Below are 144179 nucleotides of genomic sequence, written 5' to 3' on the forward strand. Positions count from 1 at the left end.
CACACACACCATGTCCTGTTGAACAGCTGCTCTGAAATCAGCATTCCAAAGCTCTCTTAAAAAAGTTCAATCAATTCAAGTGATATGTATTCCATATCCAAAGCATTGACATTTAAAATAATTTGAAAGAAAATATTAGATTTGTTGAATCCTTTAAGATCCTTTTTTTCAAATGTCATTTCTTTTAAGGACAGTAAGCCTCATTTGAAGTGAAACATTAAAACCTATTGTTTTATGGGTACACCATTCCATAAAGTAGACACATTCTGTCTCCAATTGTACACACATGTCCAGATGCAGGGGCCAACACCATAAATCTGACTCCTGCCTCCCGTTAGAGCGCTCAGTGCAAAACTGAAGCCCCACTTTGTTTTTTAACAGGCACAGTAGAATCAAAAATGCTAGTTTTTCTGAAAAGCTGTCATTTTCTAAAAGCACATTTAAAGAGAGCGGTCTCCAGTGCTGGGGAGGCAGACCTCGTTCTGTGGGTTCAAACCATGTTTGCTGCACAGCATGAGCTTGTAGCAACTGAAGCAACAGTTAGCAGAACAGGTTTAACATTTTCTATAATGAATATAAATAACATTTGTCAAAAATAAATAATTTGATTTCATGTTCAAATAAATATGTTAATGCGCATTTACAAGTCTTATTTTTTCAGAGCACTAATTTGTGTCTGTAGTGTAAGGGCTATGGACAATATATGTACCTTTATTTATGTAAAACATTTTTTTACAACATTTAATAGAATTTAATATGTACAATCATATGGAGTAGAACACATTACAGGAGAGGCTGAAACTTCTCTTTTTATTTCTACATCTTCAAATAAATCTTAAAGGTCACCTATCATGCTATATGTAGGCAATAGCATAGGTCTCAGATATATACAAATATATAAAAAACATGTCTACAAAATACCAAACAGATCACCCATTCTAGCCATGCCTCATATCCCTCTATTTCACTTCCTGTTTCAAAAGGGATGATTTACAGTTTTAAAAAAAAATATATATATATATAAAAAAAAAAAAGGAGGGGTCATGCGGGACCCGGCAGCTACTGTCTAAACTAAATGCTGCCGTGATGAAACGCCATATCATGAATTATCAAGGACCCTCTCTGAAACAGTCTGGAGCTCAAAGGCTTTCTCTCTTGCCGGTTACCACAAGGTGAGTTCCTTTTTACTTCCTGCTTCTTCACACACATGCTCTCCAGCACAGGTTAGCTCTGAGTGTTAGCGATGCTAATGTAAACACCGACCATATTACGTCCAAAACAGTCGGGCATTGTTTCTGATAGCAACTTTCTGATTGGGCCGTGGGTCCACATTTCAGATGTTACGTCATATCGGACGCACATCTGGATCAGCTCCGTTGTAGCCCGTTTTTAGAGATTAGGGTACGGAGGAAAAGAGAGAGGGTTTTATTTCCTGAGGCCGGGGACACATGTTTATGTATAAAAGACATAGAAAAGTGACTTTTGCATGACAGGTCCCCTTTAAGTCTTTGCTAAAACGCATCAATAATGTAGCTGTGTATAGCAATTATCAATACTGATATTATTACAGTATTACCTGTATAGTGTCTGCGGTGCGACTTAGGGGAGCACTGTGTGACTTGTGTGTGGGTGTGTGTTGGTGTGTGTGGTGTGGTGTTGTGTGTGTGTGTGTGTGTGTGTGTGTGTGTGTTGTGTGTGTGTGTGTTGTGTGTGTTGTGTGTGTGTGTGTGTGTGTGTGTCAGCGGCTGTTTCTGCTGATGGAGTGCAGAGCTCTGGGGCTCAGGAGGCCATCCATCATCTCCATCAGGCCTAAGTGAGCTCTCTGGACTGGGACGCCACCAGACGACGAGCTGGGCCACGGTCTGAGCTGGACTAAATAAACAGCAGCCCCTTCTTCATCATCATCATCGTCATGCTCTCTCTGAGACCCACCTTGGGTAAGCAGTAGCAGCAGGGGCGAACGCTTTTCTTTTGCTGCTGATCCTTATTTATTTCATTTTTTAATAACACATATTACAGATAAATACATTCAGCCCACGTTGCCTCCACCACATCACATGCTCTGACATCTGTCAGACTCTACAGGCTTCTTCAAACTTATTTAATACAAACAGACATCAAGGGGAAATGATTTAAGAGGTTCACTTGATGTTATCGCATGCTTTATCGCCTGGGTTCCATGTTTCTGCAGGACACGTTACCAACACTGTCTGGTATTCTCCGGTTGACGGAGCAAATGATATGGTCACAAAACATTACTTAAACAACTCTTCTATCATAAATGTGCTTAACCGCTTTAGATTACAGTCCCTGGGTTCGGCGCAGAGCATATCACTGAAAAAGTCATATCAATATAATTGTTTGGAGCCTTTATTTAACCAGGTGAAAATCCCATTGAGATCAAGGATCTCTTTTTCAAGGGAGATAATTCCATATAAATATAATACAATATAAATAATATGGATAACTGCGGGCACATCCCTGAAGAGAAGCTCCACAGTGGCTGCTGGCTCAGATCCGTTTCAGATGTAGCTGTATGGGGGGAATTTCATTTTTCTCAATTCAACTTGTTCCACAGAAGTGTATTTAAAAACTAAATAAATGTGTTGCACAATTATGTAACTACTGTAAAGGAAATGTAATGGTTTGGATATTTGGACAGTCAAAAGAAGCTAAACGAATGTGCATGAATAACATAAGAAATCATTCAAATGCTTGTTGTTCAGTATCGCAGCACAAAGGGACCTGTAATGCACCCTGCCCAGCACCGCTAACACGAGAGCTGCTGCTCTCCCCTTCACAAGTCTCGCTTTCATTGCTGATATGTTTTCACATATACACAGGGTTAGAAGGAGCTGTCACTCTTTGTGGAACCCCTTGAGAATGTGAGTGTGTGTGTATCTCTGCACCCCGTTCTCTTTTCATTGGCAATACATAACACATCACCACCCAGTCACACACACAGGTCAAGTGTCAGAGGTCATATTGTGTCTGAAGAGGATTTACTCTTTTGGCTGTTTGATGTCACACACACACACACACACACACACACACACACACACACACACACACACACACACACACACACACCCACCACACACACACACACACACACACACACACACACACACACACACACACACACAACACACAACACACACACACACACACACACACACACACACACACAACACACACACACACACACACACACACACACACACAACTTTGAGCACCAGGAAAAATGGCCACCAGTTATTCCTGGGACACAGGTTTTTTGTTCCAAATCTCTCTTGTGTCTTTAATATCATCTCTTGCTGTCAGGTCGATGGATTCTGTTGAACCATTTAGTCCTTCCTGTTCATATGGCCAATGTATTTGACTACTTCACTGTCTGCCATCACAACATCTCTGAACACATCCACCATGTCCTGTTGAACAGCTGCAACATCACTGACTCTTTTCTCCTTCTCGTAGCGTGGCCGTATGCAGAAAGAGCAGCTGTCTGGAACATCAGTCAAATGAAGCCCTGTTTTAATGAGGCCATTTAGAACACTTCCTCAGTACATTGTGTCAGTCATACAGTCTTCTAGTAACCACAAAGAAAACAACACAACAGGACGTGGGTTTCCTAGATCAATTAAAGAAAACAATAACATTATGGTTATAAGTCAGTGTGCACCATCAGCAATAATATATATCTCCAATAAAATACTTTTTCCCCGAGTATAACCATTAGATTTTACAATCTAATGCAGAGAATCCTAACAGAATTTACTTTGAAAAAAAGACACAAATTCATGTTTGTTACAAATTGCAACTAGTTATCTAGGTTAGGATATAAACACTTCATTAAAAAAATAGAGGTTTTAAAAATGTCTGTCTGCTGTTCCTGCTCCCTGTTAGCTACGGCTACATGCTAGCTGCTGGGACTCAGCGGACTGCATGCTACTTTCAGGTCTGATGGGAATCAGTGCAGCTGAAAATATGTTTTCATATTGAAATGTTAGAAGCCATCATTATGTACACAATCGAGTTTATTGTACACTTCCATTTTCAACAGATGCCCACGTCTCTTCTGTATTGAAGTGCTGCCCTCCAGATGTCATGGACTTTCACTATTGCAAAAACCAATCCATTAAAAACTAATCACACATATTCCTGCACTGACACGAGTGATCCATCATTTTTAACTACACATATATTTTACCTATTACTTTAACACCTGTTTATTATAGTGTTAAAAAAATCAGATGTTCCCATGACTGTGCACTGTTGATGACACATTCATAATTTGAGATCAGTCATGTCTGGACGAATGACAGTGCTTTTGACAGGATTACAGCTGCAGTGTTTGACAGTCATTATAACCACATATCTCATTTAAATTGATGGATTATGCCATTAAGTCTTGACAGCAATATCTTCTTGATATAAATTGAAGGCCAGGACTTCAGTAACTGACGCTAAAGCGGTGGTAATGAGGGCTTAATATGTGTGTGTGTTAACAACACCAAGAACTTCATGAGCCTTATACAACGTACTGCTCTGTCCACGTGTGACCAGTCGAGCGTCTGAACTGCAGGATGACTTGATAAACATCTGCTGTTCTACTTCACTTTGTCATCTCTACACGCTCGCCACGACCTTGGTACCGATGGCAGAATTAGATCCAGGTCCATCACAGACCCTCGCTTCACAAACACTTTTGTTTTAAGCAGCTAACAAGCAGCTGCTTCAGATCCGTCACCTTCAAAGCACAGAGATGAAATATTTCCCTCATTTCATGTATATATTAATACATTCAATTTCATACAGCTGATTCCTGCCACACTGAAAACACTCAGTGTCTATTTACTCTTCCTTTCATGTGTGACCATGAGATGCAACATGAAACAATCCATGACAATCCATGCAGTCCTTAGGATGTACATGTTTTTAAAATGTGTTGTCAGTTTTTTTACTTTGCAAGTTTAAACAAAAACTTAAAATTGGACAGGTATGTTAGTGTGGCATTCTCCCCAGGAGAAAAGAAACATGTATTTGACTTAATTATAATGTAAAATAACCTAAATTAACAAGAATTAAATGTACAACTATAACAAACTTAATGCTTGATTCATATTCCTTCCATCACCTTAGCATCATCATCATTTGCATTTTAGATTTGAATATCCTACATTGGAATATTCCTGAGAGTGGACCAGCCCTATATGGCAGGCGTAGGCGTTGATCGGTGACACTCAGCCGACTGAAACCTCTTGTTTTACCTTGGTCCGAGCAGTTTGACGCCTTTATCTTGGAACACATACAAGCACATCTTTAAAAAAGTAAGTAAGATTAGGATAACATTATGAACATATTATTGCATGAAAGTGTTGTGTTGTTCATTTTGTCATAAAACTGAAAAGAGAAAGATGTAGTATGAGCCCCAGAAAGCTGTTCCAGCTAGCTTTCTGCGTGTTCCGGCTGCATGGTGGATGAAGGTGCAGCCGTAGAGCTCCAAGGCACCTCCGTCATGAGTCCCGCTGGTTAGTGATATTAGTGAGTGGTCGTCAGTGCCACTTCCTACAAGCAATAGCCGGAGTTTGTCCTACTAGTGAACGTAAAGCAGCTGTCCAATAGGAAAGCATGTGACAGGCGGAGGGGGGTGCTCCTCCTCCACCCATCAGCAGTCACCGTCCGTCAGTGCAGTGTCAGAGCTCGTCTTCATGGTTCCTCTTTAAAACCTCCTTCTTTGCAGTGACTTGCTTTTAAAGTCACTTCAGATGTGTCACACTCTGATACAAATCTAATAACATGTCTGGGAGCAGAGTCTCTCGCAGTGCAGTGGTGGATTTGATTGGTTTTTCTTAACCATTCTACCAAGACTCAGTGGTTGTGGTGAATATTGTTGAATCCATTTCCACAGTGTTCCGTTCTCCTCAGACATGTGTCCTATCTTCAGTGCAGTATGAGAGTTGGCACGGCAGCTACGCAGCCACGTGTCCGATCAGGTATATGTTGTCATAGAGATGGCCCACAAAGTCATCGGAGACATTATGTGCTGCTCGGCGAGTGTTCCTGATGAACTCCCTCTTGGACATCTTGTTTTTGACGTGGGGGCTGGTCAGGTCGATGGACAGCAGAATGAGACTGTAGCACAGCACGTACACAGCGTCTGCGGGGGGGGGGGAGAACATCAGGTGTGTGGGGCACTAACAGTCTAGTCCCCAGCTCCTAGAGTCCTTTTGAGAACCAGGAAATGTTGAGTACCCCAAAGTGTTATGTTAGAAATCTATAGTACGGGTCCCAGCACATAGCAACTGCTAGATGCTAACTTGGCATTATAGTCCATGTAAACAATAGTGAATAGCCCAACGAGAGTACAAATATGTCCACTTTCTGGTTAAAGCTGCCACCTTGGATCCAAGAACAATTCAGAAATTGACTCAAAATCCACTTTGGCTGAATTGGCCAAGTGATTTTTCATCTATTGTTATCGTTCGAAGCCCCACTCCGGGACAAAGCACTATTTTGTATTAAGCGGGCACAGCGGGAAACGGCTTAGAAAACCTTTTCAGATAACCTGAAGGGGAAACCAGGAGACTATCCAAATACTTGGGGTGGGCTTCTTACATATCTGGAGACAGATTCCAAAGGTAGCCTTACTTTCAAGTTCACATTTGGATTGATAACAATTGTTACAAGAGGATAGATAATAGATATGTTTGTTCGATATCTTATAATCATGGTTTTGTAACTATTGATATATAGGCTCTTTTTTACCCCACTTTTAACTGTATGGAGACAAATGAGCTGTTAACTGTTTCCTCCCTGCAACCATAGTGTACTTATTTTATCTTGTTAATTATTTCAATACTATATCCCCTTTTTTTAAATGTACTTTTGTACTTGTTTGTCTTGGTATATGTACACATTGTGAAGCAGGTAATGGTCAGACCTGGTGGGAGCGGGAGGTTAGCGGTACCCAACCCCTGCATTAGAGTCCCTATAGCTTGATGCTTGACTGCAGAGCCCTGTCATGGCTTCTAAGCATGGAACCCTACTATCAGATCGTAAACCAGTTATTATCTCTAATTCTATCTGGAAACGATGAATAATACACATATTTATGGATAAGTCACTAATAAACGGTTAGCCTCTGCTGTGGCCAATCCTTTCCAAAGGGTGCAATGAGCGGCAGCCATCCATCTCTAGCCGGGCTCAAGCCATGACACTAATCCTGCTAATCACATGAGCGTGTCCAAGGAGCCACCAGCAACAGAGACTGTACGCCCGGCTGACACTAACAAAGCCCTCCGTTGGTAAGTGCAGTCCATTGAGCTACTGAAGCCAGCTTCAATAAAACCTTCACGGTTCACCCTCATATTGTGGGTGAGCCGATTGGTCAGAAGTGTGGTAGCTTCAAAATAAAACAAATCAAATCCATACACCGTCAAATCTAAATGTTGACCTGATCATTGGGAATAATAAAATATATTCTCTCTACCTCAGAATGTACTGAATGTATTTATGGTTTTATTCACTTCATTTGGGACAAGCCATTTGCATGCATCTAGCGCCACCTTCAGGTAAAGAATACAATGTACACGACTGTGAGGAAATGAGTGTTCACAGCAGTTTCCACTGATGCACCCCGTCTGTGTGTCTGTGAGCCTGGAACAAGACATTCCAGGATAGAACATCTTTCATCTAAAAAATGACATCATGTTCATTAACTTCAGTATAAGATATAACCATAACCAAATAATTGTTTTAACTTTAAAATGTTAAGTGTCCCCTTCAGCAAAAATCGTGGTTACATGTTGAAATTAATCCACAAATAATGTGTCCATTAAAGATGTTGTATCGCCATTCAAATCAACCTTCTGCAGTGTGTGTGTGTGTGTGTGTGTGTGTGTGTGTGTGTGTGTGTGTGTGTGTGGTGTGTGTGTGTGTGTGTGTGTGTGTGTGTGTGTGTGTGTGTGTGTGTGTGTGTGTGTGTGTGTGTGTGTGTGTGTGTGTGTAGGGTATTAGTTATTTCATGTTTAAAGGTATCCTGGTGGATCATCCCAAAGAGTTCATCTTCTACACCAGTGTGTGTGCCATGCTATGCGTGTACTAACCAGGACTAAGGCCCAGATCTCGGACCAGGCCGGCGTTGCAGGTACAGAATCTGTGGCTGAACTTGGTGATGAGGGTCTCCAGATACTCTCCCCTCTCCTCGGGAGCGTGGATGTGTCGGAAAAACTCCCTCAGAGCGTTGGGGAGAAACTGGTTACTGAAGTTATGGAGCGTCACCAACTCGTCCAGAACATCCCGCCTGCGCACACAAAGACACACAGACTGAAAGGCATGATAGAAGCAATATGTATTCATTTTTACATGCAGCAATATCAGTGTTATGATAGAAATGTATAGGGATCCCCAGCAGATAGAAATGCAGGATGCTAACTAGCATATGTTGGGAAATTAATGGCGTTATAGCCTAAGTGGGCAATACTTAATGAAAATGGCTTGGCCGATTTGAAGAATTTTGGAGTGTTGTTGGCCGTTAGTGGGGATGCTGAATCCATTTACGATCGTTGACAGGATTAAAAATGACAGTTTTAACCAGAAAGTGGCCAAATGTTTACCAAGAAATGGACCCAGCAACCTCAATAACCCCCAAAACCAATCCAAAACTGTCCAAATCGGCCAAGCCATTTTCATCAACTATTGTCCGCTATAATGGAAATGTATGATAATTAACGTAATGTATGGTAATTGTGCAAATTGCCCAACATATGCAAGTTAGCATCCAGCAGTTTCTATTCTTACTTTACATTTCTAACATTAAACTTTGGGGTACTCATCATTCCCTGGTTCACAATATGACTATACGTAGACCGTGGACTCCCAAACACCTTTCCACAGTTTCATATGGTAACATGTTTCTGGGTGCTCCCTCTGTTCTTGTTACCTGTCATCCAGATAAACCCTCAGCATCTTCCAGTTGAGCCGTCTGGTGTAGAAGATGAACTTAGCCAGCTCTTTGGGATGAGCCACCAGGATACCTTGGAACAGGAAAGAACGAAGACCCGACACACACACACACACACACACACACACACACACACACACACACACACACACACACACACACACACACACACACACACACACACACACACACACACACACACACACACACACACACACACACACACACACACACACACACACACACACACACACACACACACACACACACACACACACACACACACACACACACACACACACACACACACACACACACACACGCACACACGCACACACATACACACACACACACACACACACACACACACACACACACACACACACACACACACACACACACACACACACACAGGGATAATCCTCAAGTTAGCATTGTAGTCCAGTTGCCAGCTCATCAAGTCCTTTTGAGAAGCAGGACATGTTGAGTACCCCAAAGTTTAATGTTAGAAATGTACAGTAGGGTCCCCAGCACATAGAAACTGCTGGAAGTTGCACATGTTGGACAATTTGCAAAATTAGCAGAAATTAGATGAATTTGCATCAATAGTTGATGACAGGTTTAGACAGCTTTGGATTGGTTTTGGGGGTTATTGAGGACGCTGGGCCCATTGCTGGGCCCATTGCTGGGCCCACAGAGACGAATTAGCATAAGTTGCATTCCTTGGCATATGCAGACAATTGGCTTGGCTAATTTGGACAATAGCATCATTTTGGGGGTTATTGAGGATGCTGAATCAATTTCTGACATTTATAGGTTAACAAATTGCAGTTTTTAGTCCCCTGAAACCCTAAAATGGACCCAAAATGTGGTATAAATGTGGCCTTTTTCTGGTTAAAACTGCTATGTTTGATCCTATAAATATCGGCAATGGATTCAGCATACGCAATTACCCCCAAAACCAGTCGAAAATGATGCATATCGGCGATGCCATTTTTCAGCTATTGTCTGCATGCTAATGAATGCTAATTAACGCAACTTATGCACATTTGGAAATTGCCCAACATATGCAAGTTAGCATCCGGCAGTTTCTACAGTACAGTATGTGTTAGGGGACCCCTACTGTACATTTCTAACATTAAACTTTGGGGCACTCAACATGTTCTGGTTCATAATAGGTTAGGTTCTTTGATAATTACACAGAACAAGCTTTGTGGAAAGCAAATATTGATGCTAGTTATAACACATATGAACAGCACTAACTACGTCACACCACCGCTAAGCAAAGCTCATATTTGACCTGATTAGATTTAGTAATGTTATTTAGCACCTTGTTAGTGCCTATCATTTTTAATACAGATATATATTTATTGAAGATTGAAGATTGAACTTATTGTCATTACGTAGTACAGGTACTATGTAACGAAACGGTTTCTCTGCATTTGACCCATCCTAGTGTTAGGAGCAGTGGGCTGCCATTATGTACGGCGCCCGGGGAGCAGTGTAGGGAACGGTGCCTTGCTCAGGGACACCTCGGTAGCACTTGGTCTCTATGTCATTAAACAAAACAATAAACAAACATTAAGCTTGTGTTATCCACAGACCTTATTTTAGGCACGTACAGTAACACCCATTGAACAAAACCATTGACTTCGAGTAAAGCGACCCAACAGTGTAGAAAGAGGTACTGGACGTTCAAGTGAGCAAGTGATACCTCCTGAGCGTTAGCATTGAATGTCAGGCAGCCCTCATCCAGCTGGAGGTAAAGTCTCCTGTATGAAAATCCAGCAGGAAGTCTTCTGTTGTAGATGGAGCAGTGTCCCCATGTGGACTTACACAGCCTAATGGAACCACATAAACACACACACACACACACACACACACACACACACACACACACACACACACACACACACACACACACACACACACACACACACACACACACACACACACACACACACACACACACACACACACACACACACACACACACACACGCACTCATCATCAGCAGACTGAACAAGCTGTGTACTGCTCAGACAACACATCCTCACTCCCAGGTCGGCCTATGTTGATGTTATGTCAAGTCCCCTGTGTCGGCTTTTTCCAACGCAAGGGGGGGGGGCCCTTAGCGTACATTTTCAACTTTCCGGGATGTCCATTATTTTGAATCCGTTATTTTGCCTGCCGCGCTCTGCTCATTAAAAAAAATGCACTGTGTCCGCACTTGTCATTGGCTCAGTCAAACTCACGTTACACACTAGGTTCGCGGGCCAGCGAGTAACAGCTTCAAGATGTCTCTCTCCAAGACCAGGAAGCGTAAAGTTGATTCGGAAAATCGCCAATTCCAGAATGAATGGACTGACTAATATGTATTTACTTTGCCAGCCGCAACAAGTAATAAACCAGTGTGTTTATTGTGCAACAAAAGTATATCCGTGATGAAAGAATACAACGTAACGCGACACTACAACTCAAATCACAGCTGGTTGTCTGCCAGTTTTCCCGTGGGCTCAGAGGAACGGAGAAGGAAAGTACAGGGACTGCTAGCATCATTTGAACGGAGTCAAGTGGCTTTTAGTCACTTTTGCACAGAACAAGAGAGAGCTACGATAGCATCCCTGCGAGGAGCCTGGACACGAGCTAGACAGAAGAGGCCCTTTACCGACGCGGAGACCGTTAAAGAGTGCATGCTTGCTGTCATCGATGAAGTGGTTATTGACCAAAAAGTCAAAGACAGCGTCACTTCAGCCATTAAAAAAGTACCTCTCTCAGACACAACAACACTTTGCAGAGTGGAACTACTTGCAAAGGATGTGTCGGGGAAGCTTTTGGAAAACCTTCGAAAAGCAGAGTTTATATCAATCGCTGTGGACGAATCAACTGACTGTACTGACATGGCCCAGCTGTGCATCTATGTGAGGTTTTTCGATGGAGTTTGCTTTAGGGAAGAACTTCTGGGGCTTATTCCGTTGGACGGACACACTACAGGTGAGGTTATCTTTAAAAGATAGTCTCGTTTTTTAACGAACGTCAACTGGATTTAAACAAAGTGTGCCTGTTGGTCACTGATGGCGCTCCAGCTATGATCGGCAGAGTGCAGGGGCTGGTGGTGCGTCTATCTGCCATAGCCCCACACATGCAGTATTTACACTGTATTATTCATCAATCTGGGCTGTGTGCAAAGCTCAGTGGTGATTTCAAAAACACCATGGACACTGTCATGAACATTGTGAATTTCATTCGCTCAACCTCCAGCCTACAACACCGCCTGTTCCGTCAGCTGCTTGCTGACACGTTTGCTGAACACACAGACTTACTCGTCCATAACGATGTTTCTGTGAACTCTGCCAGGAGATTGTGTCTTTCCTTCGCACGAGTAAGCACAGACGAGCTACAAACCTCTTGGAGCGCATGTTAGATGGACAGTTTATGGCAGATGTTTACTTTCTGTGTGACATTTTTGGACACTTGAACACTTTGAATTGCGAACTGCAGGTCCAAACGACTGCAGTCCAAACGATAGCTGGGGATTCTGGGTAGTGTAGTGTCTTCTGCCATCCTTTACTCAGAATAAATATTTGTTTCTCCGAATCGAAGGGGAAAAATACAAAAGCATTGCACACAATTTAAGCCAATCAATGTTGTGTAATTAACAAGGATAATCTGGTGTTTTTTAGTCGATGAGTAGTGCAGATATCACTGTAAAATCAATCGACAGTAAGAGGAATACTTACTTCCGGGTGTACAATTCTCCGTTATCCAATGAGAATGGACGCTCACATTGCCTTTAAGGGCAGTCGACACAAACGAATGCCGTGCTTCCATGAGCGTCAAATCCCGCCGCAGAACTGACGGCAACAAAAGTCCTACATTATTCAATTAAAATAAAGAAGTAAAAACAATAAGTGTGGCTTAATATTGAGTAAGAAAAAGGTTGATAAACGCTGTGAGAATGGATCTGCGGCTAGCATTCGCTCGCGATCTCAATTTGTCTACAACATACGTTTAGGGAGCTATATAGAAGCCTATGGACATCCCGGAAAGTTGAAAATGTACGCTAAGGGCCCGCCCCCTTGCGTTGGAAAAAGCCGACACAGGGGACTTGACATAACGTCAACATAGGAGTGAGGATGTGAGGATGTGTTGGCTCAGAAGGATTTCTGGTCACATAGAAGCATTTTTTATGAACCTCATTAAAATCACCCCCTCACAACTTCATCCACACAAAGAGCCTCCTTACCCCTGCCACAGGTATTCGTCATTTCCGAGGTCCTGCCACACACAGCCAGCCAGGCACAGATCAGTAGCATTCAGGTATGAAAGTATGGTGATGCCTAATTCAGGGGGCAACATCTCCAAGTCTATACAACCATGCCGTTCCTTACCTGCAGTCAGCAAGGAAAATAAGGAGTTAAGCAGACATAAGAAAACAAACGTTTAGTTTATAATGTAATCTCATTGTGACACAACATTTGTACAACTACAAAAATATAGTTTTAAGCCTTCCTCCCAACTTAGTAGCTGCTCTCCATATGTCCCACGTCACAGTCACAGTCATACTTTGCTGGTGGATGAGTCAAGTTAATTTGCCAAACCTTAAAATGATCTGAAGACCATGGTGGAAACATTTTTACGAATATATACCTTTAAGTTTGCCTGCTTTAGTTTGTTGTTGATCAAAAATCTTCTACACTGATGAAAACAATCATTTACTTTTTGCTCTCGTAACTAATACTACGATTATGTGTTTAAATTACACAAGGTCATTACAACAAACTCAAAGCTCTCATGGCCTTTTTCAAGCCAGCCGCCTCGGCACGTTCCTCGCTTTTTTTGGAGAGCAAGTCTATCTTAGTTAGCGCTTGCATTATGTCAGCATAACGGAACCGCAATGATTGGACGGCGTCTTGTCTTGATGCCCATCGTGTCGGGCATAGTCTCTTCAGTGTAGGCTGGCCAGCCTTGGGCACTGAGAGGTGTGTTTCCAAAAGCTCCCATCGTTTGATGCTTCCACTAAAGAATACATATAGCCTTTCAACAGTGTCGTAGAAGTCTTTTATCTCAGGTATGTTTTGGCATGCGTCATTGAGTACAAGGTTTAAATTGTGCTCAGCACAATGAATGTACACTGCGTTGGACTCTTTATCCCTTATGCGTTTTTGTACACCGGAGTAGACGCCACTCATATTGCTAGCCCCGTCATATCCTTGTCCGCGGCACTTCCCAAGTAGTATCCCCTTTCTCTCCATCGATTCGAGAATTTCTCTCTCTAGACCTGCAGCAGTTTGGTCTGTGACTGCATGGAAGCCCAACAAACTTTCGTTTATTTTCACCTCCGTAGGGTTTCCATTTTCATCATTTGCTATAGTAACATATCTGAACACTTGACTCAGTTGGTCTACTTTTGAAATGTCCTGGGTAGTATCCATTATAATCGAATAGAATTCTGTATGTCTGTAATGATTGTGTCCTGCACTTTTTTCGATAGGAATGAAATTATTTCGTTTTGAGTTTGAGGACTTAGGTAGTGCACCTTCTTTTTGCTTTCAATAAGCCTTTGCAGAACTGGATCATAACGCGCCATAAGTTCTATGGTAGATAAGAAATTACCATTATCTATATCACCTATTTTCTCTCTGTGACCCCGGAAAGCAGAGTTGCGAGAGGCCAGTGTTAGTGTAACATCAGTTATTCTGGTTAGGACGTCGGTCCAAAACCCCACCTCTCTCTTAAACTCAGATGATATTTGCGCGTCAACGGTCAGATTATTTTTCCACGTATCATACACGACACATGCTGCCAAATGAGAGCGAGAGAATTCGTGTTCCTTAATCTTTTTAGAGAGACCCTGCCAATCATTTATTCCTATTCTCCACGCATGGTGGAGGTGATGGGCAGACGGTCCGTCACCGAACAGCCAGCACTGCTCACAGTACACCCGGTCCATAGATGGCGAGTAACACAGCCACTTGCGCGGAATTCTACATCTAATTGTGGATGTTTTGTTATAGAACTCTTTTGAAAAGCACCTTCCCTTCCCATCCCTTTTGAATGGCCCTTCAGGCTTGCATGGCCCGTTATTCAGAATGTACCGTTTAACATCATCGTCTTCTAAATCTACAGGGAATTTCCCCCTATCAGTAGGCTATTCAGTCACATAGTTTTCACTGGCCAACGTGTCCCTGGGGTGGGTGGGAGCTGCTGTCACTGTCGGGGCACGGCTAGCTGGCTGGGCAACCTTGGCTATGTCTGAACTGGCCTCGGAGGGGGCACAGCTGACTTCTTGCTGACCTGCAAAAAGGAATGGATTAGATTCCAATTCCAATGTAACCTGTAGCATACTGACTCGTACTGTTTATGGCGATTGGCGAATAAAACTTTCTATTATTCTAACCTGTCTCGAAGCGTGAGGCACGACTAGCTGGCTCGGCTGTAACGGGGCTGCTGGGGTCTGTGGGGGCACGGCTAGCTGGCTGGGCAGCCTTGGCTATGTCTGAACTGGCCTCGGAGGGGGCACAGCTGACTTCTTGCTGACCTGCAAAAAGGAATGGATTAGATTCCAATTCCAATGTAACCTGTAGCATACTCTTACTGGTTATGGCGAATAAAACTTTCTATTATTCTAATGTCTAACCTGTCTCGAAGCGCGAGGCACGACTAGCTGGCTCGGCTGTAACGGGGCTGCTGGGCTGTCTGCCTGGACTCGGAGCTGACGGCCGGTGGGGTTTGCTAGCGGTCTATCTGCAGTAACGTTAGAGTCTACGTCTACCTTTGCTGCCTGCCAGAACAATGACGTTATTTTAGGTAGTTTTGCCCTCTCCTGTTTGGCTTTCGCTCTCATGTTGCTTTTCTGAGCACCGCTTGGGTAGTGGCGCTTCATTTTTCATGTTTACCGGCAACGCAACTAATGAACGTTATTTATATGAGCAATGCTTCCCGTATAATGATACACTGTTGTACTACTACAGGCAGCGTACACATGACGTGGCAACATAGCAGGGAGGGGGGGCCCCGCCCTCTGCGCCCTGTTCCCGCGTTACGAAATCTAAGAGGATAGCCTACAGTGGGGGCGGGGTCTCCGCTACGCCACTGGCTCTATGAGGAAGTGGCAGATTTGTTCCGGCTGTGTATTTTCAAATTCTAGCGCCCTCGAGCTGGTTTCTCCAAAATTACCTACCCCACCTTTAAGTCAAATCTACTATACAATAGTAAGTCAAATGTACTTACAAAAACTGAGTGTGACAGTAAAGTTTACTTTTATTAACAAAGACGTCTTTACTGTAAGTAGAAGTTACTTGAAATATACGTTGTTAAATGTTCTTAGGTTTTCTGAGTGCAATTTGTTACCTCGATTTTCCTAAGTAAATCTTACTCCCCGTTTGTTTCAGTGTAGAAAATAGTGAAAAATGCACTTAGGTGACAGAAGACATCTACAACCATGTGACTCAGTGACTTACATTTTCTAGAGAAAAGGATGGTTGTTATTTGAAGACCTGACAACAAGGAGAGAGGCAGCTCTGAGGAGCACACTGCACAGATAGACAGCTCTCTCACACACTTCATATTTAAATTGTGGACGGACACACTGCATACATGGCAGGTGACGCATCGTGTCGTCTTGGTGTTTCATGTCATACTCACAGATTAGGAGTAACTAGATAAACGTGCGTTCCATAAGGCTCATGTTCTTTTAACAGTTTGTCAAGCCTAATCGTTTGCACTAGCTGCTGAGGAAGAACACTCAACACAATTCAATAAAATGAAGGCAGCAAAAAGCCTGATGATTTGAACAATAACCATGTTGTTTTGCTGTATGCTATCATATCAATCATCATTGGACAGTGGCTTTATAGGGGGCCGTGAAGGGAGGGGCCACTTCCTCACCAGCGTCAGGGACTTTGGAGCTTGTGCTGTTAACTACATTTACATTTGGATACATTTTAAAATCAAGTCACTTTAGTGTGTGTGGATGTGTGGTGTGTGTGTGTGTGTGTGTGTGTGTGTGTGTGTGTGGTGTGTGTGTGTGTGTGTGTGTGTGTGTGTGTGTGTGTGTGTGTGTGTGTGTGTGTGTGTGTGTGTGTGTGTGTGTGTGTGTGTGTGTGTGTGTGTGTGTGTGTGTGTGTGTGTGTGTGTGTGTGTGTGTGTGTGTGTGTGTGTGTGTGTGTGTGTTCATACCTCCAATGCGTGTTCTCAGCAGATGGTAGATGTCAGGGCCATAACACTGCTGAGGAGCTATTCTCTGGGGACCTCCATCTCTCCCTAACACAACAGATGATTCACTGTCATACTTGAAGTGGGAGAATATGCCAGCACGACCTGTGGTTAAAGGGTGGCATGACACACTTATACACTCACAAGACCTATACCTTCTTTATTATCCTTGGCTCATATTTATTCTTAGAGTTTTGTTTAAACCATTTTCAGAAGTTATGGTTTTACTGGTGTTTTAATTTTCCATGTGCAGTATTTTGTTGTTGTATATTGTATAAACCTGAAAGTTTGCACACATATTATTCTGTATATGTATGAATAAAGTGCTCATAAAAAGATCAGCTGGATAACATTTCAAATCAAGTTTCATCTCAAGTTGTGCTTCCCTCTACTGCTCGAGTCATTGTGGCTTCCTCAGAGTAACAACAAGGAGCTCACTTTGAGAATAAGGAGAACGGTTAAGGTGGGAGCTAAATAACGAGACAACGTGATCAGAGCAGAAACACAGCTCAGATGTACGACACGAAAACAAGGGAATTATTGAAATGCTGGAAATAGAAAATAAAACGAGTAAGTGAAGTGGACGTAACAAAACTACTGATTAAACCACGTGTTATTGGGATTATAGAGTGATCATTTAACATGCAGTATATATATATATATATATATATATAAATATATATAAACTGCAGTTTTGGGTTGAATTTATTTCTCTCTCCTTTTAAAAACATCAATTTTAAACAATGTCGTTATTCTTATTGCCAGGATCTTTGAATCACTGATTCTTAGTATTCTGCAAAGTCCTGTGCAGTCACCAAGGAACACACCGACAGTTTGGATGAAAAAGTCAAACGTTTTAATATTACCGTCACCTGAGTCACATCAGAGACATAATGCTACCCCAAACTCAAAAGGAAGCTGCTTGGTTGGTTATGTTCAGGTAGACTGATTTCAGTTGCTGCTTGCTGTGCTTGTATTGCTTTAAATGTTCATTTGTAAAATGACTGGAAGCAGGAAGCTTATAAATCAGAAACATGCACATTTCTCAGTCACATTAATGCAGCAGAGGTTCAGATTACCTTGCTCTTGTCCTGCTTCCTGGTCGGCCAGTCGGTCTGCGAGCTCTTCCTGAAGCTGCTGCTGTTGTCTGGGAGGCAGCCTCCACAGTGCCTGGCCCATCTGCACGCAGCACAGCAACACGGTATGATGATCAGTAACATGATTCTTTATTACAGCTGAGCGATGTGCGCAGTATTGAGAAGCAGCATGTGCCTGCTCACTTCTCTTTTCTGTCACAGGGGAGGGACTGCTCAAAATCACATAGTATACAGCAGCAGCTACACATGCACTAATCTGGTCATATTTACAATCACATTTATGTATTGTGCATCAACTAAATACATTTATTTCTACATGTAGGTCGATTTGATTTGCAGATAAAAAGACAAGGCATCCATCCTGACACACATTCTAAAACAACACAGACAACGGACACTTTTCTAATAAAAGCACACCCTGCTCCATCACATCTAAAAACCACTAGAACACACGTGGGCTTTCGCAATTAAGTAATTCATTAATAAATAGGCATCTGTGTGACTTGTTTATTTGTGCGATAGCTGCTGGAATACAGCTGTTTTCATACCGCTTTGTTCTACACTACACTACGCTCTGTGTGCAGAGGGTGGGACTCATCTTGTACTAAACTACTTATGGATTTTCAAAAAAACAAGTAAATATAATGACAGATAAAAGGTCTAATTGTTACATTTGTAGTTCACATTATGTTACTGACTTTTTAGGTAGCCAATGAGTAACACATGACCTGTGGCAGTGATACAAGTTTATGATCCTAAGTCTCTTGTATTAAACTAAATTGCACAGTGTATCACAACACTGGAAAATGCAATTACTGTTCTCAAGATTGTACCAATACATTACGTTTAGTATGCATACAGCTGACATTATAGTAAGGACTGATACACTTCAAATGAAGCTTCACAGGTTAGTCTAGTGTTTAAGTGTGTGTGGGAATAGACACGGCCGTAATGCTCGCTGCTCCTCTCCCTCTCAGCCTGCCTACCGTCAGCTGTGTTGCATAAACAAATCCATCACTGTTGTAAACATCAACGTTGGAAGTTCGAGCAAGCAAGGTAGTTTGACCTGAAGTCCCGCCTTCCTCTCTTTATCGTTGGTCAAATGTATCACAACAGCATTCACAATGGAACGCTATTGGCTGAATTGGCTTTCACTAGCGATGTGTTCATACAAATCCCCGAGTTAGCTTACCGAGCTAGTTTAAGTTCACGAAGACAGTGTCGATACAAACTGATTGATTTTGCTGCCCTGATAGAGGAAATTGGTTTTATTTCTTTAATAGGAATGGTGCAGTATTTCAGGATGAGTACGATACAGCGGCGTAACCATGGACAACCTACCTGAGTTTAGTTATTCCTGTGAAAACCCGACCTGCACACAAGTACAGCTGTAAATGTGTTGTCCTTTACATCAAACGTATCGAGATGTCATGTCATTTAAACAAGAACAAATACAACAGAGCAGTAGCTCCTTGGGTTCAGGAACCTTTATCGGTGTATCATCTGCTCCTGTCACCTCCGCCCGCACTCTCCCTCTCTCTCTCTCTATCTCTCTCTCTCTCTATCTCTCTCTCTCTCTCCTCCTCTCTCTCTCTCTCTCTCTCTCTCTCTCTCTCTTCTCTCTCTCTCTCTCTCTCTCCTCTCTCTCTCTCTCTCTCTCTCTCAACACACATATACCATGTATACATCACTTCAGGGGACATTACATTGACTTACATGTATTTCCTGGAGACTTATCCTAACCTTAACAGCGACGTGCAGTCAGGTCAGTCATAACTCCAATGTAACGTAAAAACAACTAAAGAAAAACTAAATAGTAATAATAATAAAATGTCTCCACTGATCTGTTTTGTAAATTGTGATTTATGTATGATTCCAATCGCTTGTTAGTTGTTATAGTCAAAATCAGCAAATTTGCCGAGCTCCGCTGCAACTACGGGTAGCGATGAGAAGTGAGACAGGGACGAGCTCTGCCTCTCGTAAGCCCACAGCAGAGCCATAATAGATATGGATACAGTCTGTTGAAGTGACTCATGGGCTGCGTCTCACTTCAATACTGTATATCGCTCACTGATTGGACGATACAGTGCATGCACTGATCTGTTGCTTCTTGACCATAGACTGTATATATAAAGTTCTTGACATGAGAGCAGAGTGAAGAAAACACATGAAACTCACAGGACTCCGACTCACTCCTCAGTTATATCAAACAAGTCTATGGAAACGACGCAAGTGAGGGACGCAAGGATTCCATCAACCGAGTGAGATGCAGCCGATTGACAAACTGATAAACTAAAAATAAAAATCAGAAGCTGTGTGCGTACAGGTTACGTCAATGACGTCAACGCGTTACAGTACGTGTAAAGACCTATGGTAAAGACTTGCCGCGCAACAGCCAATCGCATTGGGTGCGGGGGATCACCCCGGCAAAACAAACTAACGAGTGGTAGGTTACAGAAACCTTTTAATTACTGTATTCGTTTGTACATGAAGAAAAACATTTGAAATGTTATGCTAAGTATTTAGCAGTTGTATGTCGTCTACTGTGTGTAGACTTCTAGTTTAACATTTCTCTTTCTCTCGCAGGCAAGATGCTGTCGAATGGAGATGTCAATGCTTGTCTTCGTAAACTGGAAACTCTCCTGCGGACGATAAAGTACCCAGGACATGTGGACTATAATGGGTAACAATACAACTCACACCAGTCTAACAGAAACCTTTAAAACCGTCATACTGTAACGTTGACGTCTCATCACAAGGTTGTATTAAACGAAGCTAGTTTAAGATCACAACGCTAACGTCAGCATGTCTCCAGCAGCAGTCAGTGAGCAGGGGTTATCTTTCTTATTTTAAAGCTCTTTATTGGAAAAGGCATGTACCAACAACATGGCTTTGGGAGTCTTCAACGAACACTTTTCTGGTGCATACAGAAGACACCAAAGTAATACATTTAAGTACATACAACAAGGGGCTAGTGCACTTTACATAAACCGTATTTTTCAATCATGCTGAACAGTTTAATTGAATTTTTGTTTTTCATTAAAAAGAAAGTCATTGTGAACTACATCACATTTAGGGTTTGCTTTAATACATTTGGATTTATGGGTATACAATGTACATAGAATAACAATATTATTGACTGAAAAGTTATCTATAGGGTTGTCTAAAATAATTCCATAAATGATAGGGAGCATGTTTATTACACAGCCAACAGCAGGAACATGGGACCCTAGGCCCCCACCCTGCTGCTGGCATATGGTACGCTAATATTACACTCCTCGTTCGACTTTTCTACAAAAGCTTTTTTTCTTGCTGTCTCATCATAATGTCATTGTGTGTTTTTTGGCCAGCATCCAACTGTAGTTACTTTTGAATTGTTTGTCTGCAGCATTTTGCTCTTGTAGAAACAGCACGGACCCTTAGCACCAAATCAAACACAGCACATCGTTTGAGATGTGAACGCTGTGGATGTTTGATACACAATTATATACACCTCCAGCAATCCGTATCTATTATGAAATACACACAAGATTAATTTTAAATGTAACATAAACAAATGCAGATATGTGTAAGTAAATTGACTCACTGTTGTGTACTGCAGGGTTGGCACTGGAGAGAATCATTACATAACCATTCATGCTCAGGTTTGGTTTCTGCAGGTGTGATTGCCTCTCTGCATTATCCCTCCTGCGTGTGATCTTGATCTAAGCACTGACTGTTATGAGCCATCACAACTACTTTGAGCAGTGGACATTAAATATCAGATTCTATCTTCCCTCATACGCACATTTTCTCACCATCTAATATGTCATTCTTTGGTTCTCCACGAGCCTTTCCAAAGGGGATCCCTCCGCTTTCCTACCGATTGTGAGCTTCACCCTCACCTCCTTCTCTCCACCCTTTGCTAACCAACTGATGGAGGGTGGACTTGAGCTGACTGGCAAAACGGACCTCCGATTCACTGACACGCTTTATAAGGTAGTACATACCCACAATCTCTGCGCCATGTTTTCACAGATGCAGCGTTACGTTGGCAAGCTCTTAATTCTTATTTCACATTCATCCTCTACCTTTCAGGGACATTGACCAACATGATCCCACTCCTATACAGGGCGTTTTCACTTCACGCTCATAATTGTTATAGGGTGTGTGATTTGTGTTCAGGTACTGCGAGATATCTTCCACTATAAGCCCATACTGACCAAGCAGCAGTTTCTCCAGTGGGGGTTCTCTGTGAGGAAGATCTCTGTGATCTGTGACATCATTAACTTGGTCCTGCAGAAACACAACCTCCTGAAGAAGGTACAGAACCTTACTACTTTTTACTCTCACAGATAACTTCTGTTTTTACCAGATGCAGTAGTGTGTAACACAAAAGGCTAAATGTACTTAATACAGCTCTTAAGAAAAAATGAAGAGACTCCTCCCCATTTGTCTTAAACCTCATTCTCTACATGTACGGCAGCCATTCCAATCCCGTGTCTGTTACATTCCAACACAGATACGTGTTGTCAGTAGTTATATTTGTTTAAATGTTACTCAAACAGAAACCTATAAATAGTAAATCCAGAGAAACTGATATTGCTGCAGTGGTCTCTTTATTCTTCCAGAGCAGTATTCCAATCTTAAAAGTACTCACGAATGGGAGGCGTGTGGTGCAGTGGGTTGTGCGTTGGTGTTCGGATCAAGGTTCAAACCCCACTGCAGTCAGCATGTCGTTGTGTCCCTGAGACGATTCACCCCAAATTGCTCCTGTGGCGATTGTCCACAGTGTTGGATAAACGCTTCTAACAAGTGACATGTGATGTAATGGCCTTTTCAAAAACAAATGAGTTATTCTGTTTGAATATGAGAAAACATGACTTCCAAATGTAGAGACCCATTACACATTTCCAGTTGCAGCAGAGAGTCAGATGTCCTCCCTCACACAAGGAAGACAGAGGAGAAGCCCACCCGACCCTGACTGATGCAGACACTGTAAGCATAGTGCAAAGATATCATATTCCAATCACTTGCATTTAGACTCTTATTGCACTATTTCACTTTTTAAACTATTTTTATTTTTGTATTTACTATTTACCTGCACTATATTTTTATGTTGATCTGTTTTATTATGTTGCACTGTTGGAGGAGCCTGTGACCTAAGATTTTCATCGTCATAACTACACTGTAGCTATGTTCGTATGACAAATAGAACCTTGAACCTTGAGATCTCCACTAAAAATACAAAGGACTGTAAACTATTGATTATTGTTGGCTTCGAGATATGGCACCTAACTGTCACTCAACGTGGCCACACCCCTAACTTTAAGCCGTAATACAATTCAAATGACTGAGTTAATTCAAAATGTATCCCCTGAACCGTTGCCATGCATGGAGAAAGGACCCATCAAGACCCTTTTATACCGGGCTGTCACATTTGTAGGTTTTGCTTTAAATGTGGGCATTGACACAGACTTCCATAGCACCAGCTTCCTGTGGTCAGGCGATGAAGTACAGTTTAGCGCTCCACCCGGAAGGTGGCCACTTCGGGTTTACCCATAAAACAAACAGCTGTGCAATTCAGTGTGATTGAATAGCACACTTTAAAAAGTCGTGCTTTCTTTAGAAAACAGATACCTAAGGCAAAAGATGACTTAATACAAAACAACTTTAAACAGTATGCCCTTCAGATTGTGTTTTTGTACCAAGAAGCCATATCATTTGAGATGGTAACTTGCATTGAACACAACCTTTAAACCCTCTAATATACTAATATTAGTGACATGCACTTATAAATAGAAGTATTTGATACTTGCTGCTAAGTAAGCTGATATTTCTGAGGAAGCTGTGATGATTAGGAGTTTACTTAAGGGAATTTCTCTTTAGTTGAATGCCATTGGGTTTTGATGTGTTTCAGATGTCCAAGAAGCCAGTGGTTGAGAATCACATGAGAAATGGCTCCATTTCCCCCACACACCATGCAGAAGCATTCTCCTCCCATATTGTGACTCACATTTCTCATAATGAAGTGCACTCGTCCACTTCCCCTGGAGAGGGAGAGCTGGCAGGACAGGGTGTGGACGACGATCACCTCCTCGATGTAAGCATTTGCTGAAGCAGTGTGAAGACTTAGCTAGAGCTTGTCGAAGGCGTTAACAGCCATTTGCAAATAGAAACTTTCTTTTTATCCCCTAAAAAATATATATAGAGTTTATCTGTATATTTTGATTTACTCAATAAAGAAATATCTATTAAACATTCGCATTTGTCTTTTGCTAATTGTACTAACACACCCAGAGGGACATATATGTTGTTACATTATACAACATGATATACTGTACATGATGCTGCCCATTCAAATGAATGTTGTGCAACAGTTAGTATGATGACCTCATGTACACTGACTTTGTTCAGCAGCCTTGTTGTGTTTATTACTGACACTGAAACAGCCTAAAGTTGTGAGGACCTCTAGGTGAGTGTGAACACATGCAACATGAAATGTAATGTAATGTTATCTTTGTCTTTCAGTCGTCAGAAGTAGAGGGGAGGCTGTCCGCACTGGAAGCTCAACTAGGGAGTGTGGTGTGTGTGCTGGACCGGCTCAGTGTGCTGGAGCAACGCATGGAGCAACACAGGAACACAGACCAGGTCTATTTCTGTTACATATTCATCCCTTTGTTGTATATGTTTCCTTTACAGGACAGACGGCAAAGTAATACGACATTACTGTTGCATCCACCTTTTCCATGTTCTTTCAGGGTGAAGAACAGGTCATCACGATATCCAGAGAGAGCTGGGAAAATGTGATGAGCAGATTGCTGTTAGTGGAAACTAAAGTAGATCTGAAAAATATCCAGGTAGTGTACATGCTGTGACATTTTATTTTTATTCCATCTCGATTTAGAAGGTAGCCTATGAATGTCATGTTTCTGCTATTGTGTTAATCTAATCGGGCATCTTCACGTTACAATTGTGAAGATGTAACATCCATGCTAATCTGAGGAAGTAGTCTAGTTGCCAGCATATGGCGCGTTTCCACTGCAGGCCTCGCTCGGTTTGGTTAGGCCTTATTAGGCCCGGCTCACTTTAATGCTGCGCTTCCATTACAGTTTAGGAACTGGGGTAGTTACTATAGTAACGCAGTGTAGGCGGAGCCGTGACGTCATCTTCAATGAGCGCCCCAGAAAAACAACACAGCCGTTAGCTCTTAGCACTCAGAGCTCACAGCAAGGGCGCCGGAAGCTTTTTCAGCCCTCCCCACATTTTCGCAGCGGCAGATGCCACTGAAATTATGAATGTAAGAGTTTAGTAATCATAGACAACACGGCAGGATCCGTTCCAGTTTGTTTTCATCTGATTTCAATTAAACAAAGTCTTGGCTTTCAGAATATTAAACTTGTTTCGGCAAATTCAGATGATAAATACAACTTTGAAGCTTCGGCATAATTACAAGTGGAGAACGGAGTAACTTGACGTCACAGCAGGCAGAACAACAGCCGGTGTTTCTCGTGACGGTTTTCCCCGGGAAACAAACACAATACACACAAACGCAAAAATACACACGTATACACGCGGCGCGGAACACTGTACAAATCCTGTTTCAATAATTCCCCTCTACTCTAAAGTCGCATCTAAAACGCGATCTGATCTAGCTGTGTATATTTTGTATTGTTATATATTCAATCTCACTAGCTACACGCATTTTTTAAGCTTGTAAAGGGAAGACCACAGCTCGCCTCTCACTGGCCACTCTGCTCTTCCGCAGCGCCGCTCCCCCTCCCTGCGGCTGAAATTATGAAGTAAAGGCGTATAGTAATCATAGATAACACGGCAGGATCCGTTCCAGTTTGTTTTTATCTGATTTCAAATAAACAAAGTCTTGGCTTTCAGAATATTAAACTTGTTTCGGCAAATTCAGATGATAAATACAACTTTGAAGCTTCGGGATAATTACAAGGGGAGAACGGAGTAACTTGACGTCACAGCAGGCACAACAACAGCCGGTGTTTCTCGTGAGGTTTTTCCCCGGAAAACAAACACAAACGCAAAAATACACAAAGACACACGTATACACACACTCGCGAGCTTCCCCCAGACCAGTAATCCAACGACGAAAATATCTTCCCTCCGTATTTTGATCATTGGCTCCGCTAATAATCAATCAGATCGATCCAGAGAAGAGGAAACTTTGAAGGCCTTTTTCTCAAAATGATGACTCTGTAACAGTCATTATATAATGTGACATATTTTTGCTTAATATTTGGAGTACAACAACAATCCTGATATCATCAGAAAGCTAGGAATCAAAATGTGTTTTCGGGTCAATGTGACTGATTTCGATGGAGCAGGTCACTTTGCATTTGGTAAAATAAAGCAGGCAGACATAACAGGAAGAATATGTACATTTTAACCCAATCAAATAGGACATTGTCACACCATTCAAATGTATCCATGTAAATTAAAACCAATAAAAAAGCTTAGATTTGTTTATTTGTTACGTTGTTTACTTTATTTGTTACGTTGTTCTGTGTGTGTCAGCCGTTAACCAGATAGAAAGAATATATACACTTGCAAACATGTCAGAAGAACCAGCGCAGAAGAAAACTAAATACAGTCAATCTAAACTTAAATGTAACAACTGGAAGGTCACATCCCTGACATCCACACCTCCGGAGCCTGGACCTTCACCAGCGCAGCCAGATGAACCCAAAAGCAGCAGCTCTGCGGCCACAGAGACTGTCAAAACCGCCGCCACCGCCGTCGTTGAACCGAAACAGGCTGGTTCCGACTGCATGGAGGTTTGTTGTCGGGACATTGAGGCGGGTAAAGCTGTACAGCTAACTGTCGAAAAAAAGGAGACAGCTAGATTATTTGAGCAAAGAGAAGGTACTTCAACGCAGAATGGTGCAAAAATAGAGAGTGGTTAATTCTTTGCAAAACCACTAAACGATAGTGATAGATTGCGATGTTAACAACCTCATGATAACCTCATATTTTTTTAACTTAGGGTCACCTGTGTTTAGAAAAAGGTAAATGTGTGCATTTTATTATAAAGTTGTGTATATTGGATATAGAGAGCACAAGATGAAAAGGAGTAGGCCTACCTCTACTGTGGACAATTTTTGTTTCAAATAAAGAGGCAAACTGTCCAATCTAAATGATCCAGAGAATCTCCCAAATCGCACCAAAATTCATCTAAATCAGTCCACCAAGTACAAATATGTCCACTTTCTGGCAGAGTCCTGCACGGGTCTGATTTTCAAGACCCGCCCCGCACCCGCGACGTGCAATACCGAACCCACCCCGCTACCCGCACATATTGCCAATTAGTTCCGCAACCCGACCCGAACCCGCATATGAGCAGTGAAAACGTGCAATTATTAACACACGCAGTTGCATATTTGTCTCAAAAAGCGTGGGATGTTGGTTATTTTCTCCATCTAGGAACCAAAAGCATCCCAGACGTTGGATTTCGCTCTTGAGGAAGTGTTATGAAAATTCTGTATTCTCCGCTAGAGAACTTCACCTCAGCCATTTCGAATGTGGCGCGCTCAGCAGCAGATTGATGCGCTGCAGAGGTTATGATTATGCGCGGTCCCACGGGGGAGAGGTCTGAGGATTTTAAACATTAAACTAATTTATTATTATTTTAATATATTTATTATGCAACACCCGCGACCCGACCCGCATCATCTTTGTTTTACCCAGAACCGAACCCGGAAAAAAGCGTTTGAAAAAATACCACCCGCGAATCACCTTTTTTGCGGGTCACCCGCGGGTACCCGACCCGATGCAGGACTCTGCTTTCTGGTAATACTGCCATTTTTTTTTTTTAAATGTCAGAAATGAACTCGAAGTCATGTAACTTTCCCTCTAAATGAGAATCTAGTGTCAGTTCAGCTTCATGTTGGTGTGCTAGGAATGTTGCTGTTAAGTTGCAGTAACATCAGTTAGAAGTGGAAAACTCTTTGCTCAGTCAGACTGCAGCCCTCACAGTGACTACATGTGATTATCTTGCAGTCAGCACTAAGCCATGAATCTTTAATAAGCACAATTAAAACTGACCACTGCTTTCTCGCCTCTATGTCTCAGTTAAGTGTCCCGCCGCAGTGTCCATCCTGTCCATGTGCATCTAACTACTCATCCAACTCCATGTCTGATGCTTCAAAGGTGAGACAGAACAAACACCCTCCTCTCTGTCACTATGTATAAACACATTTCTGTTGCGACTCTTTAAATGGCTTTAGATATTAACTAGGGGTGTAACGGTACCCGTACCGAAATTATTCGGTACGGGCCCTTCGGTTCGGTACACGTGTGTACCGAACGAATATAACGTTAAACGTAAAAAATTGAGAACGTGAACAACTTTTTGGAAGTAATTTCAGGTGCTGTGTCGCAGCATTCAGTGTAATTTGCTCACATTGGGCTCAACACGTCATAGAGCGACCAAGTAATTTCATTGGACGAGAGGCATACTAGAGAGCTGGTCAGAGGGATGCGTTCAAATGTAGTCAGTAATTTGAGGAAATGGCGAACGCAGATAAAATTGAGCTCGAAAATCCTCCAGCATCATTGAAGTCTCCGGTTTGGGAACATTTTGGTTTCGCAGTTACGTACAAGGATGACGGACAAAGACAGGTGGACTGAACCAAAGCTGTTTGTCGGCATTGTTCAAATTGGTTATGCGGCTGGCAATACATCAAACTTGCACACTCATTTGAAAAGGCATCACCCGAACTGAAGAAACACACTCCTCAATGTCAGTCTTGGTACTTTAATGACACAGATGACGACACCCTGAAACAGAGCAATGCCGCAGGATAAGCTGACAAAGTATTACATACATGCATGTCATGACCAATACACATATATTCAATTACATATATTAAAGACACACTAAACAGTAGTGGAAACAGTCTTACATGAGTGAGTGGATGAACGTCTCAACTCGAGGCGGAGTGAATGAACAACATGTGAACTAAAATGGCCGCTAGGCACTATCTGGTCAAAGCACGGCATATCCGGGCAGCGACAGCAGTGACGCTGCCCTCTAGTGGCCGGCGATAAACTCTTCATCCCCCCCAGACCGGAAAACTATGGGCCGGAATAGGTTAACGGTCTAAATCCAGCTGCCGGACTCGGGCTCGTAACGTGCAGGCGGCCTCCTCACGCGGCCTGGCCGAGTAGGCTGGGGCAGCATCGGCAGCGACTGCGGCACCGGTGCGCCCAGGAAGGCACCCGTAGGAACGGTGAGGTCAGAGGACGCCTCACCAGCAGGTGCCGGTGGGGAAGCGCCCATAGCCGAGTCGCGGGGTCCAACAGCCGAGCGCTGAGCAATCCCCTGGGGTGTCGCCCAGCCCGGGTGGATAGGTGGGGGCTGATGGTCCAGAGCTGCGGGCGGCGGCAAGGGCGCAGCCGGCTGCTCACGGGCGCAGGGTGTGGCCGGCGTATAGGCACGGAGGAAGCGCCGGTTGCGCAGTGTCAAACGTCCCGAACCGTCAACCCTGATCCGATACTGGTCGTGGCCCGGCGACTCCACCCCGATCCCTGACCTGTCCCATTTGTGGGGCTCGGGCCTTGCTGGTTCTGGAGGAATACCCTTTCGCCTAGTGCCAATGGGCGGAGCGGTCTTGAGCGAGTCCCCAGGGACTCGGTGGTACGGGACATACGGGTCCGAAGGGCGTCCTCCTTCGCCGTCCATGCCTCGCGCCATCGCAGGTGGATGTGCGGGTTCGAGAACTTCTCGAAGCGGTTCGCGAAGGAGAGCGAGCCCCGAAGGAGAGCGAGCCACGAAGGGGGCGGCCGAAGATGATCTGCGCTGGCGAGAGGTTGCAGTCGGGGTCAGGCGTGTTTCGCAGCTGCAGCATAGCACGCAGGAAGCGGTCCTGATCAAGGCCGCCCGACGGGCCAGTGTTGGACATCAGGAGGCGCTTAGCGGTCTTAACCGCAACTTCTGCCCTCCCATTCGACTGCGGGAAGCTAACGGACGACACACGGTGTTTGACGTGCCATAAGCGGAGGAAGTCCTCAGTGTGGCTCGCCTCCTCGCCCGTGCGAGGAGGGGCCAAGAGACAGCTCCGAGCTCCCGTGCGTCGTCGCGGATGAAGGCCATGAGTGCTGACTCCACGGCGTCGGGCCCGCTCGGCAGCCCCAATGAGAGGCCGTTCGCTGAGCCCGAGGGGGAAGGATGCCTCGACGTGGCATCAGCAGCATAGTTGCTCTTGCCAGGCAGATGCGCCATGGGAGGGTGCGCTGCTTGAGTCTAAACAGACGCGAGTTTGTGATCTCATCCAGCGTACGGTCGCCAAAGATCTTCACCAACGGCTTATGGTCGGTGACCACGACGAGGTTGTCGGACCCCTGCGTGAAGTACCGCGTCTGTTCCAGACCACAGGCCACAGCTAGGGCCTCTCCCTCGACGGCCGCATAGTGCTGCTCCGCAGGGGACAGGAAACGCAAGCCCGCGAGGGTGATCCTCCACCTGGACAGCAGTATGCCCGAGGCACAGTGACAATGTTGCTGGAGCAGGAAGTAGCCAATGCCACGCATGGACCAGTCAGGGCGGAGGCAGGTATGCTTCTGCATATTGTAGATCTCCACGCCCTCACGGATGGCCTCCATTATGGCTTGCTTGGACGCCTGGAAGGCCTCCTCCAGAACGGGGACCATAGGAACACACAGCGTGGGCTGAGGAACGGCTTAAATGGAGCCATCGTGTCACGCAACTGGGCGTAGTTGGCCACCTGGTTGACAAGGCCGAACCAACTCCTGATGTCCGTCGTGGAGCCAGGGGTGGGGAAGTCCCGGGTGGCGTCCAAGTATTTCGGGAGCGGTTCGATGGTAGATTCCGACACCCTGAAGCCAGCGAAATTGACGCACCTCTCCGCAAACTGAAACTTGTCTGAGTTCAACACGATTCCCGACCGGCCGACAAGCGTCAGGAAGTCGATGGTCCTCCACCAGTGTTGCTCCAGGTTGGTGTCATAGTGGATGGTGTCGTCCACGCAACGTTCCTTGCGTTCATAGTACGAGAGGACGGCATCAAACCGACGGTTGTAGCCATCCCCTGATGACAGGACACCCTGTGGTGCCCTGGTGAAGCGCCAACGGCCGAAGGGTGTGATGAAGGTAGTGAGGTGGCGATCCGACTCACGCAGGGGGACACTGTGGTAGCCGTTCCAGGCGTCCGTGACGGTCTTCTAGGTGCCCTTCGGGACGCGGCGTGCAAGGTGGCACGGGGACTCAGTGGCGAAGGTCTCACGTTGGCAGAACTTGTTAAGGGGGGAGAGGTCCACGGTCCTGCGTGGGGAACCGTCGTGCTTCCGAGTGACTACCATACGATGGCACCACGTCACAGGCTCGCCGTATGGCACATGTTCAATGACCCCAAGGGCTTCGTCCCGCAGTAGGTCATCGTGGACCCTCCGCTGCCAGTGTAGAGGCACTGTAGCCGCGGTGTGACATGCCCTAGGCGTAGCTGCGGGGTCCACGTGCATCTCGATAGGTGGCCCCTCCATGCATGGTAGTGCTCGATGGGGGCAAGTATTGAACGTTGACGAGGCATATCTCCCGAGTAGCCAATCTTTCATCCTGTTATTGTTCTCTGGCTTACAAGGGAACGGCAGTGCTACGGGGCGCGTCGGGGGGACCGTGCGCTGAGGACATGTGCACTGGGCGTCCCGGGGGTCACCTGGCCCCACGCAGCCGCCGTTGGCTGACCTCGTCGCATTGACGGACAAGGGCTACGCCTGTCCTTGTGCCCCCCTGCAACGTTGTCCGATGGGAAGTTCACGGGCAAGAGGCCGAGGTTGAGCAACGACTCGTAGGAGAGGTACATGGCCCGGACCGAGCTGCTCACATATACCATGGAACGGCAGGATGTGACACGCCCCCCGCTGCAGGTTGTCGAGAGCGTAGCAAAGGACCCCCCCTCGATGGATATAGAGGAGCGGTTGGCGGCTGACAGGCTGAGGCTGACGGGTTGCAGGTCGTCCCGCGACCTCCAGCGACCAAAGGTCCGACTGCGCGCCAGTGTCCGCGACGGCGGATATCCGAGCTCCGGTTGCCGGTGCCATCCCTCAGCCCGACTGGCATGTCCATCGAGATGGTGATTAATGCTCGGGGGTGGTCTCTCAGCCTGGCCCGTCTCCATTCGCCCTTGGAGAAGATGTGGTGCTCGAGTCTGATAGGTGCTTGCCTGTTGACACATCCGTGCGACGTAGGGGCACGGCGTCGGCGATGGCTCCTGTGACGTCGGCCAGGGCGGGCCCCGGCTTGCACCGATGAGACCTGGGAGACCGGCTCCGACCCCATGGCGGCCTGTTGACTGTCGGACGACGGCTGTTGATGCCTCTGTCGTCGGCGGGCCCTATAGCAGCCGATGCACACCTGGTGAGGCTTAGGATTCCACCCGCGAGGCCCCTCCATGAAGACGTTAAAGACGCTCTTACATTCCGGGCACGAGGCACGTTTAGCTCCGTCCGCAGGGCTCGGGGCGGGGCTCGTCTGTGGAGTCGTCTTCAGGCGCCGGAATGACGACATGGCTGATAGGGAGGACGACGGGAGAGCGTTACGGGCCATCTCTCTGTTCTCGACGAGTGCAATTACGTCATTAACTGGCTTAACCAGGACGTCAGGTGTCCCCAGCGTCTCGCGGCGTATGTCCGAGTCATAAATGCCATTGAGCAGAACATCACGAATGATGTGGTCGGTATAGTCCACGTCCTTACCACACTCGCATACCGCATTATATGCGCATGTCTCTGCTTTACCCCGCACTCTGGCAGCGAATGCATGGAATGTCTCATCGCGTTCCTGGCGGAACTGAAGTAGCTCGGTGCGCAGGACGCATGTAGCGACTGGGATGACAGCTAGGGAACGCATGACGGTGATTAGGTCTGGCAAGGGTCCGGAAGCGGCGTCTGGAAGGGGGCCTGAGCCGACGTGGAATACGTCCCAACGGCGGATGAACACGTTCCATTCCTCTATCGACACGCCCACATCAACTTTGGGCCGATCGAGTCTCGGGCCGTGAGGGGCTGGGGCCTGGGCTGGCGCGGCCATGACAGGCGCTGTGTGCTGGTGGCTAAATCCATGAATCGTCAATATAGCAATGACGAGTGCTTCAGACAAATCTTGGGATTCGAACTCGCAGCCGGGGACAGGGCATCCAACAATGACCATGGTGTCGTCATGAAGAAACACACACCTCAATGTCAGTCTTGGTACTTTAATGACAAAGATGACGACACCCTGAAACAGAGCAATGCCGCAGGATAAGCTGACAAAGTATTACATACATGCATGTCATGACCAATACACATATATTCAATTATATATATTAAAGACACACTAAACAGTAGTGGAATCAGTCTTACATGAGTGAGTGGATGAACGTCTCAACTCGAGGCGGAGTGAATGAACAACATGTGAACTAAAATGCAAGCCGGCACTACCGGGTCAAAGCACGGCATATCCGGGCAGTGACGCTGCCCTCTAGTAGGGTTGCCAGAAACTGACCATGATCGAAATCGATTATTCGGCAGCCCTGGCGAATAATAATCGATTATTCGACCGACCTTTGGACTTGTAAGTTCGAAGTAGTTCCATGAGGAGGAACTCTTTTTACCTGCCGCTTTGTTCATCTTTAGTCGCACGTGTGAGGGAGAGGGGGGGTGGGGGCGGGGTCGGTGTGTAGCGTGCTGCAGCAGCAGTCTGCTCTGCACGCAGGCTTCCTTCAAGTTTACAGTAAAACAAACTGGTGGTGTGACCAATGACCATTTACAATTATTAATACTATTACTATTATTAGCATATATATATTTATATATATTTTGGTTGAAACTAAGCCAGAAAAAAAAAAATATATATATATATATATATATATATATATATATATATATATAAATTACATTTTTAAAAATAATATTCGATTATGGAGACTGTAGCGAATAATCGAATAATCGCTGGCATCCCTACCCTCTAGTGGCCGGCGATAAACTCTTCACGAACGTGAATATCACCGGTACCAAAAGAAAAAAGACTGAAGTGCAAACCCAACTCCCGCTAGCATGTAATAATAATAATAATAATATATTTAATTTATATAGCGCTTCTCATCTGCCAAGACAAATCTCGAAGTGCTTCACAACAAGGGATACTGATACGCTTTGAGATAATAAAAGACAAATAATTGTAATAATAATAAGAAATCAAAAAATAAAATAGAGTACAAAAATAAAAGTCGGAGATAGCGATACAAATGGCAGTACTCCAGGTGTACCATGCTCAAAGTCTATTGGAAGGCCTGCCGAAAGAAGAGGGTCTTAAGGCCGGTTTTGAAGACCTCGGTGGAAGGGGCAGATCTCAGCTGATCTGGGAGGGAGTTCCAGAGGCGCGGGGCGAATGAGCAGAAGGCTCGGTCTCCCATTGTTCGGAGACGTGTGCGGGGGATGTAAGCCTCCACCACTCGCAAAAAGTTCAGACCGAGCCAAAGCTATTACAAATGCCAAATATCCTTATGTTGCCATGTTAGCAAAGCGCTACCTGGCTGTATCTGCTTCCTCTGTCCCTAGAGAGGGTGTTCTCCACAGCAGGAGACATTGCTAGTGCCAGCAGATCTGCCCTTTCGGCAAGCAATGTGGAAAAGTTCATCTTTCTTTAAACAACATGAAAATACAATGACAAGCAAGTCCTAATGTCAAGCTGGCTGCTTAGGTACTAGTACAGTTCAAATACAGATTATTTCAGTTCATCGAAATGCTGCACCTTAATGTTTATATTATTATATTTTGTATTTATTTGAGTGAATATTCACAGTTTAATAATAATTAAAAACCCAAAACTAATAGTTTATGTTTTGTGAGTACTAGTACAGTAAAGTTCAAATACAGATTATTTCAGTTCATCGAAATGCTGCACCTTAATGTTTATTTTATTATATTTTGTATTTATTTGAGTGAAAACATTATTCACAGTTTAATAATAATTAAAAAAAAATATATATATATTTTATGTTTTGTGATTTTTTTCTGCTGTACCGAACCGTGACCTAAAAACCGAGGTACGTACCGAACCGAAATGTTTGTGAACCGTTACACCCCTAATATTAACTTAATGATGTATTAGATTTCAGTACTGGGTTGCATTATACTGTATTGTGTTATTCACAGTGTTAGTTTGTCCATTTGTGCCTTTCTTTCCATTAACATGCCCCCTCTTGGCCACCATATTTAATAATAATAATAATACGTTTATTTCGTATAGCACCTTTCACAGAAATATAATTCACATAGTGCTTCACAAGAAAGAACAAAAGTTAAAATGAAGACCACAGAAACATGAATATAGTGAGGCAGAAATGTTTAAGGCCAACATAAAAACATAACACAGACCTGGAGTAGGGGTGGGCGATATGACGATATATATCGTCGTGACGATATTAGGTCTCCACGATATGCTTTTTCAGAGATATCGTGATAAAAAAATTGAAGAAAAAAAATAGCGGGAGGGGAAGAGGCTCTCCGTGCGCGGCGCAGGGGGCTATGACAGCAGACGGAGAGCCTCTTCCCCTCCCGCTCCCCCAGCCTCACCTACTGATTTTAATTTCACCATATATCAAGCCCGATCGATTTCACAATGTCAGCGCACCTCTGCTTTCGTTCAGTCCGAGTTGTTTGACACGCTCCCAAAGTCCCCGCCCCCTTTCTTTGCAGCGAGGGAAAATACACTGTTGGCAGTCTGCACACACAGCAATAATGGACGGAGAGTCAGATTCTGATGTAGAAGAATTAGATTTAGTCCCCAAAAATAACTCTACATCTGTGGTATGGAAATATTTTGGATATAACACAACAAACACGGAGCAAACAAATGTAATTTGCAAAATGTGCAAAAAAGGAAATTTCAACGCGACAGATGGCTTACGAGACCACCTCAAACGCAATCACCAGAAAGAGCATGCAGAAACTGTAAGAGTGCAAGGTCCCCCGCGTGTGAATGCACAATCTACCGCAGCAACTGCACCAAAACAAACTACCATAGGGCAGGCATTTCATCAAGGGGCTCCTTATGTAGGTGCTTGTACTGTTAAGTAACTTGAAAAATAACCATAATAACCGACATGAAAAAATATCGTGATATATATCGTCTATCGTGATACTGCTTGAAAATATCGTGATAACATATTTTTCAATATCGCCCACCCCTAACCTGGAGTCCTGAAAGGAACAAACATAATAACAGAACACACCACACACGTTTCAAATAATAAGCCAATATAAAAAGGTAGGTCTTCAGTAGTTTTCTAAAAGCTTCTACAGAGACTGCAAAGCGGATGTCTATAGGGACAGAGTTCCACAGTGTTGGAGCACCACCTGAAAGGCACGGTCACCTTTAGTTTTTAGACGAGACCGTGGGACAGCCAGTAGGCCCTGGTCTGAGGACCTGAGTGACCTACTGGCGATGTAGGGATGGAGAAGGTCACATATATATCCCGGTGCATTTCCATGCAGGGCTCTATAGGTAATATAGGTGTAGACATGACGTCAGTTCCCATTTGTACACAGTCGATACTCGGGTGTATCTAAGCTGCTAAACCTCCTTCAGGGCGTCCACAACCGGAACAAAATGTCCTGCAGCTAAATACTGATAAGACAGAGACAATTATTATAGTTCAGGAAGATGAAGCTGAATCCAGTTGTCATTCTTTTACCAAAACCTCAGCTTAGACAAACATGCCAAATGTTTCAATCCTGCATCCATCACCTCAGAAACATTTAAAAGATTCAAAATATCTAACATTTCTTAGTTTCACAAATGTGGGAAGTGTAATCCATGCCTTCATCACCAGTCAGTTAGACTACTGTTATTCTTATTATTTTATATGACTCAAACACAAACCTATACATCTTAAAACCAGAGAAACTCATAATGCTGCAGTGGAGCTGTATCCCGAAGCCCCTCCCCGCAGTCCGAGACCCTCAGGCTTGTCTTTAGTTGGGCCATTCCACGCTGATGCGGTAAATCTCTTCAGTTCAATATTTGTTGCAAGTAACAATGTGTTTGGTCTGTTCTGTTTCTTTATCCAGGGGGACATCAAGGACAGACTGGATAGGATCACAAACATGTAAGTTCTTTACTATAGTTTTTTTATATTGAGCCTTTAGTTTCTATGAAGATGCTTGTGAGCCTCACCGCTCGCACAGGGTTCAAAGAGGTACGGAAAGAGCAGGGTTTGGGTTGAACACAGGCGTTTATTAGCACCGACACCAAGTACACAACACGGGTCTCAAAGCGTTGCCCGTGTGGGAACCTTCACAGGTCCTTTGGCGACCTTCCAGGATCCCGCCTACTGCAAGACCGACCAGACCCAGGTTACCACATGCTTTTATTCAGTCACTGATTGCCTGATTCCGATCAGCTGTCTGGCCTCCGGCCGAGCCACTCCCTTCACTCCAGCAGCCGGCGCCCGAACCACACCCCGCTGCCACAGTCCTCTTTTCACAGACCTCAGAGTTCACAATGTACTCAATATACGTCAAGCTGCCCACTGATTTTGGCTTTGTGATTTATCTCTCCTTGTGTTTATAAAAGTTCACACAATGCAACCACCATATCTGTCTGACCTTGGTTTTTGTTTGTGTCAGTCTGGCCCTCCAACAAAACAACAAATGTAGCTCTGCTTAAGATCTGATTTCTTTCTTGTAGGGTACTTGGTCCTGATCTAACATTTAATGTTTCTTGATCTTATAGAGGATGTGTTTCTGCAGATATATTAAGAATAATAAAAAAAAAAATGAAATATAAAAATGTGTTCAACTTGTCAATTCAAATATAATTGGGACTAAATGAATGTAATGATTTGTTTGTCTGTTTGACCTTTTAGGCTGAAGAGCACCTCCAGTCTGCTGAAGATCACCGAGTCCTCCAGTTAGTCTGTGTTGAAACATTATCTGACATGTTCCTTATTAAACCGAATGATCAGCGTTTTGTATCAATCAGCTTGATCTGTAGCTTCTATACGCCTCTTGTACTTCTGACACGCTCTGAGTGAGGAAGAAATACGGTCACTATGAAAGTGAAAGCGCCCCGGCTGAAGGACCGGCCCTTCACAAATAAATGCTCTGTTTTTCAAACTGCAGGGGCTTGGTTGAATTTCTTTTCATTTACAGAAGTTTTGTTTAAAGGTCCAGATTGAGAGAGCATGAAAGCCTCCACTGCAAATCAAGTACATTATTACCTGCATGTTCGCTGTCATGACGACATTACTGAAATGCAGTGTTGGGCAAGTTACTTCCAAAGTGTTTAAGTAATAAGTCACATTACCATATTACTGTAAATGTAATGAGCTTTTATTTAACTTTTGAGTTACTTTCACCAAAATAACCGCAAAAGAATGGCTAGGTATTTTAAATGCTAAAATGTAGTTTAGTGCAGCTCATTATACATCCAGTGAAGGGCGATGTGGTAGAATAACAACTGTGTAGGCCCTTAAGGCTACTAACAACTTGTAATAGGTGCAGTGAAGGCTCATGGCCAATCCAATATGTATCAATCACCGTCAGAATCACAAAAGCAGACAAAGGATCAAAGTCTAGTAAATTATAATAGATACTGTAAATATTTACAAGTCTAGGCCTATATATTAAATACAATAGAGCTAGTGCTCACTATAATGAAACCTATAACATTATGAAATGACAAGGTGTTCAATATATTTTTCTTTTTGTTTCTATTTTTATTTAATTCAAGTTCCAAGCACAACAAGTTAGAATGTAGTGAGTGGACACACAGAAGAAGCTTTATCAAAAATACAAAAAGTGCTCCGAGAGGATTAGGCCTCAAGGAATAGCCTACGGCTCAGTCATTTTCAGTCCAACGAAATTAACACTAAGGCCTAACATTGCTACTAAATGAAACATAGGCCAAAAAGAGGAGCCCTGCTATTTGCCAAACAATGCCATAGGCTACCTGGTCAAATCTAAATCACTTTTAGCGACACCTATAGCTAATGGGTCTGATGGCCACCTTTTTTCTAGATTGGGCATAAGTGCTTGGGTTTAAGAGAGGCGAAGTTCCGCCCATCTACTTCCGACCCATGGGACCTTATTTCGGGAAAATTATGTATTGAAGTCAATGGGGAGAGAAAGATTATCTTTCGATCCCGTTTGAATTGTGCCACGAATTACACATATGATGTTTGTCAATCTTAAAAAATAATTCTCATGTAAAAAAAGGCAGTTTGTCGTAAAACTGAAATATAAGACTATGAAAAATATGCAACTAGAAAGACTACAAATCCCAGAATCCCGGTCCCGCATGCTGGAACCGACTAACTCCCCTTGTGTATGCACAGCTCTCAACACGCCCAGACTTGGAGTGATTTTCACCTCTTTTAATACTTTTCGCCTCATTCTGAAAGAAAGGAGTGAAATGTGCCAACGTGACAGCCGTCTTGGTGTGTGGTGCGAGATGGGAGTTGTAGTTCATTGAGCGGTTTCACACAAAGTGTTACTTCACAGTTTTACGACACATTTTTATTTTTTTGACTTGCAAAATTATCTTTTAAATTGACAAACATCATATGTTTAATTTGTGGCACAATTCAAACGGGATCGAAAGATAATCTTTCTCTCTCCATTGACTTCAATACATACTTTTTGTACACTTCTAACCAGGTGCAATAAGCAGTGAAGTGGAAAGTAATGTACACAATCTACAGAATAACATATAGAATGAATTGAATGATGAATAAACAGTGTGTATGAATACACTAGATCAGTGGTTCCCAAACGGTGTGCCGCGGCACACTGGTGTGCCGTGAGGCAAGTCCGGGTGTGCCGTGGGATTTTGTGACAACCATACGTTATTATTGCAATATACAACTACACACAAATAATTATTTTTTAATTTACTATATCAGTATTTTGTAGGTTTATATGTACGTAATCTGCGCGACTTGCGCGTCCACATCTCCACGTGCAGTGCTGCATAAACATGGCTGAGTCAGATAACTCTCGAGGGGTGGAGGTATGCCCATTATTTTGAGTTCATCCGAAGAATAGACAGGAATGTGACGGTGAGGTGCAAACTGTGTCCAGGCCAGAAGCTGTTATCCACTGCTGTAAACACCACGTCAAACCTCAAAAAGCACCTGCAAAGAACACATGCTAAGGTGGAGCGACCGCACAGCTATTTGTTGTTTGTTTATATCAGTCTGTTCTTCTTCTCTGTCTTCCGGTTGTTGCCTGTTTTGAATGACGAATACACACTACCGCCGCCTGCTGGTAATGAGAGTTATTGCCACTCACGCATGCGCAGTTCGTACGTGCTCGGCTGAAGTCTTTGCTCCAGTCTGGCTCCAGTGCAACACATGGCCAACACGCAGGAGAACACGCTGACGCAACAGCGTGAGCAGAGATAGACTGCGCAAAATATACAGATAGCAGGAGACAGAGGACAGCCACGGTCAGATAGCAGGAGACAGAGGACAGCCATGGTCAGATAGGAAAACATTCAGGATCTGGATCAGTCTTATGCGACAATGGAAACTGAACTAAAGAGAACATTTGAAATTTTAGCAGTCTGCGTGATCTGCCTGCAGGGAGGGGCGGGCCGGCCCTGCGAGTAAAGTAACGAGTTACTTTATGTAGAGAGTAACGAAGTAGTGTAATATATTACTTTTTAAAAAAGTAATATGTAATATATTACTTTTTTTTAGTAACGACATTTATAATTTGTAGTTCAGGACCATGGACAATGCAGCTTCCTTGCATTGACAGTTCTCTGTGCTGAATTTCCTTTGTCTCATTTTTAATGTTGTGACCTGTCTGGTTTAAATGAGTGTGTTGCTGCTTTGATGAAGCCTAATTTGATAACGTTTCAAATTAATTTCTGAAATACTTCATTAATAAATATGTCATGAGTAATATAGTTGTCTTTGTCACATTTTATTTGGCATTAGTAAATAATTATGCACATTTCCAGATATTTTATATGATATCAGTGATAACACGTGTTATAAGGGCTATTTTGCACAATAGGTGTGCCTTGTACTTGTCCTTTGGTGTGCCTTGGGCACAAAAAGTTTGAGAACCACTGCACTAGATATCAGCCTGTGAGCAGTATGAACAGTGTGTATGAATATGCTAAGATATATAAAGTATGAAAACGGTAAGCAGTATAGTATAAAATATATAGATATATATATATATAGACATGATGATAAACATTGTGGAACAATGATGAAAAATGGGAATGGATGTGGCGACGTAAAACTGACACAAAACAACAACAAACTTTTGCCAGCCAATTGGAGAGTTTCATCAGCAGCACGTGGTAAAAACCACCAATGAGCGCTCAGCTCGAGATACCGGCGAGCCGTTTCCCATCAAGCATTTCGCTTCCGCAGCTCGTGGAGAGCAACTGCGCCAACTCGCCGCGCCTCGCTCTCAAGGCTGCGGGCGTCTTTGTCCCGCGAGATTTCAAAGTCTCATGTGGGCGAGCCTCCAGAGCAAGTCGGAGAAAATGACTAACCATCATGCAACGCACTAGCAAGACGTTGATCGCAACTGCGCAGGTCTGCGCAGGTCTTGCTTGTCTCAAACAAGCCTTCTCTCTCGCTCACAGACATGCTGCAGCAGTGTGCACACAGTTCTGCCGGTAATGAATATTACATTTTGTGAGGAAACTTTTCCACCAATAATTCCAATAAGTATTCCAAAATATATTCACTTCAGGTTTACGAAAGTAACTGTAATCAGATTACTCGTTTTTCAAATGTAACGCCAGCTGAATACACTTGATTTTTGTATTCTGATTACGTAACGCCGTTACATGTATTCCGTCACAACCATAGACTGTATGGTCACAACCCAACCCTGTGTATATCTCTCCGGACTGTCCACCAGCAGATAAAAAACACCCACCTCTCCGCCTCTTCCAAGGGACGAGGGAACGTGCGGCAGAGTTTCCGTTAACATTATTTTCTTCTGACAGCCCAGCAGCAGGAGAGGTGTGGAGAGGGAGACGTGGGGAGAGGGAGGCGGGGCTATTTTATCGTTATCAGAAAATGATAATGATGACGCTGCTAGATGAGGGCAGTGGGGGCTCTTCTTGGAGTTTGGCTTTTTAAAAAAAAAACAAAGTTCATTAGTGAACTCATTTATTTTGCAGGCAGCTCTCTGCCTCTCTCACGTTATTATGGCACGCGCCGGAACCAACAATCAGTTACCGTAAATGAGTTCGGTTCAGAGGACAAAACACATACAACATTAATTAAATTCGATATTTGTTCACTTGAATTTCACTTTGAATTCTTGGATATTCTCAATGGGTGAATACATTTTTTTTTTTTTTAAATGACACCGAAGCTTTCTCAGGGTGGGCCAGTGAGTAAACTGGTGGTGGTTACGCTACTGCCTACAGTAGAGACACTTTACAGCAAATACAACAGCACAGATTGTTCAGAATATCAGTATGAGAAAAAAGCGACACCCTCTATCATGATTTCCTCCCTTCTGTTTCTTTCTTTATAAATATTAATTGTGATTGTCTTTTGAACTTTATGATACTCTTTGCCTTTCTGGTCTTTCTCCCACCTTTTCTGCCAGATCTCCGTCCCTTTTTTCTTAATTACTGCTTTTCCTTCTCCTTCTCCAAGTTGAACTGGTAATGTTATTTCCTTTTGTAATGCACTTTTTGCTAATTTATCAGCACACTCGTTCCCTTCCCCCCTCATGTGCAGGCACCCAGCAGAACTGTAGATCTATACCGCTTCTGTGAAGTCTTAAGAGGTGGAATGATATGATGATTCACACTAATGTACAGTAGGTGGCGGTTTGCGGTAAAGTTGTTTGCAATCCGCCAAAAACCGAGAGAAGAAGAAGAAGAGAGAAATGTCCCGGAAGTCATAAGGCGGGGCTTAAAAGTTTCATCCACAGCGCGGGAGATTTCTTCCTGTTCAGTGAATGTCACGTGTACCTCTCTGGCGCTGCTAAACTACGGGTCAGCTAACAGCCAGCAGCCAACAGCCCAGAGAGAGAACCAGACTGTGAGGGTCCAGCACCGGAAGACTATGGCCGAACATGAGGAGCAGAGAGCCGCTCCTCTGAACGGGTGAGTGGTCAAACTGTTGGTGCTCTCTGAGATGAGCCACAACAAGCCCAGGAGAAGAGACGCAGTCATTTGGCATGTGCATGCCTCAGTATATGCTACACATGTACACTTCAGTCATTCAATGATTCATCGCATGCTTGCACTTTGTTTTGAAAATAGGTGGGGACACTTTTTCCACCGTGGGGGAAATGATTGAGGAAGCCAATAATGTCCTATTTTTTTTAAAGCAGACACGCATACGTGCATACTGTTTGTTCTTAAACATGTAAACTATAGGTAGGTGTGTACACGATGAGTCACTGCTCAAAAAAAGTCTCAACAAAATGTTGGTCTTGTGTTCAAGGAGAACAACAAAATTAAGTTTAATTGTTTTTGATTGTTTGTAGCGACACAACCAGGAAGAGGGAAGACTATCTGGAATGGCCAGAGTACTTCATGGCTGTAGCCTTTCTGTCAGCGCAGAGGAGCAAAGACCCAAGCTCACAGGTGTGTTTTTTCATTTCATTTCAAACCTTTATTTATCCAGATTGTCCCTTGAGATCAAATATCTCTTTTTCTCGTGCGCGTGTGTGTGTGTATACACAAACGAAGACTATGACAACAACACTTCTCTGCAATATGTTTTGCTAACATTTGTATTACTACTGGCTGCTACTCCTAGTTAATAATAATAATGGGTTCCATTTATAAAGCACTTCATATTTGAATTCAAATCCCGAAGTGCTACAAGTAGTGAGCATGAACAGTATAAATAAACATTACACAACACGGTAGAAAAATAAATAAAAGGGTCATAAAAATGTCTAGGCAAAGGCTCTTTTGAAGAGATGGGTTTTGAGGCCTTTTTTAAAAGCCTCCACGGTCTGTGGTGCTCTCATGTGGTCGGGGAGAGCATTCCACAGGCTGGGAGCAGCCGAGCAGAAGGCCCGGTCTCCCATAGTACGGAGCTTAGTCCTGGGGGGTTTGAGGAAATTGGAGTTGCTGGAACGGGTGGTCCGCAAGGAGGTATGGGGGGTGAGGAGTTCCTTGAGGTAGGGAGGGGCAGTTCCATGGACACACTGGTGGGTGAGGACGGAGACCTTGAATTCGATCCTCAGTTCCACGGGGAGCCAGTGTAGTCCATCCATTGCTGCAACGGGAATCTTTAAGTCACTATGTGCAATAATAATACTTCATTCCAAATTGCTACACTTTGGAATTTTTAATCACGATTAATCGCATGATTTTCTGCGATTAATCGCAAAATTCAATAATGAATTCAAAAGTAGTGAATCGCCTACTTTTATTTTAAAAGTACTGCTATATGAACAAAAGTGTAATACAATTTGGTTTGCAAACACTTACAAAAAGTAAGGTGCTTTTTAACAGCAGTATTCCCCAGCAGTTAAAATACTACTTGTAAATCTCAACATTAATTAATGTAATCAAATATAAACCCAAGCTATTTGCCACTGCCAGGGCATTAATGTTTCTCTAGCTTGTTCTAGAAGTTCCCCTCAGAGTCCAGAGATAACTAAACTTTGCAGTGGTTCAAATAACTCTGGTTCTATGAGCCCCTCCGTCTGAAGAGATGTAAAATGCCCATGTCAGAGTTCGGTACCTTCCTCCATGTTTCTGTCCCCGCCACTGCTTTCTGTTTCCGTGCATGTGAGCACTGCAGCAGTCTAAGGCCCGCCCCCTATGCTCTCATTGGTTGATACGTGTGATAAGATAAGAGTACTTATTAAATATTAAATCGAATATAAATGTAAAAGCATAGACATGATGACAGCCACCCTAAGCCAATCCTTATCAACATCGCCCCCCTCCTTTGACCCATGGTTTGTCTATATGTATATTCGGAGCCCGTGATCAACGGATTTTTACAATAATAATAACAATTTATTAAAAAACTGTTTCTGCGCCATAAAATGATCTATCCCTCTGCAGGTGGGGGCGTGTATCGTGAACCAGGAGAATAAGATAGTTGGCATTGGTTACAATGGCATGCCAAACGGCTGTGACGATGACCTGCTGCCGTGGTCCCGCTCTGCTGACAACCGTCTGGACACCAAGTACCCTTATGGTGAGGACCAGCACATTTCTGCTTTCGGCTTAACTTTTTTAGATTTAAAAAAAAAAAAATTAAATCAAGAAGAAGAGTTCCACACATAGGACAACATTCCTCTAGTGGCATCCACCACGGCACAGAAGTCCAAATAATTCCTTTTACATTGTGTGGGAGGACTTAGTCTAATTCAGGGGTTTTCAACGTGTGGGAAGGTGAGCCTCCCCTCAGAGAACATAAGAACCGCCGCGCCACCCCTCCCAATTATTATTATTGCTATTATCATTATTGTTGTTGTTGTTGCTATAATGCAGGGATATTATGATCCAGTGGAAAGCCCTTACCTACTGGCCTAGTTAAATCAAAGTGGTTACTTTCTTTTGGCTGGGCAGTGTAGTTTTATACACAGTCTTATTTGACTTTCTCAGGACTTCAAACAGTTTTTTGGGGGCAGACCCCCTCAAAGAAAAAAATATATTTACACACGTAGGTCATCATCTTAACAGTTTGTTATTCTCATCGAGTCATCCGTGAGCAGAGCATCAAGTTGGCATGCCTATTACAGCTGAATGCGACGATTACCATCTTGTTCAGCAAAACGCCTCACAAACGTATTAAGATCAACAGCTTTAGTGCGTGTTGATTCAATGCTGAGTACAGCCGCACTGACAGTCTCTTCTCTGTCAGTGTAGACCGCAAATACCGCATTCCTTCAGTTCCGTCTACTCGGACATTAGGGATTTTCTCTCATAAATGTCCGATGAGACACAACTTTTCACGCTGCGCCTCTCCTGAAGCTCTCTGGCGCCCCCCCAGGGGAGGCGCGCCTCTCACTTAAACCGCTGGTCTAATTGAAAGGCTTTGGAGAGCAGAAAACACTCGAGCATTGTTTGGCCATCCTCTGCTGCTGAGTTCTCTGCATGGCCTGTAGTGGGTGGTAGAGGGTAAAGAATGGAGAACTGTCTGTTTCTCTGTTTTTCACATGCTCTCTCGTTCTACTTATTATTTCTCTCTTTTTCTGTTTCTCTTCCCTCCTCCCATAGTGCTCTGTATAGGGTGGGATAGAGAGCATTTAAGTACTCTACATCTTCCCCCACTCATAATGAACTCCTCCTTCAGTCTTTGGTAGAAAATAATCTCTCGCTCCGACCAAATGTACAATGCATGTCAACTGGTTGTATTATTGTATAATTTAGCAGCCTGCACCAATATACATTTCAATATAGTTATTCAAATTATTCTTAATATATCTTGTATATATATCTAAACAGTTTCACCTTATTCAATAGTTGTGTTTTTATTTTACACTATTACTTTATTATATTTTGTTTTCTTATTAGTCTTGTGTGAACTTGTACCTGCCCTGTTCTGTGTTTCCAACTTCCTCAAACCGTGTTGAACTTTAATCACCTGAATGTCCCTGTAGGGATCAATAAAGGTTTGTCTTATTCCTTCATTTCACACCATCCTAGGGCACATTCATGTAGATCTGAGTATTTTTGGCTTGTTTGCAAAACAACCTTAATAAATGTAAAGCAATAAAACGTTATTAATGTGCTGCTCTGTCCCGCAGTGTGTCACGCAGAGCTCAACGCCATCATGAACAAGAACAGCGCTGATGTGAAGGGCTGCTCCATGTACGTGGCTCTGTTCCCCTGCAACGAGTGTGCCAAGCTGATCATCCAGGCTGGTGGGTCCCTGCTACACTCACTCACTCACTCACTCACTCACTCACTCACTCACTCACTCACTCACTACCTTCCAGTCTGTTGTACAAGTGATGAAACTTGCACGTAGGTCTGCACAACTACGGCCAATAATAATCAAGATTATTACACTACATATTAAGATTGTGAATATTTAGCATGATTTACATTTTTTACATTTTAAAGGTGGGGTAGATAAGTTTCAGAAACCGGCTCGAGATACACTTTTTGTTATATTCCATGGAATGCTCTTAACATCCCGATAGCAATGAATATCATATAGAAACTGCCGGATGCTAACTTGCATATGTTGGGCAATTTGCACAATTAGCATAATTGTGTTGATTAGCATATGCAGATGATAGACAATTCTGTGGCTAAAAAGAGTAACAAAGGTCTTTTATTTATTCAGGTATTAAGGAAGTGGTCTATCTTTCTGATAAGTACCATGACTCACCGGAGATGACCGCCTCCAGAAGGCTGATGGGTTTGGCAGGCATACAATACAGGTGAGGAACAATTGGAAGTGTTGGCTCTATTTTTATTATTCTTTATTACCCAAGGTCAAGGGGTTTACACCCACATACTAGGGCTGAACGATTAATCGATTTTAAATCAAAATCGCGATTTTAAATGATGCGATAATCAAATTGCAAAGCCTGCGATCTTTGAAGCGTGAATGCAATCGGCAGAAATAAAAAGTTATCGTTAGTCGGGGGCTATGGGCTTTTTTTTTATAAACTGTGTCGGGGCTTCTTAACATTTAACAACCTATTAATGCGTCATATAACACATTTTAGTGCTAACGCACTTAACTCACGGTAGATATATTTATATATATATATAGGTGCGCTAGTGAGCACGCAGCAGGGTTACTGTGCGGCGCGCATACAGCAGACCCTTCACGCGATAGAGAGGGGTAGAGTGAGGGATCGCACATGCCGTCGTGCTCGCGGACGTTAAAAAAATTAAACCTAAATGGCTCGCGGATTATACTTTAGCGGCCGTTAATATACCTGGGCGGCCCGCCAAGTAAAGTCTGTGTGGGAAAGCCCGCTATCTTACCGGTTCTTATGCAACTCGCAAATTTCTCTCTTTTCTCTCTCTCTCTATGTTGGTGCGCAAATGCGCCTTTTTTCAAATGATCCAGTGCTCTTTTTTTTGGCGCACCAGTTATGTGCAGCCCTGCAAATGTCACTTGTTTTGCATCAATCTTGATACAGGGTACTTATTATGTTATAGTTTGGATTCCTAAAGCTTTTAGTCTACTATCCCATCATCCAAGTGTGGTTTTCACTCACCTCACCGGACATAGTTGCCCAAGTCACCGGCATGAATACCTCAACTTCCATCCTGGACCCCATGCCCTCTACCCTTGTCAAGGCCTGCCTCCCCCAACTCACTCATCTTATCACCACAGTCATTAACTCCTCTCTGTCCACTGGACTCGTCCCCCCTGCTCTGAAACTCGCTGCTGTCACTCCCATACTCAAAAAACCTGGTCTCAACCCTGATTCCCTCAATAACTACCGGCCCATCTCTAACCTTCCATTCCTGTCAAAAATTCTGGAGTGAACTGTTGCCTCCCAACTAAAATCCCATCTGGACTGCAATAACCTTCATGAACATTTTCAATCTGGTTTCCGTACTCGCCACAGCACATAATCTGCCCTACTCAAGGTGACCAACGACATTCTCCTCTCTGCTGACTCTGGTTCCCTCTCAATTCTCATTCTCCATGACCTAACAGCCGCATTTGACACGATCAAACCATTCCATCCTCATCAACCGCCTCCAGTCTTCCATTGGCATTACCGGTACTGCCCTTTCCTAGTTTAAATCCTATCTCTCTGACGGACATCAATTCATCTCCATTAACAACTCCAAATCCCCCACATCTCCTGTCATGGCGTCCCTCAGGGTTCTGTACTTGGTCCCCTTCTGTTCATCATCTGCATCCTCCCAATTGGACAATCCTCCGTCAACACAACTCCAGTTCCACTGTTATGCTGATGACACACAGCTCAACCTCTCAACAAAATCAATTTCTCCAACCACACACTCCCAGCTCAGCACCTGCCTCACTGACATTACAATTTGGATGCAAAACAATTTTCTAAAACTTAACTGTGACAAATCGGAACTTATAATCATTGGCCCACCAAACTCACTCAACCCAAGATTTTTCTCTTACCATTAGGGATGTAACGATACCAAAAACGCACGGTACGATAATATCGCGATAACAAGTCCACAGTACGGTATTTATCGCGATATTGAATAAAAAAAATGTACTCGAAAAATGTTTCTTTATTACATAATAAATCTGATTTGTACAGCATTTTTAGTAGGATAGCAGTATTTTAAAGTGTCAAACAAAGTGACAGTAACAGACTGGAACAAGAAAACCAGTGTTTTTGTACCTATAGTACTACCAAACAAAGTAGGCACAAAGTTTCACTTTAGTTTTTCAAGTAACTCAACTCAACTCAAACTCACTAGTGACTCACTCGGCATCATCAGACAGGTTTTAGGAATATGAGAATGTCCACATTTCCAGGTATTTATAAGCTGGGATGTTTGGGCATTTACAATATCCCCTGCTCTGGAAAAAACTCTCTCGCTTGGTACAGATGTTGCTGGTACTGATGTTGCTGGGACAGCAGTGGTCGCGTTAACCGAATATTTTATTTAAACAATGACGGACACATCTGAAAGCAGTCTGTCATTTTGACAGATTAGAACAAACTCAACTCGGAACAGCGCAACGGTTCCCGCAGCGAGGCTCTGGTGTATGCCGTGTTATGCATGCCCTCCAAAAGGAAATGATTATAGTTTCCAAACCGTACTTTGCCGTACAGATCAATACATGTCTGGGAGGTTTTGCTTCACGCTGTGTGCGCTCCCGGGAGGTGCATGCACACGCGCATAACACCGCCCCCCCCCCCCCCGTTGACAGTTCACGAGCGTGCCTCTCTCTCTCTGTTCAGACCCCGACGGGTAATAAGGGATTATGACGGATATTTTACGATCCTTTTCTGTCAACAATGACGGACAGTGAAAGGCTAACGCCACCTCAGTAGGGACGGAGAGATATGCTTTGGCCATGGGTGACAAGCAGTGGGTCAAACTTGTCATTGTCTCTCCACCACTTCAAAAACATACAGTTTTTGCCAAGAAGGTGAGGCTTATTGACAGGGCGAGATATACATATACGGTTTTCGGTACTTGTCAATGTCTCTAGGTATGTACAGTAGCCCTGTAAATATGATGTCCTTTTGTTGTTATCTGTTGTTTTATGTTCATGTTGTAACCTACTTGCTGCCATGTTGGACAGGTCTCTCTTGGAAAAAGAGATCGATGATCTCAATGGGACCACCTGGTGAATAAGGTTTTAAAACAAAAAAATATCGCGGTAGATTCTGTCAGTCCTCACGACAGTATTGGGACGTTTATGTTTACCGCGATATTCGGATATCGTTACATCCCCTACTTACCATCGATGGCTCCATTGTCAACCCATCCCACACCCCTAACCTTGGCATCATCCTTGAACCCCACCCTCACTTTTCCTCCCTCACATCAACCAGGTCACAAAAAACAGCTTTCTTCCATTTAAAGAACATCGCCCGCATCAGACCCTCCCGCTCATCGACCGCTGCTGAAACTCTGATCCAGCCTTCATAACATCCCGACTGGATTACTGCAACAGCATTTTGGATCACCTGCATTCACACTAAAAAAACTTCAATATGTCCAAAACTCAGCTGCCCGCTTGCTCACCTCCACCCGACGCTCCGACCACATCACCCCTATCCTCCATGACCTCCACTGGCTCCCATCAAACACAGCATTGACTTTAAAATATTACTTTTCACTTTCAAATCCCTCAACAACCTTGACCCCCCCCTACCTCTGTGACCTCATCCAACGACACCCCCCCCACCCGTCGCCTCAGGTCTGCTGAAGCTAACCTACTGCAGCCCATCAGGACAAAGCTCCGGACCTGGGGTGACAGGGCCTTCGCAGCCCCCCCCCCCACACTCTGGAACCCTCTCCCCAACCACGTCAGATCCGCCAACACTCTCACATCATTCAAACAATCCCTCAAAATTCACCTTTTCACGCTTGCCTTCAACTCTTAATCCACTAACCCCTCGCCCTTATTCCACCTAGCTTAGCACTTTCTACTTTTGTTGTTTTGTTGTACTTGCTTGTAAGCGCTTTGAGCACCAGGAAAAGCATTTTATAAATGTAATGTATTATTATAAGTAATGTCATTTGTTCTGGGAATGTCATTTTCGACACCTGAAAAACAGGCTTGGGATTTAACGGGTTAAATAAAAGCAGTCTCATGGATGCACATCACAACCGCTGAGCTAAAGGCGGATTTTTGAGACGTGATGACGTTGCTGTCGTTTATTTTTAGCCATTTTGTGATGCATAGAAGCTTTGGACATTCAACACACTGTTAAAACTGAAATGTTGACTTTAATTAAACATAATGTCAACAGATTTCCAATTACTGTATTGGCTTGGTTGAAAGCAATAATATTAAGTGACATTTGTTGACATAATTAATTTAATTCAAGTCAATGTTTCAGTGCAGTGGGGTATTTACTGACATGTTTTATATGGCTTTGCAGCCACGCCTGATCTGGTGTCTGTCTCTTGCTCTCTCACTTCTTTCTGTTTTCAACTTGCCCAAACCTTGTGAAAGTGCCCCGTGTTTGGGGGACAGGAATGACTTGAATAAACAAGGAACTTTCATCCAGCATGTTTTTACGAAGTGTCTTTGTGTGTTCATACCCTGAGCGTTGTTTTTTCTCTTTCTCTTGGCAGGCAGTTCAAGCCCAAGAGGACTCAGATTGTCATTGATTTTAATTCCATTAACCACGCTGGAATGCTGAACAGTGCTACCAAGTGAAAAAGCAAAAGGCTCACCTTGGGGAGCTCCTGAATGAGGCGAGGAAGAAGAGGGAGTCTGACGAAATTGAAAGGGACTTTGATGCCTTTTTTCTTGGCCCCTGCTTTGTCCAAAGGAAACCTGAAGGATACCTCGACTTTGGCATCTTTTTGATATTTTGATTAACCGGATACTCAAGATAGTTTAATTTGATGCTCATCCTTTGTGGATGTGTGTAGCAGAAGGACTTTCAATGCTGTTTTCACACTTTCTTCTTTGAACTCCCTTTGGGTTTGGGCATACACAAGGACATACACTTTCTTTAGTGTTTCCTTTCAAATCTTTAGTGTTGTCAATCAGATCTTGTCATGGCTGCCTACACAAGGGCAAACCAACAGTCCTTCAGGCAAGGTTCCCGATTAGTATAGAGTCGCCTTGACATTCACTCGACTCCACTCTACTGCCAAGTCAAATATGAAAAGTTAAAGCAAACCTCTAAAAAGGGTTCTCTGCAGCTCCAGGAGGCTTTGGCAGCAGGCCAATGGTCTGGTAGCTGTATTTCCAATAAAATATTTTATTCAATAACAAAATAAAACCTCTTTTCCAGATTGCACGGATCGATGCAGCTGCTTTGTGCACGCCCTAATTATTCTAATATTAACACGGTCCTTCTTCACTCATGAGATCTCCATCCCATGAGTGAAGCCTTCAATGAATGCATGAATCTCAACACTATGAATATGTTACCGTGTGCGGTTTTTATTTTATTTTTAAGATAGTCCCTGTGGAGGGATATGGATCTTTGTTTTAGTGACCATTTTACAATGGTTTTCTGAAAGATGTTGCTCTTTTTATAACATGTTTTTTTTTTATTTTAAATGTTTTTCCATTTTATATTGTAACACAAGTCTGCAGATGCTCTATAACAATGTATTTGTGATGTTCTTTCCTGGTACCAACAAACATGTCTTTCCTATGGGTCATAATATTGTAGATGAAAACTAACATGCTGTAACTTTGGAAGCTAATGTTTGTCATAAAATCTGTGTCTCCAGACCTTCATTCCTTGTCAGCTCTCAGTTGAAGTCAATAAAACATTTGGACGGAATGATCTAATGTCCACTGGTTATTATTTAAATTCCATTATGATGTAATAGATAAAAGGGTTTCTATAATGAAATGATACATGCGTCACATTCAAAACACATTTCATGGATGTTTTTGGTCAAATTATGAATCAACCGGTTGTGTTGTGAGACCTTTAACATGACTGATACCAGGAACACTTTCAGAAAATAATGTTTTAAAAAATTGTTTTATTTACTTAAAGGTTGATCAGTTTAACTGCATAATAATAATTCAATCTTTATTTCAGACTCAAGGTCCATATCACATACAAAATGACAACATATCAATAAATAAGATCTAAATACAAAACAAAAAGTCCAATTACAGCGAGCCACACATGCTCACTGTCTGGAGAGGCTGCTGCGCCAATGTCTCCAAATCATGGAAGAGAACCGAGTAGAACTCTTCACAGGGTTCATTAAAATCGAGATAACATGATTGTCAGTCTTCTAGGTCAGGGGTTCCCAAACGTTGCCATGCCAAGGACCCCATATAGCATTATCGTCTGGCGGGGACCCCCCTGTTGCAATTTTTTTTTTTAATGATGAGTACATTATGATGGAAAATATGACAAATTAATCATACAGCTTAATACATTGTCTTAATATATATTTGTATTAATAATTAATAATCAGTTATTCTTCTAATTTTTTTTTATTTATCTTTTGTTTGTGATTCATTACATTGATTGTGTCTTCTGTTATAAACATTCTTAACACAATATTAAAGAGTAATATCAACAGTAAATATATTTTAAAGCATTTTTAAAGTGATTTCTGTCTTTATAATATTATATAATTTTGAACAGTAATATTAACAATTAACATATTTTTAGCATTTTTGAAAGCTATTATATATAATATTCAACAGTAATATTAACAATAAACATATGTATATTCATATATATAAACAACAATATTTTCTACATCCATGCTCTCATCCAGCTGCAGAGCGAAATATTCACTTGCTCCAAAAGCTGAGCAGATACTCAGTTTCACTCTCAGTAGCGGCAGCTCGATTCTGATTGGCTTGAAGGGCGGATTTAAAAACAAAAAATAAAATAAAAAAAATTATTAAAAGATTGGCATCAAAGGACACATAGATTGATAGATATGCAGTTATTAATAACATCTAAAAAAAAAAAAATGTAACTTTAAAAAAAGAAAAAAATTCCCCTTTCCACCCTGGCGGCCCCTGGCGGCCCCCCGGGGGGTCGGGGCCTCCACTTTGAAAAACACTGATGTCGTGGCTTCCTTCCTTGTTTTTCCACCAAGCCACGAGACGCCTTAAACAGACAGTTCTAACTCGTTTCTTTCCTTAAAGTACTCACAGTTTGAAGTGTTGCTTGGCCTCCGATGGTTTAGAAGATGTTGCGATGTGTTTGCTCAAAATAAAATAACAAACTTTTGCACATGCAACAAAGAAAAATAGGCCTTTACAATATTCAAAAGAAATAGGCAAAACTCAAATAAAACAACACAACTTAGGTATTCTTTCTTTCGTGATAATGCTTATAACTTCACAACTTAAAGGGTACTTCTACGGTTTGTATGTACGGTTACGAGTACAGTTGAGTACGGTTAAAAACTGTTCCTCGACGGCGTCTCTCAACAGGCGCGTGGGAATTGTAGTCCTTTATAGTGCGTTGACTACAGACCTCACAATTAGGTGGCCTTTCTTATCAAATCAAATGACTGGCTCTAACATACCGGCCCCTATTGTTATGGGCATCTTTAATAACAATAAACAAAATTCAAAAAGCCAGACAAAGTCAGTCTTCATATTCTATTTGAGATAGACAGGGTGTCTTAATTGTCCATCTTCAGTTATTTCCTTATTCTAAGGCAGGCACCAGTAGGCATATTTTGCTTATTGGTCTTTCCAGCGTGTTGGTTTTTGTCTTAAGAAGAACACTCCGAATCCGTCCTCCAGATGCAGCGCTCCATAACTCTTGCCATTAACCAGGACCCACGAGGTGCATTTGAACCCATGATTATTACGATGTCTCCAGGTATGAAGTTCCTTTTAATGCGATTCCATTGCTGTCTTTCTTGCAAAAGTGGTAGATATTCTTTGATCCACCTGGTCCAAAAATGGCTTTTTAAAAAAAAAACAAAGTTCATTAGTGAACATCATTTATTTTGCAGGCAGCTCTCTGCCTCTCTCACGTTATTATGGCACGCGCCGGAACCAACAATCAGTTACCGTAAATGAGTTCGGTTCAGAGGACAAAACACATACAACATTAATTAAATTCGATATTTGTTCACTTGAATTTCACTTTGAATTCTTGGATATTCTCAATGGGTGAATACATTTTTTTTTTTTTTAAATGACACCGAAGCTTTCTCAGGGTGGGCCAGTGAGTAAACTGGTGGTGGTTACGCTACTGCTACAGTAGAGGACACTTTACAGGCAAATACAACAGCACAGATTGTTCAGAATATCAGTATGAGAAAAAAGCGACACCCTCTATCATGATTTCCTCCCTTCTGTTTCTTTCTTTATAAATATTAAGTGTGATTGTCTTTTGAACTTTATGATACTCTTTGCCTTTCTGGTCTTTCTCCCACCTTTTCTGCAGATCTCCGTCCCTTTTTCTTAATTACTGCTTTTCCTTCTCCTTCTCCAAGTTGAAACTGGTAATGTTATTTCCTTTTGTATGCACTTTTTGCTAATTTATCAGCACACTCGTTCCCTTCCCCCCTCATGTGCAGGCACCCAGCAGAACTGTAGATCTATACCCGCTTCTGTGAAGTCTTAAGAGGTGGAATGATATGATGATTCACACTAATGTACAGTAGGGTGGCGGTTTGCGGTAAAGTTGTTTGCAATCCGCCAAAAACCGAGAGAAGAAGAAGAAGAGAGAAATGTCCCGGAAGTCATAAGGCGGGGCTTAAAAGTTTCATCCACAGCGCGGGAGATTTCTTCCTGTTCAGTGAATGTCACGTGTACCTCTCTGGCGCTGCTAAACTACGGGTCAGCTAACAGCCAGCAGCCAACAGCCCAGAGAGAGAACCAGACTGTGAGGGTCCAGCACCGGAAGACTATGGCCGAACATGAGGAGCAGAGAGCCGCTCCTCTGAACGGGTGAGTGGTCAAACTGTTGGTGCTCTCTGAGATGAGCCACAACAAGCCCAGGAGAAGAGACGCAGTCATTTGGCATGTGCATGCCTCAGTATATGCTACACATGTACACTTCAGTCATTCAATGATTCATCGCATGCTTGCACTTTGTTTTGAAAATAGGTGGGGACACTTTTTCCACCGTGGGGGAAATGATTGAGGAAGCCAATAATGTCCTATTTTTTTAAAGCAGACACGCATACGTGCATACTGTTTGTTCTTAAACATGTAAACTATAGGTAGGTGTGTACACGATGAGTCACTGCTCAAAAAAAGTCTCAACAAAATGTTGGTCTTGTGTTCAAGGAGAACAACAAAATTAAGTTTAATTGTTTTTGATTGTTTGTAGCGACACAACCAGGAAGAGGGAAGACTATCTGGAATGGCCAGAGTACTTCATGGCTGTAGCCTTTCTGTCAGCGCAGAGGAGCAAAGACCCAAGCTCACAGGTGTGTTTTTTCATTTCATTTCAAACCTTTATTTATCCAGATTGTCCCTTGAGATCAAATATCTCTTTTTCTCGTGCGCGTGTGTGTGTGTATACACAAACGAAGACTATGACAACAACACTTCTCTGCAATATGTTTTGCTAACATTTGTATTACTACTGGCTGCTACTCCTAGTTAATAATAATAATGGGTTCCATTTATAAAGCACTTCATATTTGAATTCAAATCCCGAAGTGCTACAAGTAGTGAGCATGAACAGTATAAATAAACATTACACAACACGGTAGAAAAATAAATAAAAGGGTCATAAAAATGTCTAGGCAAAGGCTCTTTTGAAGAGATGGGTTTTGAGGCCTTTTTTAAAAGCCTCCACGGTCTGTGGTGCTCTCATGTGGTCGGGGAGAGCATTCCACAGGCTGGGAGCAGCCGAGCAGAAGGCCCGGTCTCCCATAGTACGGAGCTTAGTCCTGGGGGGTTTGAGGAAATTGGAGTTGCTGGAACGGGTGGTCCGCAAGGAGGTATGGGGGGTGAGGAGTTCCTTGAGGTAGGGAGGGGCAGTTCCATGGACACACTGGTGGGTGAGGACGGAGACCTTGAATTCGATCCTCAGTTCCACGGGGAGCCAGTGTAGTCCATCCATTGCTGCAACGGGAATCTTTAAGTCACTATGTGCAATAATAATACTTCATTCCAAATTGCTACACTTTGGAATTTTTAATCACGATTAATCGCATGATTTTCTGCGATTAATCGCAAAATTCAATAATGAATTCAAAAGTAGTGAATCGCCTACTTTTATTTTAAAAGTACTGCTATATGAACAAAGTGTAATACAATTTGGTTTGCAAACACTTACAAAAAGTAAGGTGCTTTTTAACAGCAGTATTCCCCAGCAGTTAAAATACTACTTGTAAATCTCAACATTAATTAATGTAATCAAATATAAACCCAAGCTATTTGCCACTGCCAGGGCATTAATGTTTCTCTAGCTTGTTCTAGAAGTTCCCCTCAGAGTCCAGAGATAACTAAACTTTGCAGTGGTTCAAATAACTCTGGTTCTATGAGCCCCTCCGTCTGAAGAGATGTAAAATGCCCATGTCAGAGTTCGGTACCTTCCTCCATGTTTCTGTCCCCGCCACTGCTTTCTGTTTCCGTGCATGTGAGCACTGCAGCAGTCTAAGGCCCGCCCCCTATGCTCTCATTGGTTGATACGTGTGATAAGATAAGAGTACTTATTAAATATTAAATCGAATATAAATGTAAAAGCATAGACATGATGACAGCCACCCTAAGCCAATCCTTATCAACATCGCCCCCCTCCTTTGACCCATGGTTTGTCTATATGTATATTCGGAGCCCGTGATCAACGGATTTTTACAATAATAATAACAATTTATTAAAAAACTGTTTCTGCGCCATAAAATGATCTATCCCTCTGCAGGTGGGGGCGTGTATCGTGAACCAGGAGAATAAGATAGTTGGCATTGGTTACAATGGCATGCCAAACGGCTGTGACGATGACCTGCTGCCGTGGTCCCGCTCTGCTGACAACCGTCTGGACACCAAGTACCCTTATGGTGAGGACCAGCACATTTCTGCTTTCGGCTTAACTTTTTTAGATTTAAAAAAAAAAAATTAAATCAAGAAGAAGAGTTCCACACATAGGACAACATTCCTCTAGTGGCATCCACCACGGCACAGAAGTCCAAATAATTCCTTTTACATTGTGTGGGAGGACTTAGTCTAATTCAGGGGTTTTCAACGTGTGGGAAGGTGAGCCTCCCCTCAGAGAACATAAGAACCGCCGCGCCACCCCTCCCAATTATTATTATTGCTATTATCATTATTGTTGTTGTTGTTGCTATAATGCAGGGATATTATGATCCAGTGGAAAGCCCTTACCTACTGGCCTAGTTAAATCAAAGTGGTTACTTTCTTTTGGCTGGGCAGTGTAGTTTTATACACAGTCTTATTTGACTTTCTCAGGACTTCAAACAGTTTTTTGGGGGCAGACCCCCTCAAAGAAAAAAATATATTTACACACGTAGGTCATCATCTTAACAGTTTGTTATTCTCATCGAGTCATCCGTGAGCAGAGCATCAAGTTGGCATGCCTATTACAGCTGAATGCGACGATTACCATCTTGTTCAGCAAAACGCCTCACAAACGTATTAAGATCAACAGCTTTAGTGCGTGTTGATTCAATGCTGAGTACAGCCGCACTGACAGTCTCTTCTCTGTCAGTGTAGACCGCAAATACCGCATTCCTTCAGTTCCGTCTACTCGGACATTAGGGATTTCTCTCATAAATGTCCGATGAGACACAACTTTTCACGCTGCGCCTCTCCTGAAGCTCTCTGGCGCCCCCCAGGGGAGGCGCGCCTCTCACTTAAACCGCTGGTCTAATTGAAAGGCTTTGGAGAGCAGAAAACACTCGAGCATTGTTTGGCCATCCTCTGCTGCTGAGTTCTCTGCATGGCCTGTAGTGGGTGGTAGAGGGTAAAGAATGGAGAACTGTCTGTTTCTCTGTTTTTCACATGCTCTCTCGTTCTACTTATTATTTCTCTCTTTTTCTGTTTCTCTTCCCTCCTCCCATAGTGCTCTGTATAGGGTGGGATAGAGAGCATTTAAGTACTCTACATCTTCCCCCACTCATAATGAACTCCTCCTTCAGTCTTTGGTAGAAAATAATCTCTCGCTCCGACCAAATGTACAATGCATGTCAACTGGTTGTATTATTGTATAATTTAGCAGCCTGCACCAATATACATTTCAATATAGTTATTCAAATTATTCTTAATATATCTTGTATATATATCTAAACAGTTTCACCTTATTCAATAGTTGTGTTTTTATTTTACACTATTACTTTATTATATTTTGTTTTCTTATTAGTCTTGTGTGAACTTGTACCTGCCCTGTTCTGTGTTTCCAACTTCCTCAAACCGTGTTGAACTTTAATCACCTGAATGTCCCTGTAGGGATCAATAAAGGTTTGTCTTATTCCTTCATTTCACACCATCCTAGGGCACATTCATGTAGATCTGAGTATTTTTGGCTTGTTTGCAAAACAACCTTAATAAATGTAAAGCAATAAAACGTTATTAATGTGCTGCTCTGTCCCGCAGTGTGTCACGCAGAGCTCAACGCCATCATGAACAAGAACAGCGCTGATGTGAAGGGCTGCTCCATGTACGTGGCTCTGTTCCCCTGCAACGAGTGTGCCAAGCTGATCATCCAGGCTGGTGGGTCCCTGCTACACTCACTCACTCACTCACTCACTCACTCACTCACTCACTCACTCACTCACTACCTTCCAGTCTGTTGTACAAGTGATGAAACTTGCACGTAGGTCTGCACAACTACGGCCAATAATAATCAAGATTATTACACTACATATTAAGATTGTGAATATTTAGCATGATTTACATTTTTTACATTTTAAAGGTGGGGTAGATAAGTTTCAGAAACCGGCTCGAGATACACTTTTTGTTATATTCCATGGAATGCTCTTAACATCCCGATAGCAATGAATATCATATAGAAACTGCCGGATGCTAACTTGCATATGTTGGGCAATTTGCACAATTAGCATAATTGTGTTGATTAGCATATGCAGGATGATAGACAATTCTGTGGCTAAAAAGAGTAACAAAGGTCTTTTATTTATTCAGGTATTAAGGAAGTGGTCTATCTTTCTGATAAGTACCATGACTCACCGGAGATGACCGCCTCCAGAAGGCTGATGGGTTTGGCAGGCATACAATACAGGTGAGGAACAATTGGAAGTGTTGGCTCTATTTTTATTATTCTTTATTACCCAAGGTCAAGGGGTTTACACCCACATACTAGGGCTGAACGATTAATCGATTTTAAATCAAAATCGCGATTTTAAATGATGCGATAATCAAATTGCAAAGCCTGCGATCTTTGAAGCGTGAATGCAATCGGCAGAAATAAAAAGTTATCGTTAGTCGGGGGCTATGGGCTTTTTTTTTATAAACTGTGTCGGGGCTTCTTAACATTTAACAACCTATTAATGCGTCATATAACACATTTTAGTGCTAACGCACTTAACTCACGGTAGATATATTTATATATATATATAGGTGCGCTAGTGAGCACGCAGCAGGGTTACTGTGCGGCGCGCATACAGCAGACCCTTCACGCGATAGAGAGGGGTAGAGTGAGGGATCGCACATGCCGTCGTGCTCGCGGACGTTAAAAAAATTAAACCTAAATGGCTCGCGGATTATACTTTAGCGGCCGTTAATATACCTGGGCGGCCCGCCCAAGTAAAGTCTGTGTGGGAAAGCCCGCTATCTTACCGGTTCTTATGCAACTCGCAAATTTCTCTCTTTTCTCTCTCTCTCTATGTTGGTGCGCAAATGCGCCTTTTTTCAAATGATCCAGTGCTCTTTTTTTGGCGCACCAGTTATGTGCAGCCCTGCAAATGTCACTTGTTTTGCATCAATCTTGATACAGGGTACTTATTATGTTATAGTTTGGATTCCTAAAGCTTTTAGTCTACTATCCCATCATCCAAGTGTGGTTTTCACTCACCTCACCGGACATAGTTGCCCAAGTCACCGGCATGAATACCTCAACTTCCATCCTGGACCCCATGCCCTCTACCCTTGTCAAGGCCTGCCTCCCCCAACTCACTCATCTTATCACCACAGTCATTAACTCCTCTCTGTCCACTGGACTCGTCCCCCCTGCTCTGAAACTCGCTGCTGTCACTCCCATACTCAAAAAACCTGGTCTCAACCCTGATTCCCTCAATAACTACCGGCCCATCTCTAACCTTCCATTCCTGTCAAAAATTCTGGAGTGAACTGTTGCCTCCCAACTAAAATCCCATCTGGACTGCAATAACCTTCATGAACATTTTCAATCTGGTTTCCGTACTCGCCACAGCACATAATCTGCCCTACTCAAGGTGACCAACGACATTCTCCTCTCTGCTGACTCTGGTTCCCTCTCAATTCTCATTCTCCATGACCTAACAGCCGCATTTGACACGATCAACCATTCCATCCTCATCAACCGCCTCCAGTCTTCCATTGGCATTACCGGTACTGCCCTTTCCTAGTTTAAATCCTATCTCTCTGACGGACATCAATTCATCTCCATTAACAACTCCAAATCCCCCACATCTCCTGTCATGGCGTCCCTCAGGGTTCTGTACTTGGTCCCCTTCTGTTCATCATCTGCATCCTCCCAATTGGACAAATCCTCCGTCAACACCAACTCCAGTTCCACTGTTATGCTGATGACACACAGCTCAACCTCTCAACAAAATCAATTTCTCCAACCACACACTCCCAGCTCAGCACCTGCCTCACTGACATTACAATTTGGATGCAAAACAATTTTCTAAAACTTAACTGTGACAAATCGGAACTTATAATCATTGGCCCACCAAACTCACTCAACCCAAGATTTTTCTCTTACCATTAGGGATGTAACGATACCAAAAACGCACGGTACGATAATATCGCGATAACAAGTCCACAGTACGGTATTTATCGCGATATTGAATAAAAAAAATGTACTCGAAAAATGTTTCTTTATTACATAATAAATCTGATTTGTACAGCATTTTAGTAGGATAGCAGTATTTTAAAGTGTCAAACAAAGTGACAGTAACAGACTGGAACAAGAAAACCAGTGTTTTTGTACCTATAGTACTACCAAACAAAGTAGGCACAAAGTTTCACTTTAGTTTTTCAAGTAACTCAACTCAACTCAAACTCACTAGTGACTCACTCGGCATCATCAGACAGGTTTTTAGGAATATGAGAATGTCCACATTTCCAGGTATTTATAAGCTGGGATGTTTGGGCATTTACAATATCCCCTGCTCTGGAAAAAACTCTCTCGCTTGGTACAGATGTTGCTGGTACTGATGTTGCTGGGACAGCAGTGGTCGCGTTAACCGAATATTTTATTTAACAATGACGGACACATCTGAAAGCAGTCTGTCATTTTGACAGATTAGAACAAACTCAACTCGGAACAGCGCCAACGGTTCCCCGCAGCGAGGCTCTGGTGTTATGCCGTGTTATGCATGCCCTCCAAAAGGAAATGATATAGTTTCCAAACCGTACTTTGCCGTACAGATCAATACATGTCTGGGAGGTTTTGCTTCACGCTGTGTGCGCTCCCGGGAGGTGCATGCACACGCGGCATAACACCGCCCCCCCCCCCCCCGTTGACAGTTCACGAGCGTGCTCTCTCTCTCTGTTCAGACCCGACGGGTAATAAGGGATTATGACGGATATTTTACGATCCTTTCTGTCAAAATGACGGACAGTGAAAAGGCTAACGCCACCTCAGTGGGACGGAGAGATATGCTTTGGCCATGGGTGACAGCAGTGGGTCAAACTGTGCATTGTCTCTCCACCACTTCAAAAACAATACAGTTTTTGCCAAGAAGGTGAGGCTTATTGACAGGGCGAGATATACATATACTGTTGGTACTTGTCAATGTCTCTAGGTATGTACATGTAGCCCTGTAAATATGATGTCCTTTTGTGTTATCTGTTGTTTTATGTTCATGTTGTAACCTACTTGCTGCCATGTTGGACAGGTCTCTCTTGAAAAAGAGATCGATGATCTCAATGGGACCACCTGGTTGAATAAAGGTTTAAAACAAAAAAAATCGCGGTAGATTCTGTCAGTCTCACGACAGTATTGGGACGTTTATTTACCGCGATATTCGGTATATCGTTACATCCCTACTTACCATCGATGGCTCCATTGTCAACCCATCCACACCCCTAACCTTGGCATCATCCTTGACCCCACCCTCACTTTCCTCCCTCACATCAACCAGGTCACAAAAACGCTTTCTTCCATTTAAAGAACATCGCCCGCATCAGACCCTCCCTCTCATCGACCGCTGTTGAAACTCTGATCCATGCCTTCATAACATCCCGACTGGATTACTGCAACAGCATTTTGGATCACCTGCATTCACACTAAAAAAACTTCAATATGTCCAAAACTCAGCTGCCCGCTTGCTCACCTCCACCCGACGCTCCGAACACATCACCCCTATCCTCCATGACCTCCACTGGCTCCCCATCAAACACAGCATTGACTTTAAAATATTACTTTTCACTTTCAAATCCCTCAACAACCTTGACCCCCCCCTACCTCTGTGACCTCATCCAACGACACACCCCCACCCGTCGCCTCAGGTCTGCTGAAGCTAACCTACTGCAGCCCATCAGGACAAAGCTCCGGACCTGGGGTGACAGGGCCTTCACTGCAGCCTCCCCCACACTCTGGAACCCTCTCCCCAGCCACGTCAGATCCGTCAACACTCTCACATCATTCAAACAATCCCTCAAAATTCACCTTTTCACGCTTGCCTTCAACTCTTAATCCACTAACCCCTCGCCCTTATTCCACCTAGCTTAGCACTTTCTACTTTTGTTGTTTTGTTGTACTTGCTTGTAAGCGCTTTGAGCACCAGGAAAAGCATTTTATAAATGTAATGTATTATTATAAGTAATGTCATTTGTTCTGGGAATGTCATTTTCGACACCTGAAAAACAGGCTTGGGATTTAACGGGTTAAATAAAAGCAGTCTCATGGATGCACATCACAACCGCTGAGCTAAAGGCGGATTTTTGAGACGTGATGACGTTGCTGTCGTTTATTTTTAGCCATTTTGTGATGCATAGAAGCTTTGGACATTCAACACACTGTTAAAACTGAAATGTTGACTTTAATTAAACATATCATGTCAACAGATTTCCAATTACTGTATTGGCTTGGTTGAAAGCAATAATATTAAGTGACATTTGTTGACATAATTAATTTAATTCAAGTCAATGTTTCAGTGCAGTGGGGTATTTACTGACATGTTTTATATGGCTTTGCAGCCACGCCTGATCTGGTGTCTGTCTCTTGCTCTCTCACTTCTTTCTGTTTTCAACTTGCCCAAACCTTGTGAAAGTGCCCCGTGTTTGGGGGACAGGAATGACTTGAATAAACAAGGAACTTTCATCCAGCATGTTTTTACGAAGTGTCTTTGTGTGTTCATACCCTGAGCGTTGTTTTTTCTCTTTCTCTTGGCAGGCAGTTCAAGCCCAAGAGGACTCAGATTGTCATTGATTTTAATTCCATTAACCACGCTGGAATGCTGAACAGTGCTACCAAGTGAAAAAGCAAAAGGCTCACCTTGGGGAGCTCCTGAATGAGGCGAGGAAGAAGAGGGAGTCTGACGAAATTGAAAGGGACTTTGATGCCTTTTTTTCTTGGCCCCTGCTTTGTCCAAAGGAAACCTGAAGGATACCTCGACTTTGGCATCTTTTTGATATTTTGATTAACCGGATACTCAAGATAGTTTAATTTGATGCTCATCCTTTGTGGATGTGTGTAGCAGAAGGACTTTCAATGCTGTTTTCACACTTTCTTCTTTGAACTCCCTTTGGGTTTGGGCATACACAAGGACATACACTTTCTTTAGTGTTTCCTTTCAAATCTTTAGTGTTGTCAATCAGATCTTGTCATGGCTGCCTACACAAGGGCAAACCAACAGTCCTTCAGGCAAGGTTCCCGATTAGTATAGAGTCGCCTTGACATTCACTCGACTCCACTCTACTGCCAAGTCAAATATGAAAAGTTAAAGCAAACCTCTAAAAAGGGTTCTCTGCAGCTCCAGGAGGCTTTGGCAGCAGGCCAATGGTCTGGTAGCTGTATTTCCAATAAAATATTTTATTCAATAACAAAATAAAACCTCTTTTCCAGATTGCACGGATCGATGCAGCTGCTTTGTGCACGCCCTAATTATTCTAATATTAACACGGTCCTTCTTCACTCATGAGATCTCCATCCCATGAGTGAAGCCTTCAATGAATGCATGAATCTCAACACTATGAATATGTTACCGTGTGCGGTTTTTATTTTATTTTTTAAGATAGTCCCTGTGGAGGGATATGGATCTTTGTTTTAGTGACCATTTTACAATGGTTTTCTGAAAGATGTTGCTCTTCTTTTATAACATGTTTTTTTTTATTTTAAATGTTTTTCCATTTTATATTGTAACACAAGTCTGCAGATGCTCTATAACAATGTATTTGTGATGTTTCTTTCCTGGTACCAACAAACATGTCTTTCCTATGGGTCATAATATTGTAGATGAAAACTAACATGCTGTTAACTTTGGAAGCTAATGTTTGTCTTCATAACATTCTGTGTCTCCAGACCTTCATTCCTTGTCAGCTCTCAGTTGAAGTCAATAAAACATTTGGACGGAATGATCTAATGTCCACTGTGTTTATTATTTAAATTCCATTTATGATGTAATAGATAAAAGGGTTTCTATAATGAAATGATACATGCGTCACATTCAAAACACATTTTCATGGATGTTTTTGGTCAAATTATGAATCAACCGGTTGTGTTGTGTAGACCTTTAACATGACTGATACCAGGAACACTTTCAGAAAATAATGTTTTAAAAAATTGTTTTATTTACTTAAAGGTTGATCAGTTTAACTGCATAATAATAATTCAATCTTTATTTCAGACTCAAGGTCCATATCACATACAAAATGACAAGATACATATCAATAAATAAGATCTAAATACAAAACAAAAAGTCCAATTACAGCGAGCCACACATGCTCACTGTCTGGAGAGGCTGCTGCGCCAATGTCTCCAAATCATGGAAGAGAACCGAGTAGAACTCTTCACAGGGTTCATTAAAATCGAGATAACATGATTGTCAGTCTTCTAGGTCAGGGGTTCCCAAACGTTGCCATGCCAAGGATCCCATATAGCATTATCGTCTGGCGGGGACCCCCCTGTTGCAATTTTTTTTTTTTAATGATGAGTACATTATGATGGAAAATATGACAAATTAATCATACAGCTTAATACATTGTCTTAATATATATTTGTATTAATAATTAATAATCAGTTATTCTTCTAATTTTTTTTTATTTATCTTTTGTTTGTGATTCATTACATTGATTGTGTCTTCTGTTATAAACATTCTTAACACAATATTAAAGAGTAATATCAACAGTAAATATATTTTAAAGCATTTTTAAAGTGATTTCTGTCTTTATAATATTATATAATTTTGAACAGTAATATTAACAATTAACATATTTTTAGCATTTTTGAAAGCTATTTATATATAATATTCAACAGTAATATTAACAATAAACATATGTATATTCATATATATAAACAACAATATTTTCTACATCCATGCTCTCATCCAGCTGCAGAGCGAAATATTCACTTGCTCCAAAAGCTGAGCAGATACTCAGTTTCACTCTCAGTAGCGGCAGCTCGATTCTGATTGGCTTGAAGGGCGGATTTAAAAACAAAAAATAAAATAAAAAAAATTATTAAAAGATTGGCATCAAAGGACACATAGATTGATAGATATGCAGTTATTAATAACATCTAAAAAAAAAAAAAATGTAACTTTAAAAAAAGAAAAAAATTCCCCTTTCCACCCTGGCGGCCCCTGGCGGCCCCCCGGGGGGTCGGGGCCTCCACTTTGAAAAACACTGATGTCGTGGCTTCCTTCCTTGTTTTTCCACCAAGCCACGAGACGCCTTAAACAGACAGTTCTAACTCGTTTCTTTCCTTAAAGTACTCACAGTTTGAAGTGTTGCTTGGCCTCCGATGGTTTAGAAGATGTTGCGATGTGTTTGCTCAAAATAAAATAACAAACTTTTGCACATGCAACAAAGAAAAATAGGCCTTTACAATATTCAAAAGAAATAGGCAAAACTCAAATAAAACAACACAACTTAGGTATTCTTTCTTTCGTGATAATGCTTATAACTTCACAACTTAAAGGGTACTTCTACGGTTTGTATGTACGGTTACGAGTACAGTTGAGTACGGTTAAAAACTGTTCCTCGACGGCGTCTCTCAACAGGCGCCGTGGGAATTGTAGTCCTTTATAGTGCGTTGACTACAGACCTCACAATTAGGTGGCCTTTCTTATCAAATCAAATGACTGGCTCTAACATACCGGCCCCTATTGTTATGGGCATCTTTAATAACAATAAACAAAATTCAAAAAGAGCCAGACAAAGTCAGTCTTCATATTCTATTTGAGATAGACAGGGTGTCTTAATTGTCCATCTTCAGTTATTTCCTTATTCTAAGGCAGGCACCAGTAGGCATATTTTGCTTATTGGTCTTTCCAGCGTGTTGGTTTTTGTCTTAAGAAGAACACTCCGAATCCGTCCTCCAGATGCAGGACGCGTCTCCATAACTCTTGCCATTAACCAGGACCCACGAGGTGCATTTGAACCCATGATTATTACGATGTCTCCAGGTATGAAGTTCCTTTTAATGCGATTCCATTGCTGTCTTTCTTGCAAAAGTGGTAGATATTCTTTGATCCACCTGGTCCAAAACAAATGAGCTATGTACTGCACTTGTCGCCAGCGGCGTCTTGAGTATGTATCTTGCTGATGGAATAAGCCTGGGGGCAACGAAGGTTTGACCTTGAGCTGCAGCAAATGGTTTGGTGAGAGAGGTTCCAGGTCATTTGTAGTTATTGGTCGGCTGTTGAGAATTCCTTCAACTTCACACAGAACTGTTGAAAGGCTTTCGTCATCAAGTGTTTGTTGCTTTGTGATGGATAGCAGAATTCCTTTACAAGCCGGATTAGTCTTTCCCATGATGTGCTCCGTAAGGAGGACTGAAGGTCCATTTCACATCCTTTTGCTGGAGGGCTTGTTCTATTCTGCTCAGATGCCACTCTTTTATAGATTCCTTCAGCTCTCTTTCAGTGGCAACGAAATGAGTCCCATTGTCTGACCTCGTCTCCAATACTTGTCCTCTTCTGCTGATGAAACGTCTGCAGGCATTAATGCATGAATCTGCATCTAACGAATGAGCTACTTCCAAGTGCACCGCTCTGGTTGTTAGACAGGTAAAGATAACTCCATATGGTTTCACAATGCTTCGTCCTCTTTTCACTTCCAGTGGGCCAAAGTGATCCACTCCAACATGTGAATGGTGGTAGGTCTGGTGTAATTCTGTCTTTTGGCAGATCTGACATTTTTTGTTCTCCTGCATTTCCATGCATGCGTCTGCACACGGTACATTCAGATATTATGTTTCTGGCTAATGCATTGGAACATGGTATCCAGTATGTTTGTCTTAACCTGGATAACATATGACTCCTTCCACTGTGACCAACTTGTTGATGAATATCTCGAAGTATGGTTTTAGAGACATGTGGTGTTTTCCAAGAATGGTTGGGTGCTTTGCTTCCGCAGGCATTGCCATTTTATTTAGCCTTCCTCCAGCCTCTACCAGTTCATGCTCGTACACTGGATCCAATGTATACAGTGTGCTACTTCCTTTGATAGGTTTCCCCTTCTCAAAGTTTCCACTTCCTCTGGAAAAGACTGTTTTTGACAGAAACACAACAATGCTGCTTCAGCCTTATCCAAGTTATCCTTAGAGAGTGTGAGACCTCTCATAGAGTCTTGAAACACTCATCTCCTTCTCAATCAGCTTTATTCGATTTGGTTCTTTTGCTTGAGTAGAAGTAACTTCCTTCCTCTTCTTACTTGAAAGCAGCAAGAGATGTTTTACTTGAAGGAACCATGCAACTGCTCTTTTCAGTTTCCTCCAGAGTAGTGATGCACTAGCTTGCTTGTGGCCTTCAGGTCAGTTGCAAAGGTTGGGTTCACGTTGAATGTGTCCTTCGTCACCTCTGGATCATCAGGATAGCTGTCATTGGCCATTTTAAGACGTCCGGAAACTCAGGCCATTTGTCCTCAGGTTCTTTCAGAAACAATGGACCATTTATCCAAGTCTCACATTTCAAGAACGCTTCTGCTGCCAATCCCCGAGATGCATCATCTGCTGGATTCAGTTGAGTGTTGATGTATTTCCACTGTGATGTTGCTTCTCTGATCAGACTTCTTCTGTTGGCTACAAAAGTCTGAAACCTTAGCGTTTCATTCCTGATGTATCTCAGAACAGATGTACTGTCAGTCCAGAAGACAGAGTTGCATAATGGGATTTGCAGCTCGGTTCTGATCATCTTGTCCATGCGTACTGCCAGTACTGCTGCTGTGAGCTCCAATCTTGGGACAGTGACTTTTTTCAGAGGCACGACACGTGACTTTCCTGACATGAAGGATATGTGAACGTCTTCATCTTCATTTGTCATCTTAAGGTATGTGACAACGCCGTATCCAATCTCGCTTGCATCACTGAAATGGTGCAATTGTGCAGATTTAATTTGTCCATAATTCTTTGGTTTGATACATCGATCAATCTTGAAGCTTTCTATCTGCTTTAATCCCATGAGCCATCTTTGCCACTGTTTCTTGAGAGCCTCCGGGATTTCTTCGTCCCACCCACAATTGAGTTTGCACAACTCTTGTAAGACATGCTTTGCAGTGAAGATAAATGGTGAAAGAAATCCAAGTGCATCATACACAGAGCAGAGAGGCATGTTGAAAGGATGCCTCTCCTTGTGGCTGGTTGAGATTTTACATCTTCCTCCACATGCCACTGTATCCCTAGGGCTCTTTCTATTGGAAGACTGCCTTGGGTCTCTAAGTCCAGGTTTTCACTCTTTAGGATGGAGGCCAGCACAGTTTTACTGCTGCTTGTCCACTTTGTCAGATTAAATCCTCCCTTTGCACAAAGACCCTTGAGTTCTTCACATAACTTCACAGCTTGATCAACAGAAGAGACAGATTTTAAGCAGTCATCAACATAGACATTTCTTCCGACAGTGTCAACAGCTTCTGCAGAGAAATCCTCTTTGTTGTCTTCAGCGGTTTTAGTGAGAGCATAGGCTGCACAGCTTGCTGATGAAGTGGCACCAAATAGATGTACTGGCATCCTGTACTCGGCGAGAGGTAAACTGCCATCTCCTCCTGGCACCAAAGAAAGAAGATACTCCTGATGGGCAGGAGCCACCTTGACCTGATGGTACATCCCCTCCACATCAGCCATGAAAGCTATCTGTTCTTGTCTGAATGGAATGAGCACACCAAGTAGCGTGTTGGTAGGATTGGGACCCTGAGTAAGCTCGTCATTTAATGAATATCCTCGATAAGATGCGGAACAATCGAACACTACACGAATCATGCCCTTCTTTGGGTGATGAACCCCATGATGTGGTATGCACCACACCTTTCCACTCTCAGGGTTGAACCCCATGATGTGGTATGCACCACGCCTTTCCACTCTCAGGGTTGAACCCCATGATGTGGTATGCACCACGCCTTTCCACTCTCAGGGTTGAACCCCATGATGTGGTATGCACCACGCCTTTCCACTCTCAGGGTTGAACCCCATGATGTGGTATGCACCACACCTTTCCACTCTCAGGGTTGAACCCCATGATGTGGTATGCACCACGCCTTTCCACTCTCAGGGTTGAACCCCATGATGTGGTATGCACCACACCTTTCCACTCTCAGGGTTGAACCCCATGATGTGGTATGCACCACGCCTTTCCACTCTCAGGGTTGAACCCCATGATGTGGTATGCACCACGCCTTTCCACTCTCAGGGTTGAACCCCATGATGTGGTATGCACCACACCTTTCCACTCTCAGGTTTGAACCCCATGATGTGGTATGCACCACGCCTTTCCACTCTCAGGGTTGAACCCCATGATGTGGTATGCACCACACCTTTCCACTCTCAGGGTTGAACCCCATGATGTGGTATGCACCACGCCTTTCCACTCTCAGGGTTGAACCCCATGATGTGGTATGCACCACGCCTTTCCACTCTCAGGGTTGAACCCCATGATGTGGTATGCACCACACCTTTCCACTCTCAGGGTTGAACCCCATGATGTGGTATGCACCACGCCTTTCCACTCTCAGGGTTGAACCCCATGATGTGGTATGCACCACACCTTTCCACTCTCAGGTTTGAACCCCATGATGTGGTATGCACCACACCTTTCCACTCTCAGGTTTGAACCCCATGATGTGGTATGCACCACGCCTTTCCACTCTCAGGGTTGAACCCCATGATGTGGTATGCACCACACCTTTCCACTCTCAGGTTTGAGCTGCTCTTGGGGCAGTGGCTGAGCGTAACCTTTAGCTATCACAGCCTCCAAGAATGTTTTATATTCATCATGGAAAACTTTGTTCCTTTTGAATGATTCTGCTCTCTGCTCTGCAAGTTTTCGATTGTTTGGCATCATGATATTCTTCTGTTTGAATGGAAGTTCAAGCTGATAATGTCCATCTTTGATTTGAGCTGAATCTGACATGATCTTTAAAAATTGCTTGTCTTCAACTGACATCTCTTTCTTCTCATCACAACCTTTCTCTGGAAAGTCATGATTGTATTGCTGCAGCAGCAGCTCACCTGAATCTGTCACTGATATCCGATTAACAACAGCACATGAAGTGTTCTCAGATTCAGTGGTTTCCTGATTCAGTCACAACCCAACCCAGGACTGTCTTCACAGCAAAGGGTCCTCCATTTTGACTGTGTATTATTTTCCACGGCTCCATTAGCTTTGGTGCATTTGTTCCTATAAGCAACCCGATTTCACAATCCAGTTCAGGCAACTTAATCTCTCTTAGATATTTCCATTGATTGATGGTCTCTTGGGAATGTGCTCTTTTCCAGCAGGAATATCCTCTTGTGTGTAGACTTTAGGCAGCGGATAAAAATCATTGCCTTCGATGCAACTCACTTCAAGACCTTTGACAAAGGAAGTGTCAATCACTTTCTCCTGACCCATTGTTTTTAAGAGGATTTCTGTTCTCTGTATTTTTGTAGAAATACAAAGGACATTTTAAGGTGAGTTCCTTTTTATTTCCTGCTTCTTCACACATGCAGGCACATGTTGTTGAAGGGCTTCAGTACAGAAACGTGCAGTGCTTCCCTGATCCATAAATGCGTACGTCTGCACAGTCTGGTTCGAGTTTGACAACTTGATTTGAACCTGGATAATTGGTAGGGTTTGTTGCCCACCGGCCCCAGTGTGGTTTCTGCCATTGCAAGAGACTAATGCGCTGCTTACAGAAGCTGCTTGGGGGTATTTATCAGAGCTGTCTTTTTGTTCAATCCTTTTTTTGTAGATGTTTAGATATTGTTGGATGTTTCATTGAACAAACTTCACATTTCATTCTTTTCTGACAGTCTTTGCTTAGATGTCCTTTCGTTAGACAGCCAAAGCAAATTCCTTGTGCTTTTAAGCAGTCGATCTTTTCATTGTGAGATGTTTTGTTCATCTTACCTGTTTCAGAGGTGTGTTCTCCTGCACAAAGTACACAGCGCTTCTGAACAGTAAAGCCTGTATGGTCTGATTTGATGTTTGGAAAGGTTTTTGCTCTTCATTGACTCCTGGGCTTGTCACAGTAACAAAACTACTTCCCTTATAACCATGAGCAGGCTTATTGCTGGGTGATTTGTACACTTTAATATCCCTTTTTGGCACGACATCCTGTGTGTCTCCAAACAGGGGGTCTGATACAATGCATGCGTGCTTTTCAATGAAGTCGACCAATATTGGAAACTTTGCTCTTGTCTTATTGTGTTCATAATATGCATATGCAGTTGTTCTCTACTTTTCCCTAAGTTTAAATGGGAGTTTCACGATCACATTTCTCATGTTTGATGTGCTATTCATTTCATCCAAAAACTCAACATCTTCCATTGTGTTGCAACATCCACGAAGAAAGATAGCATAAGAATGCAGTGCTTTTCTATCTTCAGTCTTGATGGCATTCCAGTTCAACATTTTGTCCAAACAAGCTGCTGCGATTAAGAGTTGATGTCCATATTTCTCTTGGAGTAGTCTTTTGGCTTCCAAAAAGCCCTTTTTAGAATCCATGTATTGGCAACTTGTGACCAAGTGTTTAGCTTGGCCTTCTGTATACTGCTCTAGAAAGAACAGCCAGTCTTTGTAATTGTCAGTTTTATCTTCTATTGTATGTTCGAACATTCTGATGAATGAAAGGTACTGTAATGGATCTCCTTTAAAGATGGGTATTTCTCTGGATGGGAGTAATGTTAAGTGTTGCTCCTTCATCAGCATTTCAGTGATTTCGTTTTGCCGCTGCATTACTTGAATAAAGTCATTGCTTTCTGTACGAGAGCTTTGTCTGACTTGGGTGGAGTGATGCTGCTGTGCTGATGCTGCTGTCCTTGTTGTGGGCCCTGGTTGTAATACTTGGACATGACCACTAGGAGCTGCATGATTTGAGTTCATTGAATTTGAGTATATGAAATTCTTTTTATTGTCCTTCTCCACAGGTTTTCCTTGGTTCTCTTCATCCTGGAAATCATCATTTTCATCTGGCTGACCCGTGTCATACTGCTCCTCTCCCACACAAGCGCCAGGATCAGAGTCATCATCCTCAGAAGCTTCCAATGTTTGAATTGTGGCTGTTGCAGCTTCAATATCAGTTTGAAGTTCAAGCTTTTCCATTTCAGCTCTGATATTGGCTTTCATTGCTTCCTGGTCAGCTTCTTGTTTTTCAAGTGAGTGTTTCTGTGATAAGGCAGCAGCGCGTGATCTGAGCGCAGCTCTCTCTGCCTCCGCCTTTCTTCTTACCGATGAAGCCGTTGAAGATGTATTGCTGCCACTAGAACTTTTATCCTTTTTGATTATCATGCCCACTGATGTTGCTTTATGTGCACTTGACGTATGTGCACTGTATATGAGCCATGGTCAGAAGGAGGCACATGCTCAAAGGAGGCAGCTCGAGCTAACCATTTCTTCATCACATCTTGAAACTCATTGAAATATGCAATTTTTGGGAGATACCAGTCAACATGATCACTTTCTTGTTCTTGCTCCGACAGCATTTTTAATGTGAGTTTGAAAACTCTTTGGAGAGTATTTGAAAAACCCCACGACAACCTTGCATCTCAATGATATTCCCATTATCAATCATGAGTGAATCAATCTCATTTTTTTTCCTTGAGACTTGACCCAATTTCGCTCTCCTGTTTTTAATTAACTGCGCCAGCTTATCTTCTAAGCCTTTTCTGTAGGTCTTATTGTTCTTTTTGGTCTGACGTCAGCATTTTCCACGGGCACTTCACGTTCATTCCCGTTTGGATCCATAGGACTTTCATTCGTTTCCACATTTTCCTTTTCAGCCATTGTTATGCTTTATTGTCATTAAATATCCACTTGTAAACAGCTGTCCTTATTTTAATGTTGCGCTTTGTTAGTGTGCGGCTTGGATCCGCGGCAGTGAGCCAGATAGACAAACTTATTAAAGCGCTTTTCAAGATGCGCTCCTTGAGTTACATTCCACACTTTATTCATAAGCGAATTTATTCCACTTCCAGCATTAGATTATCCTGTAACATCCACAACATGCGGCACATGCCTTTTTCCACAGAAATCCACGTTGTCACAATCCAGAAAGTCAAAGCGGTCCTTCCTTGTTCACTATGAAGTCCGTGATTTGTAAACTCACGATTCACATCCGCTCATATCCATTCATTTCCAAGACTATTTCATTCATTATAATAATATGGTGGCAAACATTTAATTCCATATTTGTCCGTCATGAGAGTTTTTAACAATGTCGTGGCTTCCTTCCTTGTTTTTCCACCAAGCCACGAGACGCCTTAAACAGACAGTTCTAACTCGTTTCTTTCCTTAAAGTACTCACAGTTTGAAGTGTTGCTTGGCCTCCGATGGTTTAGAAGATGTTGCGATGTGTTTGCTCAAAATAAAATAACAAACTTTTGCACATGCAACAAAGAAAAATAGGCCTTTACAATATTCAAAAGAAATAGGCAAAACTCAAATAAAACAACACAACTTAGGTATTCTTTCTTTCGTGATAATGCTTATAACTTCACAACTTAAAGGGTACTTGTACGGTTTGTATGTACGGTTACGAGTACAGTTGAGTACGGTTAAAAACTGTTCCTCGACGGCGTCTCTCAACAGGTTGCCCATCACTGTGGCGTTAGCACAGGCGCCGTGGGAATTGTAGTCCTTTATAGTGCGTTGACTACAGACGTCACAATTAGGTGGCCTTTCTTATCAAATCAAATTACTGGCTCTAACACATGCATTTGTACATCCATCCATCCATCCATCCATCCATCCAGCTTCTCCCGCTTATCCGTGGTCGGGTCTCGGGGGTAGCAGTTCCAGCAGAGAGCCCCAAACTTTCCTTTCCCTGGCGACATCAACCAGCTCTGACTGGGGGATCCCAAGGCGCTCCCAGGCCAGCGAAGAGATATAATCCCTCCACCTGGTCCTAGGTCTACCCCTTGGTCTCTTCCCAGCTGGACGTGCCTGGAACACCTCCCTAGGGAGGCGACCGCTTGTATCCGCGATCTTGTTTTTTGGGTCATGACCCATCCTTCATGACCATAGGTGAGGGTAGGAATGAAAATGGCCCGGAAGACAGAGAGCTTTGCCTTCTGGCTCAGCTCCCTTTTCGTCACAACGGTGCGGTAAAGCGACTGCAGTACCGCTCCCGCTGCTTCGATTCTCCGGCCCATCTCACGCTCCATTGTTCCCTCACTCGAGAACAAGACCCCGAGATACTTGAACTCCTTCACTTGGAGTGGACAGTCCATCGGTTTCCTGCTGAGAACCATAGAATGAATTTGTACATTACATTTATTAAAAGGGCTTGACAGGTAGGCACCCCCAAGTTAACAAACAGCTGGCTGGCACTGTGCCATCTCGGTACCCTCACCAGCAACCGTAAAGCATAATTGTATGCAACTTTTAGTTTTTGCATGCTGCTAGCCTTGTAGTTACTCCACAGGTGAGCCGTGTGCAATGGTGTACAGAAAGCTTTCAAAAGTGATACCTTGACATCTACAGAGCACTTTCCGCATTAACATGTTTGCCTGGGCTTACAGTTTGCAGCGTTGTCTATGGATGTTTTTGTCATCTGTGAGATCATCAGAAATATAATGACCAAGGTTCTTAATCTCACTGCACACAAGTAGAATGTTGCTACTGAGAATAAAATTAGGAAATACAGCCTTTTTATCCTCTTTACTTCGCACAATCATGATGCTACTCTTCTTGGCGTTATACTTAATATTAAAATCAATGCCATACTGGGAACAAGTCCTCAGAAGCTGTTGTAAGCCAGCACTGCATGGGGAGAAGATGATTAAATCATCTACGTACATAATGGTGTTAGTGGTGGTTGACAACAGTAGCACCGATGACACAGCCAGTTTAAAGGCCCTGACACACCAACCCGATTTTGGGAGTCAGAGGCCGTCAGAGGCTGTCGGGCATTCGCGGCGCCGTAGTCAGGTTGGTGTGTCCCGCACCGTCGACCGTGACACGCCTTATTTGGACTGCCAGACCAAATAATCACTCTGATTGGCTGTTCAGCTAGCAAATCAGTGCATGAGAAGCGAAGCGGAAGTGAGGGACGTAAACAAACGATTTAAGAAGGCACACACAGACTGCTATTCATTTTCATCTCATCATGGCGATCTGGAATGATGCAAACGAAGACCTGCTCATCACCTTGATCCAGGAGAGGCCAGCTCTGTATGATATTACGGAGAATAGATACTCTTCTTCTTCTCTGTCTTCCGGTTGTTGCCTCTTTTGAATGACGAATACACACTACCGCCGCCTGCTGGTAAGGAGAGTTATTGCCACTCACGCACTGAAGTCGGTGCGGTGTGTTCCCGTGCGACACATGGCCAAAACGCAGGAGAACACGGCCAGGCAACAGCCGACTTCAGCGTCGGCTAGTCCTCTGGTGACTGCTTGGTGTGTCAGGGCCTTTACACAAGTTCAGTTTCCAGACAGATCATCAATGTATAGATTAAACAACACAGGAGATCAAATCCCACCTTGCTTGACCCCATTACCAACATAAACATGTTCAGACACAGTATTGCCCTACTTCACCTGCATAGTCTGATGTGCATACCAGAAGGCTAAGATCCTTATGTACTTGGGTTCCCCTCTCTGGCACATTTTGTCAAATCATTTGAAATGATTCAGTCCATCAAATGCCCTGGAAGCATCAATAAAACACAGAAACATGGTGGAATTATGGCTTCTATATTTTTGCTATAATGTCTTTTAATGCAAAAATACGCATATCAGTGCCGTGTTTTCTTGTCAAACCAAATATACCTTTCCAGCCTATCCAACCGAATGTTCTCCAACACTTTGGAGAGAATGCTAGCTAAAGCAATGGGTCTGTAATTATCAATGCCATTAATCTTCCCAACTTTATCCTTGATGACTGGCACAAGTAGCCAGTGTTGGGCAAGTTACTTCCAAAATGTAATATATTACATATTACTTATTACTCTCTTTTGAAAGTAATAAGTTACATTACAAAATTACTATCTCTGAAATGTAATGAGTTACACTACTTTAGTTACTTTTCTAGTTACTTTCACCAAAATAACCGCAAAAGAATGGCTAGGTATTTTAAATGCTAAAATGTAGTTTAGTGCAGCTCATTATACATCCAGTGAAGGGCGATGTGGTATAGCAGCATAACAACTGTGTAGGCCCTTAAGGCTACTGACAACTTGTATTACACGGGTTAGTTGAATACTCGATTCTGATTGTAAATTCTTAACATGTGACACGTTGTTAATAAAGTACAGACCCCTGTCAAGGACTATAATGAAGGTTGCTAAGGAGGATCAAGAAAGAGAAAGGAAAAGAGGTTAAAAGACGGAGCGCTGGACGTCAGATAAATCACCAGAAGAAGGCAGAGAGGACGTAAACACTAACAGGACACGGAATGGGCTCTGTAGTGTGTTTAGCATATACAGGCCCGGTTCCAGAACAAAATGACTCAGGGTGCCTCTGAGATCACAGGGGGCGCGCAGTAGCAGGTTTACATGAGCAATAGTGGCCGGCAACAGCAATGAGAAATAGCATTGATGGTCCCAATGAACAGATTATGGCCTTTGTTATGTTTTGAAACCAAGCAAGTGAGAACATTTCAAGTGAGTTAAAAGTGCAATCCTGAAATATCTCATATACTCCAAAGTGGACTGTGGCAAAGAAAAGCACAACAGCTTCAAAGCTACTGATAAAAGAAATGAGAACATATTGTAAATCAAGGCACATATTATTTGAACCAGCTCATGGTTTGAAATGGCAAACATTGAAAAGCAAAAGTATTATTAAAACCATGTACTAAACATCTCTTTGGTCCCATCATATACTCTGGGAAGAGAATATTTACTGTGCTTGAAAACTGGTATCACATCATCATCATGTGAGGTTGACTTTGTGACCTGGAGATCATTTCAGCTGCAACATTAGCTCGTTGATAAGCTTGGGATATGAGATCTTTTTGTAGCCATTCGTGGTGAAGGCATCTGTGCTATTGTATGCATTAGTTTTGACCCAACATTTCTACAGGCAGGCAGAATATGGCACTATTTTCACATATTCTAGCCCTTGTCTATTTGTATACTACGAGCTGCAAAATGACCACCTAACCCCACTGTACAGGCGGGTACTTGTTTAGATATACCTGGGCAGGCTCTGTTTTGCCGTGGTGTCCTGGCTGGCACCTGCGGGCCGCAGAGGGGCGGCGTAGTTTCGGGCAACGAAGAGTGCTGCTCCGGGGTTGAGGGCGGCGAGTCAGGCGGGAGTAACGGCCCCTACACACGGCGGCGTGCGTTACCGCTTGGCGGTGGGCGTGTCTGCAGCTTGGGGATTTTTTACGAACAACGCGACCAACAACCAATCACATGAATGTCCCGCCCCGGATATACAAAGCAAAAAAGCCCGGTTCTTCTATCCACTCTAGCCAAAATGGATGCCGGTTTGGTAGCAAGGGTAGCATTGGTATATGTATTGTATCTCGGGAGGCGACGTGTGCGTCGCTGTTGGGTACATCCGATACTCCGAAAACGTCTGCAACGGGGAGAATACCACGTTCTGGTCCAAGAGCTCCGTCTGGATGACGAACTGTTTTACCAGTACTTCAGAATGAGCAAAGGCCATTTCGACGAGTTGCTCGGCAAAGTGGCTCCCCTGATAACAAAGACAGACACCAACATGAGTTTGTCAATCGGACCCGCCGAGCGACTCGCCATCTGCCTACGGTATGTTTAGTGTATTTCTACTTCTTTAATCTGACTCTGTGTAGAAAGAGAGAGAGAGTGCATGCCATTGACGAATGAAGTCTGTGATTTATTTCAGATGGATAACATTAATTAAGATAGCTAGGTTAACACAGTATTGCTCCCCTGTGTGTGTGTGTGTGTGTGTGTGTGTGTGTGTGTGTGTGTGTGTGTGTGTGTGTGTGTGTGTGTGTGTGTGTGGTGTGTGTGTGTGTGTTGTGTGTGTGTGTGTGTGTGTGTGTGTGTGGGGTCTGTGTGTGTGATCTGTGTGGGGTGTGTTTGTGGGGTCTGTGTGTGCGTGTTTTAGGTGTGTGTGTGTGTGGGGTCTGTGTGTGTGATCTGTGTGTGTGTGTTTTGTGGGTGCGTGGTTTTAGGGGGTGTGTGTGTGTGTGTGGTTCTGTGTGTGGTTTTGTGTGGTCTGTGTGCGTGTGTGTGGGGTCTGTGTGTGTGTGTTTGTGGGGTCTGTGTGTGTGCGTGTTTTAGGTGTGTGTGTGGGGTCTGTGTGTGATCTGTGTGGGTGTGTTTGTGTGGTCTGTGTGCGTGTGTTTGTGGGGTCTGTGTGTGTGTTTGTGGGGTCTATGTGGGTGCGTGTTTTAGGTGTGTGTGTGTGTGGGGTCTGTGTGTGTGATCTGTGTGGGTGTGTTTGTGGGTGCGTGTTTTAGGGGTGGGTGTGTGTGTGTGGGGGGTCTGTGTGTGTGGGTGTGTTTGTGTGGTCTGTGTGCGTGTTTGTGTGGGGTCTGAAATTGTTTTATTTTTTAAATCATGTATATTACTTTTTTCTCAGGTACCTGGCAACCGGTGACTCATACAGGACAATAGCATTCAGCTATAGGGTTGGTCATATAACAGTGGCTGTCATCGTCAGGGAGGTTGCGGGTGCCATCTGGACCGCGCTGGTTGAGGAGACCATGCCGGTACCATAGATGGAGGACTGGAGAGCCATCGCTGCTGAGTTTCAGGAGCGCTGGAACTTTCCAAATTGCGTTGGTGCCATTGATGGGAAGCACGTGGTGATCCAGGCTCCGGCAAATTCTGGGTCCCTGTACTTCAACTACAAGTCCACCCACTCCTTGGTACTGCTGGCTGTCGTGGATGCCCAGTACCTCTTCAGGGTAGTGGATGTCGGAGGCTTTGGAAGGAGCAGCGACAGTGGGAGCCTGAGGAATTCCGCTTTTGGAGAGAGCCTCAGAGATGGCAGTCTGCAGCTCCCACCTGACACCGTCATCCCAGGAGCAGAGCGGCTCGGCCTTCTTCCCCATGTCTTCGTTGGAGATGAGGCTTTTCCGCTGCTGGACAACCTGCTGCGTCCGTTCCCTGGACGCCAGCTCACACGCGAGAGGAGGATGTACAATTACCGCCTCAGCCGGGCCAGGTTGGTGGTTGAATGTGCGTTTGGCATCCTCTCATCCCAGTGGAGAATGTTCCGGCGTGTCATCACCACCAGCCCGGAGGTAGCAGAGTTGTGTGTGAAGGCCGCCTGTGTGTTGCACAACTTCCTCCGCAGGAAGACGATAGGAAGGACATCACGCACACCTGTCGCAGAGTCCACGGATGAAGCTCCAGCTACTCCAACCCTGCGTGATGCACCGAGGATGGGCTCCAACAACGCCACACGCAGATCGCTCCAACTGCGGGAGACCTTCTGCTCCTATTTAAGAAGTATCACTGCACCCGCCTGAGGAATGTTCTGATTATGGGAGACCTATGAAACACACGGAGGAGTCCCCACCGCCCGTCACCCCCCCCCCCTATCAACGCCTTTGAGGATACTCCGTTCACCCTTTCACCCACGCCCACCATCCTGGAGATCGTTGAACACATGAAGGAGATACAGAGGGCTGGCACCGATTCCTTCCTGGATTTCAAAGACCAAACTAAGGCGTTACGCAGGGCTGGCAGCATGTCCTTTACCCCCGCCCCTCAACGACGCCCACCAAAATCACCGAAGCAGAGATGCGCACCATCTCTCCCGGCTTCATCACCATGCCTACCACAATCATCCAAACCAAAACAATCTGCAAACTGATATCTGCTGGGTCCAGGCTCAAGGGCGTATGGCACTCTCAACTCTTTCCAGGACATGCCGGGGCCCTGCCTGCCAGTAGCTTTGCCGATATCTGTGTTGATAGGTAATAGATTAAGAGCGGTAAATCATCTTAGATACAGGAAGCGCTCAAACGTTTGTGTGAGTTTATCTAATTTAGCAGTGATTCCATGTCAGCCACAGCTTGTTACAAAAAACATGACTGATAGTGTGTTTAACAAACTTAAACTAGCTTTATTAAATGTCAGGTCTTTGGCAGGAAAAAACATTTTTAATCAATGATTTTATCACTGAGCACAATCTTGATTTTATGTTTTTAACAGAAACTTGGATTGAACAAAATAACAGTGCAGCTGTTCTTATCGAATCAACCCCTCCCAACTTTAGTTTTATGAGTCAGGAAAGAATGCATAAGAAAGGGGGTGGAGTTGCTATTCTGTTCAATGATTCCCTTCAATGCAGGAAGACATCGTATGGAAACTTTGATTCTTTTGAATATGTGGCCCTTCAGCTGAAATGCTCCTCTCGAGCTCTGTTCCTAAATATCTATAGGCCACCCAAATACTGTGCAAGCTTTTTTGATGACTTTACTGAACTGCTGTCTATAGTGTGTATTGACTTTGACCGTCTAGTCGTTGTTGGTGATTTTAACATCCATGTTGACAACCCCCAGGACAGAGGGGCTAAAGAACTGTTTTGTGTTATTGATAGCTATGGACTGACTCAGCATGTGACGGAGCCCACGCACAATAAGGGGCACTCTGGACTTAATTATCTCAAAGGGTCTGAATATCTCTAAGGTTGTGGTGACTGATGTTGCGCTCTCTGACCATTCCTGTGTTTTCTTTGAGAGCTCTATTTCTGTTCACACAAGTGTTCAAAAAGAGGTAACCACAAAGCGATATTTAACTGAAAATACTAGGGAAATGTTTACTCAGAATTTTTCTTCCACACTTGCCCCTGCTAACATCTCAGTAGATGAGCTAGTAGATCATTTTAATTCAAAAATTAAAAATGTTATAGATGCCATTGCTCCAATTAGGGTAAAGGAAGTGACTGGGAAGAAAATATCTCCATGGAGAAAGGCCATGACCGTGAGAGCAGAAAAAAGAGAATGTCGAAAAGCTGAACGCAGGTGGCGAAAAACAAATCTCCAGGTTCACTTTGAAATTTATAAAGAGAGACTTGGCCTTTATAATTTGGAATTGAAAAACGCACGACAATCATTCTTCTCTGACATCATTACCAAAAACAAAAACAACGCACGTGCCTTGTTTGCTACCGTCGACAGACTAACTAACCCCCCAGTGTCAGTGGCCTCTGAATTTCTAACCACCAGGGCGTGCAATGATTTTGCCTCCTTTTTCACTGACAAAATCAGACAAGCAGTCAGTGCCTCTGCATCAGGAACAGCAAATGTGCTGTCTCTGTGTCCACTTAACATCAATTCAGACATCATGACACAATTCCATCAGATTAATGATAAAAACCTAGAGGACATTATACAACTTCTGAAGTCCTCCTCCTGCTGCCTTGATATTATTCCAACAGGATTTTTCAAAGATGTTTTGCCTTGCATGGCCTCAGAATCTACTTCATATAGTAAACAATCTCTTCACTCAGGTATTTTTCCACAGGCCCTGAAAACTGCAGTCATTAAACCGCTCTTAAAAAATAATAATCTAGATGCTTCAGTAATGAACAATTACAGGCCCATATCAAACCTGCCATTTCTAGGTAAGATAATTGAAAAAGTTGTTTTTCAACAGTTGAGTAATTTCTTGCATTTAAATGGTTGTTTCGATGTGTTCCAGTCAGGCTTTCGTCCAAACCACAGCACTGAGACTGCTCTTGTAAAGGTCTTTAACGACATCCACTTAAACACAGACAGTGGCAGAACTTCAGTGTTAGTATTATTAGATCTCAGTGCTGCGTTTGACACTGTTGACCACAGCATATTACTAGACCGACTGGAAAACTGGGTGGGACTTTCGGAAACAGTTCTAAATTGGTTTGAATCCTACCTAAGGACAGAAACAACTTTGTTTCTATAGGTAAATACACATCTGAGTTGACAAATATGACATGTGGGGTTCCTCGAGGCTCCATCTTGGGGCCTCTTCTCTTTAACATCTACATGCTACCACTGGCTCAGATAATGAAGAACAACAAAATAAGTTACCATAGCTATGCAGATGACACACAAATTTACGTAACAATATTCACCAGGAGGACTATGCTCCAATTCAAACACTGAGTAAGTGCATTGAACAAATCAATGACTGGATGTGTCAGAACTTTCTCCAATTAAACAAAGATAAAACTGAGGTAATGGTTTTGGAGCCAAGGCAGAACGTATAAAGTGAGCGCTGAGCTTCAGTGTGCAATGTTCAAACCAACAGATAAAGCCAGAAATCTAGGTGTAGTCATGGACCTTGACCTGAGTTTCAACAGTCCCATTAAAACAGTTACTAAATCAGCCTACTATCACCTAAAGAACATATCTAGGATTAAAAGACTGAATGTCACAGCAGGATTTGGAAAAACTTGTCCATGCCTTTATCTTCAGTAGACTCGACTACTGCAATGGTGTCCTTCACAGGTCTCACTAAAAAATCTATTAGAAGCTGCAGCTGATTCAGAACGCCGCTGCTCGAGTCCTCACTAACACAAAGAAAGTGGACCACATCACTCCTGTTCTGAAGTCTTTACAACTGGCTTCCTGTGTGGTCAAAGAATAGATTTCAAAAATATTGATGCTGGTTTATAAAGCACTGAATGTTTAAGGCCCAAATACATTACTGACCTCCTGCTAAACTATGAACCATCCAGATCTCTCAGGTCTTCAGGGACTGGTCAGCTTTCTGTCCCCCAGCGTCAGAACTAAACATGGTAAAGCAGCGTTCAGTTATTATGCTCCAAATATCTGGAACAAACTCCCAGAAACCTGCAGGTCCGCTGCAACTCTTACTACTTTGAAATCCATACTAAAGACTTTTCTGTTTCCGCTGCTTTTAATTGAACTTTTCATATCTTAAACTGCACTGTAACTTTTATCCATGTACTTTTTCTAAACGTAATTAAACTCCATGACATTTATGAGAGGGACTGCTCGAAAGCAGAGATATTGGAATATCTGGCATCGACGGATGAAAAAATAGTGTTTTGGTAACACGGAGTGTTTTGGTAACACTTAAGAAAGACTTTGTTATGGAAGCAAAGCAGTGGAGGGGGTGTGTACAGCCTCCTGAGGGTCCGATTGTGGATGTCATGCGAGCAAAATATGGTGAAGAAAGTCTGTCTAAATTAAATCATATTTTAGACTGCACTGTAACTTTTATCCATGTATTTTTCCTTAATGTTTATTTTATTAGCACTGTAACTTTTATCCATGTACTTTTTCTTGTAATGTTTAATTGAACTATTCATATTTTAGACTGCACTGTAACTTTTATCCATGTATTTTTCCTTAATGTTTATTTTATTAGCTTTTCTTTTTTAATGCTTAATGTCTTTCATTTCTTTTTGTAAAGCACTTTGAATTGCCCTGCGTCGAAAAGTGCTATATAAATAAACTTGCCTTGCCTTGCCTTGCCTATTTCAATGAGGAGGGTGCAGTGCCATGGCAGCAGAACGTGGTGTAGGGTCACCATGGCTCTTTTAAGAGCCTCCAAACCAAAAGCTCTTTTAAGAGCTACCCATATTTTCTTTAAAAAGCAAATATTCCAAATGAGCCATTTCAAAATAAAACATTCCTTATAAACATGTTTCTTGAATTGATATTATGATATTGCTAACAACCTTTTTCCTTCAGCCCTGTTTTTTACTGATAAACCACTCGTGATTTCAACAGGTTTTCAAATGGACAATTGTACAGAAGACAGCACATTATAATAATAATAATAATAATAAATGATATTTATATAGCGCTTTTCAAGGGACCCTTGGTCGTTATATATCGACATACATGAAGCTTCTGGTATGTTGCAACTGACAAACCACATGAACAAGTGAAGACCCAGTACAGTCATAACATACTTTTTAAATAACTTTTATTTGTGTAAGTGTGTGATGATTGGATAAGTGTAAAAAAGTGTGGTGTAGTATGTGTGTGAATTGCAAAAATCAGTTATTTTCCATCTCCTGCTCTGCCTCAAAAATGTATGTGTATATTTGAAATCGGACTCTTGTCCTCTTTGCAATAGACAGCCTTCGCATGGCAGGTAAGAGGCTCCTGAAAAATAACTCATCCTCATCCTCCACCACTACTGGTGGGGGTGGTGGAGGAAGAGGTTGAGGTGGTGGCACAAACAGAGGACTGATGGCTGACATCAAGCCCTTCTCGAAGGAGGACATCTCCCTTCCCCTTCTCCTCTTTCCCCGGTCCCGGTCCCCAACAATCACCTCTTCCTGTCCTGTCTCCCTTGCCTCGGCTTGTTGACTGTCGGCCGGCTGGCTGACACTTGGCAGGCTTTCTGGCAGGCTTTCTAGCTGGCTTTCTGCCTCTGGCACCAGGTTGGATGGAGGCAGGGTTTGCCGGGGGACATTGCTGGACGTCTCACGGTCAATGATAAATGGGTTAAAAACCCCATCACTGCCGTGAAACGCCAGGGCTTATATCCCCCGGACGACCCTGCCCCGCTTCTCTTTGCCTCTTTCTCCTTGGCTTTCTCCTTCCTGAATCTGTCCCTCAGTGACTTCCATTTTGTCCTGCATACTTCCTCTAATGAAATGAAATAATAATGTTAATTACTTGAAGAATTTACTAAATTGTTCCTCCATTAATGAAAACCAAATCCCTTTATCACTGTTAATTGCATAAAAGGTTTTACATGTCACACTTTATATTATGAACATGTAGACATTAATGTCTATGGTGCTATTTTATGCAACATTCATGCTACATCCATGCTGGCTAAATATACTGTCTATGCTTGCTAGCTGTCCATTCAAACGAAGTACACTGGATATAAACTCCCCAAACAGGCGAAAACCTACCAGTTTCCCCCACTGTCTCTGCCACCTCCCCCCATGCCTGGCTCCTCCGGTTTGTATCCCTGTAGGTAAAGAGGGACTGGTCATAGAGTACCGGGTGATTCCCTACCGCCACGATAATTTTGTCTTCCATTTTTGGACATGGGAAATTACTGCGGTCTGGCTCTCCCAACATACAAGCGGTTTGATTGGCTAGCTCTTGCACTGTCAGATTTACATACGAGGGATTTGATTGGCTGACGCCTCTGTCGAGGTGGCAAAAGTAGAACATTGCTCTACTTTTGCAGCGAACACCTCGAGAGAAGCTACGCTTTACTACCAGAATGCAGTTCGGCGAATCGTGACGTCACCCACCGTCAAGTGAATGGGTAGAAGCGTTGAAGCGGCAACGCACGCCGCCGTGTGTAGGGGCCGTAAGCTCGTGTCCACAACGGAGGGTAACGTGATGTCCCCATCTGACCCGTTGCTACGGTCTGCAGTAGATGCAGTGTTGCTGGCGTTTAGTGATGGTTGCTTTAACCATGTTCGTATAAATGATTATCCACAGATGTGTGTCACTGCTGTGGAAGCACTTTGGAAATGATGCACGCGCAGCGGAGCAGGCCACGCGCACCTGACACAATTTGTTGTTAGTATTTTTCGCTCCGTTCTCTTTTTTTAATAGAGGGTGCACAACATTCAACTGCCCCGAAGATCCCGACGCGAGGCCTGAAGGGTAAACACCAGGTTTACTAATCTACCCGCACAAGTTGTCTGGTGTCGGAATGTCTCGCTATGTTAACATTGTTAAAAAACAAAACACCATTTAATTTCGGGTTAACATGTGTTGTAACTGCGTTACTGAGCATTGTAACGGGTAATATATTACCCACATGTCATTAGTAATGCGTTACAGCAAAAAGTAATACATTACTGTAACTCCGTTACTTTTGTAACGCGTTACACCCAACACTGCAAGTAGCACAGATAACATGGAATCTGGTAAGACACCATGATTAAGGAAACCAGTAGAGCAAGAAGAGGAGCAAGCTTAAGACTGGCATATTTGAAGTGTTCAGCTGAGATGAGATCCGGGCCACAAGCGTTGTTATTTTCTAGATTCATTATAGTGTTGTAGACTTCCTCTGATCTAACTGTAACGTTTTCAGTGGAGTCAACCTTTTCAACCACAGATGCATCACTCTAACACAGTTGAACAACTCATGATAGTGTTGTCGCCACAGTTCTGCGATGCTGCCTGACCCACACACTCCTTCAGTGGAAGACGGTGAGGGAGTCTTACAGCTGTTTATGACTTTCACCTCTTTCCAGAAATCATAGCAACTGTTGTTGCGCAGCTTTCTGGCAAGTGAGTCAGCCCTCATTGTGTCCTCATTTTTTTTGAATGAAGCGGACAGCATACTTATATTTGGCATTAGTGGCCTGTTTATGTTCAAACAAAGACCCCTGTCTCGGCCTTCCTGATTCGGCCCACAATTGAAAAGCATCTCTCGCAGCAGTGTGTAGCTCAGACACATGTTCATTCCATCCAGGTTTTATACTATGCTCCTTTTTCTTACTGTCGTAAGAACCCCTACTTGAGGCATTTATCACATCAATAATAAGATCATATGTAAAACATAGATCTCTACCATGCTGCGCATTGTTACAGTTGGTGTCACTGCACAGCATTGCTTCTCTTGGAATTACAACCCAGTCTAATGATTAGTCAGTGAGTGAGGTGTAGTGATTAATAGCCTTCTCACTTACCTTTGACCAATCCAGCCTCCCTGTGTATGTTTTATTGCCATCAACAGATAGCACCGGAATATTTTCAACATTTAGGGTCAATACAAAAGGAATGTGATCTGTAGTGGCCAACTCATAACACACGTCAATGTTGTCCAGAGAAGCGTGTGCATCAGCTGTGCACATACAGTGATCTAGCCATGACACATTATGCCATTAATATATGTAAAGCTTTTCTCAGGTAGTAGAGATTTACTTGACAGTATGAGATTATTATCATTACAAAAATGCAGTAAACATTTGCCAAACAGAGTGTTACGGTTGCTGTTTGTCTGCTCCTTAATCTGCCTGTGAGTGTTTTCAGCTGTGTGTGTGTTCATGTAAATGAGCTGTGTGGTTGCGCCAACATCATTGGCTGCCCATCTCCTGGTCCGCCTCTGAAGATGGGGATTGGATTGACGTCGTCCAATCGCAGCGCACAGCCGGCGCACACCTGCTGGGGAGGAGTACAAAGGCTGCGGACAATCATCACTCTGGAGGCTCTGCTGCGATCAGACGCCTCATACCTTTTGCTCTTGTGTCATGGACACTACAGACTGTGTTTGGTGCAACATATGTGTTTAGTGACGAGTGTCAACATATGTATTCAGTGTCGAGTGACAACTTACGTGCTTAATGTTGAGTGTCTAGAGTAGCTTAGTTAGAGGGTAGAGTAGTTTAGTTAGTGTTTAGAGTAGATTAGGATGTTGTGACTGTTACCTTTTAGTTTAGCTGTGTGTTTTGTCTAGACTCCCTTTTGTTAGTTGTACCACTCTTGAAGTGAGGTTTTGTTTTGTTCTCTATTTAGTATATTCCTATGTATTTTCCCTGTATGCCTTTAGACTCCTTTTGAGTCCTCCCTTAGTTTGGTTATCTGTCAACCTGTGCCCTTTTGGCCCTTTTGTTTGTTTCAGGCTGCCTGCCTGCCATTTTGTTTACCTTGCTTTATAAATAAATCACCTATAATTATACTAATCTGGTCGTGTCGTTTCCCGTTTGTACCCCTATAGCCAAGTGGGAACGTAACACATGGGGGCTCGTCCGGGATATCTAAATAGATTCCGGGGGTTATAGGTGGTATTTGTATTGCTACAAACAATTTGGTGGACTTTGTGTGCAGTTTTAGTTGAGTATGAGATAGCGCAACATTTCAGTCTCGCGGTGAATAGGCAAATGGGGAAAAAAGGAATTACAGGCTTTGGTGGTGGATGAGTTGGTGGAAAGGGGTTCTCTGGTGTTGCATGCTCAAGCTGAGCTCACTGTGCCTAATGTCCTTGCTAAAGGAGAGGGTAGTGACAGCGAGGGGGGCGAGTCGTGTGAGGCACCGCTCACGCCGCCTCGCAGAGGTCCATCCTCTCCTGTGGGCAGTACAGATTCCCGGGAAGGTCCGTCTCGCCTGGCTCCAGTTGGAAGCCAAGGACAGGCAGCGTCAGTGGGAAGCTAACGACAGGGAGAAAGCCAGGCAGTTTCAGTTGGAACTAAGAACGCTGGAAATCAACAAGGAAGTCAGAATGCGTCAGCTGGAGCTAGACTCCGAGCTGCGCGCATCCGATGCTGTTGGCCATGTCGGAGGAAGCCTATCATCTCCTTCTCATTCACCTGCTTTTGATGTGAGTAGAAACATTTCCTTAGTGCCAACCTTCCGTGAGACTGAGGTGGATGCCTATTTTGGTGCCTTCGAGCGCATTGCTACAGCGTTGCGGTGGCCAGCTGAAGTTTGGGCTCTGATGGTAATGTGTAAACTACATGGAAAAGCTCAGGAAGCAGTTGCGGCTCTCACGTTAGAGGACGGCCTGCAGTATGACTCAGTGAAGGTTGCCATTCTCAGAGTATACGAACTCGTTCCCGAAGCTTACCGGCAAAAGTTTAGACACCTTAGGAAGGGTCCTCACCAAACTCATGTGGAGTTGGCCAGAGTAAAAGGAATGTGTTTTGCTAAGTGGATTGCCTCATGTAAAGCTACAGATTATACTTCCTTGAAGGAATTGATTATGTTGGAGGAATTTAAGAAATGTTTGCCTGAGCACATTGTTATGTACGTGAATGAGCAAAAAGTAAATTCCCTCTCTGCTGCGGCTGTGTTAGTCGATGAGTATGTGCTGATGCATAAATCTGTGTTTTCCCCGGTCTCTACTGAGAGATCGCGCCATGTAACAGCCGCACCCTATACTGAGCCGTGGAATGGGTTTAACGTAAAAAGAGAGGAGAGAGAGTGCTATTACTGTCACCAATCTGGACATGTCATTGCCAACTGTGCAGCTCTGAAGCGTAAAGAGCAGCGGCAGAATATGTCCCCGCCAAACGGTATTGGTCTGATCACCCATACCCGTGCACAGGCGAGTAAAAGTGTTTCTGATGCCTCATTATCTGAGTCTGTGATTGTGCCTGTGTCTTCAGATGAAGCTGTGTCCGAGGAGAAGCCAGAAATTGTGGCTCCCCCTCCTCCTCGAGAGGATGTCGTGAAACCAGCGCAACACGCCGGCTCAGACAAGCCTCTCGACTTTCCGACTCTCCCGGTAACCCGAGAGCGTCGGATCCTAGTGTTGGTGTTAGAGCAGAACATACAGCTCAGTGTTCTGCTCTGAGCGGAAGGAGGAACCTATTGCGGTGAGCACGTTGCACGTTGTAACTTCCGGTTGTTGTTGTCATCTCCGGGTGTGCCTGTTCTGTTGCTGATAGCTTATTAACTTAAACTTAATCGATCGTTTTAAAACTCTTGATCACAGCAACTGCCTGACGTTGTAATCACACGTTACTACAGCTTAAGCACTCACAACTCTCCTCTTAGCGACTGTAACTCCACAGTTGCCTACACTCTTTTCGGGTTTGCTAACGGTAGCTACTTTAGCTTGATAGCTAGCCATGGCTCTTTCCCCACTTTCTGGTGCTATTTCCTGCTCTTCCTGTCTCATGTTTGGTTACTTCCCGGCCTCCCTTACTGGTAAGGATACATGTGTTAAATGTTGTATAGTTGTTAGGTTGGAGGCGGGAATCATAGCCATAGAAGCCCGGCTCCGCATCTTAGAAAGTAACTCAGCTAAAGTAAAGCCCATGTTAGCATGTGCGGACCGGCAAAAAGTAGCTCCTCTTAGCCGTCCCCCGGCAACTCCCGAGCAGCAGGGAGGCTGGGTGACTGTTCAGAAGGGGCATAACGCGAAACCCGCAGGTCCCCACCAACCCGTTCACGTATCTAACAGATATTCCCCACTCAGCGAGAGAAGCCAACTCTGGTTATTGGTAGCTCTATTATGAGACACGTGAATTTAGAGACCGAAGCCTCCACAGTCACATGCATTCCGGGGGCCAGAGCGGGCGACGTTGAGGCGCATCTTAAACTGCTGGCTAAAGATAAACGTAAATACAGTAGGATTGTTATTCACGTCGGTGGTAATGATGTTCGTTTACGCCAATCAGAATGCACCAAACTTAATGTGGAGTCGGTGTGTAGTTATGCTAAAACAATGTGGTCTCTTAAACATAAGATCTCTAGCATCTAAAGCAATATTGGTAAATGATTTAATATCAGATTATAATATTGATATATGCTGTCTCACTGAAACTTGGTTGAGACATGAAGAATATGTCGGCATAAATGAGGCCACTCCACCCAGCCATGTCAACACTCATATTGCTCGAGGCACGGGCCGAGGAGGTGGAGTTGCAGCAATCTTTGACTCAAGTTTACTTATCAATACTAAACCAAAATGTAATTATACCTCCTTTGAAAGCCTCGTTTTTAGTCTTATGCATCCGACCTGGAAAACTTTGCAGCCAATCTTATTTGTTACAGTGTATCGTGCACCAGGTCCTTATTCAGAATTCTTATCAGAATTCTCTGAGTTTTTATCAACTTTGGTTCTTAAAACAGACAAAGTAATTATCGTAGGTGACTTTAATATTCATGTTGACGATGATAAAAATAGCCTTACTGTTGCATTTAACTCTATATTAGATTATGTTGGTTTCTGTCAGAGTGTAAATAAACCAACCCACTGTTATAATCACACTCTCGACCTTGTTCTGACTTATGGTATTGAAATTGAGCAACTATTAGTCGAACCGCATAATCCTGCTTTATCCGACCATTTCTTAGTCACTTTTGAAGTACTGTTACTAGACTACAAAGCATTAGTCAAAAGCTCTTGCAGCAGAAACCTATCTGTTAGTGCTATAGCCACATTTAAGGAAGAGATTCCACCAATACTTAACTCGATAGCATGTCTGCATGTAGGGGAGGAAACTTATACAAAATGTACACCACCCCAAATTGATCATGTTGTTGATAGTGCTATAGATGCGCTGCGAATAAAATTAGACTCTGTTGCTCCTTTGAAAAAGAAGAAAATAAAACGACAGATTAGCTCCATGGCATAATGCCGAAACCCGCAAAATAAAGCAAAAGTCTAGACAACTTGAAAGGATATGGCGTTCCACTAAACTTGAAGAATCTCGTTTAATTTGGCATATTACTCTCAATGAATATAAGAAAGCACTGCGTAAAGCGAGAGCAGCCTACTACTCTTCATTAATAGATGAGAATAAGAATAATGCAAGATTTCTTTTCAGCACTGTAGCCAGGCTGACAGAGAGCCACAGCTCCATTGAGCCTTCTATTCCCATAGCACTCAGTAGTAATGATTTTATGTGCTTTTTTAACGATAAAATTGTTACTCTTAGAAACAAAATTAATGACCTCTTGCCTTCGACCAGTATAGTGTTATCAACAGCTCCCGGAATCGTAAGTTCTAATATTACACTAGATAGTAAACTAGAATGCTTTTCAGCCATTAACCTTGAACAATTACATTCAATGATTCTCTCTTCTAAACCATGTTAGACCCAATTCCAACTAAGCTGTTGAAGGAAGTTTTTCCATTAATTAGCACTTCTTTATTAAATATTATGAATATGTTCCACAATCATTCAAAGTAGCAGTGATAAAACCGCTTCTTAAAAAGCACAACCTCGATCCAGAGGTTTTAGCCAACTTTAGACCTATTTCTAATCTTCCGTTCCTCTCAGAAATTCTTGAGAAAGCGGTCGCAAAACAGTTGTGTGATTACTTAAAAAACAATGATTTATTTGAAGATTTTCAGTCTGGCTTTAGAACACATCATAGCACAGAGACAGCTCTGGTTAAAGTCACAAATGATATTCTAATAGCCTCAGACAAGGGACTTGTGTCTATTCTTGTTTTGCTCGATCTCAGTGCTGCATTTGATACTATCGACCATGATATCTTATTGCAAAGACTAGAGCACTTAGTTGGCATACAGGGAACTGCTTTAGGCTGGTTTAGGTCCTATCTATCTGAACGCTCTCAGTTTGTACGTGTTAACGATGAATCTTCCACGCAAACCAAAGTTAGCCATGGAGTGCCACAGGGCTCAGTGCTCGGACCTATTTTGTTCACATTATATATGCTTCCGTTAGGCAATATTATAAGGAATCATTCTGTAAACTTTCATTGTTATGCGGATGATACTCAACTATATTTATCAATCAAGCCTGATGAAATTAATCATCTAAATAAAATTCAAGACTGCCTTAAGGACTTAAAAACGTGGATGACCTTAAACTTTTTGATGTTAAACACGACCAAAACTGAAGTTATTGTACTTGGCCCGAAGAATCTACGAAACAAATTATCTAAAGACATACTAACTATGGATGGCATTAATTTGGCCTCCAGTGAGACTGTAAGGAATCTTGGTGTTATATTTGATCAGGATTTATCCTTTAACGCCCACATAAAATCAATTTCAAGGACCGCCTACTTCCATCTACGTAACATTGCAAAAATCAGGCATATCTTGCCTCAAAACGATGCAGAGAAACTAGTCCATGCATTTGTTACTTCTAGGCTGGATTATTGTAACTCTTTATTATCAGGGAGTACCAAGAAGTCAATCAAGTCGCTTCAGCTGATTCAAAATGCTGCGGCTCGTGTACTAACCAGAGTTAGGAAAAGGGACCACATTACTCCTGTTCTGGCTGCCTTACACTGGCTCCCTATAGAACACAGGATAGAATTTAAAATTCTTCTTCTCGCCTACAAAGCCCTTAATGGGCAGGCGCCATCTTACCTTAAAGAACTCATTATACCCTACTGTCCTACTAGGGCATTGCGTTCCAAGAATGCAGGGTTGTTGGTTGTTCCTAGAATCTCTAAAAGTACAATGGGAGCCAGAGCCTTTTCTTATCAAGCTCCACATTTGTGGAATCAGCTTCCATTTTGTGTTCGGGCGGCAGACACCCTATCTGTTTTTAAGAGTGCGCTTAAGACCTTCCTTTTTGATAAAGCTTATAGTTAGGGCTGATTAGATTCAGCCCCTAGTTTTGCTGATATAGGCTTAGTTTGTCGGGGGACATCTTACTTCTTCCTTCTCTCTGTCTATACCCGTGTACACTCATGTTCCGATTAACCCAGCTTCCCCAAATGTCTTTCTTTTTGGTGTCTATATACGCTGGGATCCGGAGTCATCGATGATCCTGCGGTCCTGTGTCCTGGATCGCGAACGCTGGATCTTGAGTCGTGGCTGTGGTCCTGGATCATAGGTCCTGGATGGATATCCTCGTGGATTCATCTTCCTATTATACACACATGCATTTCCAAACATTTGGACTACCTATGTTGCAAATGTATTATCTTTTCAATTTACACACGGCATCTATTGCACGTCTGTCCGTCCTGGGAGAGGGATCCCTCCGTTGCTCTCCCTGAGGTTTCTCCCATTTTTCCCTTTAAACTGGGTTTTCTCTGGAAGTTTTTCCTTGTACGATGTGAGGGTCTAAGGACAGAGGGTGTCGTATTGTCATACTGATATTCTGTACACACTGTGAAGACCACTGAGACAAATGTAACATTTGTGATATTGGGCTCTATAAATAAACATTGATTGATGATTGATTGATTGATTGATTGTTAGCCCTACAACATGTTAAGATTCATGTTGGACCCAGTCTTTGGCCAATTGTGATGTTTGCCTGTTATGACCCCTTTATATTCTGCCCCAGCGTGTCCAAGCACGATCAGCGTCTCCTGCACTGGGCTCTGATTGTGCGGGATTACCACAGTAGACACCCATCATTAAAGGGTTCAGAGAAGCGTGTTGGCCGATGCTTGTCCAGGTTGAGTTTGAAATGGTAGTGTGTGTTATTAGGAGTTCGTTAGTGTGTTAGGTTCACAAAACTGTGGGTTTGTGTTTTAAGGGGGGGGGGGGTGTTACGGTTGCTGTTTGTCTGCTCCTTAATCTGCCTGTGAGGGTTTTCAGCTGTGTGTGTGTTCATGTAAATGAGCTGTGTGGTTGCGCCAACATCATTGGCTGCCCATCTCCTGGTCCACCTCTGAAGATGGGGATTGGATTGACGTCGTCCAATCGCAGCGCACAGCCGGCGCACACCTGCTGGGGAGGAGTACAAAGGCTGCGGACAATCATCACTCTGGAGGCTCTGCTGCGATCAGACGCCTCATACCTTTTGCTCTTGTGTCATGGACACTACAGACTGTGTTTGGTGCAACATATGTATTCAGTGTCGAGTGACAACTTACGTGCTTAATGTTGAGTGTCTAGAGTAGCTTAGTTAGAGGGTAGAGTAGGATTTTGTGACTGTTGCCTTTTAGTTTAGCTGTGTGTTTTGTCTAGACTCCCTTTTGTTAGTTGTACCACTCTTGAAGTGAGGTTTTGTTTTGTTCTCTATTTAGTATATTCCTATGTATTTTCCCTGTATGCCTTTAGACTCCTTTTGAGTCCTCCCTTAGTTTGGTTATCTGTCAACCTGTGCCCTTTTGGCCCTTTTGTTTGTTTCAGGCTGCCTGCCTGCCATTTTGTTACATCTTGCTTTATAAATAAATCACCTATAATTATACTAATCTGGTCGTGTCGTTTCCCGTTTGTACCCCTATAGCCAAGTGGGAACGTAACACAGAGATTTATCATCCGAAATGTCAGCATTCAAGTCACCCACTACATACACACAGGTTGTGGCTTTTCCTCCTGCTGCCTTGATATTATTCCAACAGGATTTTTCAAAGATATTTTCGTTGCATGGCTTCAGATCTACTTCATATAGTAAACACATTTCTTCACTCAGGTATTTTTCCACAGGCCCTGAAAACTGCAGTCATTAAACCGCTCTTAAAAAATAATAATCTAGATGCTTCAGATAAGATAAGATAAGACTTTATTCATCCTGAAGGAAATTGTTGTTCAGTAATGAACAATTACAGGCCCATATCAAACCTTCCATTTCTAGGTAAAATCATTGAAAAATATGTTTTTCAACAGTTGAGTAATTTCTTGCAATTAAATAACTGTTTGCATGTGTTCCAGTCAGGCTTTCGTCCAAACCACAGCACTGAGACTGCTCTTGTAAAGGTCTTCAATTACATCCACTTAAACACAGACAGTGGCAGAACTTCAGTGTTAGTATTATTAGATCTCAGTGCTGCGTTTGACACTGTTGACCACAACATATTACTCGACCGACTAGAAAACTGGGTGGGACTTTCGGAAACAGTTCTAAATTGGTTTGAATCCTACTTAAAGGACAGAAAAAACTTTGTTTCTATAGGTAAATACACATCTGAGTTGACAAATATGACATGTGGGGTACCTTAAGGCTCCATCTTGGGGCCTCTTCTCTTTAACATCTACATGCTCTGGCTCACCTGTGTGATCAGGCAGGACAGTATAGACAACGAGAAATTGACCAGCAGGAACAAAGTGCAGCGGACAGTGGAGACGAAATGCCAGATAGCAGCTCATTACACACCCCGACCTCTGGCTCCGCAACGAAAATGTTACACAATCCAAACATGCCGTACGGCACCAGTTTTAAGGACTATGTCCCTCATAGAATTATCACAAGACTGCAAACATATCAGGATAATAATTCTGCTGAAACTGTGACCGCACCGAAAATACTGATAGGAGAGATTCCAGTTTATAAACCTTGGACACCCGCTGAGGTTATGGATGTCACTAATCACGCTCCAAGTCCCACTAAAAGCCCAGATGAGTATCTGTCGTGGTTGACTAATGTCTGCTCAGTTTATAACTGTCTAGTTCATGATGTTAAACAGCTGATAATCCTAACATACAAGGCAGATTGGCCCACGTGTAGGGAGGAATTCAAATTCCCTGCCTGTACGCCTGCAGGTGACTAGCCTGCAACACAGACGCGTGATACGTGGATCCAGACTGTAGCTGCTGTTGCAATCAAAGCATGCGCCAAAACTCACACAGATTTTTCGCTGGTGACGGCTTGCGTACAGAACCCAACAGAAACTGTCCCAGAATTTCTCCAGCGTTTCATGACAGTGTGGGATAGAGAGGGCAATGATTTGTTCGCCCTACAGACTTTGTTACATAATTTAATCCCTGAAACAGCTCAGGCGTATATGATGGCTACCCCAGATTGGCAAATTAAAACATGGAAATTAACATTAGCAACAATACGCGCGGTGCACAGTAATCAGATATTTCTGACCCCCAGAATTGCCCAGCTGATGCAAAAGTTGCCTCAAAATACACAGGCTTATCAGAGTGCGGATAACTCCCAGCAGTTTCAGGGACAAAACCGCACACAGCAGTATCAAAATCAGGGAAGATCACAGAGTTGCAGACAGCAGCAGAATAAAAATTCCAAAAAGTTGATGCCGTGTCACGTCTGTGGCGCAACGGATCACTGGGCGGGACAGTGCGAGCGGCGCTGGCAAGCACAGCAGGATGCACAACCCTTGCCTGCTCTCCCCCAGCCCCCCCGCCAACACCCGGCATTACTGCCTCCCCCTCCCCTTAACAGCCACTACGACAGGCAGGCTCAACAGGGGCAAAACGGTCAGCAAAGTCATATTTAATAGACGATAGAGGGTCCATGAAGAAGAAATAGGGTCAGATTCACAGCATTTCCCCATTCAAGCAGCAACAATTCGCCTTTCCAATAACCCGCGTGAAGATCCGATTATGCCCGTTGATTTCAGTGGTAAGGCGGTAGACATTTTGATTGACAGCGGAGCAACATTATCAGCAGTGGGCACGAAGGAAAAAGTGTGTGAAGCAACCAATCATTTTGTTACAACAATGGGAGTTTCTGGCATTCCTATGTCAGAGCCCGTTTCAGAGAAAACTAATATTTCAATTGAAGGATCACATCCAACACTCTTTCATTATTTCAGATGGAAGTCCTATTAATCTAATGGGCAGAGATTTGCTTTGTAAATTACAAGCAACAATACATTGCACTCCAGATGGATTGTTTTTTACTATTCCTGACAGCAAAGTCTATCAAGCTGTCCAATTCATTCAATCATCTCAGGACAACCTTTATTGTTGGTCATTTCCAGATTTCAACATGATTTCTGTTTTCTCCACAACAGGAATTCAGAAAATTGCTAGCATTTCCCCTGTGTGTGCTTCCTTAATGTCCCTTATGCGGCCTGTATTGAATTGTCACTGCACAGCTGCTTTTAACCCATCAGATGACTATGCACTATCAGTAAGAGGTTTTTGCAACAGCTCAGATCAGTTGGAATGTGAACAGTTTCTATTTTTAGGACCCCAGGGGTGCGCATTGCCTGTTAGGCTCACACCCTCACAGCAAGTCTTTTATGCTGCAGACACGATCCCTCACCTCACAATAGCGGTCACTTCAGGAAGTGAACCTGAGGAAGTGGGGGCCATGGCAGCCCACTGCCATGCTCTGCTGAGGCCTGCAAAAGCTTCTCTCACACACACACACACACACACACACACACACACACACACACACACACACACACACACACACACACACACACACACACACACACACACACACACACACACACACACACACACACACACACACACACACACACACACACACACACACACACACACACACACACACACACACACACACTCTCTCCCTCAAAGCACATTTCTTCATTTACAGCCACCTGCACTCACACAATATGGACCCCCTTCAGATTTTTCTGAGGTTCCGGCCACATTATGGGCTAAACACAAAAATCATGTGGGGTTTGTTTGTTCAGCCCCTCCACACAGTCACACTTAAAGCCAATGCCAGATTGCCAGCTATCAGACAGTACAATTGACCCCATAGAGCCATTTTGGGAATTGAAGGAGTCATCCAATCTCTGCTCGATCAGGGCGTGTTGAGATATACGAGCAGCCCGTGTAATACTCCAATTCTGCCCATACCTAAACACAATCACCCTGATGAGTGGCGTTTTGTCCAAGATTTGCAAGCTATTAACGCTATTGTCATTCCGACAGCTCCTATAGTGCCTGACACTAATTCAATTCTTGCATCATTACCGTCAGATTCGAAATGTTACACAGTAATCGATTTGTGTTCAGCATTTTTCTCTGTTCCTCTGCATCCAGACAGCCAGTATCTGTTTGCATTTACTTTTAAAGGTAAACAAATCACATACACGCGCCTCCCACAGGGGTATGTGGAATCGCCTACTGTGTACGCAGCAGCGGTTAAGAGAGATCTGGACACTTTGTACCTTGCTTCAGTACGCAGATGACCTGTTGTTAGCTTCTCCCAACATGGACGCACGTCGCATCGACTCCATTCTGCTCATGAAAAGACTTTCTAAATGCGGACACAGAGCATCCCTGGCTAAGTTGCAGTACTGCCAGACTGAGGTCACATACCTGGGTCACATTCTGAGGGATGGACACCGACTCCTCTCGCCAGCAAGGATTTGCCTTTTGAACAAAGTGGCACCACCCCGCACAAAGAAAGACATGCTGTCTTTTTTGGGCATGGCTAACTATTGCAGACACTGGATATGCGAGTACGCTGCGATGGACTCCTGCGTGCTGCCACTCTGCAGGCTGCTCCTAACATTGTTCAATGGTCTGAGGACATGCACACAGCTTTTCAGGACTTAAAGCGAGCCCTGACATCAGCTCCTGCACTGGGGCTCCCTGATTACCATCAGCCGTTTCACCTGCACGTCCATGAGAAGGGGGGCTTTGCAGCGGGCATCTTGGTACAGAAGCATGGCTCTAATTTCCGGCCTGTTGCATACTACTCATCTCGACTCTCCCCTGTGGTACTTGGTATGCCTTCATGTCTGCGGGCAGTAGCCGCAGTTGCAATTGTTATCAAACAATCCTCTCCCATTGTACTGGCCAGTGACTGTGTAGTACATGTCCCACATGCCGTTTTGCATATTCTGAACACCTCTGCTACTCAGCATATGACAGCAGCAAGGCGCTCTGGTTATGAAGCAATAATTCTTTCAAGCCCACACATCACACTTAAATGCTCTCCCCCTCTAAACCCTGCTACACTGGTACCAATTCCAGATTTTGAAATCACACATGACTGTGTCACAACGATTGACATGTCTTCTTCCCCCAGAACTGATATGTTGCAAACTCCTATCCCTAATTCAGATATGATTCTATACACAGACGGGTCTGTGAGCAGGCCGTCTGACACAGTACACTTAGCAGGCTATGCTGTTGTGAACGACTGGGAAGTCTTAGAAAGCCGGGCCTTGCCAAATGGCACGTCGGCTCAGGCCGCAGAGTGGTATGCTCTGCTGAGGGCGTGTATTTTGGCTAAAGATAGAGTTGCAACCATTTTCACAGACTCCAGGTATGCATTTGGTGTGTGCCGTGACTTTGGTGTCTTGTGGAAAATGCGCGGTTTCTTAACATCGGCCGGTAAGCCTATTCAACATCATGCGTTAGTAGCTCAGCTATTAGACGCTATCATGCTCCCGACACAGCTAGCAGTAGTTAAGTGCGCTGCTCACACAAATTCTGATGATCCTATTTCGCGTGGAAATGCATTAGCCGACACCGCGGCTAAACAAGCAGCAGTTTCCTGCTCTTCTATGGTGCTCCAATGGCCCCTCGACACAACCCGCAGAACCCATTTCTTTGCCTTCCTTTAATGATGTCGCGGACATGCAAGCCCGCGCTGATGTTAGGGAGAAAGATTTATGGCTAAGACGAGGTTGTACACTTGACGCTGAGTCCAGCTTGTGGCTCCACCCAGACGGACGGATGGTCTGTCCACGTTCGTTCCTCCATGTTTTGGCACATGTTGCACATGGCAAATCACATGTAGGAAAAGGAGGGATGAATGGGATTATAAAGTCCCAGTGGTTTGCTCCAGGCATCACACTAGCTACACAGACCCTGGTAGACAGATGCATGATATGCCAGCAGACAAGACGAAGAAGTGGTCAAATTCAGCATGATCACTTACCGCCCCCCTCGGGGCCCTTTGTAAATATGCAAATTGACTTTTCACATATGCCAACATGCCAAGGATTCAAATATCTTTTGGTAATAGTGTGCCAGTTCTCCAAATGGGTAGAGGCCTACCCTACCAGAAAAGAAGACGCTAGAACAGTTGTAAAGTGTCTTCTCAAAGATGTTATTCCTAGATTTGGTGTGCCCACAGGAATTAACAGTGACAGAGGTCCAGCATTCATTTCTAAGATAACCCAGAGTCTAGCTACAGTGTTAGGGTTCAAATGGCAATTGCATGTTCCCTATCACCCACAGAGCTCAGGCCAGGTTGAGAGAATGAACTTGACTATAAAGGAGAAACTCACTAAAACAATGTTGACCACAGGACTAAAATGGGTAGACGCGCTGCCGCTAGTTCTGTGCTCCATCAGAAGCTCACCAAATGCAACGACAGGGCTTAGCCCACACGAAGTATTGATGGGAAGGGTAATGTTCGCAGGATCTAGCCCCCCAGTAACACCCCACAAACTCACTCTTTTGTGGACAGATGATTACATGAATTACATGTCAAATATCTAACTGACATGTTGAGAAAGTTTCACAGGCAGGTGGCTGACAGGCTCCCCCAGCCGGGAGAGGAGCCCACACACCCCTTTCAGATTGGTGATAATGTACTAATCAAATCTCTTGAAAAAGATGCTCTGTCTCCCAGGTGGAAAGGTCCTTTCCATGTGTTAATAGTAACCAGAACAGCCCTGAGAGTACAAGGGAGACCGGAGTGGATTCACGCTTCCAGATGTCGTCTCTCTCCTCTACCGGATGCTGGCGTGTGAAGGCAGTCATCATCATCGTCATGCTGGGTCTTCTGTACCTGGCCAAGGACGCCCTGCTAGATGGAGCTGTGGAAATCCCAACGACAGGTGGCGAGGGATCTCGCCCGTCTGAGGAAGAAAATAAGGTGCTCTTATCTACGAGAGCAGACGACTTGACCACTCAGGGCCCAGACCCTGAGGGCAAAACGACACCAACGGGCAAATCAGTGCCTAGCGAACAAGGACAGGTTGTATCCAATCACCACACAGACATTCAGTATGGTGCGAGAGACACAACGAGAAAGAAAAGGAGGAAGAATCAGGAGGATTGTCTCCCTCCCTGATCATAAATCAGAGACTATTTATTTTAACTGTCCAGCTTTAATATGTGATCCATCTAACTGTATTATTATATTTATGTGTCCTTAGTTCACTCAACGTGGGAGATATATCCAATGGACCAGTACCGTGAGGACGGGGTGGCATCAGAGGGGGTAAGAATAGCACTCAACACCATTGAAGACATGCCCCCAGAACTGTGGTGTAGCACTAGAGAACAGGTTAAGACACTGATAAAGGATAAAGCAATATGTAGAATGAGGAAACCAGATTACCAGGTTCCCAATTCAGGTGCTACTGCATGCAAACTGTCTGGACCAGATAGAAAAACAAATGTTCTATCCACTCCACTTAAACACTCAGGAGGTGATGTAGATTTTTCAAAAAAGGCCTTAATCACTCCTTTTAAACGAACTAAAACTAATTCTGCAGTAAGTTTAATGTTAGACTACGCACATGGACGTAATATTAGCAACTGTTGGCTGTGCCAAAATATGCCAGAATCCATGCATTCTCCCATGTTTAGCCCAATTCCTTTCACAAAAGTGGATTATAAATTAGTCAGTTGGAACGACATTGACTCCAGAATTAGCGATGAGGCTGAGGACTGCTACACTCCTTCATACCCAACAGACTCTGATAAACCGTTACAGTACGAGGGCTTAGTCTCTCTCATTGTTGAGACAGTAAATAAAAATTACCTGCCTGACGGTTTTAAACGATTGATGTTTTTAAAACTAATATATGTGAAGAAATACATTAACCTAGCTTTTGAATACAGATTCCAGTTAGCTCTGGTACAAACTAATTGTTCGGTTAATTCCACAAGTCCAACATGCACAAAACAACCACACGTGGCATCTTTGCTGGTTGGAGCTTTGGTAACAGTTGTGCCCTGGTTTGGCTCCAGAACAGTGAACTCCGTTGAGGTTAAAATACATGATTGTACGCAACCAATACCCCTAGGCAATCCCCCTACACGGGACTGTTCAATATATGTTCCCCCAATTGTAGTACATGAATGGAAGAATGTGTCCATCTGTTTCCAGAATGAAGCAGGATCTCACACCTCTCCAGATGTGGGACACAGCGACTGTAATACCATAGTGAGGGTAAAATTAGCCAGAATTCCCCTCCCACAGAGAGTTTACTTAGTTTGTGGGGACCGGGCCTATGGCTGCGTACCATATGACGTTTTTTATGGCACCTGTTATCTAGCCTACCTAATTCCTTTAATCCGTAAAGTAGAGACACATGAGATTGCAGCGATACTTCCCTCTCTACACAGGAACAGCAGGTCCATTACAAAAGGACAACAGGTAGCGAGCCTATTTTTGCCTTGGTACGGCATTTATGTTAGTCAGCAGGAAATCATGGCATTATCCAAAGTAGTGGAAAATCATCTAAATGTATCAAACACAGCAATGTTAGCTGAACATAAAGAATTGCAAGAAGTTAGGACAGTAGCACTACAGAATCGCATGGCGCTGGACCTCCTCTTAGCTGCCCAGGGGGGCGCATGTAAAGTAATTGGTGCGGAGTGCTGTTCCTTTGTCTCTGACGCTACACCTGAAGTTATGGATATGATTCATGATACGGCTAACGGGATAAAATAATTGCATGAAACTCATGGGTTTACATTTGGGGATTTAAGTGGAACCCTTGGATCCTGGGGAGCGGGGTTGGTTACATTTGTTGTTACTGTTGCAGTGTTTATCTTGGTTGTGCTAATGCTAGTGATTTGTTTGATCACTGTAGTTAAATTAGCCATACGGAGGGTGGCCAAGACTGCCCTCCAGGCCCCACAGAGGCTAGTGGGGTATTCTACTGTAAATGACACAATGTTGATGTACGACGCCGACCTCCCAGACCCATGGGTCTCCATGGCAGTTCCTGTACCATGGGTACCTCCTTTCAGCGATTGATAAATTGATTAAAGTTGACACTCAGAATAAAGAACAGATGTTTTTGATTTTTCCTTCCTCAGGTTGTTACAATAAAATGTCTGACTTTTCCTTTTCAGATTTTGAACAAATGTATTTGAATAAAATGTATGTAGTAAAGTGCCTTACTCTTGAATACGTGTATTGAAGTAAACGTAAAGTAAGGTTAAAGATTGAGGACACTGTACCTTTACAGATTGATCGATTCATCACTGTGAATTTATACCTTAACTGTGAATCTTAACTGGATCCTTATGATTCTGATTTTATACCTCAATTGGATTTCTTATAATCCTACATTCTAATTGTGTTTTAATAAGTAATTGCCTTGAAGTAAATCTTTAAGATGTAAGCTGATTTTGAATTTGTGTTTGATGAATGAGATTAACTGAGTGATAAATGATAAAAAATCTTGTTTTGAAACATATATTTTACTATTATACTTTTGTATTGCATGTGTGTTATTATTGTGCTTTTGACAAAAAGAAATCAAACACTGAAGAGAGATGATTTTTCTATTATGGTTGTCTGTATCAACCATTGTGATTGACTGTTTCAATCTTATTCTGCTTTTGATGTAATTAATGTAATGAGAATCCACACAACTCTGAGGACGTTTTATTTGATTTAAGTAGTGACTGAAATATTCTTAGACTAAGATCTAGATCGAAGAAATATTTTAATGAGATCTGTGCATGGGAGAATGTTAGTGTTTTCCCTATGTGTCCTGTTTGTAATTTAAACAGGGCAAAGGCCAAAAGGCCCTGCCTCCCTTTGGGGGAAGTGTGACCAATTGCGCAGATGGTTTTAATAGACCAGTCCTTTGTCCTTGACATGTGTGATATCGATTAGGATAGAAAGAGTGCGAATATAGGCCACTCCTATATTCTCTGTGTAGAATTGCGCTGTGTTCTGTGTAATCCTTAGTGTTGACTTGGGATTCTCATGATGATAGTTGTGTTAATACCTTGTAAACACTCACAGCCGTGACTCTCAATAAACTCAGGTATTTGATATAAAGCGGGTTCCAGCTTCCATTTCTTCCATCAACATTGCTGAGCAGAAGTTTCTCTCACAGGGACTTGCTTGATACTTGTAGGTCAAGACTTGAGACTTGCTCATGACTTGCACATGTAGGACTTACTCCCACCTCTGCTGTAACCAAACGATCATATGTTCCAGAGAATCGCCACACCACCCGGTATCCTACCATGAGCTATTTTATCACGGAGATCAGTAGTTGACTCTCCAACTCCATGAAAATTAGCATGTAGTGTATTCAGCCTTTCCAGATCTTGCTTAGGTAACCATGTCTCTTGTAAGCACAGAATATCACATTCCTCCAACAGTTTATCAATAACCAGCTTTATCCCCAGCACTGTGCCCCACACGTAGGCCACGCCAGGCGCGCCGGATTCATTTTAGAAGTGGGGGGGGGCAAAAAAGTGCGTGTGTATGGCCCACTCCCAAACCACGCCCTACACCCTACCCCTACACACTCCCCCTCCGTGACGGAGTGAACTCCGTGGAGTGACACATGAGGCTCCTCCTGTCAGATGGAGGGAGTAAACACAGCAGCAAGCTTTGGGACGGCCTCCCCTCTCTCCGGCAGAAACAGGAAGTGCCGTAACTGTATGAAAATGTACATTAATAACTCAAATAAAACTCCAAACATCTTTCATTGTGTTACTTTTTTGTAAAGCTCTTTCAGTTTTAAACCTGATGTTTATAAGCTTCTTAGTTTTTGCAACAGTCTGTAAATATACACAACTTTATAATAAAATGCACACATTTACCTTTTTAGATAAAAAACAGATCCTAAGTTAAACACATAGAGGTTATCATGAGGTTGTTAACATCGTAGTTTATCAGTGGGTTATTGATTCTGCGTCAGTCTTAGGACAGTCATGAAGTCTTCATGGACAACATATTCAGCTGTTACCCATCGTACAGTCATGCCCGGGTGACCCGCAAATAGAGTGATTCATGGGTGGTATTTTTTTATAACTTTTTTTTCGGGGTTCGGTTCTGGGTAAAACAAAGAAGATGCGGGTCGGGTCGCGGGTGTTGCATAATAAATATATTAAAATAATAATAATTTAATTTAATGTTAAAATCCTCAGACCTCTCCCCCGCGGGACCGCGCATAATCATAACCTCTGCAGCGCATCAATCTGCTTCTGAGCGCGCCACATTCTAAATGGCTGAGGTGAAGCTCTCTAGCGGAGAATACAGCATTTTCAATAACACTTCCTCAAGAGCGAAATCCAACGTCTGGGATGCTTTTGGTTCCTAGATGGAGAAAAGAACCAACATCCCACGCTTTTTGAGCCAAATACCTAACTGCGTGTGTTAATAATTGAATGTTTTCACTGCTCATAGGATATGCGGGTTCGGGAAAATCAGACCCGTGCAGGACCAAGGCGGACACACACAGAACAACGTAACAAATAAAGTAAACAACGTAACAAATAAACAAATCTAAGCTTTTTTATTGGTTGTAATTTACATGGCTAACACCGGCTGTTGTTGTGCCTGCTGTGACGTTAAGTTACTCCGTTCTCCGCTTGTAATTATGCCGTCACAAGCTTCAAAGTTGTATTTATCATCTGAATTTGCGGAAACAAGTTTAATATTCTGAAAGGCAAGACTTTGTTTATTTGAAATCAGATAAAAACAAACTGTAACGGACCCTGCCGTGTTGTCTATGATTACTATATGCTATTTCAGTGGACGAAAGGGGAGCGGCGCTGTGGAAGAGCAGAGTGGCAAGTGAGAGTTGTCATCTTCCCTTTACAAGCTTAAAAAATGCCTGTAGCTAGTGAGACTGAATATAACAATCAAAAATAACAAAATATACACAGCTAGATCAGATCGCGTTTTAGATGCGACTTTAGGGTAGAGGGGAATTATTGAAGCGGGATTTGTACAGTGTTCTGCGGCATCCGCCGCTGCAAAGTGAGGGGGCCAATGGCCCCCTTGCCCCCCCGCTTCCAGCGCCCTTGGGCCACGCGTGTTATATGACACCACCCGCATCCTATTGTTTATGTACTACAGTCATTTACATCAGCAGATGCATGATTCCCATGTTGTACAGGAGCGACCACATTGTTTGTAGCAGTGATATCACCCACAAGCACCCCACTAGCACGTCTTGGCTCATAATAGCGTCGGACATAGGTGCCAGCTGGACAAAGTGGGGGGGTTGAGAGTTCGGCATGTTTTGAAATGTGTGCAGAAAGCCTCAAATCTGGCATTAACACTTGGAAAGCCACACTGGTATAATGTGTGCAGTGTGCTGTTGTGAGCTGTTTATTTAGCGTAATGAGGCAGTCAAATGTCACAAATGAACTAAGCTGCTACCAATTTGAGATTCCACCTCCTGTTGGAAGCACTGTCTCTGATGAGACACATTTCTGCATCTGGACTGGGCTGCATTTAGAGTTTGGCAATTAAACTAAATGCAAAACAGAGCAAGAGGCAGAGACAGACACACTCACAAACAGGTCTTGGTACAAAAGAATCACATGCATTATTAGCAAAGGCCCTGCTGAGGGAGGAACAGAGCAGAGTGACTCTGAGGGGAAAGAGGGGATCACTGAGGGGAGGGAGTGCACTGAGGAGTACTCAGATCTTTTACTAAAGTAAAACTAGAAGTACCTAGAGTGTAGGAGTACTCTGTTACAAGTACAACTAGAAACAGTATTAGCATTATATACTTAAAGTATAAAAGTAGTACAAGTATTCACTGTGCAGATTGGTCCATTTCAGAATAATATATATGATATGTTTTATAATGATTGATCATAAAGTGTTCTCAAAGCTGGTAAAGGAGCAGCTAGTCTGAAGTACTTTGTAGACTGCAGGGTAGCTGGAGGATTCACTCCAGGTGGAACTAAAGTCTGATTCAACACTTGGTTATATTTCACATCATTCATCCACATCTGTGAAGTAACTAAAGGTATTAAATATATGTAGTGGTATACCATTTAATTTTATAAAGGCTGCAGAAACCCAGAGGAAACATTCAGGAAAAGCTAAGGACATAAAAACTCACAGCCTGCCCTCCCATCGACCACGTTTCTCATTTATTCCAGAACAAAGCACGTCACATTATTTTCCAGCCACATCAAGGCCGATGTCGTACAGGGTGATGTTTCATTTTCTCTTCCAAATAATTCATTTAGCTAAGTAGGTCGAACTGAGCACTCGCTTAAGGCCTTTTTGATCTCTCTTGTCTGAGGAGCCTGTGGACGGCAGTAGATCTTTTTATTAATCTGGTGAGTCAAATAATGACAGCAATAATGGCCCAGTGCAGTCCATTTATATTTAGCATGGTATTATATTATTAGTGTCCACAGCCTCGGTCAGTGGTGGAAGAAGCATTTACTTAAGTAAAAGTAGCAATACTACAGAGAAAAAAAACTATCAAATACCATTTAACCACCATGGGGTCTCGAGCCTTCAGCCGCTCTGCACCCCACCTTTGGAACTCCCTCCCACCTGACATCCGCAACACTGACACTCTCCCCATTTTCAAATCACGCCTCAAAACATATCTCTTCACACTCGCATATCCACCCTGATCGTTATCCATCACACATCCTCTGTTTTATTTATTTGATTTATACTGCATTGTCTTGTTTATGTTTCTTATGCTGGTGTTAGGTATTGTGTATCTTGTTTTTTATGTGTTTGTACGGCGACCTTGAGAGCCTTGAAAGGCGCCTATATAAAATAAATAAATGAATTATTAAATACAAGGAAAAGCTCAGCATGCAACATTGAACTTTAGGTAAAAGTAAAGAAGTATTAGCATTTATAAAAAAAGAAATACAAAAAAGAGTTAAAGTATCTTGATGCAAAATGGTAATTTCAAAGACCAGATATTTTTGTATTTTATTTAAATTATTGCTGCAATACTGTGTGCACTTCAGTGTGCCACTTGGTAAATGTGGAGTTTATTTTGAACTTTACTATAGGCCTATACACTATGACTATGTACACTATGACTATGGGGTAGCTTAGCATTATGTTATAATGTGTGTCGATTTTTATTTTGTATTAAAAAACTAAATCTGCAAAGTAGCTACTAACTAAATATGTAAAATAAATGTGGAGTAAAACTATAAAATAGCAAAATGTGACAATACTCAATAGCCGCTTTCACACCAGTAGTACTTTGCGGTACTTAGTCCCCCCGAACTCTTTAGTCCCTGGAACTGTCATAGATCCCGTTCACACCGGAATAAGTCCCTGAGGGAGGATTACGCAAATGAAGCCGCTGACATCACTCCTTCTTCTGCTTTGGGTTTACTGGCAGGCCGCAAACAACTTCACGGCGTATACTGCCACCCTAAGTCCCGGAGTCCCGGGAGTTGGGGACTGGCTTCAGTAGAAGCTGCTGGGTCGCGTCTTCCGAGTAAATCGCCAGAAGCGCCGACACTTCATCACTCCACCGCTCCAATGTTTTCTTTTGTGTTGCCATAAATTAGTCTCTCTGCTGAAGATTATGTCACCTGATATATAAGAAGTGTGTTAAATTTGAATGGCAGAAAGTCTTGTTGCAGTTTCCAGATATCAAGAGAGGCCCCTGAGTCTCTTTGTTAATCTTCAATGGTTTTTGCAATGAACAGGGGAACTCAAAGAGAGATCTTCCTCAGATATAATGCAGTTAAAGTCTTGTTAGTTAATGACTCATTCGAGGCTCATAAAGAGGCCTGGAGACAATAGTCGGCCTGAATTATCAATAAATGTATTCATTCCAAGTAAGCTGACTTCGGGTGGAGGGAAGTTCAAAGAGGGCCTGAGGGTATGGGAACCGTTAACTTTTGTTGGTTGACTGATCCTGGGGAGGTCATGGGAAAAGGACGGTTAAAACCTATCCAAGCATAGCTTTCAGAGAGGAAAGCAGGTGACATTTGTGTGGGGGGCTGCATAATGAAATGTGTGTGTTCTCTATATATGTTTATGTAGAGTTCTACTATTTCACTGCTTGAGAGCAGAGGTAATGTTTCCCTCGTTATTATTGATATTAAGGTAATTTACATGTATTGCTTGTATTGGCCAACTATAAACAACTATATTTTAGACACATCTACTGTGTGTGGGTTAAACTGATGGGGGAGGGGGAGCAGAGAGGGAAGTCTATGCAGAAAATGTGTGTGTGCAGGAATGTGAGACAACGGACACCAGGGGGGTATACTACGAAGCAGGATGTTCACTTAGCCGGCTAAATTCAGGGAAAACTCCGGCTTTCCGGTCCTACGAAGCTGGTTCTCTTTTTAGCAGGCTATATCTCCATGGTAACTTATGCTTAGCGGCTAACCTGGTCGGGACCAGGTTAGGTTGCAGGCTAAGAGCTCAACTCAGTGAAAGCACCGCCTGCTGACCAATCAGAGCTCAGTGTGCGGAGTTTAAAGCGATCAAGTCATATTACAGGAGAAAGGAAATACAGAAAAACTGCCGTCGCAGGAAAGACGGCCGGCAAAAATCACCGACTGTGTGAACGTGAACATTAATAGAATATCACCTCCATCTTCAGAGCAATCTGACTATTATAACATTAGCGTTAAGAAAGCTTACTTACATATCGGCCACAACATAAGTAACCGGATCAGAGTACATTAAGTACAGTCCGCGGCATATCACTTCATAATGTATCATATCTCCTGATCTGAGTCAGCTGAGCCGTATCTGGCCGTGCAGCACTCAGTGTCACAGACTGGATGCAGAAGGATTATTTTAAGCAACACATTAAGTTGACGAAACACTCGAGTCAAATGTAATTAAAGTCAGATGGTGTCTTAGACGGGCAGTGATATCATAAAGCTGTTAATGTACGCATTCAAACACTTTTTCTTTTACCAGCTGTATTCACCTGGCAGGCAGCTATGTGGCTTTTATTACATTACATTACATTGCATTTAGCTGACGCTTTTATCCAAAGCGACTTACAATAAGTGCATTCGACCAGGAAGACACAACCTTGAAGAAAACAGAATCATAAAGTACATCAGGTTTCATAGAGCCAAGTATTTCAAGTGCTTCTCAACTGGCTTTAGATAAGCCAGTCCTTTATTAGTATGTAAGTACTCTGTTAGCAGTTCTTTGTTAGTAATTCTATCGCTCGAGGTGGAGTCAGGATAGCAAACCCACGTGTTTTTGCTGATGGGAACTTGGGTCCCCTTCGCAGTGAGGGTGCAGCGAGTCGTTTGGCTGATGCAGAGCGTAGAGCACGCACTGGGGTGTACGGTTTAACCATGTCCTGGATGTAGGAAGGGCCAGATCCATTCGCAGCATGGTACGCAAGTACCATTGTCTTGAAGTGGATTCTAGCAGTTACCGGAAGCCAGTGGAGGGAGCGGAGGAGCGGCGTGGTGTGGGAACATTTAGGAAGGTTGAAGACCAGACGAGCCGCTGCATTCTGGATGAGCTGCAGAGGTCGGATGGCACATGCAGGTAGACCAGCAGGAGGGAGTTGCAGTAGTCTAGTGGCGCATTTCCACTGCAACGGGGTAGCCCTGTTTAAGCGTCCCTAAGTGTCCTCGCTCAGGCCTCGGGCTGCCTCGCTGGCCGTCCGAGGCCGTGGCGCATCCATTACAGTTTAGGACCTGGGGTAGCAACGCAGTGTAGGCGGGGCGTCGGCTTTTTGGCGGGCTTTTTGGCGGGCTTTTTGGGCGGAGCGACGCTGGGTAAAACTGCAGTGGCGTCATTTTCAATGCGACACAACTCACAACACACACACAACAATGGAGGATGTGGAAGCGATCGTTTTCTTGTTTATTGTGAAATCCATGGTGCTGACATGCTGTGCTCTGCATAACGTCTGCGAGAGTCATGGAGAGGACTATGATGATGGGTGGAATGCACCAGCAGCAGCAGAGCCTGGGGTAGCAGTGGCTCAAGGTGCAGAGGAGGAGGGCACTGACATCAGAGAGGGTGTGATGCGCTACCTGAATACCTACATATGCATTGTATTGCATTCATTGTATTGAACATAAATACATCTTTTTTTTTTCATATACATGTTTGTCAAATGTTTTAAACAAATGTTATCTGAATTGAATATTTAGTAAATATTTGAATTTCAAGCACCAGTAAGTACTGCCCCATAATAAGAACATTTGAGGAAATATCAGATCATGAAAAGAAAATCTTTCTAATAAATTAAGCGAATATCAAAGCTAACTATAAACATAAATACTAAAGTGTAAAACACAGCAAAACTATATTCATAAATGCAAGTGTAAAATAGTGTAAACAATTGTAAACATGGATGGAGACTAAAGTATCCACAACATAAAATAATATATTAAATATAACCTCAATCTTTCTTCTGGACATGTTAAAAGCTTGCTTGAATGGGTTATAGGTTTATTTTGTTCTCGCGTCTTTGAAATATATAAGGAATGTGTTGTTTGAGTGTAGTAGAACGAGGGTATTACAATTGAGCAATTTCCTCATGTATTATGTATTTATCATGTATTCTTAATACTATTACAAAATAAACATGTAATAATGTTTTAGAGGAGGACCTCAAGCTAGCAAACTCAATTTCTTGCTTTAAATCTCTTAAAAGTAAGGGGCTTTTTCCTAACTGATGGTGTTTGTTATTGCTTTATAAATTCATGTATGTTTATATCTTCTCTAAATCAAGATTATGTGAATCTGATTTTTTTATGTTGGGTGCCATTCATTATCAACAAGAGATAAGATAAGTCAAAGAAGTACTTTATGGATGGCAGTATAAAAATACAAAAAAAATGTTGTATCAAAGGCATGCCATTAAACAATACAAATAAAAACTGTAAAACTGTATTGCAGCCAGCATAACTATACATGGCATTGTAAATATAAAATGAACATTTTAAAGAAAATAAATAAACAAGGAAGTACAAATGTTGCATTTAAAAATTAACTAGATAAAAAATATATAATATGTACAATAACTATTAAGGTTTTTTGAAGTATCACGGAGGAGACGGGCCACGTCGGCTGCCCAGTCATGGTGCCGTTCCTGCTGGGCCCGATCCTCTCCTCCTCGTTTCCTCTTGCCTGGGTGACAATAAGATAATAATTAGCAATAAGGAAAAAACACAGGACAGGTACAGGTCACACAAGGATATAAGAATAACATGTATAAACAGAACAACAGTAAGGTGAACTAAAGAAAGTTCTGGCCCTAGATGTTTACAATGATTGTGAAAGTGAATTACATTATGTCCAGCCTGTTGATAATGAATATAAATATATGTATATGATAGGATGTCACACACAACTGTACTAGCTGCTTACTAGCTAAGACTTTACTTGTAACAGAGCATTTCCACACAGTGGTATAGCTTATTTTAATTACTGACGATGGATGATCCACGGTTTAAAAAAACAAAACACAATTCCAGTCGTTTTGCCATTTCTATTTCTTACCTAGAACCACACGCTGCGGTGTCGTGATGGCACTCGGTGTTGGTGGTTGAGTTGGTGTCGATTCTTCGGCTGGGGTCCGTTCTGGATTCAATGACGATGTGGACGGAACACTGCCATCAACCGTTGTTCGGGAATGTTCCTCCTCACGAGTCCCAATGTAATCATCTAGAACAGCAAAATTCCACAAACTACTGCAGCACAATACTAAATAGCAACAACAACTATAGAAAAGAAAAACTGAACGTAAACAATGGCACATATGGTGTTAGCAAACAATAGCTCTAGCTAAGGCTATCTGCCTTAGCTAGCTATGTAGCTCTTCGGGGCTCCATAAAAGCATGGGTTGTCGAACATTAATGTAAGGATAAAATAGACTTCTTTGTTAGAAGTGAGCGTACCTTGCAGGGACTCCAGTAAAGCCGTTGCCGTTTTCCCTACATTGCAGGAAAGTCCTCGAAAATCCGCGTTCGGACATCTGTGCAGAGAAATCCTGGAACACTTTCACATTTCGCGTTGTTCCGTCGAGCTCCCGCTGGATTTGATCATCCCCAATGATATTAAGGAACGTCGTCACCTCCTTGGTCGACCACGGTGTGCTTTTCTTCGACGTTGCCATTTTTGTAGCTCCTCCGTTTACAAAATGCTGCAAGCTTGCTTCTAGATCTATATGCGATGCTAGGGATGATCTTGCGCGCGATCTTGTGACGATTCTCTCTGACCAATCAGCAGTCGAGTGTTGATGTCACAGCCCTGGCCTGGTCTGATAGAACCACGATTTTATGGGGCCGGAAAAAGAGGGAAAAAGTACCCGCTAGCCGGTACTAGGCTATGTGGAAATGCCACCAAAAACTGGCCTGGCCGCTTGAGGACGGTTAAGGACGCTTAAACGGGGCTACCCGCTGCAGTGGAAATGCGCCATAGGTGTGAGATGACGAGAGCCTGGACCAGAACCTGCGTGGCTTTCTGGGTCAGCTGGGGACGCATCCTCCTGATGTTGTAAAGCGTGTATCTGCAGCAGCGGGTTGTAGCAGCGATGTTTGCAGTGAAGGACAGGTTGTTATCTAGGGTCACACCCAGATTCCTTGCAGTCTGAGTCGGGGAAACAACAGAGGTGCCGATGTTGATAGTCAGGTCAAGAGTGGTCAAGGTTGAGTTTGAGATGATGAGCGGACATCCACTGAGAGATGTCAGCTAAACAAGCAGAGATGCGTGCGACGACCTGGGTCTCTGAGCGGGGAAAGGACAGGATTAGGCCAACCGGCTAACTCAAACATATCCAGGTTAGGTTGAACCAGCTTCGTAGTACAGGCCCCAGATGTGTTTGTTTTGCCCTCAAACTGAAGAGACTCTTTCTCCTGGCTGGCTCACGCTGATTCGCTGCGACAGGCTGCCATTTTTATATCGCCCAATAGATGACCCTCCTCCTGTTGTTCTTACATATCTCCTGTTGTGTGTTTTGTTAAGTCTCTTTTTCCTCCTGCCGTCAATATGATGGGATCTCCCGGCATTAGGACCAGAGCAGGGGTGGGCCTACCCCTTGTAAAGTGTATTGTATTACCTTTTATCATTAAAACAGATTATTGTTTAATCCTTATCCTGGTGTTTTTGAATTCCTTCTTTTATAATCTGACCAGCTCATCAAAGGACACGTGGAGCCGAGGTGGGTTTCAGACCACTCAGACTCCAACACTGCGTTTGTGCGCTGGACTAATGCTAATAATGCTAATGCGAGCAAATAAAATGGCGGCTTCACAAAACTTTTCTGAGTGAAAGCGCCTATTACCTCAATATTTTACATAAGTACAGTACTTGAATTAATGTACTTAGTTACATTACACCACTGCCGGTGCTCTCTACTTTTTCTGTTTATCCATCCAGTTTTTGTCTCTCCCTCTGTCACAAACACCAGGGAGGAGCTCCTGAACATTCACTTTACTTTTCACACTTTTAACCAAACAGAAAGATTTTATTTGGAGGAGCAACGGCTCTCTTCACACGCTCCCTGGTACATAAGTGGGAATACATTTCAGGCACCTCTAGTGATTTTCGCTCTTCACACATCTATTTTAATCAGGAACAACTCCAACAAGTGCTTTTTACACTTCAGTCTAATGCTGGGATATATGGAGGAATGGACAGTTGTGCAGATACAGTATATTCCAACCAACTGAGAAGAAGAAGAAGAAGAAGAAGAAGAAGAAGAAGAAGAAGAAGAAGAAGAAGAAGAAGAAGAAGAAGACTTTTGCAAAAACATTTTATTTACATACGATCAATTATACATTCTTCAAATAAAGTGCTTCATTGTGCAATACAAAAAACGAATCACTTAAAATAATACATTAAAACCTATGTCTTAAAAACATATGCAAAGTGCAAATCTTCATTGATAAGAGAACACACAATATCATCATAGCACCAACGTTGTTTAAAAGCGTGCAAGTCCCCAATATGTTTATACAAACGATGCTCCAGCCAGAGTCTGGCTCTGATGTTGCACAGCCAGATTGCTTTTGATTCTTCTCCTTTCCTATTTTCTACTCTGTTTTCTTCTTAAATAAATGGCAATTTTTGCTTCGTCAGAGAGGTAATTCAGGAGCTGCCACTTTTCTTTATTTGTCTTTTTGTATGGAGCCCCCATGATAAAAAAACTCTCGGTAAAAACTATACTAAAAAAACTAAAAACCAATGTTAAAAGAGAGAAGAAACCCGTGAGTCTCTTGCACTCTGTGAAAACATGGAAAACAGTCTCTCTAAAACAGGGGTGGGGAACCTCCGGCCCCCGGGCCGTATATACTACAGTGTACTCCTTGACCTGGCGCCTACACCTCCTTGGACGCAGAAACCGCTTTTCTGCCTGGGCTGCATTTAAATCCGCACCCCTCTGCGTTGATTGTGCGTGACGTGTAGAAACAGCTGGAGAAACCAGTTCTCAGCTGACAAAGCATTTAAATAGCGGTCTCAAAAACTGGTTAATTCAGTGTACTCCCTTGACCTGGCGCCTACACCTCCTTGGACGCAGAAACCGCTTTTCTGCCTGGGCTGCATTTAAATCCGCACCCCTCTGCGTTGATTGTGCGTGACGTGTAGAAACAGCTGGAGAAACCAGTTCTCAGCTGACAAAGCATTTAAATAGCGGTCTCAAAAACTGGTTAATTCAGTGTACTCCCTTGACCTGGCGCCTACACCTCCTTGGACGCAGAAACCGCTGTAAGTAATAATCTTGTTTAATTAGACTTCTCTATTTCAGTTATTCTACTCTGTATAATTGTTCTGTAGTTGTTGTAGCTAAAAGGGCACTTTTGAGAGAATTTAAATCTCAGATCTGACCACGTGAAACTCTCACTGCCTCCAGTTTCTGCCTGGGCTGCATTTAAATCCGCACCCCTCTGCGTTGATTGTGCGTGACGTGTAGAAACAGCTGGAGAAACCAGTTCTCAGCTGACAAAGCATTTAAATAGCGGTCTCAAAAACTGGTTAATTCAGTGTACTCCTTGACCTGGCGCCTACACCTCCTTGGACGCAGAAACCGCTGTAAGTAATAATCTTGTTTAATTAGACTTCTCTATTTCAGTTATTCTACTCTGTATAATTGTTCTGTAGTTGTTGTAGCTAAAAGGACACTTTTGAGAGAATTTAAATCTCAGATCTGACCACGTGAAACTCTCACTGCCTCCAGTTTCTGCCTGGACTGCATTTAAATCCGCACCCCTCTGAGTTGTCGCCCATCAGCTGTAGAGAGTTAACTAACTAGAGGGGCGTGGCACCTTAGCTGTGAGAACTCAGCAATCAGGCGTCCATTTAGGCAGCTCTTTCTTGAGCGTCAGCGTCAGACAGCCGAAGACCGACAAAGACATTGGAGTCCTGAGGGTGGCAAAGATGAGGCAAATCCTACTCTAATTGAGCTAAGTATCACTGGTGTCTTATTCTTATTTTTCTTTTGTTTAGCTTTCTAGCCCCTCAGGCTATAATCATGTGTATTTTCTCCATTCCTGTTCATGTGTCTTCTCGCAATTATCACTGGCCCCGTGTATCTCCTAATCGCTATAACCGGCCCGCTCTCGTCTATCCCACGTGCTCCACTGAGATCCAGCATCTAGTTTCAGGCGGCCTGTGGAACTGCCAGTCAGCTGTTCCTAAGGCTGACTTCATCTCTGGCTACGCCTCCCTGCAGTCTCTGGATGTCCTTGCTCTCACTGAGACGTGGATTACTCCATCCAACACATCCACCCCAGCAGCTCTCTCCACAGCATATTCCTTCTCCCATACACCCAGACCCACTGGCAGAGGAGGTGGCACTGGTCTCCTGCTCTCTCCCAAATGGAGCTTTTCCCTCTTCAAGCTACCTAACTTCACTCCTTCCACCTTTGAATTCCATGCCGTCACAGTGACCCATCCTATACAACTGACCATTGTTGTTCTCTACCGTCCACCAGGAGCCTTGGGGGACTTCTTGGAGGAATTAGATCATCTCCTCTCACACATCCCTGAAACTGGCCCTCCCGCTGTACTTCTCGGAGACTTCAACCTCCAGATGGGGAAGATAGACGAACTAACATCTCTGTTAACCACCTTTGCTTTCTCACTATCTCCATCCCCACCAACTCATAAAGCTGGCAATGTCCTTGATCTCATAATCTCAAGGCACTGCACTACTTCTAACCTCTCTGTAAACCCGCTCCACACCTCCGATCACTTCTTCATTTCATTCTCTTTACCCCTTTCCATACATAACAAACTAATCTCTTCGCATCCTGCACTTGTCCGCCGTAACCTCCGTTCCCTCTCCCTCTCTACCTTTGCCTCCTCGGTGCTCTCAGCCCTCCCTTCCTCTGACTCGTTCCAACTCCTGCCTCCAAACTCTGCTGCAGAAACTCTCCTCTCTACTCTCTCATCCTCTCTGGACTCTCTCTGTCCTCTCACATCTCGGCAGGCTCGTCAGTCCCCTCCTGCTCCCTGGCTAAATGACGCACTGCGTGCTAATAGAACCGTCCTTAGGGCAGCAGAGCGGAAATGGTGGAAATCCAAACACCGTGACGACCTCCTAACCTATCAGGCTCTCCTCTCCTCTTTCTCTGCTTCGATCTAAAAAACTATTTTCTATCTTCTCCACCCTCCTGGACCCTCCCAAAGCCCCTTCCCCCTCCTCCCTTCTGTCAAGCGACTTTGTTAACCACTTTGAAAAAAAGGTTTACGACATTCGCTCTTCTTTTTCTGACTCACCCCTACTCACCGCCGGATCACCTGAGCCACCTTCAACCGGCACACTAACCTCCTTCTCCCCTCTCTCTCCAAGTGAGGTTCTTACCCTCATTACCTCTACCCGCCCCACCACCTGTCCTCTGGACCCTATCCCTTCAAACCTCCTTCAGACTATCGCTCCTGATATTCTACCGTTTCTCACCCATTTCATCAACACTTCTCTAACTTCTGGTCACTTTCCAAACAGTCTCAAGGAGGCGAGAGTAAACCCTCTCCTGAAGAAACCCACTCTCAACCCGTCTGACGTTATAAACTACAGGCCTGTCTCTCTCCTCCCGTTCCTGTCTAAAACACTTGAACGCGCTGTCTTTAAACAACTCTCCCGTTATCTCCATCAGAACAACCTTCTGGATCCGCACCAGTCTGGTTTCAAGGCAGGTCACTCCACAGAAACTGCTCTCATTGCTGTCACTGAGGAACTGCACACTGCTAAAGCAGCCTCCCTCTCCTCTGTCCTCATCCTGTTGGACCTGTCTGCTGCATTCGACACGGTGAACCATCAGATCCTCCTTCGCACTCTCCAAGAACTTGGAGTTTCAGGCTCTGCACTTTCCCTCCTCACCTCATTCCTCAAAGACCGCACCTACAGGGTTACTTGGAGAGGGTCTGAGTCCGACCCTTGTCAATTAACTACAGGGGTCCCTCAGGGCTCTGTTCTTGGTCCTCTCCTCTTCTCCCTGTACACAAACTCGCTCGGATCTGTCATTAGCCCGCGTGGTTTTTCATACCACTGCTACGCTGACGACACCCAATTAATTCTGTCCTTTCCCCGCTCAGAGACCCAGGTCGTCGCACGCATCTCTGCTTGTTTAGCTGACATCTCTCAGTGGATGTCCGCTCATCATCTCAAGCTCAACCTTGACAAAACTGAAGTGCTTTTCCTTCCGGGAAAAGATTGTCCCTCTCTTGACCTAACTATCAACATCGGCCCCTCTGTTGTTTCCCCGACTCAGACTGCAAGGAATCTGGGTGTGATCCTAGATAACAACCTGTCGTTTACTGCAAACATCGCTGCTATAACCCGCTGCTGCAGATACACGCTTTTCAACATCAGGAAGATACGCCCACAGCTGACCCAGAAATCGACGCAGGTTCTGGTCCAGGCCCTCGTCATCTCACGCCTAGACTACTGCAACTCCCTCCTGGCTGGTCTACCTGCATGTGCCATCCGACCTCTGCAGCTCATCCAGAATGCAGCGGCTCGTCTGGTCTTCAACCTTCCAACATTTTCCCACACCACGCCGCTCCTCCACTCCCTCCACTGGCTTCCGGTAACTGCTAGAATCCACTTCAAGACACTGGTACTTGCGTACCATGCTGCGAATGGATCTAGCCCTTCCTACATCCAGGACATGGTTAAACCGTACACCCCAGCACGTGCTCTACGCTCTGCATCAGCCAAACGGCTCGCTGCACCCTCGCTGCGAGGGGGACCCAAGTTTCCATCAGCAAAAACACGTGGGTTTGCTATCCTGGCTCCAAAATGGTGGAATGAGCTCCCCATTGACATCAGGACCGCAGAAAGCTTACACACCTTCCGGCGCAGACTGAAAACTCATCTCTTTCGACTCCACTTCGAGCGATAGAATGACTAACAAAGAACTGCTAACAGAGCACTTATATACTAATAAAGGACTGGCTTATCTAAAGCCAGTTGAGTAGCACTTGAAACGATTGGCTCTTTGAAACCTGATGTTCTTATATGATTCTGTTTTCTTCAAGGTTGTGTCTTCCTGGTCGAATGTACTTATTGTAAGTCGCTTTGGATAAAAGCGTCAGCTAAATGCAATGTAATGTAATGTAATGTATACGGCCCGCGAGACCATTTGGTGTGGCCCTCGAGGTAATTTCTAAACACACGCAAAAAAGAAAAAAATTAAAGAAATCTAGATCGAAACATAATTAAACAAGTGAGTGCCTGTTTTTCCTGGCCAAGGTCAGGGTCCTTGAACACAACACAAGCATAACGTGTCATCACGTGGTATATGTCTCGTCTGACAGCAGGGGTGCAGTGCTGACGGAGAGCCCCAGAACGCCACTCCGCTCCGGCACTTCCAAAAATGGCAGTATCCATAAGGAGCCGTACACATGCCGCAGTTTCTGCGTGGCTGTGTCTTCAGTTGAACGCCCAGTGGCGATCTGTTCATCTGACATACTGATCATACAGTCAATAACTTTGTTGTTATTAGCATCTGGTTAGCTAGCTATGCTAACGAATATAAGAAGCTTTTTCTCCAACCAGTGAGGTAAAGGCACATCTTTATATGATCATTATAGTTATACAAAAATAAGAGAATAAAGTAAACAGGTATAAAACACTAATATGACAGTAAAAAAAAGTTATTAATAAACAAGAATACAGTTTGAAAGGGGAGTGATTTGTAAAATACCTATAAAGAAAAAGAAAATCTGCTTCCAGTTCTGTTTCATCTGGGTGTTGAGAGATGTTTCCATAGATCTCCTCATGTTGCTCTCAAAGTGCACCAGATCAGAGGCGGCGCTAGGGGGTGGCTACTTGGGCTCAAGCCCCGGATGTTTTCTGAAAAGCCCCGGATGTTTCACTTAAAAAAATAAAATCCATTTTTTTTTATTTTTTTTTATAAATGTCTCGGGAGTAATGTGCAGTACCGGATTCCACCAGAGAGGCAGCCGCTGCGGGACATTAGCCTGCGTACTGCGTAGCCTTCCCTGCCCTGAAGAAGAAGTGATCCTTCCTAGTGCCTGACGAGTTTTAAGCTAATAGCCTATAAAGTTATGGATATTAGAAAGTTATTTTCATCGAAGCAGGCGCCACAAGCAGCAGCAGCAGCAGCAGCAGCAGCAGCAGCAGACAACAATGTCATCACCAGCAGTGAAGAAATGGATGATGTTTCAGGTTTGTGAATCTAATGGTGATATCTGCACTCTGGCTGACTGAGTAAGAAGTGAAAAAGAGTGATGTACTGTAACGTTAATCTTATAGCTAGTAAACCAAGTAACCAAGGCAAGGCAAGTTTATTTATATATCACCTTTCAACACAAGGCAATTCAAGGTGCTTTACAAAAATGAAAGACATTCAGACAAAGGCATTTAAAAACAGTAAAGGATAATAAAAGAAACATTAAAAGAAAAAATACATGAATACAAAGTTACAGTGCAGTTTAAGATATGAATAGTTCACACAGAAGTTCCACTTTACTGATGAACACAACAGCTCAGTTTCAATTAAAAGCAGCGACAAAAAGATAAACCACACTAAGTCAATACCCTTATATGTTAGTATGTACAGAACATGACTAACAATTATTCTAAGATGTAACGTTAACCCTTCATACCTCAGTCTACTTTTAAGACACTAAAATAACGTATTCCAATTTTTATTTTGTTTTCGCGCGTGGAATTATACCGGCTCTCGTTTCAGTACACATAACAACGGAACTGACAGGCAACGGAACTGACAGGCAACACTCTGAATCCGATTGGCTGTGACTGCATCCACTCAGAGTGCCCGATTCAGAAACGTGACTCTTACACTCTTTACGTCACAAACAAAGATGGTGGATGAGAATAGATCTATAAAACGATAAGCAATGCGCAGTGGATCGGAAGAGGACGGTGTGTCGGCGTTGTTCGATAGCGGTGCGGTATGCTAATGGAACACGCCAAACAAGCTAAATCACATCAGAAGGCATCACCCAGATTTGCCAATCACCGGAGCCCTGCAAAAGACAACAGCAGTTCAACAGCTGATCCCCGCTGTTTTTAAGAAGCCAATAGACATGAGAGCCGAGAGACCAAAATAAATAACGAAAGCTTTTGGCATATTTTTTCAACGACTTTGCGCTCTTGAAACACTTTCTTATTATTTATGATGTCATATTTTCAAGACATTGTTTTTAGTTTTACAGCTTGATGAAACCTTTTTGTTTGACATCAGCCATTATAGATACTATGGCCATCTGAGTGTGTGTGGTACTGTGTATGGTTTGTTTTTAACTGTTTAATACAGTTAATTATTCAAAATGTCAGAGTTCCTTATTTTTAAACTGAAACTTGCACTACTGTTCAAAAGTAAATAACAACAAACCTGGAATTATGCATTTGGGACTTTTTTTTTGCTTTTTCTTGTTGTACCGAACCGTACCGAACCGTGACCCCCAAACCGAGGTACGAACCGAACCGTGACTTCTGTGAACCGTTACACCGCTAGTCCCCGGTGTTCCAGGGAACTCACCAAGTGTCAGAAAACACAACCCTCTCTCTTTTCCTCCATACCCAAATCTCTAAAAACGGGGCTGCAACGGATCTGATACAGACTGATCTTGAATTATTTTCTACGTCACAGAAGTGGTGCTCCGCTTATTGGTCAATTCTCCACCTATCAGGGGAATGTGGGGTTGGGCCACGGCTGGCCATTGCGTTGGAGACGCTGTAGTACATATGCCAGGCCTGTAAGTGTCGCTGTAGTCTGTCACAAAAGCAGTGAAGAAGACTTCCCGCGCATGGTTGCCCTTCTGTTTATACTCCGCTCTGGCTCTTTTTCTCCCTCCCCGAGGCAAGCGTTTGCTCCCTCGCTGTAATTCAATGCAATCCCTCCCTCGCTGTATTTCTCTCCGGTAGTCCACCAGCAGATGACACACACCCTCCTCTCCGGCTCTTCCAAGGGACGAGGGGACCGTGCGACAAAGTTTCAGTTCGATTTTTATTTCGCCGGTCAACATGTCCGTTAAAGTTTAAATCTTCCGGACAAAATTAGAAAAGTGCCGGTCAAAGGTCTTCTTTGTTATTTATTGAGCTTTAAAACAAATGGATAACGACTCTATATAATCATATAAGAATAAAACACGGAGGACGGAGATCTCTTTTTCTCCCCCTCTTCTCCCCGCTGCAGCTCAGCAGCTGACCTCAGACCACGCGCCCCTCTCCTGCACGGGGGCGTGGTCAGCTACAGGGGGCGTGGTCAGCTACAGGGGGGCGTGGTCAGCTGCAGCTCACAGAATCAGCCCCCTGCAAAAACAGCGCTGGAAAGAGCAAATAGAGTGAAATGAGGCATGGCTAAAATGCAGGATCTGTTTGGTATTTAGAAAGAAAAACTATTTATATACTTTATATAGGTATGGCCCTACAATATATTGTTCAAATATAGCATGATATGTCCCCTTTAAGGTATTACTAAGGTAGGGTTAATGTTGCTCTCAAAGTGCACCAGATTGATGCTTTTAACTTCAATATTTAAAAAAAAATCTTCCCGGGGGGAGCCCCTAGAGGAGGCGACGACCCCCCTAAAGGATGTTTGGTCCACCCCCCACTTGTAAAAAAAAATAGCACTTTACCCCTGCACCCCCCCCCCAACAACTCCTGGGCTAAGCCCCGGATCTCCTACAATCCTAAATCCGCCTCTGCACCAGATTGATGCTTTTAAAACATTTAAAAAACAAATCTTCGCGGAGGAGGTTAGGTCCCCCCGACTTAAATCATGTTCACAGGAGTCTAAATACATTTGCACACATCTTGTGTCCATATCTTTCTGTTTTGGTGGTCATGCCACAACCGTGCACGTGCATGCATGCGTGAGTCATGGCAAGATATCTGGTTTAAGAGGTTACTTTTTCTTTGCACAGCATGAAAGAAAGGTGAAATGAGTGGGCTGTGATTTTACTATTTTTAAGCAGAGGTCAATAATTTGTACGGCCCTCGGAGGATGTTGAAAACATTTAAATGGCCCTTGAGAGGAAAAAGGTTCCCCACCCCTGCTCTAAAACCACAAAATGGACACTTGTTAAAAACAGCAGGATTAATAATGGAGATAAAAGAATTACAGGCGATGGCACCGTTTAAAATTCTCCACTGGAGGTCTGCGAACATTTCCTGTTCAGTCAAGCCAGACTCTTTTCGGCTCATGTGGAGTCTACACTGTAAAAAAAAAATCCGTGGTCGGGTCGAAGTTTAAGGGAACATGGGAGAAACCTCAGGGAGAGCAACAGAGGAGGGATCCCTCTCCCAGGACGGACAGACGTGCAATAGATGCCGTGTGTAAATCGAAGAGATAATACATTTTACAGCATATAGACGAATGTTATGAAATGCATGTGTCTGTAATAAGAAAATGAATCCACGCAACACATCCTCACTCCCAGGTCGGCCTATGTTGACGTTATGTCAAGTCCCCTGCCGGCTTTTTCCAACGCAAGGGGGGGGGGCCTTAGCGTCCATTTTCAACGTGAGGGGGGGGGCCTTAGCGTCCATTTTCAACGCAAGGGGGGGGCCCTTAGCGTCCATTTTCAGCTTTCCGGGATGTCCATGTGCTTCTATGGACGCTCATGGAAGCACGGCATTCGTTTGTGTCAACTGCCCTTAAAGGCAATGAAGACACTACACTACCCAGAATCCCCAGCTATCGTTTGGACTACACCATGTGCTCTGTTTGACAAACCCCGTGATAGTCCTCAAGCTCTGTGATTGGAGAGTGTGCTCCGAGGGTTACCGAGCCTCGAACAGCACTTGAAATGGGATGGAACCACGGCAGACTGTTCAAAACTGGATTTGAACGGGTCCACCGCGTCCCCCCCCCTCCCCCACCCCGTCCCCAGAACTACACATGCTGGCTATTCTGTTTCGCAACATGTTCTCTATGGCACGTCTCTACTGGGAGTTGTAGTTTTAAAAGACGTTTTCGTATTTCCCATAATAAGAAGTTGCCAGTATTAAACTGTGTACATCCCTGGAGGTTTAGGGGACAGGAAACACTCACATTTAAAACATATAATTAATAAATGGGTGGAAATTGCTGGTGCCCATAATGGGCAGTATTAATATATATACCCACACGCCAGCTAAGGTCAGAAGAGCTTTATTTAACAGCTGGACTTATGTTTGTGACCCCTCCTGTTGTTAATTGATAACATTACATTACATTACATTAATTGATAAGCCTGAAACATGCACTTGTCAAGGTTCAGAGGCACATTTTGCAAATATGGCAGTAGCCATCGATCAGCTTAAGATAAGATATACTTTATTGATCCCAAGTTGGAACATTTGCGTTACATCAGCATGTGTAACAGTTAATATGCAGTGGTGTTTATTTGAAAATCATTTAGTATAATCACACAAATTCTGTGTTTTATATTTAACAATTCTGTGTTCTTTATTTATTGATTGTTCAATACCTGACAAGGCCGGAGATGAAATATCTGCATACATCATAAGAGTATAATACATTATGTATAATATCAGTTAAAATAAGTGCTTCAACATAGTTAACATTGCTGGAGGTATGCACACATATTGATAGATGTCTTGTAATGCACTGTTGAGGAACCTGCGACCCAAGTTTTTCATTCAGTGCAGAACTACACCATAGTTGTGTAGGCCTATAAGATATGTCAATAAACCTTAGAACATCTTGAAATCTTGAACGGGATGTGCAAAATAGTCATTATATACAGTCTTTAATTAACTATTAGTAGAGAATAACGAGTAATGAATATACTTTATAGGGATCCTATTAATATCTAATAATAAAAATAATGAAATTCAATAACATGCTTTAACCACCAGGTGTCTCTTTATATCATCTGTGCACCTTTATGGTGTAAATACAGCCTATCTACCAATTGGATCAAATATAAAAGTGAGCCGAATTAGTGTTGATACGGCAAGGAGACGTATTGTGTGAAAAGAAATGTAAGATGTTGTTCAATGGCTGATATATTTATGATCCACGTCACGTTTTCAGTTCCTCATGTTTGTCTTCTCATCAGGGCTATAAATACAGAACTACGGCAGATATGTAATATTTAATGCAGCCGAACCGTGTATTACAATGCCTTTATGTGATGACTTTCAAAGAGAAAAGCAAGCACACTCGGAATAAGGTATTATTTTCTTTTCTTTAAATGTTTTCGGTCTGTTTCCGGTATTTGTTAATGACGATGTGCTGTGAGATGTGAGACTGGAATTGCACAGGGGGAAATAACGTATCTTTAGATGCGGATTTTGTTAACTAATATGTTTGCGCTGTGGACCAACACTATACATTGACGGGGAAGGGGGGTAGCAATAAAGATAACACCATTAAACAGTTACACAACATAACAGAAATAATATCGATAGCAGCGTCCCTAGCAACCACCTTGGTAACAATGAAAACGTTGGACGCAATTTCCTGAAGTAATCTTCGTAATAACTAGCAAACTAAAGATCATGTACATCCACTGCACACATAATCTGAAATAACAACTCATATTTCTCGCATCAAATGACATCAAAACGCATTTTAATGGCCAAACTAACTTTAAAATAGGCATTTTACACCCAGAATAAAACGAAGTTCGGCCATGTTTTCTTTTTCTGCAGGGAGAAATGATAGCTGGGGATTCTGGGTAGTGTAGTGTCTTCTGCCATCATTTACTCCGAAAAAAGATTTGTTTCTCCGAATCGAAGGGGAAAAATACAAAAGCATTGCACACTTTAAACCAATCAATGTTGTGTAATTAACAAGGATAATCTGGTGTTTTTTAGTCGATGAGTAGTGCAGATATCACTGTAAAATCAATCGTCAGTAAGGGGAATATTTACTTCCAGGTGTACAATTCTCCGCTATCCAATGAGAATGGACGCTCACATTGCAGTCGACACAAATGAATGCCGTGCTTCCATGAGCGTCCATAGAAGCACATGGACATCCCGGAAAGCTGAAAATGGACGCTAAGGCCCCCCCCCTTGCGTTGAAAATGGACGCTAAGGCCCCCCCCCTTGCGTTGAAAATGGACGCTAAGGCCCCCCCCCTTGCGTTGGAAAAAGCCGGCAGGGGACTTGACATAACGTCAACATAGGCCGACCTGGGAGTGAGGATGTGTTGATCCACGAGGATGTCAGCTACAATCCTGTGGAAGCCATCAGGGAAGCAGCATGGCGAGAACCAAGGCAGGACCGCAGAGACAGGTTCAGCCACGACCCGAAGTCCACGACTTAATCCAGAACTCAGGATAGAGGATCCAAGACACAGGACTACAGCAAGAGGATCAGCCTCGACTCCGGATCCCGGCGTAGATATAGATACAAAACAAGAAAAAAGATTTTGGCTGGGTTAATCGGAACAAGAGAATACACAGACACAGACAGAGAGGGAGAAGGTCATTGGATAAAAGTTATTCTTGATAACCCTCTAGAAAGATCTGAACTTCCCAACTCAATCTATCAAGACCCGAGCAATTCTATTAGATATAGGATAAGAAAAAGAGATAGGGAGCACAACAACCTATCTCTTCGTCAGATGCACTCCCCCACTTCACCATAGGTGAGGCTAGGAACGAAAATGGCCCGGTAGACAGAGAGCTATGCCTTCTGGCTCAGCTCCCTTTTAGTCACAACGGTGAGGTAAAGCGACTGCAGTACCGCTCCCGCTGCTCCGATTCTCCGGCCCATCTCACGCTCCATTGTTCCCTCACTCGAGAACAAGACCCCGAGATACTTGAACTCCTTCACTTGGGGTAAGGACTCATTCCCTACTTGGAGTGGACAGTCCATCGGTTTCCTGCTGAGAACCATGGCCTCAGATTTGGAGGTGCTGATCCTCATCCCAGCCGCTTCACACTCGGTTGCGAACCGATCCAGAGAGTGCTGAAGGTCGCAGACCGATGAAGCCATTAGAACCACATCACCTGCAAAAAGCAGTGGTCCACCGAACTGCAGACCCCCTCCCCCACGACTACGCCTCAAAATCCGATCCATGTATATTACAAACAGGATTGGTGCCAACCCTCACCAGAAACGGGTCCGACTTACTGCCGAGGACCCGGACACAGCTCTCGCTTTGGGAGTACAGAGATTGGATGGCCCTGAGTAGAGACCCCCTCACCCCATACTCCCGCAGCACCTCCCACAGTAACTCCCTGGGAACTCGGTCATACGCCTTCTCCAAGTCTACAAAACACATGTAGACCGGATAAGCGTACTCCCAGGCCCCCTCCAGGATCCTTGCGAGAGTAAAAAGCTCATCCGTCGTTCCACGACCAGGACGGAATCCGCATTGTTCCTCCTCAATCTGAGGTTCGACAATCGGCCTGACCCTCCTTTCGAGTACCTTGGAGTAAACTTTCCCGGGGAGGCTGAGTAGTGTGATGCCTCTGTAATTGGCACACACCCTCTGATCCCCCTTTTTGAAAAGGGGAACCACCACCCCGGTCTGCCACTCTTTCGGTACTGTTTCCGACTTCCACGCAACGTTGATGAGACGTGTCAACCATGACAGTCCCTCAACACCCAGAGCCTTCAGCATTTCCGGGCGGATCTCATCCACCCCCGGGGCTTTGCCACTGTGGAGTTGTTTGACGACCTCAATGACCTCCCCCCGGGAGATTGGTGTTGATCCCCCGTCATACTCCAGCTCTGCCTCTAAAATAGAGGGCAGAGTTGTCGGGTTCAGGACTTCCTCAAAATGTTCCTTCCAACGCCCTAACACTCAAACGTCCCATCCTTACTGTACACAGCTTGGATGGTTCCCTGCTTCCCCCTCCTGAGGTGTCGGACAGTTTTCCAGAACAACTTTGGTGCCGCCCGAAAGTCCTTTTCCATATCTTCTCCGAATTTGTCCTTTCTCTTCGCCTCGGGAGTCCCCCGGGATAACAAATCCCTGAAGGCCGCCTTCTTTAGTCGGACGGCTTCCCTGACCAGGAATGCCCGAAAAGCTCTGCCGGAGGTGTGAGTTGAAGGCCTCCTGAACTTGGGCCTCCTCCAGACGTTCCCAGTTCACCCGAACTTGGATAGAGGCTTACCACCTCTATCCAGAGGCTTCCCTCGCCACTCGACCCAACTCACCACCAGATGGTGATCAGTAGACAACTCCGCCCCTCTCTTTACCCGAGTGTCCAAAACATAGGGCCTCAGGTCCAATGATACAATAACGAAATCGATCATGGACCTTCTGACACAGAAATGTACTCTATTATTTTACAGACCTTTCTTGTTTTTCTATAGTAAGTGTAAATACCATACAAATACAGTAAATTACTTTTATTTAAAATAAATAAAGGTTTTATTCTGTAAATTGGTTTAATGAGAAATTATCTGCATTTTTACAGGATAATTCCATTGTTTAATTGTCTTGAATGTTAAATGACATTGAATTCTATGTAAAACACATAATTTTACTGCATGTAAAATGAAGGCACATTTCTTTCTTTTTTGCAGTAAAACCTTACATTTAATGTTACAAAATGTAAAAAAAACAAAAAACTGTATTTTGTACTGTTCTAGAATAAAAATAAATCTTATTATAAAATATCTCTAAAATGTTAAATAAATGTATAAATCTTCACAAAAAATGTAATATATTGCAGAAATACCCCAAAATGATTTTGTTTAAATAAAGTAGTTTTCATAGTATAGCCTACTAGTATAGTTAACTGTAAAAAAAAGTGTCAAATGTAAGTAAAAAGCTACGGCACTTAGATAGAATAGAATCCAGCCATACAACGGCAGACAAGACAAGCAGGATTGGAATGAGTCCACAACACTCCTGATTGGTTAATATAAACGTCATCGAAAAAACCTGCTAATGAGCACTGTCCGCGCCTGTCAATCAAATGTGAAACTTTTTGAAACAGTTTGAGCGGCTCTCCTGCGGAGCTAGTATGTCTGCTGCTCACAAGTTTATGGACTAATATCGGGATCGTTTTACATCTACACGTTAAATATGAGCATCGGGACGTCAACAGAGAACAGAAGAATTGAGATGTGGTGAGTCCTGCAACTGTAATGGAGTTGAACATGTATTTAGTAGGGCCGGGACTTTAACGCGTTAATTAAGATGAATTAATTACACAAACATTTACGCGTTAAAAAAATTAACGCATTTTAATCGCACTTTAATCGCACTTATTTTTGCACAGCGGAACGTTTCTCACTGGATGAGTTTCAGGCGTACCGATTATACTGGAGCACCAACTAACGTTCATGACTTCAGCATGGGACTTCAAACAACAACAAACCACGGTGAACAATAGTCAAACATGAACGAACAAGCTGATGAGACCGCTTTGGTCGGCCCCGTGGATGGGAATTTTGTTATAAAAAACGGACGGATGGAAGCGTCGATAAGAGCACGGTTGTGTGCAAATTATGCCAAAAAAGAATTTGCATATCACCGCAGCACATCAAGCCTAAAGTATCACCTAAATGCAAAGCATGTAGCAGCTAGCGTGGACGTTAGCCCGACTCCGAGTGCAAGGAACCACACCCTGACCCAACCCACACTCAACCAGATGACTGGTTTCAGGGCCAGGATAAGTAAGTCAGTCCACGTCTGAGAGAATAACCAGCTCCCTGGCTCACTGGATTGCACTCGACTGTAGACCACTTGGAGTCAAATCCATGTGAAAATTGCTTCTCACTGTTCTCAGGTCAAATATGTATATTTGATTAAAAATGCGATTAATTTCGATTAATTAATTACAAAGCCTCTAATTAATTAGATTAATTTTTTTAATCGAGTCCCGGCTCTAGTATTTAGATAATCCTTTTTTATTTAAGGTTACGTTTCTTCTTCTTGTTCAGTTTTGAGTGATGAGACATATACTTTAAAGGGGACCTATCATGCAAAATGCACCTTTGTACGTATTGTATACATGAATATGTGTCCCCGGTGTTCCAGGGAACTCACCAAGTGTCAGAAAACACAACCCTCTCTATTTTCCTCCTTCGCCAAATCTCTAAAAAAGGGAGATGGGTCAGACCGCAGCAAGGAGGCGGATCCTATAGGGGCGTTTCCTAACTTTTTTTATCCAATAGCAACTTAAGGGATTCCAGCTGCTTTTATAAATCCTCGCAGAAGAAGTCATTGTTCTAGTGATGGGAATTCCGGCTCTTCTTGGTGAGCCGGATCATTTGGCTCACCAAGAAGAGCCGGCTCTTTCGGCTCCCAAAGGGCTCTTCAGTTTACCACATATTATACCTTTTAATTAAATCAAATGTAGCCCTGTTTTGACTAATGATTTATATGTGTACACATATATCACTTAAATTATTCAAGACATCCTTTGTACTAAAGTATTCAAAAGTAAAAATTACATGTTTAATATAAATTATTTGCTGTGGCCAATTGTTTTCATTGCATTTACAGACCCGTGTAACTCTCTGATACCACCCAATGAATGCATTGACTTGCTTGTAGAACCACGCTACACAAATGGCAACACCTATAAAAACTATTTTAAAAAAGGGGCTACTGTATCAACCTATATAAAGTATATAAATATAGTTTTTTCTCCCTGCAGGAGAGGGGAGCGTGCTTTGAGATCAACTGCTAGACTGCAGCGGGGAGAAGAGGGGGACAAAAAGAGATCTCCGTCCTCCGTGTTTTATTCTTATAGAAGTAAGAAGAGAAGTAATGGGTCAAAAACCCTCCTTTTTACGCAGCGGTCCAGACATAGACATCATAGCTACGGCGACACATATTCAGTTGCCAGTTACTTTTGGCATTAGGGCAGGGGATATCTTTCAAGGTTTGACATAATGAATTGTGCTACTTTTAAAGCAAGCAACGATTTTTCAAATCTGTAATCAAAAAGCTCCTCAAAAACACTATAGAAGCAGTTCCTGCCGTTGTTACGTTAGTTCAAACGGTAACAACGGACTACTTTTCTTAGTGGATGCATGTCAATTTAAATCAATACATAAAACTATTTTTTAAATCAATAAAATCTTTTTCTAAATCCATAAAAGCATTTCAATTATTATTGGGAGTCATGTCGTTACTTTGTTGAGAATGAGAGCCGGCTCCCGTCGTTCACTATAGGAAACGCCCCTATAGGATCCGCCTCCTTGCTGCGGTCTGCAGCCAGACTCTATTAAAAAAAGGGGCTGCAACGGATCTGAAAAAAACGGATCCAGATTTCAACACTTTTCTACGTCACAGAGAAGTCCTCGGCTTATTGGTCAACTCTCCACCTATCAGGGGAATGAGCCACGGCCACGTGCATTGCCAAACCTCTGATTCGCATATAGGCTATCGGCAGGCTAAATCAACCCACATCTGTGTTTTTGCCTGCTCTTGCCAGGATGTCTAAGATAGTTAAACGTTGTGCTGTTGTTGGCTGCAAGACTCGGGACAGGGGACTGCATGCAATGCCATCAGTGGAAAAAGAAATGAATCTGTGGCTAGACTTCATTTACAAGGGACATGTGCCAGAAGACCCCGGCAGATTTCTGTTTGTGTGTTCCAAACATTTTACGACAGACATGTTTATGAACTTGTCTCAAGTCCAACACGGATATGCCTCCAAAGTAATGCTAAACCCGGGATCAATACCAACCATCCGGGACCAGGCCAGTGAGGACACATCCAATTTTGAAGCTGTAAGTTTTTATTTAGCGGTGTTTTTCCTGATAAAGCTATCTCTAGCTTGTAGCATGTAGCATGTAGCTTCGCCGTATCAATGTCGCCTCAAACCCAAATAGTAATCGGTTAGGTGTTTATATATTTTTGTAGCATTTTATTTTGTACGCTCCGCAGTCTTTGCTTTGGTCTTTTATTTGAATTATCAGGCATTTGCTAACATGTTCAGACATACTGCCGTAATGGCGATCTGTGTGAGGCTGTAAGCCACGCCCTAGGCGATAACACAAGTATTTATTCTCCTATTTATTAGTATTTTGTATCCCTCTAAAATCATATTGAGTAGAGTTATAATAACAAACGTAATCTTCTGTAGGCAAGTGCCGTTTTTTCCAGCGTTATTGTAAAAGCTTTGTGATTGTAGTCTGTAAGAACGATCAGATATCATCGATTTGTAAGCTAAGCTACGCTACGCTAATGAGACATGCCGTTTTTCCAGCGTTATATGTAAAAGCTTTTGTGATTGTAGTCTGTAAGAACGATCAGATATCATCGATCTGTAAGCTAAGCTACGCTACGCTAATGAGACATGCCGTTTTTTGCAGCGTTATATGTAAAAGCTTTTGTGTGTTTACTTGTTTGCGCACATGAATATAAATGGGGGTGTGTTAGGATACAACACTGTGTATGTATGCGAGGGGACACACACACCACGAGTAAAACTGAGCTAAAGCCCCGTTGGTCTGTTGTTGTTGACAAGGCCTTACCTCTAGCAACAGGCTAATTAGTTGCTAGCACTCATTACAGTCAGTCTACTGAGCTCAGCCCCTCTCCAACACATCATCTGTATTGAGTCAGAAACACAGCATGCACGTTACGGTTCAAAACTAACTCAGATTGGAAAAGGCTAAGCAAAGAGCTTTGCTAAATAGAGAGTTTTGCTAAATAGAGAGTTTTAGCCCCATCTTTTGGGATTTCAGACTATATTTATCCAAATAGTATTTTCTCATCCTGAATACTAAGTTGAGATGATTTTGTTCTAACTATGTGTTCTCCAGCACATCACATACTTACTAATTAGTGACAATTTGTACATCCTTTGCTACTATTTACATTTTTTTTATCATGGCGGAAATGTTAGACTGTACCTGGCAGCCCTGCACTACAATGAAAACGCTGAGCATGCACAAGCCACTACATCCACTGGAAACCCTCTGTATAAACTGCAGTTCCCAAAGGCCAGGAAGGGAGAATGCAGAGCAAAACCAGTAAAGACTGACCCCACATCCCCACAAGTGTTTAAAATATTTATTATACAACTATTTACAAATATAAAATAAAAAAATTAGAAAGAAGTTTCAGTTTTTTACATGCATATACTAATCTAAACCACATTTTTTGTTGTGCTTTTTTTACCATTGCACAGCCCTACGTGGCCAACTTGATGGACCTCATCTTCGACCAAGTCTTTGTGGACCCTGCACCATTATGAGCGACCTGACAGGGAGGAGGTCATCGCCGGGTATGCTACACGGTTCAATTTGGCTGCTGTCTGAACCCAACATCGACATTTCACGGATCAGGAAACTCCCTGCGTATCCTGAGGACAACGCAGGCCGGAATCACCACTCTGATCCTGCGTCCAAGGAAGCCCCAGCACCAGCTCACAAAGCTTCTGTAAAAATATTTAGTGTCATTTATACAAAATACAAGTAGGCTACATTTAGTTTTTTTTATGGGTTTTTTTAACCGTTGATTTTGACAATAAAGTTCCGAGTTGATATCAAAATGTGTCGTGATTATTCATGTTTGGATGGGTAAAGAATATTCTGATTTCAAAAGCATAAGGTTGTATGTGGACTTTTTGTCGTACACATGGGTGTGTTATGCCATTGCTGTGTAGTATATAATATAATAGTACATGTACAATGACAGAATGAAAGATTGCATAAAGCCATATACACCAGTATTTATTTCCATGAACAATATTAGCATTCGTTTTACAATTTCAGTCAAAACAAACAAACCACTCACTGCTCTATTTGCCTCAACTGTAGTCCACCATGTTCAGCTCTGTAAATATTCAACGCATTCTGCAGGGAGAACACATTTAGGCACACAGGCTCCAATCCAGGATGGTTCCACCATACAGGTTACAGAGTCCTCAAGTTACTGCATCCGTCTTGACACATTGTGATAAACATATATTGAATGACATGTGAAAAATGTATTTAAACAGACAACTTAGTAAAGCTGTCAAAAATGTTACCTGTGGTATCTCCATGCAGCACACATTCTCCGTTCAGAAGGCATCGTGGCGCAATTGCACAAAGAAGTCAATAACTGAGCTTTTAAAAACACATGAAACTACACACATTGCTGACAACTGAGGTGTTGTTGGAGTTATACTTTTTATCATCCTAAGTTATTCAACTTTCCAACGGTTGTTGCACGATGTTGGAAGAAAAGGACTGTAAACTATTAATAAACGCAATGAGGCCATTGTATATATGCTGAAAATATGAATGTCTCCCTTTATAAATATATATATATATATCGCTGTTTTGCGTTACAAACTGTACACATTGCATTCTTGCTAATTAGCCAAAATATGAACGGAATAAGGAGCAAGCATCGTAACAGTAAAATAAATAGGGACAACAGCTTGTCAGCTAACCATTCAGAAACGTCCTGCTGCAACCGAGATTTTTGCACCTCCACCAAAACCTCCGCTGCTTCAGGGTCAGTTTCTGGATCAAATTGATAATATGCTTGAACACATGCATTGCTCTGAGATGACATGTTTATTCGACACTCGTAATCACAGCAAGCACGGTAATGTGACTCTCGCCGGCTCATGCCAGCTCTTCTGCAGGGGGCGTGGTCAGCTGCTGCTCAGAATTTTCAAAGACGGGCTTGGAATAGAGCGAAAATGAGCGAAACGAGGCATGTCTAAAAAATGATCTGTTTGGTATTTTGAAAAATAAAATGTATAAATATACCTTATATAGGTATGGTCATACACTATATCATTTAAATATAGCATGATAGGTCTCCTTTAAGGCAGGGATGGGCAACTTTGATGGTGGTGGGGTCCACATCATTGATGTACTGGCCACCAGGGGGCCGCAGATTCACTTGGAACACACACACACACAAATGCCATCTGTTGTATGTAATTATTAACAAATATACTAAGTCTGACATCTTCATTGACATTTTACAATCAAAGGGAACATCCCAAAAAAATGGGAACATCTTAGAGGATGTTCCCATAAGCTCACTAAACAAATATCAGTTCACAGAAATGTTATTTCATTTTTACAAGTGGCATGTTTGTATTGAACCGGTTATTAAACAGTGGAATAAAACTATTTTAAACTATTGGAAAGCACGGAAAATGTGTGTGTATTGAGATTAACCATTAGATGACATACACATTAAGTCATGGACACTAACCCAGACATTAGTTGTCTAACTTGAACCTAAAACACTTGTAGCCAGTCTCTGCATTCCCCTTATTCCACAATAAGGGGAATGTCAACACAGACACCTGTCAGCCCGCACTCTGCTGTTCCTCAGCACCACTCCCCCTCCCTCCCGCTGAAATTACGAATGAAAAGCGTAGTAATCATAGATAACATGGCAGGGTCCGTGACAGTTTGTTTTCATCTGATTTCAAATAAACAAAGTCTTGGTTTTAAGAATATTAAACTTGTTTCGCCAAATTCAGATGATAAAAACAACTTTTAAGCTTGTAAAGGCATAATTACAAGAGGCAACTTAACGTCACAGCAGGCATAACAACAGCCGGTGTTTCTTGTGAGGGTTTCCCCGAGAAACAAACACAATATACACAAATGCGTCACAGATTATTTTGCGGTATTTGAAATCATCTACACAGCTCGCGACGTAACTAGGAGTCTAATGGACGGTATCAGTACTACAAGTAAAACATTTTTTTTTATTAATTACGTTGTTTATAAATTAATCTGAGGGCCGCAAAAAGAGGAGGTGGGGGCCGCATGCGGCCCGCGGGCCGCCATTTGCCCATCCCTGCTTTAAGGGAATCTGTGGAATCTCAGCTTTCATATGATACGTTTGTGCAGATAGCATGACGTAGAAAAGGTCGCTTTTGCCAGTTATGTGCTAAAGTAGCGTTAGCCCCGTTAGCTGTTTTCACTAAGTGCTAGGGGTGTAACGGTATCCGTATTCGTCCCGTACCGTCACGGTTCGGACGTCACGCTTCGGACGTCACGCTTCGGCACATGCAGTCACACGGCGAATACGCCTTTTTTTTTCGAGTGGGAAAAAAGTCTGTCCTTCAGGGCAGCATCACTACACTATTTATAATCCAGGGGGCGGTATTTCGCCTAAAAGCTGTTTTCCAGCCGCCCTTAAACAACAAATGAAGAACAAGAAGAAACACAACAACAAAACGAACTAAATACAAGAAGAAGAAAAGTTAGTATGGCGATTTTCAGATAACACACAGGAGCTAGAACCCACCTGCTTCTTTTAAATCAGCTGTGTGGGAACATTTCGGGTTCCCTGTGGACTACAATAACGATGGAGTGTGCGAGTGGTGGATCTGACAAGGACAGTGTGTCGGCGTTGTTCGATAGCGGTGCGGTATGCTAATGGGAACACGCCAAACATGCTAAATCATATCAGAAGGCATCACCCAGATTTGCCAATCACCGGAGCCCGGCAAAAGACAACAGCAGTTCAACAACTGATCCCCGCTGTTTTTAAGAAGCCAATAGACATGAAAGCCGTGAGACCAAAATAAATAACGAAAGCTTTTGGCATATGTTTTTCAACGACTTTGTGCTCTTGAAACACTTTCTTATTATTTATGATGTAAGACATTCTTTTTAGTTTTACAGCTTGATGAAACCTTTTTGTTTGACATCAGCCATTATAGATAATATGGCCATCTGAGTGTGTGTGGTACTGTTTATGGTTTGTTTTTAACTGTTTAATACAGTTAATTATTCAAAATATCAGAGTTCCTTATTTTGAGACTGAAACTTGCACTACTGTTCAAAAATAAATACCGAACCCGTACCGAACCGTGACCCCCAAACCGAGGTACGAACCGAACCGTGACTTCTGTGAACCGTTACACCCCTACTAAGTGCTGATTTGCTTTGTGTTAGACTTGAATTTCGTTTAGCTACAAATGGTTAGTATCGTCAGTTAGCTGAGTTTCTTCCCGTTAAGTGGTTAAGCATCATTAATAGGTTGTTACATTTTAAGAAGCCTGAGATGCTGTTTCTTGCAAGATGTTGCGTCTTCCCCCACGAATCAGGCTTTTCAGGTTAACAAGGTGGCTGCTAACGTTAGCTTACAGCTTATTGCAGTGCTTCCGCCACCCTCTCATCTCCAACACGGGACGATTACACATAAACGTGCAGCAGGGTGTCACAGTGTTGTCGCCAATCTTATTGCAAAGTTTCACAGCTTTTTTACAGCGGAATCCAGTTTGTTAATGTTCAGTAGCCAACAGCTATCATAGCATACACTGCTAACCGCTAACTTTTGGCTAACTTGCTAGTTAGCTCTGCTCTATATATTACAACCTAACATGACTAGCTAATGTAACAGTGTATGAACTAAAATAGTTGTTGTATTACTACATCATACATGCTTGGTCCAAATCTCTGCTAAAATAATTATTTTTAACAAAATTATTATTAAAGTATCTTTTATTTCTTTGCATTTTTATCACACGGGGGAGAATTAAATAATGATTTGTGGTAATCAAAACAATGTATTTAAAGAAACACTCAGCCATTGCATGAAATAACATGAATACGGGACATTTTTGACCCATGTTGTAGTGATACAAACGTGATCTTTATTAAAAAAGTAAGAAAGGAAAAATAAAAATTGGTGTTGGTGTAAAGGCCCTGACACACCAAACAGACACCAGAGAACTCGCCGACGCCGACTGTTGCGTCACCGTGTCCTCCTGCGTCTTGGCCATGTGTCGCACGGGAACACACCGCAAAGACTTCAGTGCATGAGTGGCAATAACTCTCCTTACCAGCAGGCGGCGGTAGTGTGTATTCGTCATTCAAAAGAGGCAACAACCGGAAGACAGAGCAGAAGAACAGACTGCATGATATAAACAAACAACAAATAGCGTGTGCGTTCCATTTACCTCTCGTCCATCGAAAACATGTTTCGTGCGGCACTGGAGCTATCAGCCATTCTTTCACACACAGTGACGTCACGAGCTACCCACAATGCAACATGCGCCATATATATATATAAATACGCCATTTTCCTGGAGGTGCAAATATCCTGGAAGTGCAAATATAAACAGCTAGCTAACGTAGCCAGGCAGAGCGCACTAGGTTTTTTTTCTGAATTAACGACCGAAGAAATCGCTGTAAATCGTTTGTTTACGTCCCTCACTTCCGTTTCGCTTCTGATTCGCTAGCTGAACAGCCAATCAGAGTGATGCTTGGTCCGACTGCCTGACCCGATGCATGGGCCGATTCAACATGTTCGGTCAGTGCAGTCGAAATTAAGGCTTGTCACGGCAGACGGTGCGGGACACACACACCTGACTACGGCGCCGCGAATGCTCGACGGCCTCTGACGGCCTCTGACGGCCAACATCGGGTTGGTGTGTCAGGGCCTTTAACAAAGGGTTAACATGACAGCTGTGATGTTCACTCTTTTGACAGAGCACCAGTGGACAGCGAGGACTATGGAAGAAGGATGTGATTGGCTTTGTGTGGAAAGCTGCTGAAGCCAGTCAGTGACTCCTCATCAGTCTCTCCAGGCAGCACCCAGCTATTCTTCCATCTTGCAGATGAAAAGACTTTGATATGTGAGTAATAACTAACTTGTGTCTAACATAATATTCAATGTGGTTTAGTAAAGTAATTTAAAATACCCCACATTGTACATGAACAGGACAATCAGACCTTTGTTCAACAAAGATCATCAGACAATTGTTTGTCCTTTGAAGGTAACAGCCGCAGCAGAGAGTCTGAGTTTGAAGAAAACCCTACCCATTTTATTTAGTGTTGTTTAATCAATCAATATTTACTGGCTTGAATTTCCTCACTGGATTACAAAATGCTCGAATCTTATTGTACAGAGACATTAGGCAGATTTCATCACCTGAAGATGACAATATAGATTAATCGATATGTACCATTTGAAGGAAATAGACTGTTAGCGGTATTGCCCGAAGCTCCGCAGCTGTAGCTAGGCGCTGCTAATGAAACTCAAGTGCTCAATTTGTTGGTTTTTTCTTTTTTATTAAGAATTTACCAAGCATATCTTCCTCTTCGAAATCCCAGTTGTACTTCGCTAACATGCAGTGCCTTGGAGGGTGCGTTTGATTGTTCCCACCCTTACCTCATTTATGGACTAGGTCATGTTAGACAAGCAATCCAGTGGTTAGTTTTAGGGTAAGCTCCATTTTTTTTTTTTTTTTTTTATGTATTCGCTTTAAGAGAAAGGGATTTCAGAAACTAGTCGCACAAGTTTGGCTTAAGGAAACATTAACAAAAGCTAACTGTTGTTAGACTATGTTCCCCCCTTCTAAACTTATGAAATAATGAGAAAAATATGAACGACTCTTCATAGAGCCACGTCCACACAGCTTTAAAGTTGTAGGAAGCTGAAGTATTACATTCGTGCCAATGGCTAGTTGTAGTTTCTAAGGTATTAGAAAGTTGGTGTTCTGATAATAACATCCATCATTATGGTTTACTAATAGTTATCACTTCACTTCCTCCTCCAGCACCTGGACACAGCAGGAACCTACGCCAGGATCCTGTTTGTGGTCTTCAGCTCCGCCTTCAACACCATCATCCCAGCTCTGCTGCAGGACAAGCTCTCCCAGCTGCACGTGCCCGACTCCACCTGCAGGTGGATCACAGACTTCCTGTCTGACAGGAAGCAGCACGTGAGGCTCGGGAAACACGTCTCTGACCCCCGGACCATCAGCACCGGTTCCCCTCAAGGCTGCGTTCTTTCCCCTCTGCTCTTCTCCCTGTACACCAACAGCTGCACCTCCAGTCACCAGTCTGTCACGCTCCTGAAGTTCAGACGACACCACCCTCATCGGACTCATCTCTGGTGGTGACGAGTCTGCCTACAGGTGGGAGATGGACCATCTGGTGACCTGGTGTGGGGAAAACCACCTGGAGCTCAACGCTCTCAAGGCAGTGGAGATGGTCAGTGGCGACTGGTCATTAGGGGCAGGTGGGGCACAGCCCCACCTAGTGTCAGCAGAAAGTATTAAAATAATGATTACAACAAAATGCAAAAAAAAAAAAAAAAAATAGGCCTATATAAAATATATGTTAAGATCATGTTTAATCATCTGATTCGTCTGTACATTGCTGTGTTAGTATGTGTTCTTCTAATTAGTGTCTACAGTGTGTGCCTATTGAGCTGTTTAGAGCCATGTGGGACAAAACCCGATCCTGCCCCTCCCTCTGACTGTCTAAGTGAACGGTGACTGCAAAAACTACACTGCGCATGCTCAGAGTATTTTCCTATTTAATATGTGTGGCAAAAAAATAATGACCATAGGGGCAAAGTGCTGCCATCCCCACGTCATCTCACATCATTCAGAGCTGATTGGCTGTAAGTACGTGTGCCGCGAAAAGTGTGGTGTGTGAAGAGGAGGAGAGAGAGCTGCAGTGAGGCATCCTAGAACCAGGAAAGTAAGCTGCGCATGGCTTCCCTCCACAAAAAGCAACGAGATTTCTCCATAGGATTTTAGAAAATAGCTCAAATAAGATCTGTGGGAAACAACATGTTTTGTTCAGCCGGATAATATCCACATGTTACTACCTACTTTTATCATTTTCGAATCAAAAATCTATGATTAGATTAGATTTATGATAGACTTTTTGAAACTACAAGAAGATAAGGAGGACTTTTACAAAAAAGTAATAGAGATTTTTGTCCAGAAGGATAGGCAAATGGACTTAATCTTCAAGTCAAGGTACGACTGCAATTTTATTTGAAAATGGGATCTTACTAAGAGAGAACAATCAATACTTAAATGTTAAATTACATTTTGTTGGGTATTCCTTCTGTTGAACTGTCTGTTTAAAAGTAATTGAAGCATCAGACAAAAAAAGCTTTTGAAAATAATATTATATTTTGATTTAATATATTTGTAAACCTGAAGAGTCAGTGCCAGTGCCTCACCAGCATGAACCTCTCTGCAGAAGCTTATATATAGACATCTGAGTTTGTTGTGCCCCACCACTTTTGTACATAAGAAACGCCATGGAGATGGTCGTGGACTTTAGGAAGAACGCAGCCCCACTCATCCCCATCACTCTGTGTGACTCCCCAGTAACTGCTGTGGAGTCTTTCCGCTTCCTGGGCAGCATCATCGCCCAGGACCTCAAACCGGGGGCAGAACATCTGCTCCCTCACCAAAAAAGCCCAGCAGAGGATGTTCTTCCTGAGGCAGCTAAAGAAACTCAACCTGCCAAAGACGATGATGGTGAACTTCTACACCTCTATCATGGAGTCCATCCTCACCTCCTCCATCACCATCTGGTACGCCGCAGCCACAGCCAAGGATAAGGGCCGGCTGCAGCGTGTCATCCGCTCTGCAGAGAAGGTGATCGGCTGCAATCTGCCATCCCTCCAGGACCTCCAGGACCCTGAGGCGGGAAGATAGTGGCCGACCCCTCCCACCCTGGACACAAACTGTTCAACCCCCTCCCCTCTGGCAGGAGGCTGCGCTCCATCAGGACCAAAACCTTTCGCCACCTCAACAAGGCCCGCCCCCGCACTGACACTTTACCTCAGCCACAATGCAGACTCTATGCATTACATAATGGAGATCACAGGATGGTAAATAATGCAATGTTTAAATATTGCTTACTGCACATATTTTATATTCTATAATTTATTGCATTCTATTTCGATGTAAATTACTGCTTTATTTTATTGCTATCTTACTATATTTTTATTAGTGTTCTTAATATAGTTTGCTATCTGTGTACTTTTTTTATTTTTGTTTTTTATTTGTATGTATGTACAAATAAAAACCAAAATAAAAACGACACCTAGTCAAATTCCTCATACGTGTGAACCTACCTGGCAATAAACCCGTTTCTGATTCTGATCTGTTTGTCCTCTAGGTTGCACTGCCACGTCTACAGCAGCGCAGAATGGACAGAGGAAACATGATTGGGCCTCATGTTTTTTGCAGCCAATATACATTAT

General features: G+C 43.2%; 4 protein-coding genes and 1 long non-coding RNA gene across 9 annotated transcripts; 3 read left to right on the forward strand and 2 right to left on the reverse strand.

Moving 5' to 3' along the window:
- Positions 1 to 4060: 4060 nt before the first annotated feature.
- On the reverse strand, positions 4061 to 19797 carry fbxo8 (F-box protein 8). The gene is made up of 8 exons (XM_034094975.2): positions 19621 to 19797; positions 18262 to 18361; positions 17147 to 17230; positions 13212 to 13356; positions 10681 to 10806; positions 8945 to 9064; positions 8109 to 8305; positions 4061 to 6160 (listed from the first exon to the last, which is right to left on the reverse strand). The coding sequence occupies exons 2-8, from the start codon at positions 18359 to 18361 to the stop codon at positions 5973 to 5975; spliced, it is 960 nt and encodes a 319-aa protein (XP_033950866.1). The 5' UTR covers positions 19621 to 19797; the 3' UTR covers positions 4061 to 5972.
- cep44 (centrosomal protein 44) lies at positions 18300 to 38381 on the forward strand. Of its 3 annotated transcripts, none has more exons than XM_034094965.2 (11): positions 18300 to 18383; positions 20866 to 20962; positions 22110 to 22257; positions 22444 to 22581; positions 23176 to 23256; positions 24179 to 24361; positions 24790 to 24909; positions 25020 to 25118; positions 28354 to 28431; positions 37353 to 37390; positions 38150 to 38381. In XM_034094965.2, the coding sequence occupies exons 2-11, from the start codon at positions 20871 to 20873 to the stop codon at positions 38196 to 38198; spliced, it is 1026 nt and encodes a 341-aa protein (XP_033950856.1). In that variant the 5' UTR covers positions 18300 to 18383; positions 20866 to 20870; the 3' UTR covers positions 38199 to 38381. The 3 variants fall into 3 exon arrangements, with proteins under 3 accessions (XP_033950856.1, XP_033950850.1, XP_033950843.1); XM_034094959.2 differs by lacking the exon at positions 18300 to 18383 and adding an exon at positions 20605 to 20725 and having other exon boundaries at positions 23182 to 23256; XM_034094952.2 differs by lacking the exon at positions 18300 to 18383 and adding an exon at positions 20608 to 20725.
- Positions 38382 to 43194: 4813 nt separating this feature from the next.
- On the forward strand, positions 43195 to 52806 carry LOC117454087 (deoxycytidylate deaminase-like). Of its 2 annotated transcripts, XM_034093181.2 has the most exons (7): positions 43195 to 43380; positions 43540 to 43656; positions 43767 to 43866; positions 45310 to 45445; positions 47001 to 47117; positions 47546 to 47642; positions 51976 to 52806. In XM_034093181.2, exons 3-7 carry the CDS (start codon positions 43816 to 43818, stop codon positions 52058 to 52060), a joined length of 486 nt encoding a protein of 161 aa, XP_033949072.1. In that variant the 5' UTR covers positions 43195 to 43380; positions 43540 to 43656; positions 43767 to 43815; the 3' UTR covers positions 52061 to 52806. The 2 variants fall into 2 exon arrangements, with proteins under 2 accessions (XP_033949072.1, XP_033949063.1); XM_034093172.2 differs by lacking the exon at positions 43540 to 43656.
- Positions 52807 to 56071: 3265 nt separating this feature from the next.
- On the forward strand, positions 56072 to 65670 carry LOC117453521 (deoxycytidylate deaminase-like). Of its 2 annotated transcripts, XM_034092349.2 has the most exons (7): positions 56072 to 56257; positions 56417 to 56532; positions 56643 to 56742; positions 58185 to 58320; positions 59873 to 59989; positions 60419 to 60515; positions 64839 to 65670. In XM_034092349.2, the coding sequence occupies exons 2-7, from the start codon at positions 56465 to 56467 to the stop codon at positions 64921 to 64923; spliced, it is 603 nt and encodes a 200-aa protein (XP_033948240.1). In that variant the 5' UTR covers positions 56072 to 56257; positions 56417 to 56464; the 3' UTR covers positions 64924 to 65670. The 2 variants fall into 2 exon arrangements, with proteins under 2 accessions (XP_033948240.1, XP_033948247.1); XM_034092356.2 differs by lacking the exon at positions 56417 to 56532.
- Positions 65671 to 113838: 48168 nt separating this feature from the next.
- On the reverse strand, positions 113839 to 114852 carry LOC139434373 (uncharacterized). Its single transcript, XR_011643721.1, has 3 exons — positions 114771 to 114852; positions 114373 to 114537; positions 113839 to 114000 (listed from the first exon to the last, which is right to left on the reverse strand). It is a non-coding gene; the product is annotated as an uncharacterized lncRNA (long non-coding RNA).
- Positions 114853 to 144179: the final 29327 nt, after the last annotated feature.

This window comes from Pseudochaenichthys georgianus, chromosome 1, assembly GCF_902827115.2.
Source record: "Pseudochaenichthys georgianus chromosome 1, fPseGeo1.2, whole genome shotgun sequence".
Classification (NCBI taxonomy): Eukaryota; Metazoa; Chordata; class Actinopteri; order Perciformes; family Channichthyidae; genus Pseudochaenichthys; species Pseudochaenichthys georgianus.

Excerpts from the sequence above, each read along its gene's own strand:
- LOC117454087 (XM_034093172.2), top strand. The coding sequence starts at position 43,340 with ATGGCCGAACATGAGGAGCAGAGAGCCGCTCCTCTGAACGG. Across the intron at positions 43,381-43,766 it reads AGAGCCGCTCCTCTGAACGG|CGACACAACCAGGAAGAGGG; the intron begins GTGAGTGGTCAA and ends GATTGTTTGTAG. Across the intron at positions 47,118-47,545 it reads CAAGCTGATCATCCAGGCTG|GTATTAAGGAAGTGGTCTAT; the intron begins GTGGGTCCCTGC and ends TTATTTATTCAG.
- fbxo8 (XM_034094975.2), bottom strand. The coding sequence starts at position 18,361 with ATGGGCCAGGCACTGTGGAGGCTGCCTCCCAGACAACAGCAGCAGCTT. Across the intron at positions 10,807-13,211 it reads GACGAATACCTGTGGCAGGG|GCTGTGTAAGTCCACATGGG; the intron begins GTAAGGAGGCTC and ends TGGTTCCATTAG. Across the intron at positions 6,161-8,108 it reads AGATCTGGGCCTTAGTCCTG|ACGCTGTGTACGTGCTGTGC; the intron begins GTTAGTACACGC and ends CCCCCCCCGCAG.
- cep44 (XM_034094952.2), top strand. The coding sequence starts at position 20,650 with ATGGTAAAGACTTGCCGCGCAACAGCCAATCGCATTGGGTGCGGGGGA. Across the intron at positions 22,258-22,443 it reads TCACTGACACGCTTTATAAG|GTACTGCGAGATATCTTCCA; the intron begins GTAGTACATACC and ends ATTTGTGTTCAG. Across the intron at positions 22,582-23,175 it reads AACACAACCTCCTGAAGAAG|TTGCAGCAGAGAGTCAGATG; the intron begins GTACAGAACCTT and ends ACACATTTCCAG.
- LOC117453521 (XM_034092349.2), top strand. The coding sequence starts at position 56,465 with ATGTCCTATTTTTTTAAAGCAGACACGCATACGTGCATACTGTTTGTT. Across the intron at positions 58,321-59,872 it reads GGACACCAAGTACCCTTATG|TGTGTCACGCAGAGCTCAAC; the intron begins GTGAGGACCAGC and ends TCTGTCCCGCAG. Across the intron at positions 59,990-60,418 it reads CAAGCTGATCATCCAGGCTG|GTATTAAGGAAGTGGTCTAT; the intron begins GTGGGTCCCTGC and ends TTATTTATTCAG.